At 39.9% G+C, this 144,179-nt stretch overlaps 2 protein-coding genes across 5 annotated transcripts; both read right to left on the bottom strand.

The window, feature by feature from the left end:
* Positions 1 to 5,579: 5,579 nt before the first annotated feature.
* Positions 5,580 to 79,604, bottom strand: SYBU (syntabulin). 4 transcript variants are annotated; one of them, XM_042973256.1, is made up of 8 exons: positions 79,532 to 79,604; positions 79,070 to 79,153; positions 77,145 to 77,349; positions 54,226 to 54,423; positions 17,151 to 17,253; positions 10,513 to 10,716; positions 8,745 to 8,894; positions 5,580 to 7,215 (listed from the first exon to the last, which is right to left on the bottom strand). In XM_042973256.1, exons 2-8 carry the CDS (start codon positions 79,091 to 79,093, stop codon positions 6,111 to 6,113), a joined length of 1,989 nt encoding a protein of 662 aa, XP_042829190.1. In that variant the 5' UTR covers positions 79,094 to 79,153; positions 79,532 to 79,604; the 3' UTR covers positions 5,580 to 6,110. The 4 variants fall into 4 exon arrangements, with proteins under 4 accessions (XP_042829190.1, XP_042829189.1, XP_042829192.1 ...); XM_042973255.1 differs by lacking the exon at positions 79,532 to 79,604 and having other exon boundaries at positions 79,070 to 79,222; XM_042973258.1 differs by lacking the exons at positions 79,070 to 79,153; positions 79,532 to 79,604 and adding an exon at positions 77,661 to 77,705.
* A 47,711-nt stretch (positions 79,605 to 127,315) lies between these two features.
* Positions 127,316 to 129,617, bottom strand: LOC122234901 (TATA-binding protein-associated factor 2N-like). Its single transcript, XM_042972892.1, has 2 exons — positions 129,462 to 129,617; positions 127,316 to 127,615 (listed from the first exon to the last, which is right to left on the bottom strand). The coding sequence occupies exons 1-2, from the start codon at positions 129,615 to 129,617 to the stop codon at positions 127,316 to 127,318; spliced, it is 456 nt and encodes a 151-aa protein (XP_042828826.1).
* Positions 129,618 to 144,179: the final 14,562 nt, after the last annotated feature.

The raw sequence follows: 144,179 nt of genomic DNA on the forward strand, positions 1-144,179 counted from the left end.
CTTCTCCAAAGAAGACATCCAGATGGCTAACAGACACATGAAAAAATGCTCAACATCATTCATCATCAGGGGAATACAAATCAAAACCACAATGAGATACCACCTCACACCAGTTAGAATGGCTAAAATTAACAACTCAGGCAACAACAGATGTGCTGGTGAGGATGTAGAGAAAGAAGATCTCTTTTGCACTGCTGGTGGGAATGCAAACTTGTGCAGCCACTCTGGAAAACAGTATGGAGTTTCCTCAAAAAGTTAAAAATAGACCTACCCTACCACCCAGCAATTGCACTACTATTTATCCAAAGGATACAGGTGTGCTGTTCCAAAGGAGCACATGCACCCCAATGTTTATAGCAGTGCTATTGACAATAGCCAAAGTATGGAAAGAGCCCAAATGTCCATCGATGGATGAATGGATAAAGAAGATGTGGTATATATATACAATGGAGTATTTCTCAGTAGTCAGAAAGAATGAAATCTTGCCATTTGCAACAAGATAAAAAGGTAAGTATCATATGACTTTACTCATATGAGGACTTTAAGATACAAAACAGATAAACATAAGGGAAAGGAAGCAAAAATAATATAAAAACAGGGAAGGGGACAAAACATAAGAGACTCTTAAATATAGAGAACAAACTGAGGGTTGCTAGAGGGGTTATGGGTAAGGGCCATTGAGGAAGGCACTTGTTGGGATCAGCACTGGGTGTTATACATAGGGGATGAAGGACTGGAATTTACTCCTGAAATCATTATTGCACTATATGCTAACTTGGATGTAAGTAAGTAAGTAAATAAATAAATAAATAAATATTTAAAAAAGGAGGGAAGAAAGAAAGAAAACATCTCCAAGAAGCCTTCATTTGTTTAGAACAGGAGAGGACAGAGCCCTTTAGTATTACTCAGAATACTAGTGCAGGGAACTGAGAGGTATCTCACAGGGGCTCTTACATGAACTGGCTGGTATTTAGTGAATTGGTTTTCTAGCTGTTCTCAGAGGTGATACTGAGACCACCGCAGGGGAGGGGAGGGAGGCAAATGGCAGGGCTCCGGGCTGGGTGTCCTGTGCCCCAACTTCACTTTTATGTGACTTACGTATGGGATTTTTATGTTGAAACATTAAAAAAAAAAAAAGAGCTACACCTTTTGGGGTGCCTGGGTGGCTCTGTTAAGCATCCAATTTTGGCTTGGGTCATGATCTCATGGTTCATGGGTTCAAGCCCCACCTTGGGTTCTGCACTGACAGTGTAGAGCCTGCTTAGGATTCTCTCTCTCTCTCTCTCTCTCTCTCTCCCTCCCTCCCTCCCTCCCCCACTCATGCTGCTCTCTCTCTCAAAAGAAATAAACTTAAAAAAAAAAGAGATACACCTTTTACAAAACTTAAACACTACTGAAGTATTCACATCTTTTAATACCAACTTTTCGGAGTAGCATTTAAGTCTTTTTGAGATTTTAAGAATTATTTGGAATTATTGTTGTAACCATTAGTTATAGCCGTTGTGACTGTAAGAGAATCAGCAGTCACAGCACAGTGTGTCTTCCAGAGATTTAAAAATATTACCTGATATACTATGGTTTTACTCTATGTGGACTTTCTAATTGTTTTTGTTTGGAACAACTGAGAGTTTGACATACTTTCAAGATTTGATTGTTAATTTCCTAGGTTATTCCTTCATTGTGCACACTTTGCCTGGTAAGATTGGGAATAAATGAATTTTGTAGAGTACACAAGTAGTAGACTCAGAAGGGCTCACTGAGCCAAAATGGAAATTAGAAACTACCCCTAAACCTTCTAAAATGAAAAGTCCTCAAGAGAAAAACATATCAGACCCAACCACTACTTAGGCAAGGCCTATGACAGATTCAAATCACAGACTTCCTTTCTCTCCTGCCACAAATGTCAGCAACGCTTGGCATCTGAGTGCAATGCATTTTTCCCCCTTTCCGAACAGCTCGACTTGGAAAGGTCAGCATATCCCTTTGGGAAAAAATCTTTTCTTATAAATTGGAATGTTTGCACACATAACTGTAGGAAATGTTTAACATTTGCTTTGATGGGACAGCAATTTGTTCAATAGAGTAGAATTGTTCTTCTTTTTCCATGTTCCTGCCTATTTGTTCATCACAGGCACACAATTACTGAAAGCAACTTTGAGTACTTCTTTCTATGAGATCAGATCATCCTGTCCACAAAACCAGCCAACGCCTTGGGCTTCCGAAAGGCAAGCTATGTTCCATCTTTTATTTACTCCAAGGGACTCATTTGTGAGAGACTGTTCTGAATAAAAGCAGTAATTTTCCACAGACTGAAACTCTGAAGAAGGGGAGGAAGGGTGGGGAGACAGAGGGTGAGGAAAAGAAAAACAGAACTGGTCCAGGATCTCCTGTTTCACCTTCGCACACATTCGTTTCAATGTGGATAGAATACTCAGCGTCCAATGTTTCAGATGAGATAATTTTGTTTGAATCTTTTGTTTTACTTAAAGAGGGACACAGATCATTATGACAACAAAGCAATTCACTGTTCGTGATCAGCTGCCTCCAATTTGATAATCAACATAAATATTTGTGGTTCATGGAGAATTCTTCACCAGAGCCCATCTTCCCATCCATCTTGAATTGATGAAGAACAGTGCTGAGTTTGTGTGTTATATTCGTTTCTGTAGCAACAGTGGATACCAAAAACAAGTTTATAATTTTTCTGAAGGTAAAAATGCTTTAATTTAGCAATGACTAAAAATAAACATAGGGAGGGACTGTAAGGAAGAAAACGGCATCTAGGTATTGGTCTAGGCTGGACTACAGGAAGGGACCTGAGTCAGCACAGCTCATTATTTTGGGACACTTCCGATTATTCACCTCCAGAAATAGTTTCCCTTCCATTTCAGCCAAATTCCTCTATGGTGTGCTAAGTGCCCATGTGTGCCCTCAGGCACGTGTGTATTCCAGTAGAAGAAATGTCCTACCAGAGACAAACTACCTGTCCACACGCTTGCCCTACATCCTATCCCTTCTCATCTTCTCTCCTTCACTTAATCCTTTCTCTCCTAGGTTATCAATTTCTTTCCATTTCTCAACTATGAAAGCATACAAACCTGTTCTATATCCTCTCAATATTGAAAAATAAAACAAACACTTGTAATTCCTATCCCCTTGTATCTACTACCAACTTCCCTACTCTCTTTGACATTGAAACTTATTTAAAAAATTAGCGGCACACGTTGATTTCTACTTTCTCTCTTCCATTCACTCTCCAACCCACTTCAATCGTCTATTTCTTCAAAGAAAATGATCTGGACAGTCACTAAGAGTTTGTCAAAGCCAGTGGGCATGCATCTGTTCTCCTGTTACTCAACTTCTTGGTTGGATTTCCACAGTTGACCACTCCACTCTTGAATCGCTCTCCTCTCTTGATTTTTCCCAGTACTACCTTCACCTGGTTTTTCTCCTACTTTTGGGCTGCTTCTTCTCAGCCTGGTTTGTTGGTTCTCTATCCTCTGAATGTGGACATGCCCTACGACTCAGTCTTTGGCCTTCTTTCTTTCCTTATACTCTCTCTGGATGATTTTATCCATCCCATCATTTTAATAGCATGTAAATGCTGAAAAGCCCCAGGTTTATAACTCCAGCCCCAATGACTCCTGTGATTTTCACAGTCATATGTAAAATTATGCACTTGACATTTCCACATATATATTTAATATATATTAATTATTATTCTCCCTAATGCATTTCTCTTTCCATTCTCAGTAAATGGCCCTACCATTGACTCAGGTGCTCCAGAGTCATCCTTAATTTCTCTCTTTCTTAAACTCTACCACTTCCCCTCCCCACATCCGATCTCTCTGCAAATCACCTCAGTTCTAAGTTGTATCTTTATTCAAGTTAGTCTCTATATCCACTTCCACCTCCAAGTTGTCATAATCACTCATCTAGACTATTTCACTGGTGTCCCTGCTTCCACTCCTGCCTGCTTACAACGCCTTCTGCACATGGCAGCCATAGTTACAAAAAAAAAAAAAGGAAGAAAAGAAACAAGAAAAAAACCCCAGATTATATCACTGTCCTGTTTAAAGTCCATTCATATTTCTCATTGCACCGGGAAGGAATTCAAACCAACCCTAACATGGTTACATGGCCCCATATGAACTAGCTTCCTCTCCACTTCTCCCAGGCGCCTGCTTACTCCACTTCTTCCTCCACTCTAGCCACTGTGGCCTCCTTGATGCCCCTTCACATGCCCAACCCCTTTCTGACTCAGAACCTTTGCTTTTGTTCTTTTTGCAACAATTTACTCCCATATCTGCACATACCTGGCACTTTTTAATCCATCAGTACTAATGTTATTTCTTCAGAGATTTGTTCCTTACCATTATTCCTGTTACTCTTGGTCAAAACACTTCATTTACTTGGAAGTACTTAGCACTTAGTACTTACCTAAAATGATTTTCTTCATTTATTGGCATGTTCTGTGTCTTTCACAGACAGAACCTAAACTCCCTGAAGGCAGAAACCTTATCTGTCCCTTTCAGTATTGGTGACTGATCCAGTGAAGTGCCCAGCACCCAGAAGTATTTGTTGGGTGAATTAATTCATTCAACGACAATTTTTAGAACCCCTACTATGCATACTGAAAGCAACTTTTTTAAGTTCTTGACATACATCTGTGAACAAAACAGAACACAGATCCCTGCCCTCAGAGACCTAGTATTTTAGTGGGGGAAATGGGCAATAATCAAGACATAGAAAGTCAAAATACAGTATGTTTAAACGTGGTAAGTGCTATGGGAAGAAGAGTCTCTGGGTGAGAACTTAGGATATTCTCTTCGCTTTGTGGTAGAGTGGAAAAAACCATTTGCTTTGCAGACACTTGAAATCCTGGCTTCTAGAGATGAACCATGAAACTGTGAGCATTTTACCTCTTTGAGGTTTAGCTCCCTTATCTGTAAAATAGAATAATACCCCACCTCACAAGGGACAAATAAAGTAACAGAGATCAAATATTACCTCATCCTTCCCAGCCACCCTATTATTCCAAGGGGAGGAAGCATACGGTGCTAGCACATTCTCCCCCTCTGCATCCCTGACATGCTTAAAGAAAATCAACCCAACTTTTCTGAAAATACTCAACACATCTTAGTGAATAAATGTATGAACAAACAAATGTATCAGTAATTTCAGAGCAATCAAAGCTACTTTCAGTCAGAAACAATGCTTTTTTAAAGACAGAGTAGGAAACCCTCGCCTCTTTTAATCATTGTTTTCCCTCTTTCTCATTTCTTAAGTCCATTTTTTATAGACCCCTACTGATAAAGAAGAAAGTATCCATTTAGCCTTTCTCACCATTTACAGAAGTAAAACCACACAGGTAATTATTTTACGGGAGGATAAAACATTTATTTAAATGTAAACACTAATCTTTATTTTCATCATGCTGAAGTGTGTGGTTACAAACAATTTCCAATAAAACACTATATAATAAGCAAAAAATAAGTTAATACATCGTAAACTTACATACAGTCTCATCAATTAACAGGTTTAGGAACAAACAAGCCATTTCACGACTTTGAAGCTACATTTAGTAAAAAATTGCAAACACTCAAATCTTATCAACCCCAAGTAAGACGCTAAGGAGCTATTCAAGACTTCTTCAAACCAATTACACAAGTACAGTTTTATTTTTGGTTACAGTCCCCTGCTGTGCACAAGACCATTGGAATGCTGTAACAATTACACATTTTAAAACGGCACAAAGCAAAGCAAGGAGATAACATGCCAGCCTTACAGAAGCTGTCTTGAAAAGTGCAAACTCTGCATTTTCTCTTCCTGAACCACTAGGATAAGAACGGGTACCTCAGACGACACGGCAGGGTCATGAGCATGCTTTCTCTACCACTGGTGGGGCAATTTACTTGAACCAGGTCTCCATGCCTTTGAAGATACCTCCGGTTTTAAACAGTGAACAGGCTTCAACTAAATATAGTGCAAATCAAATACCGAGGAGCAAAAACGACAGACTAGAGGCCGCCGCAAGTCGACCTGCTGTTTCTCCACCTGGCACGACGCCACACGGGACAGATTGGCACACGGAAACGACGACTTCTATTTTAGGTTTTGATGTGAAAGGCGGAGCGGCGGAGCGAATGCAGGGCGACCACACAGCAGCCCCGGAGCAAGGCCCCGATGTTGTAGATGGGATCTGTCCCCCCTCTCTGAGTACTGAATGCCCACAGAACAGTGGGGACCACGGGGGCAGCCACAGCCAGGAGATCCACCAGGAAGCTGCTGCTCCAGTACTGCGTCCCGACGGCCCCGCGCGACAGCGGGATGATGCCGTCCAACCTCTCTTCCGTGGGGCCTGCAAAATCCAGCTCGCTCATGAGGCGGGTTGCGGGAGCTTCCGGATCCACCGTGGCGGAGGGGGTCTCCACGGGAGACAAAAGGATGGCCGAGTTGGGGTTTCTTGGCGTTAAATCCACCATGAACGCAGAGACGGACTCGGGGAAGCTTTCTGTCGAGTCAGCCCCGGACTCGTCAGGCGATGCTGAGCTCGAGGGCCAAGGGTCCCGGAGCTGGAGCACGTGCTGGATGAGCTCCGAGACGGCGGGGCTGTAGGGCACCACGTCGGTCTGCACCGCTCGCTCCACCACCGCACTGCCCTCTTCCTCCCCCGCCGCCAGGGGGAGGCCGTCGAGGGCCGCTGCCGCGGGGGCGGGGTGGAGGAGCTCCAGGTCGCCGGCCTCTGCGGTGGCGGCGGTCACCATGCCATCCAGCAAATCTGTGCGGTCGGCCAGACCGTCTCCCACCAGCGGCTCGCCGTCGGCCCCTTCCTCGGTGCCCTGCTCCTCCGGAGACAGCCCGTCTGCCATCTTGCCGAAAGGGGGGCCGAGGGGGAAGCTGTTCTCTGGGGAATCGCATGGGAAGTCCAGGCACAGTTCATCCCTCAGGGAGCCACTGTGCGCCATCTCCATGCTCTGCAGTAGAGACTCCAACTTCTTGTTTTGAATATTTATGTCCACAAAATACTTCTGAATGCCTTTATCTTTATCAGCCAAGCTGCTCCTCATAGTTTCGATGACCTGTTTGAGCTGTTTGATCTCCTTCCTGGCTTCCTTCAGGGCCAGCTGGGCCTCCACGCGGTGGCACTCTTCTTCAATCCAGTCTTCCCTCATCCGGGCCAGCTGGGACTTGAGCTCCACAATCTCGCTTTCCCTGCAGGGAGAAGGCAAGGTCAACTTCCAAGCGGGCGCCTAGCGATTCTGCCCCAAGGCCAGGAGCCCAGGCTCTTGCCCTTGAAACTTGGAGGTTAAATCAGTTTTGATTTTTTCTTTTCTCTCACAGGTATTAGCCGGGAACTGCCCCCCTTAATTGCAAAATAGCAAAAATGAGAAGAGTAACTAGAATCAGAATAAAAAATGTGACTATTGTCTGCTTTTCTTTTCGAGTGCTGTCAGGCGATGCGCGAAGTGTAAGCATTAGCCTCTATTCGGTATTTAATATTTGAAATTTCGTTAATAGGACACATTAGAGTTTCTTAGCCTCCTTTTATGTCCGTAGACCACCTTTTTCTTATATCTACACTTTCTGGAAGTAAAGTTCATTTCACTTTTAATTACCGATCAAAGATGGAAGGCAAACTGTTAAGTTTTAGCCTTGCAGAACTGTTCTGATCATATTCCAGTAATAATTTGAAATTTTTTTGAATTATAAAATGCATATTGCAAGGACTTTGTGAAAAGTCAATTATTCCCTCTCTTCTCAGGGGAAAATGCTAGTGGATCCATCCTACACTGAAGAAAATCTATCCCATTTTTTAGATCCTTCACAGGACCCTGATTTCAAGATCTTTGTTGGCGATTCCTCCTGATAGATAATTTCTTCACAGTCAATGTAAATACAAGTCCTCATATTCTCAGTGGATATGAAAACCAGGCAGTCAGGATCCTGATATACATGAGAAGATGTTGTTAATTTTGCTTCTCTAAGTTTAGACCGGAGTAGTCTCCAGTTTCATTGCCTTCCCGTGCTTCCCTGCCATGACTGCTCAAACCCTCACAGGGATTCTTCAAATCATAAACAAAGCCTTCCAGAAAGTAAGGTCTGACTCACGCCACCCCTGCCCTGAACTCTCAGCCACCCTGGTCAGAGCTCCATTCGTCTATCCCAAAAAGTTCCGAGGGAAATCATGAAGCAGAAAATCTGGCCTGCCCCAAGATGTCAAAGGTCTTTTCTCTGTGATAAGATCTCTTAAGCATGGGCTTTTTTTTTTTTTTTTTTGGTTTTTGTTTTTTACCTCAACACTTAGCCAAGAATAATGAACCTCTTCCTTCGGCCCAGAAATAGCTTGCAGGAATCATAGTGCACATGGCCGTCCGCGCTCTCAGAGAGATAAACAGGACTCAATAGGGGCCCCATGTGTGACCCTTACTGCTGGAAGTATGGGATTGTTCCTGCCAGTGTTCCTGCCATTTAAAAATAGCCACGCACACACCCAACCCTTCATGTCCGAGCTGTACACACCCAGAAGCAGAGGTTCCCCTCAAACCTTAGAGGGTCCCCGGTGCTCCTGAAACAGCCAAATCACTGAGGAATAGGAAATGGCTCTTTTGAAAGGCTGATTTCAGGAATTTACCAAAAATTAAAAAAATTTTCTTTTCTATTTCTCTATAGTGTGGGTTTGTGTTTCATTTCATGGAAAAAGAAACCATCCTTAGCTCAGCGTGCAAGGAATGCAGATTCACCTTTCATGAAGCCGGCGCTCCGATTCCTTCAGCTTGGTCTTCAGGTGTCTCACTGTAACCTCTTTTTGCTGCAGAGGAGTCAAATATTGCTCTGGGTTTGGGGGTTTGACACCATGATTTTCACCACAGGACATGTACCTTCCAGACCGCCTGAAACAATCCAAGCAACGAAATGTTACTTTTTCTATAAAAAGAAAAGTGACGGCACAGCTCACAGCTAGGGAAGGAAAGACAGCTGGGTACCGGGGTCTGAAACCTCAATGATGCAGGATTCACTTAAGAAGGGGGTTGTAATGTTACCTGCTGATCTTAGGACTGCTCATCACTCAGGAGAGTGTGGGGAGGGTGTTTGTGGAGAGGGTGTACACAGTGGAGAGGGAGGAGTTTTCTATGGCTTAAGAATGACCTCATACAAAATAATACATGATTGTGCACAGGCCTGCCTGTGGACTGATTCAGAGTAATGCACTGTTAGAGGACAATGAGTGGGACGGGTGGAGGGGGGAAGGACTGGAGCGAGACGGCCTGACTTTCCACACAATGTGCCACTGCCTAAACATCCCGATTGTTATTAGTTGAATTCAAACAGTTCCAAAATCAATCCCTGGCAAGAGTGTGCTGATTTGGTGGAAAGTTTCCTCATTCCAAAGGGGAAAGGCCACTCCACTGTCACCAGAGTGTGTGTTTTGTAAGAGAGATGCCTGGTGTTGTAGAAATCTTCCCGAGCTGGAATGTCGGCCCCTCTCAGGCCTGGCCGGGGCTGGGCATCCCTGCTGGAAGACAGCTGACTAACGAGAATGGCCACCCAGAAGGAAGAAGGCCAAGGAAGGAGGGCTAGCAGCTTTCTCCCCAGCGCTGGAGCCCTCGCCCTGGTCCCGCTGAACCTGCACTCCATCCAGATGGCCTGTGTCCACCTCCCAACCTTCCAGTCCCCCTGTTGTGGCCCCTTTGGTTGTGGAGGTCCTTTTTTCTGCAGCCTCACGCACCCCCCCCCAGGGACTAATTAATTCCTTGCTTGACTTTCGGATTTCATTTCAATGTCATTTACTCTGATCCCTCCAGACTGAGTTGGACAGCCTCCTGACCTCTTACAAACACACGCAGCAACAGGTACTTGCAGAAAAGCCTTAACATGTCTTTGTCACTAGATAAGCAATGTCTTTGGTATCGTCTGGGCAGTTGGCACACGGACCCTCCCTGCTGTCTACTGTCCCATTTCCAGTGCTTTACACGGTCCCTGGCACAACATGGCACTCAACACATACCTGACATTTGAATGAACACGTGGATGATTCTTTCCTGTTCTGGGGACCCTCCCCCTGCCACAGTGCCATTTTTCCTCCCTATCCAGTCCCTCCCCGGGCTGCTGAGCCTTACCAGAAATCATGGTTTGAGTTCTTTCTGCAGCTGCCCTTGAAAGATCAGCTTAGTGCGGGAAAGGAAAGAGAAGTGGCTTTCTACAGAATAAGGCAGGAGCTCAAGAGATGCATAACTTTTTTTAAGTTTTTAAATTTTTTGAAGTTTATTCTGAGAGAGAGAGACCATGAGTAGGGGAGGGACAGAAAAAGAAAGACAGAAAGAGAAAGAGAGAAAGAGAGAGAGAGAATCCCAAGCAGGCTCCGCTCTGACTGGGCAAAACCTGATGTGGGACTTGAAGTCACGAACCTGAGAGAGGTAACCGCCTCCTCTTTTTTTCTAAGTTTTTTAAAGAAAACTTACCAAGTAGGACACACTAAGCCCCACGACCTGGGAGATGAACAGCACTCACCTCATGACTGGGCTGCAGTCACTTCCTTTGTAGGAGCCGGAGTTGCTACTACTTGGGGAAGAAGGCGCATAGCTGGGATGGATGTTAACGGGACTCAGCTGATTCCTGCACAGCATGGACAGGAAGTCCTTCTCCCGTGGGGAGGGGGGGCTGTTGCCAGACTTGTACGATGAAGCTCCATTACTCCGCCCATGGGGACCTCGGCTGGGAGAGAAAACATGAGAAATGTTAAAATGCTTGGGGCTCCCAGTGCTCAAATGCTAATACTTAACTCCTGCTAAAAGCCAGTTACTACTAAGGAAATCCAAGCTTCAGAGTCGAAAGGGGCAATATAATTACCGTCCTCAGGGACGGCCTTGTTGCCGCCTGACTGATACTTTCTTTCCTTCTGCCATTAGCACAGGCAACCTCACCCTCTGCTGTTCTTTCAAATAGTTTCTGACCATAAAGCTTGTTTTGAATTAATCCCAAATGCCTGTTAAGAACACAAACCATGTAAAATATTGATTTGGTTTAGGTTCACTTTAGAGGCTGTTTTGAAGATGTGGTTTTCATTCCAGTACACCTGTTTTAGCTTAAAAATGTTTGGGTTTGGTTCATGCTGGCGGAAGAAAATGAGGGTGGTTCATTTGGAGTGTGAGGGAAAAACGGGGTTGCCCGTAAAGGAAGAGGAGAAAAGAGGACAGATAAACAGCTCATATAAGTGTGTCAAGCCTACAGTTTTAACCACCTATTTTCTTTCCATCCCCGATGACTTAACACAACCTTTATCGTTTAACTGCTGAAATGTTTTAAAGCTGTTTCTTCATTCCCTGGCCTGTTATTTTGCCCCCTAAGCAAGGAGGCTGACTCTCTGGCTGGAGTGGCCTTTCTAAAATGGAATTGGATATCACTGTCCTCAAAGCCATTCAACAGCTCCCCAGGGCCTCAAGAGGACCGATCCCACCTACCTATCGAGCCCATCATCTGCCACTCCTCCCTTCCCCCGCTGTATTCCAGAATTCCAAACAACTTACACTCTCCTGATGATCCATGCTCTCCACCATTTTCATGTTTTTCAACTTATCATCTTCTCTGCCTAGAATGCTCTCCCACTCCCTACCCTAACCCTTGGGATACTTACAACTTCGAGACTGATGGAAATCCACTCCAAGCAGCCTTCTCTGGATTCTTCCTTCCCTAGGCTTGTATACGTGTGGCTCCTTAAAGTTCCCTAGTACTCCATGAAAACTTGCATCCTGGGGTTTATTGCATTGTCTCACAACTACACAATTGTTTGTCTTTCCCACTAGACTAGGGCCTTCTGAAGGCAGGAACACAGTCTGTTCTTTTATATCCCCACTACTTCATGGCACATGCTAGATGCTCCCTAAATGACAGCTAAATGAATAATTTGGGTTTGAGCCTTAGCAATGCCACTTACTAGGAACTTGAGCAAGTAAGCTACTAAATATATGGGGATATATAATAATAACCTTTTTTTTTTGTCCTCACAGAGTCGATGTGAAAATCCAATCAAAGAATGCACGTGAGTGCATCTGATAAGATGTTAAGGGCAATTCAGCTGTAGGATATTATTACAGGAAAAACTTGTTCAGACTTCCCTATTAATCTCGTTTCAGAGATTTGGCACCTACTATGTAAGGCAGCATCTTGAGAATGTTGAAATTACTTAAATAGGATAACAGTTCTGTGTCAGAAATATTTCTTGTTGACATTACAAGAAAACGAAAGAGAACAAGATACCTTTCATCCACAAGTACTGCTTTTTGACAATCCCCTCTTTGCAATTCTGATTTACATCTGTACTCAACTGACACGTCTCAATGAGAAACGTGCATAAATGTGAGTGTGCGTGTGGGTATACTTGGCTCCAAAACCACACTTACTCAAAATCAAATATAATTTCAACTAGCTGTCAACCCAGTAAATCACACATAAATGAAACATCACCAAATTCTAAAGTTAAAAAGTTCTTTCCTTTTGAAATCATCCAAAGGGACTCTGCCTCCTTTTTGTGAGAAGGGGACACTTTATATGGAACAGATGGGCTGATGGCTTTGTGACAAACCAACTCAGCAGCCCAGTGGTGCTGGGCTGAGCAGCAGAAAAGAACACGACGGGCTCTGGCTTGGATCTGCTTCTCCACACTTCACTTCCGAGTCTACTGCAACCAGCCTATTTCTCAATGTGACAATGAGAAATATGCAAGATTCCACACTACAAGTCAGGAGAGACAGTAAGGAGCTAACCTTAATTTTGACCTGGGAATTCTCTTCTGAGTCGACCTTCACCAATGACCTTCTGTGCCCCAGCCCTGTTCCAGATGCTTTATGAACACAGTTTTACATTGATTTTGAGCTTCATGCTATAAAGCTGGTACCTCTCGTTTACATTATGTGAAGTGTGTGAAGTATTCAGTTATGTGAAGTGAGTGAGGTTCAGGGAAAAATCTGGTCCAAGAACACACAGCCAAACTAGGATTTAAATACAGATTTTTGAATGCTACAGAAATGCCTCCTTCTTACTTTACACAAATAGAATATATTGTTTGGAGCTTGTAAACAGGTATATTAGGTACTATGTATATGGTTATTACCTGAAGAATTCACCACTGACTTTTTACTTAGTGCAGTCACTAAGATACAAATTAAGTTAGATGGGAATTTTTAATAACTCACCTGCGATACTGAATAAATAAAATCTCTTCAAGTATTAAACATTACTATAGTACAATAAAATCTTCAAATATATTTCAGGAAATGAGTTATTAGACTATAATAGTTGACTTAAAAAAAAAGAAACTACATGCTTAAAAATATCAGTCTTGGGGGGGGGGTGCCTGGGTAGCTCAGTTGGTTAATTAAACGTCTGACTTCAGCTCAGGTCATGATCCCACGGTTCTTGAGTTCATGTTCCCATCAGGCTCTTCACTCTCTGATCTTCGGTCTCCCTCCCTCTCTTTCTGTCCCTCCCTCATTCCTGCACTCTCTCTATCAAAAACAAATAAACATTAAAAAAAATGGAAAAGCTTCTTTAAAAAAATATCAGTCTTGCTCTTTACATTTAGTTTAGTTCAAGTGCTAACACATATGGGCACAAAGTCATTGCAAAACATTTTCAAAGGAGAGGCTAGGGTTCCATATTTGTCATGGCCATGAACAGTCAAACTCGACGATACCTTCCTCAGTCCAGTCTAAATCCCTTGGTGGTGGCGGACAAGAAGAATGCCTTCCACAAAGAGGAGACAGAATTCTGTGGACCCTGCCCACTTCCCGAATACCTGAATACAGTAAATGGAAAGTGAGAGAAAGGGAAAAGGGAAGAAGGGAACCAACTTCATAAGGGGCCTAGGTGAATTTCAGTCCCTCCCCCAACATTGTCCTTTACTTCCCGGTAACATTATCATCATCATCATCATCATCATCACTGTTATGGGTTGGATCATGTCTACCCCCCAAATTCATAATGTCGAAGTCCTAACCCCCCAGTACCTAAGAATGGGGCCGTTTTTGGAAACAGGATTTTAAAGAAAGGTAATTAAATTTAATTAATCCCAGTCCAGTCTGACTAGTGTCCTTATAAGAACAGAAAACGTGGACACAGGAACAGAGAAAGGTTACGTTGAGGAACAGAGACAAGATAGACTTTTATAAGCCAAGGAGAGAGGCTTCCGAAGAAGCCAATCCCGCTGACATCTTGATCTTGCACTTCTAGCCTCCAGAATTGTTGAGAAGGTAATTCCTGTTGTGTAAGCCTCCCAGTCTGTGATACTTTGCGCCAACAGCCTGAGAAAACTAATATGAACATCATCACCACCATCGCCGTCTTCTTCATCATGTCCACTAGTATCATTTTTACCACTACTGACTAAAACCCACTTAGGACGCTTTTACTAAATTCTGGACACCATGTTAAGCACTCATATATTAGCTCATTTAACTCAGTGAGGGAGATGCCACTATTAACCCATTTTCCAGAATGGTAAGTCTCAGGGCTCTGGGTCATGTACCTAATAAATAATGGAGGCTAAACTAAAGCCCATGTTTCTCTGACTCCAAATTCCAATCTTTTTTTTCCCTTCTCATTTCTATCTGCCTCTGATTCGATTAGGATTTTAGTTTAAGAAACAGAATTCTTCAGAAATGTTTGCAGAGTTGGCCTTCATTAAGAAGAGATCCTTTGTAAATCTTTAAGTTTTGTGTTTTAAATCCCCTGTCAAAAATATTCTCACCAACTCCACTTGTTTATTTCTCCCACTCCTTCCCCAAATGTTCCTGCTCACCTTCCTCCCAGGAGCTAATTTTCCACAGAGAAAATTCATTTATTACAGGAGAAGCAAGCCATTTAAAAGGATCATAAGCTATTATAAAGTTTGGCATGAAAAAAAAATTAAAAAAAATAATAAAGTTTGGCATGGATACCCGGCCCATCTAGAGGAGCTGTTCTCACTGCAAGATCCTACAGAGCACAAATATTACGTGAGATGCCCAAGATACCCCATCACAGAAATCTACTGACTGTGCTCTGTGCCTGGGTCAGATAAAAAGAAGAAAAAAAGTGAGGATCATGGATAGAACATTGTCAATTCCAATTTTCCATTGATGACGCCTGTATCTGATTTGCATGTAATTCTATTTAGCTATTTTATGATTAACATGTCAATTTTTAGTCACTTGGAGAAACCATGGATTCCAGACTAGACAATTTTCTGTAAGGCACTCAGTATTGTTGACATTAGCTTGGAAATTAACCACAAACACAAACTTCTTTGCAAGGCTTAATAAAATTGGCCTCTTCCACAGGCCATTTCTTTTTTCCTTTGCTTTGCTTTTTGATACCTTGTACCATGGTATGTGCTAATTTTCTTGAATGGGTTAGATAAATGGTTTATTCTCAGAGCAAGCCACATCTGATTTATACTGAGAATGTTTATATTCATGTTCTGTGATCCCAGAGGCACTTTATTTCCAAATTAGATTGTGTTTGGGGATAGAACAATTGTGCTTTTTCATTGTGGACTTCACGCTTTTGTTTGCTTGTCTGGCTTCAGCTTTGTTTTTTAACAATAAAACTTCACCAGAGAGGGTCTCAGGTCCCTTTATAAACATCAGTTAAACGTTCTGCTCACCCAAGAGGAATGGGAAATATTTGCTTGCTGAATCCTGGGAATGCAAGTTTCCAGAAATTAGCTAGTTTTTCTCCAGGAAGAGACCTTAAAAATTATGTGGTCCAACCCTTTTTTTGCAAATTTGGACACTACGGCCCGGGAAAGTCCAGTGACCTGCACAAAGTCTAAAAACAAATCATCCCCAGTGTCTTGCTGCTCACTCCATTGAACTGTTTGGGTCCCTGGCTCAGAGCTCAGCTTATCACAGAGCTGTCCTGGAACCAGCCTATTTAAAATGTACCACGTATCCCACTGCTCTCAATATCCTTTCTCTCTGTGTTTTTTTTTTTTTTTTTAATTTTTTTAACGTTTATTTATTTTTGAGACAGAGAGAGACAGAGCATGAATGGGGGAGGGTCAGAGAGAGAGGGAGACACAGAATCTGAAACAGGCTCCAGGCTCTGAGCAGTCAGCACAGAGCCTGACATGGGGCTCGAACTCACGGACCACGAGATCGTGACCTGAGCCGAAGTCGGACGCTTAACCGACTGAGCCACCCAGGCGCCCCTCTCTCTGTGTTTTTAAAAATAATTCTATTATTTATGTATTTATTGTCTTTTTTTCCTACTAGAATGAATAGAATTTCCATGGAGTTTTGTTTACTGCCATATCTCCAGAACCTGTCTCATAGCAGAAGCTCAATAAATACTTGTTGAATGAATGAAGTCACTGACAGTAGGAGAGAGTCCTAGGGCTTACAACCTTTCCTACCAAATGTGAATGGTGGGTCATGATTTCCCACAGTTCCTCTCTTCCCGCAACCCAAATAGCATCATGGTGAACATCTGTTGATGCTTGGTATGTTCTAAGCACTGACCCCACACTATGTGTATATAAACCCTATGAAGTAGGTATGGGTATAGTCCTATTTTACATATGAGAAAACTGAGGCACAGAGAAGTTAAGCAACTTGCTTAGGGCCACACAGCCTATAGGTGGTGGAGCTGGCATTCGAACCAAGGCAGCCTGGCTCCAGAGCACAGATACTTAGCTATTCTGCTCTAATGTCTCTTTATGGTGGTGGCCACCCACGCCATTAACTTTAGTCTTTTTTCACCCCCTTCCCCTAGTGACTGTTGGGAGTATTCAGGGGTCACTATGAAGTCAGAGGTTTCACAGCCAAGAGACGACACAGTCATGAAGGAGGGCAGGTAGGAGGTGGATACCAGGTGAGTACACGGGTGAGCAAGAGAAAGAGAAAGCAGAGAAGGACGAGCAGACACACAGCCAAGGACTGGATGAGAGACAGCCACCGGGTAGACACATATTGGTCAAGCCCTGTGACCACAGTTGGTAGGACAGGGGAAAGTTTCAATTTCAAACCATTATAAAAACCAAAACCTACTCACTGAAAAATAACAAAATCATAAACGGACAGTAATCCAGGTGGTTCTATAGAAACATAAAGTACAGGTGAGTCACCTGCCTAAAGCGTCTCAATAATTACAGAGCAGGAGACGGCGCCTACTTGCGTGAAAAGGAGGACCGCTTGCTTCCAGCAGCAGACATATGGACCTCAGGAGCGGAAATGCTGCCCGTGCTGCTCGAGGAGCTAAAATCAGCTTCGCTACCTGAAAAACAACAGGGGAGTGAGAGAGAGGCCTGAAGGAAAGGAAACCTGAGAATGTGCTGGCCAGCCTCCTGCCTCTCCGGTCCGGCTCCCGGCGCGGCGCGTGCACACTCGAGCGCAGCAAGTGGCAGGATTCCAGACTTTCTAGGCTCCCAGCCTTTCCCTCAAAGCAAACAAGAGAAGGTGCAAGTACAACGACATCATGTCATAAACACAGCTTAGAAGCACGGTGAGGCCAGTTTCATAAAAACACCCATCATCCGGCTGATCCTGCACAGTGACCCAAGGTTGGGGCAGAAACGCACGCCTCTTCCTGTGTGTCGGGCACTCCTCGACAACATCAACGTGCAGGGCCCAAACTTTAGGCAGAACGAAAAGCAGACTTGTCAGTCCCAAAGGAGTTTTTCCAGGAGAGTTTATCTTTGGGCTTTTGCAGTCAGCTAGCCATACTTGAATCTGGCACATTAGGGTCTGGAGAGAATCAGTCTGTTAGAAGCCGTTGGGAAGAAAGCCTGGGTCCGGATAACTGCTTGAACCGGCACTATCTGATCAGTGACTCTCTGACTCCAGCTGCTGTTTTTCTATTAAGAGCACAACCCTAACAAAAAGCAGAAATGGAACATTTCCAAACAGAATGAAGAAAGTTCAGTGACAGTGATGGAAACTGGATTATACTGATATGTGAAGTTTTACTTGGCGGGGGGGGAGCGGGTAGGGGGATTGTTCATTACTTTACAAAAATCACATTCTATTTTGAGCACAGACTACAGTTCAGTATGTAATTAGAAACATGCTGTGTTGCAGAATAATTAATATGAATTCATTTCTAACAAAAAATACATAGTTCTGGAATAGTAATAATGGAAATATTCCAAGGATTGCCTGGGGAAGTTAAGGAGAGTGAAAGATGCAAAAGAGAAGAAGTGGGAAGAAGAAAGAGAAGATTTAAAAAAAAAAAAGATAATGTTCCATATGCTTTTGGAAAATAAATCTAGGGATACAATTTTATTTGACCTTATCTCTCAACTCCTACAACACAATTTATGACTCTTCTGGTCTAGAACCCAGAGCCAACTCACATTTTTGAGTTGAGGAAAATATGAATAATCTAAATCCTTTGAGATTCTAACAACAATTATCATCACAATAATAACACAAGGCCCTATAAGGACATGATTTCTATTCTTTGTTTCTGTTAATCTTGACAACTCTGTAAGGCAGACATATATCTCACTATTCTACACTGAAGAAGTCAAAGCTGATTTGTCCAATGCTTGTGGGGGAAAAGTCCTGGCCAGGACCAAGTTCCCCTGCCACTTCTCCATACCAGGCTGCATCCTCAGGAAGGCAGCGGGAAGGAGGGGCGCCAGGGAGATTCCTGGGTAAACTATATACTACCATCTGCCTAACTGCCAAGATGACCCACTGGTACAAGACACAGCCAGACTGGCCCACTGGTGAACAGATCCTCTCACTGATGGGTTGTATTTGTTTTGCCAGGTGATGGCAAGGCAGAGAGAGAAAAATCCCTTTCCTGGCTTCCAGGACCTCTCAGGAAGTGCAGCCTCTTGTGGAAAAGAGACCAAGAATGACCTCTTAGCACAGATGTCAGCAGTGAATCCCAATTCCCAGCAGAATTCTGGGAGAACTAGGGTGGCAATTTATCAGGACTGAGACCGGCTATTCCTTCTGGATTTCAGAGACTGTCTAACATTGTAATGAGCTCCCCAAATGTAATTAGTTGCCTCTGAGTAATGCACTGGCTAACCTGTAGTATTTTATAATCTCAAGGATTCATCATTGGTAGTGCTGTCCAGCAATACGCCAGTCCTCATGGCCTTAATCAACCAGCCTTGCCGGCTAGTAAATTATCAGGTTGGTTATTAAGTGATAAAGGCAGACATTTTTCAAAAATAGATCCTGTGGTTGCAGCCACCAGGTTTGAGATATTCTTTTCTAACATAAAATTATGGCTCTGAAACACCCCAATTTTCATTCCTTAAAAGAAACACAAAAGCCCATCAATTATAACTTTACTACCTGAATAACAAGAGAAATTCTAGAACAAAAACAGACAACTGCTGAAAATCCATTGTTTCCTCAAGATGACTTTGATCTTTGGTAATTATGTACTCTGAACCGAAGGGACAAGTCTGTTCCATGTTTTATTGCTATTGGAACTCAATATATTGACTCTTAGGTATGGGCAGGGTCCAAGGTCACTTTTTTCGTATACTTCTCTAACATACCTTCTGCACTCTGAAAGAAGTTAGAAGACTCTTTTGGGGTACCCAGTGGCTGCATTCAGGACTGAGTAATATTATAGAGAAAAATGTCTATGCTACTTACGCCATTTCAGTTTCCTATTTTTTAAAATACATTTCCAGTTTGGTTAATGCAATGTAAAGTCAATACACTCTTTTGAAGGGGTACAAGGAAAGGTCAATTTTACTACATCATTTACTAAGCAAGACAAATAAGAGGAAGACCGGAGACCTGAAAAGCCCCGATTTATCTACTAGCTGGCAACAAAGACTCAAGGAAGGAGAGGCACTCTGTTTCTTTTGAATTTGTATGCAACTAGGTTATTGTTGTGGGTGCTGTAGTTCAATGCTCATTTGTATTACTAAAATCATACAAAGAGAGTACCTAACCTAAAAACACAGGCCCTGAGTCAGACAGACCGGGTTCAAATCCTATCTCTACCACTCACTTTAGGCAAATTACTTCACCTCTCTGTTTCAGTCTCTAAATCTGTTAAACAGAGATGATAATCATGGCATCATGTTACTGTAAGCAATGAATGTGTGTGTGTGTGTGTGTGTGTGTGTGTGTGAGATGTAGTAAGGTCTCAATAAGTGTTAGCCATTATTACTCCTATGCAGGGGTTAAAAGGACAATTTTTATTACACATTTCCTTTGTAGAAAATTTAGAAAATAGCAATGATTCATAGGACAAAATGTAGTCTATTATTCCATCACCAAATAAATAAATAAATAACTATAGTTAACCTTTTGGTATATAATTACTCAGCATTCCTAGTAAATACATTACTATGCAACCTAATTGCTTTTCTTTTAATATGTGAGTATCTTTAAACATACTACATTTTGTTTTATTAAATCAATGAATATATAGGCTATGTCCAATTATTATATTATTAGTAACAAACACTACGTGCCAAAAACCATTCTAAGCATATTTACTTATTTATTTTTAAATGTTTATTTATTTATTGAAAAGTTTTTAACATTTATTCATTTTTGAGAGATGAAGAAAGACAGAGCATGAGTGGGGGAGGGGTAGAGAGAGAGGGAGACACAGAATCCGTAGCACGTTCCAGGCTCTGAGTTGCCAGCACAGAGTCTGACATGGGGCTTGACCTCACGAACTGTGAGATCATGACCTGAGCTGAATTCGGACACTTAACCAACTGAGCCACCCAGGTGTCCCACATATTTACTCACTTATTTCTCATGACAGTACAGACTCCAAGGGGTAGGGGACAATTATCAGCCCCTCTCACAAATGAGGCCAAGAAGCTGAGTGACATGCACAAGGGGACACAACTCCCAAGAAGTAGGGGCAAGACTTGAACCCAGGTCATCTGACCAGGGTCCATGCTCTTAAAATACAGGCCTAATGTTTCATGGATATTCCAGGGAATGCAAATTTATACCCTTGCCTGCTATTCTTCTTTTTTTTTTTTAACGGTTATTTATTTTTGAGACAGAGAGAGACAGAGCATGAACGGGGGAGGGTCAGAGAGAGAGAGAGGGAGGCACAGAATCTGAAACAGGCTCCAGGCTCTGAGCTGTCAGCACAGAGCCCGTCGCAGGGCTTGAACTCACGAACCATGAGATCATGACCTGAGCCGAAGTCGGATGCTTAACGGACTGAGCCACCCAGGCGCCCCCTTGCCTGCTATTCTTTAGAGTAAACGTCTGCGGGAATTTTTAAGTCAAAGGATATGCTCAATTTCAAAACTTTTAATATACATTGCATCATATGTATTTTTGGATGGCATTAGCCTAAAGCTGTTTTTGTGGTCAAGAATGTGTTTGCTCCCATGTGCCTGTGAATAGATACCCAAAGGTAAATCTCTGATGTCACAGAGAATACTCTGACAAAGCAAAGGACACAATATTTGGCTGTTGAAGACTTGTGCTTGATCAGCTAAACAGGGTTTGAAAATATGCATATCTAAGTCATCCTCATCAATATTGTCTTCGATCAGCTGCTGGCATTTGTGGAGCAGGATTTCAGGACTGAAAAGGGGAGGATGAACTTGTTTTGTCAATGTCCTAGTGACTATACATCCTGCAGCAAAAGGCATTCTCCAACTATCAAGAAGCTCAGCTCGCTGGCCTCCAGAAGCTCTGGTGGTTCTTGTTTGGTAGGTAGTACCACTGTACTCTTGCTAGGGTAATAAGCATTCTGTGCATGTGATGGTGAGGCCAGGAGTTAGAAAAGGAAAAATGGAAACAAAAATAGTATGTGCAAAAACTAATAACTAGACTTATTGTTTTGAAACACTGCCTGCAATCTGGTCTCTTTGGACATTATTATTTTTGCCTGCTTTCAGGAGACTTTGGAGTCCTCCTCAAACATCAGAGCATCACAGGCCTCTGAAGACAGTTGACTAAGCCGTGTTAAGCCATTCTAAACCACTGATTGAAGCAACCCCAAACCTTCCTTTATCCTTTGTCATTACAAAGCTATCGAATTAATTCAGGTTGGCCACCTATATCCCCACCTCAAACAGAGGCAGCAAACTAGAAAAGAAAAAAATAACAAAAAAATAGTTCCCCATCCTTTCATCCTCCCCCTGTCCCCCCAACACACACACAGATACACAGATATTTTATTTCAAAGTCTCTAGGGAGGAGAGGAGCCATTTTCACTGAAGCCAAGCAGAGCGATTAAGGGGCAACTGGGGCGGTGGACACATGTAATTACAGAAGACACTCTAAAAAAAAAGCTTCTCTAAAGTAGATTTGGTAGAACAGACTCTGAGCTGCGAAGCCTTGGGGCACCTAGCCAATGAATCCAAGAAATGCTTCACAACCTAAAGGATTTTTAGTTTAGTTTTTGCAAACTATTCCCTAAAACCCCTATAGATGTTTATCTTAGAAAAGGAATATTTGATCAAAAGATCAATAAACTGATTGAAAATATATACACAAGTTTTCTTGCATTTCAGAAGTCTTTCTGAAAAATTTTAAGCATCATTTTCATTGAATTACAGAAAGGATTTATCTTCATTCTGAATGATGTTCAATAGATGGAGACACCGTAAATTTAAAAATATATATATATATATATATAAACAATTAAAAACAAAAGGAAGTTCAAATTTAAAGTATTTAGAGAATAATTTTGTATTGAAAAATATGACTACATAACTGTAAAACTGCTTATGGGAAAGCGGCAGTCAAAAACAAATAATAAACTGAAAGAAAATATTTACAACATATGACAGACAAAGGGCCAATCTCCTTAATTTACCAAAAGCTCATACAAATAAGAAAAAAAAAAAAAACTAACAGAAAAATGGGCAAAGGACATGAACAGGCAGATGGCAAAGAAAAATAAATGATCAACCTACACAAATAGCCATTCAATCTCATGTATAACATTATAAATGTAAATGTAAACAAGGGTTTTTTTTTTCATCTACAAGACTGGCAAAAAATTAAAAAAACAGTTTGATATCGCTACTTCTGTTGAAGGTTTGGGAAAAATACTCCCATAAGAGTTAGCAAGAGTGTGAGTTGGTGTAATATCCATAAAAAAGAAAGCTGTATTGCTAGGAATTTGTCCTGCACCTAAGCATCAAAAAAACAACCTAACTGCCCATCAATAGTGACTGGTGAAATCAGATGATACAGGGACCTAAGAGTATAGTCTACAATCATGACAAGGAGTGAGTGACATGAAGCTGTGTGTGCTGGAGTGAAAACATCTAGAAGACCTGTTGCTACATAAGAAAACCAAGATGCAGAGGCGCCTGGGTGGCTCAGTTGTTTAAGTGTCTGACTTCCAGTTTTGGCTCAGGTCATGATCTCACGGTTTGTGGGTTCAAGCCCCATGTCTGGCTCCACACTGACAGCGTGGAGACTGCTTGGGATTCTCTCTCTTTTGCCCTCTCTCTGCCCCTACCGCATTCTCTTTCTCTCTCAAAATAAATAAATAAGCTTTAAAAAGAAAAAAAAAAGAAAACCAAGAAGCAGAATAGTGGGTATGGCATGCCTGATTTTGATAAACAAATCTTTAAATTATATATAACTGGCTACATGCATAGAACATTTTTATTGAGGGATAAAAAAGATCTGATGATAGTAGTTTCTCTTGGAAATGGGACAGTGGGATATAACAAGACCCTTATTTTCATTTTATATATTTCTGAGCTATTTGGCTTTTCTAACCATGTGCATATTACTCTTCAAAAAAAAAAAATAGGAGGCACTACAATTACTGGCAATTTATTTTTCCTTTGAAACAATCTAATTTTTTCTAAAGAAAAAGCATTTTATAATAAAAGCAGTCATGCCATTTAATATAGTATTAAGAGGGCCCTGGAGTCTAGTCACTTGGGTTTGAATCATGCCTCTTCTAACTCTGTAAAGCCTTAAGCAAATCATTTACCCTCTCTCTCTGCCTTCGATGCCTCATCTGTGAAATGGAGATGAAGATATTAATAGTAAGTATTGTTAAGGGATTGCAGGAATTAGGTGAAGCATGCAGAGAAGTTAGAACAGTGCTTCGTACATGGCAAGCACTCAGTATATGTTAGCTATTAGTATTTCTAGTTAGAACTACTGGTACAGTGGCTTGAAGGCCAGAAGAGAGCTTTTTAAACACCTTTCCCTTAAAAAGTCCCACAATAGGAAATGCCTTCTCTTATTTAAGTCAAACATTTTTCTTTCTTTTTTTCTCTTTCTTTCTTTCTTTCTTTCTTTGTTTATTTTTGAGAGAGAGACAGAGAGTGAGCAGGGGAGCGGCAGAGAGAAAGACAGACACACCGAATCTGAAGCAGGCTCCAGGCTCTGAGCTGTCAGCACAGAGCCCGATGAGGGGCTCAAGCTCACGAGCCACGAGATCATGACCTGAGCCAAAGTCAGATGCTTAACCGACTGAGCCACCCAGGCTCCCCTTTAAGTCAAACATTTTTATAATCACTCTTTACAAAAGGTGGCTCTCCTTCAGCCATTTGTCAGTGGAGAATATGTTTCTATTTTTTACTGTGTGTGTGTATGTGTGTGCATGTACAACAGAGTATGTCTAAAACATCTGTGGTTTTAAAACAAACTCCCTATGGTCTCCTCCAAAAATCTCTAGAGTTGCACCCAGGTTAGAACCTTGCCTTCAGAAAGTCCCCGGGAAAATGTACATAGGTTTGTACATTTATCAGAGGCCAATCCCCTGAGCCTGGTAGCTTGAAGGTCTGAGAAAAGGAGGGGAGGAGCATGAGAAAGGAGGCCCAAGAGGCCTGACAGGGTCGAAGACAACTTCACCTGTTCACTCCTTTATCTTGGGTTGCCTGAGCTGCCTGTCTTGGCAGAAATACAGGGAATACACCTGCTAACCAAGAAAGTAGATGAAAGAAATGATAAACATAGAGGGTGTAAAGAAACTTCAAGAAAGCAGGAGGAAGTGAACATTTCTGACAGGAACCCAGGATACAACTAGTCTCCCTTTGCTTCCCCCCCAGGGAAAATTAAGTCTGTGTATTGACCGACTTGAGTAAACTACAGGAAGGACACCAGGTGTTGTCTGGTTTCGTGAATGACCACCCAGCTTCCCTGGGCTTGCTCTCTTCATTAGTAATAAGTAAATATGTGGCCCTTTTAATTTGCCAGAGATGGCCAGGAAGAGAACGCTAGATGAGAGATCCATCAACTCAACCAAAGGCCAATCAGGTGTCAATCTGGGATCCTCTATCACCACTGCCATGCACTACCCAGCATCAGCAGAAGGAGGAGCCAGCCTGCAAAGTCACACACCCAACAAGCTCTACCTAAAGAAGGCACTATAACAGCCTGACTCCATGTATATATGTATGTATATATGTATATGTGTATGTATATGTCTATGTCTATGTATGTGTGTGTGTGTGCGTGTGTGTGTATTTAACAAAAATTTCTTGAGCATGTGCCATGTGCTATGTGTCAGCCCCACTCTAGGTGGATAGCAGTTCCTATCTTGGAGGATTGTTGTGAAGCTAAAATAAATGAAAAGTGAAATGCATGAGATGTGCTTGACAGGCTCATAAATATTTATTTTATACTTATTAATAATGCAATGATTCTTAAACCTTACTGTGCCTAAAGATCACTGGAAAGTTGAATAATAGTGCAGACTTCTGGGTAACAGTCACAAAAATTCCAGTTCAGAAGACCTAGGGGGAATCCAGGAATCTGCATTTTCAATAAATCTCAGATGACTGTGCAGCCAGCGGTCACAGACCACACTGGGGAGGAGAGCTCCAAAGATAAAGAGCACATGGAATCTCCCTCCAGGCACAGTCAGATTGCAAAGACTTTCTTCAATAGGAAGTTGAAGGTAAGTAAGAAGTCGAGGTGAACCAGCTGCCAACAGGAGGAGTCAGTTCGAAGACAAAGTGCCCAGAAGAGAAGAATCTAACTTCCAGAGTGGCCTGCACCCTCCTGGCCTTCCGAAGGCACCCTCCTGGGCTAAATCCATCTTCAGAGGGTTGGAAAGGAAGACAGGGACTTGGAGGAGGCACACATTTGAATACTGGCCCAGGTCCAGTCAAACTCATGTGTACACATGTTGGTTTGCAAAGCTAGTGGATAATTAGTAGTGGGTCCATGGTTTGAAGTCTTCATAATCCTGTTTTAAAGAGGAAGGACTGGCCAGTTTGGAGCTGGGGGTGTCAAATACCATTCAGCAGAGAGAATAACTTCACAATCTAGAAAACTCTCCATCTGGGTTATGCCATCAGCCTTAACTTGCTGCCTTGGGTGTGGCCAATGTGTCCAAGGCTAACAGGCTGAATGGCACCAAATGAGCCACATAGGCAACACATCATCTTCCACGATGAATCAGCATCAGACACGAACCCTTTGGCAGGTGGTTCCATCTCCCACTGCCTTCCACCAAACAGGTCTGGGAAGGGTTACATCCACTGTGGCCATGAACTTCATCCTAACTGATTGTTCTGGGAGCCTGGTAATAAGGAAAGCAAATCCTCCCTGAAAAATTTTCCAGACTTTTGCACATTCCTTATCTTTAATTTCTTGTCAAATTCACAGAACTGAACAGACTTTCTGCCCCTTTAAAAAAGCTAGATGGGGAGTCTGCTGCTTCTATTTAAGGAGAAGTGTTGTTTATCCAGTGTTTACCAAAATGAAGTGCCTGCCCTCCAGGTCTGGCAGGAAAACCTAAATCAGGGAAAAGCAAACTGGAGGTGGCTGGTGGGATGAGAGTAGGGGTGTCAATGCAGAATGAGTTAACGGGGGAGGGAAGAGGTGATGAGGCCTGGGAGAGAGAAATGCGGACTGATTAAATCAGGGTCAGGGCTAGGACTGAGGTCTGTGACTTTAAGTCCAGAGTGTAAGAGAAAGGGAGAGGATGAGTCTTGTTCGAAGTCACCTCATTTTCTACTCTCAGTGAAGTGGTGTTGTCCGCAGGCAGTTTGAGACCATGAATGGAACAAAAACACCCACTTCCTAGGAGATGACATAATTTACTACTCACTGCAGCGACCTGCAACAACACCCTAAGACAACATGGTGTTTCATTTCGTTTTTTAACTTCACTTTTGTCGTAAGCACTGTTTTCCTAATTTACTCCAAGATCTAGGGGCACCTGGGTGGCTCAGTCGGTTAAGCTTCTGACTTCAGCTCAGGTCATGATCTCACAGTTTGTGAGTTTGAGCCCCGCGTCCGGCTCTGTGCTGACAGCTCAGAGCCTGGAGCCTGCTTCACATTCTGTCTCCCTCTCTCTCTGCCCCTCCCACTCATGCTCTCTCTCTCTCTCTCTCTCTCTCAAAAAAAAAAAAAATTAAAAAATTAAAAAAAGAAAAAAGACTCTAATATCTAACAGCCTTGATTGCCTCTCTTCATCCTTGCCACCCCGTGTGACAGTCTCCAGGTCATACCACACAGCTCTTGTTCCGCACTCACAGGCCCCGCCACCTGTGACAGTGGCCTCACCTCCAGGGGTGCCACGATCCACATCTACACTGAAATTGCCTCTGGATCTCAGCCCACTCCCTTGACTTTCTCAGCAGCGCTGAACTTCCCCTTTCCTGCACTGAGACAGTCTGTCAGAGAGTTACATCAATGGACCTTGTCAGCACTCAGTCATGCTCCACTTCTCATATCTTAATGTCCTTTCCTGTTGGTTCATGAATGATGTATCCCCTTTTCTGTTTCTCTCTTGCATTTCAATTTCTGTGAAGTTGTTTCTCTTTGCTTTTTATGAGGTGCTATGGTTTAGTAGCTTCCATTACTAGCTGTGTGACCTTGGAAAAGCCATGTAGCCTCTCTGTGTCTCCCTTTCTTCTATGAGAGGAAAAAAATAATAGCATCTATCTCGTCGAGTTGTTGAAAAGATTAAATAAGTTAATATATGAAAAAGTAGTGCCTGGCATTTGGCAAACACTTTAAAATACTGCCTTCATTTTTATTTTTCTTCTTATGATTACCCTCCCTGAACCACATCTGGATCCCAACACTATGTAAGACCAGAATCAGGGAAAAGGACTTGGATCAGGAACCAGGAGTGAAGTGAGCTGTCCCGTGAAGTGTGAGTAGCAAACCAAAACTAGCATGAAAATAAACAAACAGAAGATGGTTCTGATAGAGAATGGTAAGGATTCGTTCTCCTCCAATTAGATTATAAATCAACAAGGGAATCCTCAGATACAGGCTGTATCGACTGAATTCTCCAATTTCACGTGAGAGCCTGAAACACACCAAAGAATAGCCAACTAGAGAACCTTCTCCTAGAGACTGTGGGTCACACGCACGGTGGGAGATGACATTCCACAAGGATGAGATGTCATTAGTTCATATTTGAATGCCCACAGCTCTTGGTACACCTAGCAAATGTCAGGCTGAGACACTGATCCTGCTGTCAGAAACAGGCAAATGCCTTAGCAGGGAGCTAACTTAGGTTCTAAAAGAGGTCAACAAAGGGAAGTACTATTTCCTGCTGGAAAGATTAAGATTCCATGGAAGAGGCTGACTAAACTAGCCAGCTTTCAAAACTACCCATGACCATTCAAGCCTGTAGCACGAGGGGCTGTGGAAACAGTCGTGCAGGGTGAAGGGAACAGCATACGAGGGAAGTAACACCAGAGGAAAAGCAATAGCAAGGAAATGAGGCAATAAAGGCACTTCAGAGGCAAGTCGTTTAACATCCTTCTAAGACACAGGCCCCCAAATTTGTGTCTGGCAACAGGTCTTTTGTTTTTGGTTTTTTTTTTTAATTTTTTTTTTAACGTTTATTTATTTTTGAGACAGAGAGAGACAGAGCATGAACGGGGGAGGGTCAGAGAGAGGGAGACACAGAATCTGAAACAGGCTCCAGGCTCTGAGCTGTCAGCACAGAGCCCGACTCGGGGCTCGAACTCACGGACCGTGAGATCATGACCTGAGCCGAAGTCGGCCGCTTAACCGACTGAGCCACCCAGGCGCCCCTGGCAACAGGTCTTTTGTACTGGACACAGTCTTCCTCATTTTCTAAAATTCCTACTTTTGCTTCTCTGAGAAAAAAATGTAGACGTGTTACCTTTTTCCGAGAAGTAGGTATCAGAGAAAAGGAACCACATGTTTTTCCTACCCCAGTGATACTACAGCCGTGGTTTGTCTGAATGACTCTGCCGGCGATCTTCAGTGACCTACTGATATTTTCCCTCAGTGACCTTCATTTATAAAGAACCAAATGGACCAAATGACATGAGAGATGGGAGAAAGAGGCGAAGCCTTCAGGCCACAGTGCTGTGTGGGAACCAAGCATGGGCCTAGAAGGTGACATTTCATTATTTTCTCTGCAACTTAGAAATCGATTTCCTCACTCCCTCCTCCTCTTTTAAAAATGAGTCGCAGATGCACAGAATTGGATTAATCAGACTCCTTGGTTCTTGACACACTCTCATCATTGGTCCATGCAACACTATCTTTGTTTCTTTACTGACTGGTTTGTATGAACCAGTATTTATGTTTATTTGTTTAGTATTCATTTATTGTATTTATGTTTTTGTTTACATTTAACATAATAATCAGGGAAGAAAACACCACCCATCACAAAAACTAGAACATCCACACTAACTTGTATTTACCTCCTCATCTTATACCTTGTTCACCATTTCCTTCCTTTACTTTTTATAAAGAATTATCACATCTATAAATATTCCAAAAAACCAGATTCTTTTTTATTTTCTGTCTTATCTTTCACTTTTACAACAGGCTACCATGATATCTATAATCTTTGGGGACAATTTTAATTTAAAATCATATTGCTAAGATTCTCCATATATTTGCGGTACATTCATTTGACTGCTATCTAATATTCCATTGTAATACTCATACCATAATTTCTTCAATCTCCTGGTGATGAGAAAATGAATTGGGTTTATTCCAGTTACTCATCTAGCCAGAGTTTCCATTCTGATAAACAACTATTTGTATTTCCAGAGGCACAAGTCTCCCTAAGGAAAAAACCCAGAGAGCAAATCCACTTTAATGTAATATATTCCACAGACGAAAAGAAATGCTCTGCAGATCGTTCATCTTTCTGTACTCTTACCTCTTACTGCCATGGAGGATCAACAGTTACAAGTAAAACTAGAATGTCTGCCTTACCCTATCCCAATTTTAGGGTCCAACATGCCTGAGCTGATCGTCCATTCTTGGGTCATTCTGACCCTGAGTAGCCCTAAACGATGAGAGATTACATGACGTCATTTTGGGTTTTGCTTAGGTTACTCCATGACTTTCCCCCTTAGTGTCGACAATGAGACCAGCCCAGAGACATGAGAAGACCCCAGAGTCACTGGACTATAAATATATCCTCACCGAGGGAGAAAATCCTTGCTCCATGGTGCTTCCTTAACATAGCCCAGAACTGGGTAAAGTACCTACTTCTAAAGCCAAACACTGGGTTTGAGTCACAGGTAAGGGAACCACCTGGGTTTTAAACCAGGCCCCACTGTTTGGGGAAGGGGAAGAGACTGTGTAAAAGTTTCTACATCAGAAAGCAACTGCCCTGCTTTGGAAATATTAAAGATAAAATAAAGATTTTTATATTTTGATTTTCATCTAACCATCTCCATGTCAGAGCTGACGATTTGTCGCTTCCAAGCGTCTTGGTCAAGTTAAGCAACGAGGTCTGTGGAGCAGGTCAGGCAATCATGGGGTAGATTTTAAACCATCCTCTGCTCCTAAATTCACCAAAATCATCTACTTATTCCTCAGAGATGGTGGTTCTCAAAGTTTGGTCCCCAAATCAGCAGCAGCAGCAGCAGCAGCACCTGGGACCTTGTTAGAAATGCCCACATTCAGACCACATCCCAGACCTACTGAGGCAGCAACTCAGAGGCAGGGGTGAGGCCCAATAATCTGGTTTTTAACAAGCCCTTGAGATATCTGTACACTCAAGTTGGAGAAGCACGGCTCTAAGACACCCTGACCGAGATGCCCTCAAAGATCATCTAGCGTAGCTCCTGAATGGCTGCCTCTGGGAAGTGGAGTGCAGGCTTCACTGTGATTTAAATAGAGCTGTATACCACAGAAAACATTTTGGTAATCAATTTTTACACATTTCACATTCAAGATGAGTCAATTTCTTAATTTACTTGGCATAAATCTGAGTGTTACTAACCACGCTTCACTTAACTGACAATACGTATCTAACAGCTGTAGATAAGAGCAGCGTCTAGCTTTGGAAGGTTCTGAGTTCAAATATTTGATCTTTTCTTGAATGACAATGTGACCACAGGCAATCACTTAATCTCTCCACACCTCAGCTTCCTCAATCCAAAAAGGGATCAAGCACGCCTGTTTGATGGGATCATTGTGAGAATTTAAGGACAGACTGGGACAATTGTAAGTGCACAATAAATATCCATCGTTATTATTGGCCTATTTATTCATATGTTTGGTACATATTGCTAAACACTTATGTTTCTTTAAGAATTCTTGCATATGGGCACCATAAATGTGTGTGTTTTTAAATTACTATGACCGAAATAAGAAGGTGAAGTGCTTATTAATGACTAACCTCTAATTCAATGATATAAAGTTTTTACAGATTACTGGGCAGTAATGGTCAGAAATGGCTTATTATGTTCATACACTGTTCAACATGGTTTACGTGTTTTCTCATTCAATCCTCACACCACGCCCATGAGACAGGTGGTTTTATTCTCATTTTACAGATGAGAGAAGGAAAGGACAGCCATAGCCACAGCCATTGCTCATGGTGACACAGCTCATAAATGGTGAAGCTGGGATTTGAAACGAGGTATATTGGCCTGAGAAAGATCACAATAAAAAGTGCATCAAAATATGCCTTAAACACTAAGAATGCACACCTGCATGGAACTTCAAGGGTTGGGGAAATACTGTTTTTTCCATTAATGGTCGCTTGCTTGCTCTTGCAAAGGGCATGCTGAAAGCTTTGAAAATTCATTTACAAACAATCTGCAGCAGGGGTTTTAACAAGATTACAGCCACTCTGCTTGGCTCTGCATCCCTTTCCGAGAGCAAACAGGGAGGAGACAGCTTTTTTTTTTTTTTTTTTTTTTTTTAGCACATTAACCCTAGGGCCTGAGCCATTCCTGCATTTTCAACAGAGATAACAGGATTGAATTCTCATTCTTAAGTGAAAAGTGAACATACTGTGAATACACTTAAAAGAAGTACTGTCATTTTAAAAAATCTAATAGAAAGGGGTTCCTCATGGTGTGGTCTGAGGACCATCTGCATCCGTGTCATCTAGACTATTTGCTGAAAATACACACTGACTCCCATAATCCACATTTTTATGAACTGTCCAGGTGATCTTTTACATACAGTAAAGTTTGAAAACCACTGTAATCAATGGCTCTTGTTTTTAATATTTAAAAAAAAAATTTTTTTTTAACATTTATTTATTTTTGAGACAGAGAGAGACAAAGCATGAATGGGGGAGGGTCAGAGAGAGGGAGACACAGAATCTGAAACAGGCTCCAGGCTCTGAGCTGTCAGCACAGAGCCCGACGCGGGGCTCGAACTCACGGACCGCGAGATCATGACCTGAGCCGAAGTCAGCCGCTTAACCGACTGAGCCACCCAGGCGCCCCATCTTGTTTTTAATATTTAACCATAAACTGCAAGCCACCTGCTCAGATCTGTTTAGTGACTCTGAACTCCGTCTGCTTCTTCCCATCCAGAATGCTCCACCCCAGACCATCAGCATTTCTCGCCCAGAATTACTGAAACAGCCACACACTGTGCCCTAGCAGCTCACCATGGCCCTGAACACTCCATCTCCCACGCTGTTCCAGAGCATCAATCTCATTAGGTGGCTCCCCTGTGGAAACCCTCTAATGGCACCCCACATCCTTAAGATCAAGTCCAAATGCATGATTACAAGCCCTTTATAATCTCTTTAGGGGCTACTGTACCCCGGCCAGTGCAACCACCACCATTTCCTGAAGGCAGCATAGTACTCTTTAGACTCCCAGCTTCCACACATGCTGTTCCCTCTACCTGGATTATTTTCCTGTCCCTCTGAGCCTGACTAACTACTACCTGTTATTCAGGTCTCTGGCCTCTTTGACCTTCAGGAAGGGCCCCTCCTTCATGCTCTTACCCTACCCAGAATTTAAGAAGCATTTATCACACTGCACTGCAATGCCTGCTTACAATTTCCCAGCATGTCATCAGCTCCTTGGGCACTCTTTTTTTTAAAGTTTATTTATTTATTTTGAGAGGTAGGGGGAGGGGTAGAGAGAGGAGAGAGAGACTCAAGTAGGCTCCATGCGTCAGAGTAGAGCCCAACGTGGACTTGATGTGGGGCTCGACCCCACAAACTGTGAGATCATGATCTGAGCTGAAATCAAGAGTCAGAGGCTTAACTGACTGAGGCACCCAGATGGCCCTCCTTGAGGGCTTTTGTTCATTGTATCCCAGTGTGTAATGCAGCTGTTAGCACACAGTAGGTGCTGTTGCCTCGACAGATTTAAAAGTTCCCCACTCTCAGCATTCAGCAGTGGCTCCTGAAAAAGCTCTCTGAGCTACCTTCCTCTTTCTCTCCCTTCAACTGGACTGACAGACTAGTATTACTTACAATTAGGATAGATATTCCCTCCACCCCTATCTCTACCCCATATGACCAAATCTCTTAAAACTCAAGCTTTCGGGCCAAAACTTGGCATGCAAAAATCACGCAGCCTAGGAAGGCCTGTGTGCCATTCATCCCTGTCTCCCTAGGGCCAAGCACAGTGCCTGGCATATACAGTAGGCTCAGAAGAATATTTGTTGAATGAAGGGGGAAAGGTACTGAAAGAACTTATAGATCTGGCTGAAATAACACCACTAAATTTTTTTAATGTTTATTTATTTTTGAGAGAGAGAGCAGGGGAGAGACAGAGGATCCTAAGTGAGTTCCATGCTGACAGCAGAGAGCTGGATGAGGGGCTCAAACTCATGAACTGTGAGATCATGACCTAAGCTGAAGTCAGATACTTAACCGACTGAGCCACCCTGGTGCCACCCCAACCCCGACTAATTTTTGAGAAACCACAAAGGAAGAGAAATAACAGGTTGGAGATGAACAAAAAGTATACAGGTATTCAAAGCAGACAGAAAGGTAAATTCTGAAAATTATAAACTGCCAAGTTTGGCGTTGATCTGCAGTAAAACTGTAGAGGCAAGTAGGAGCCAGCAAGAGTTCACTAAGAACCAGATAGGACACACAGTTCTCACTTCCTTTTCTGACAGAGTTAGGATTGCAGGCTACCACATAAATCACACGTGTGGAATCCAGTAGGCATTTAGTCACTTAGAACAGTCTTCCGAACGAGGTGGAGATGTGCACTGGGTGATGGCACAGTCCAGTACCCAAAGGATGTTGACTAATGGATTGCCTGTCAACCTTGAGGGAAATCTCCAGTGATGTGTCACCTGACTCTGCCCTTGTCCTTAACCTACTTAACATGCTTTATTAATGACATGCATGAAAACACGAAAGGTATGGTGTTGACAGCAGACTACAGATTACACAGGCCTTGAAGGGATAACCTACTCAAGGAAGGACGGGGTCAGGTACTAATGTTACCAGCTGCTGTGAACCAAAAGCTGAATGTGATAGAAACTCTACGTCTGCCATTTCCTTTAATTCTTCCTCTCAAAAACATTCAGAGTGTAGACGAGGAAACTGAGGTTCTGAGTGTGACGTGATTTGCCCCACGCCATGAGTTAGTAAACAGCAGAGCTGGTTGTCTGACTCCAGTTTCTTTTCCACCCTCTCTGCTTGGGACCTCACGATCAGAATTCACAAAGATCTAAGAACTGGAAACCAAGATAATAACATTCAATTTAGTCCATTTCAAATATGCAGTAAACCTTGCACATGCTAAGGCTTTGGGAGTAAAGATTGGGGAGGAGGGGCCTGGAGAAGAACTCCAGGGCCCAAAGACCCTGTCAGGAGATGGGCCACACAAACAACTAGAATATGAGAGGACAAGATGGGTGCAATATAGACAGGGGGGCCTTGAGGGAACACAGAGGGAGAAGAAATACTTCTAGCCAGGTGAGGGTAATGGGGGAGGAGATATGTCATGGATGAGATGCCACTTAAGATGGGCCTCGAACACTGGACAGAACAGGAACAAGTGTTGGGGGTGCAGAAAGGGACAAACCTCAGGTGAAAGGGATGGCCGGACCTGACACATGGAGGAAGGAAAACACAGGGAATATTCAGAATATATTGGATCCCTTGTTTGGCTGGAGGATAGTGATCGGATGAGATAAAGCAGCCACAGAGGTGAGTTGTCCTGGAATGCTGAAGAATGTGAATGCTGTGCTCAGGGAGTTTACTTGGAAGGCAAGAGGGAGCCATGCGGAGTTTTGGATGGAATGGTGATATGAATACAGTGATGTTTTTGCAGATATAGTGACAGCAATATCTGGGGGAGAGATTGGAGGCTGGAAGGCAAGGCAGATGACTATGAGAGTTAGGAGGTGGGTCATATGGTGAAGGGAGGAGAGCCCTGACAGTGGAGATCCTTCCCAGTTCTGAACCTAGTTGTTAGGTTCAGAAAATTAACTGCATTGGTTCAACGTCATCCAGGTGAATAAAAGAATTTAAAACAGCAAAAGCAGAAAGTATGTGAAGCATTAACAAACACCCTCACCTTGTGTTACATGCTTGACTGCAATGCCACTACATAAAAGAACAATTGAATGAAGATATGTATGTTTTCTGCCCTACCAGAGTGGAAAAGCAAACCAAACAGGAACTTTCTCAGCCAAATGAAAGGAAGAATGGCTCTCATATCGCCTGAGGACTGTGCAAAAAATAAAATAATCTAATCAGAATGGATTGAGATGCTCTGAGATCAATGCTAGATTTAATCTAGTGCCGTGTAATCCACCTTTAAAGCAAATATCTTTTCTTTGGAAGCACAAATGTCAATAAAATAAAACAAACAAACTGGGTAAATTCTGGCCACTTCTGGCATCTATACAGAGTGTTGGAACAAAAGCAAATGGAGAAACAGAAAGGCTAGAGGGGTTTGTTTTAATTCAGACATGTGTTCAAGGAACTAAAGTGAGAATCAGGGAGAGGGAATAATAGGGTCACATGGAAATGTTTCCAGGAGAAAACCTGGCAGCACAACAGAGAGAATTCTGGATCAAGGGCCTGGCTTGGAGGAGAGCAGGTGCAAAGCAGGTGGAAAAGCTATTGCACTCTGCTCAGAGAGACCTGTTCAAGGCCTAACCCGCCCAGGGAGGGGACACTACCTCGGAGGCGGCCCTCCCACTGTGACCTTGCAGAGAGCTGGGTGCATGCTGGGCAGGGAGACAAGGCATTCTGCAAACCGGCTCAGCTTCCATCAGCCAGCTCCAGCATTGCACCTCACACCATTGTTTACCAATTAAAAATTATCTGAACTCTCCAGCTTCTGAACAAAATGCTTTTGCCTGTCCCCCTGAAAAAATTCTCTACTGATTCTTAGGTGGTTTATAGTATGTAAAAAGAATGAAGCACACTCACAATTAGATTAGGCTCCACACACAAATTATGCTCTGAATTTCCATGGACTTGTTTAATGGAACCTTCCCCAGGATCTCCACTCAAAGTGACATCTGGCACGGAGCACAAGTTCCCAGGCCAACACTTTGCTTGCCCTGCTAATCTGCCCCACCCCCAGCCCTCCACAAGTTAACTTTTAAATTCAAGTGTACTCAGTGTTCTCTCTTCTCTCCACCCCTTTCCTCCTCACCCCACAATGTTCTTTGAAAAAGCAAAATGGAATGGAAAAGCAAAACAGACCGTCACAAAAATACTGAGGCCACTGTCTTCAGGACCACTGGAGAATAACTGCACAGTGGTAAGACGGAGATGATAGGTAGGGGAATGATAGTTTGAAAATATCCCCAAAGAACTAAATGGTATGTGACTAATTTCTGTGGACTATATCTATGAGCACCCCCAATGAGGCAAAACTAACAAGGCTCAAAAGGAACAAGCTCACTGAAGCTGAATTCCAATTTCTCCCTGACATACAGCACCACACAAATATCCTCTGGGCTCTGGGGAGCTTCCGTTCATTCACAAACATCTAGAGAGGACCTACAAAGTTCTAGGCACTGTGCTAACTATGGAGAACATAAAGGCAAAGAAAACATGGCTCCAGGTCTTTTAAATCTTACCCTTGTGTTCAGACATATTTTTAGAGACACATATATAATAAGATGTTAAGATTGTTTTTGAAGTGCAAGGCAATACAAAACACATTTCGATATAGTGGTGACCTGTGTGGGGAGGCAGAGAATGGGATCTGGGAGATCACACGGACAGCTTTGGGGGTGGTGATTCTAAGAGTGGAAGGTGGGTCACAAATATTTGCCTTATTATTATAGTGAACAGCTTACATGTATGTTATATATATTCTTGTTATGCATCACATTTTATACATAACATTAAAAAGAAACAGGGAAGCAGCTAAAATGAATTTAAAATAAAAGATAATAAAATGATAAGGAAAGAAAGAAAGAAAGAAAGAAAGAAAGAAAGAAAGAGGAAAGAAAGAAAGGAAAGAAAGAGGAAGGAAGGAAGGAAGGAAGGAAGGAAGGAAGGAAGGAAGGAAGAAAATGTAGTCCATGTCCTAGAGAGGCTCACACCCCAGCAGAAGAAAGAGCCATCTAAAAAATAATTATTAAATATAACATAGTAATCATAACAACAGAATTTTTTTAAAACTCTAAGGGAGAGGAACCCCTGAGTGGTTGAGTGTTTGACTCTTGGTTTTGGTTCAGGTCCTGATCTTGGGGTTTGTGGGACTGAGTGCTGACAGCGTGGAGCCTGCTTGGGATTCTCTGTCTCTCTCCCTCTCTCTCTGCCCCTCTTCGACTCTCTCTCTCTCTCTCAAAATAAATAAATGAACTTAAAAAAAAAACAACCCTAAGGGAGTACATAGTATTTAAATGAACAGCAATGGCTTGTGAAGTTCTGATACTTGAGTGTCTACACATTTAAACAGCTGGTTTAACCCTTTATAAGTGTCAGTACAACACTACTTCCCCTGGGATGATTTCCAGACTCCCAAAGTTTGGGTTCTAAGGTCCTCCTCTCCGCACTCACGGGACCCTGTACCTCCCCCAGAAACATGTTACACATCTTACAGGGAGCCCCATGTTTACAGTTATATCCCAGTACCTGGCTCAGTACCTGACTCATCAATAACTACTTGTTGAAAAAACAAATGAGTAGCATTACAGGTTCAGTACTGTTAAGAGGTGGCTGAGACTAAAGAAAGAAGGAAGGGTGGGAACGCTAAGTTGGAGAATCCCATCCAAAATTCAAGAATGCCCCAGCTTCATGCAGACAAAACCCCTTACTGTCCCTGGCAAACCCAGCTTGGTGGGATACGACACCAGGGCACCACTTACAGATCCTAACCCATTGCTCAGTACGCCTAGAGCTTCTCAGCCTGTGGCCTGGATCCTTCTCTTCCAGTAACTGAGGGGAGAAGCATTGGATGTCAGGCAGGATCAGGTTCAGGCACAACCTCCATCTCTCAAGAACAGTCAGGCCCGCCAACAGTCTCGGCAGAAATCAGATCGTCCTGGCAGAGGGTTGCAGAGCCTTACTATCTCAGCCACAGGGGTGAGGACAAGAAGCCAAAGACTCAGGAAGATCCAGTTTCCCCGAATAATGTTGCCGCCACACAAGGCAAGGAAGCATGCCTCCCTCTGAAACTGCCACAAACTCCCTCTGCTGAAAAAAAAGACTCAGCGAACAGAGCTGAGAGCTCAAAATGCTCCTCAGATGTCAACAAAAGGATGTGACCCACAACTCATGCCTGCAGCACCAAGTGCCTAACGGAACACTTGACAAACTGTGCACCATCAGAGCATCTGACTGTGTGGCCGATAACAATGGGAAAGAAAGTGGGGCATTATTTTGGTCACCAGACCAGCATTGTAAAGATAAAAGGTCACCATGCTGGTGGGGATGTTGCTAAGGATTTAACGTTTGCCTTGAAACATTACAACAGAGGGCTTATTCTAGCTCGATTATCTGAGTGATATTGCATATGAAATCATGTTTAGCATAATATATTTAACTATGTATTTGGACATACGTTGATTCTCAAGTTCCCAAACTCCCGAGAGCTCATTTTAAATCACATCGTAAAATGTCTTCCCCTTTTTTCCATTCGAGTGGATTGGTATGGTCCTTGTTCCACATGCCACGTTCTTTCCAGGGCAAACAGATGGAAAGAGAGGATATGCCAGAAAGAAGAAATGGAAAATGAAAATGACATAAAAATAAAAATAAAGCTGCAAAATGTAATCTGGGTCAACTCCTCATGCGTTTTTAAAATCAACACCAGCAGGCTCTGTGCATAGGGCATTGGTTTTATATGTACTTTTTTTTTTTGGCTCAGATGTCACACAGGATTAGTGCAAAAGGAAAAGTCCCAGCATGGGGCCTATTTTTATACAGATTAATCAATCATTCCTGTCTCTTCCTCTCCCATCACCCCCCAAACTTTCAACTTAATGAAACTGTTCTCTTTTCAAAGTATGTCATTTACTACACTCTGAACGGAAATCCTTTCAGGAAAGGAAGTGAATTTAAACTTTGAACCTAGATTTTTCACTGTCATATTTTTAATTTATTATAAATATTAACAACTTATGCTATGGCCTACCCCCTTTTATCTTACAGACCCATTGTGGAATGCTACATATCCACTAGTGGTAGCAAAATGAGTAGGCAAACGCTTTGTTATATGCACGTACAGCCATTTAACCAAAAGAGAAAAGCACACACTGGAAAAGAGAAGACTATTCTCTATCTCACATTTTGTTAGGTACATTATTTTGTACAGTGAATGCCATCATTCCCATCAGAATACTAAGCACATAGTTAGATTCTCAGTAAGTATTTGATAGAAAATTTGATAGGCTTAAGGGAACCAAACCAAAGAATTGTGCAAGCTCTGAGCCACAGCCTCCCTGGACTATATGGCATCACAAAAATGGTGATGATGATACTCACAGTATTCGTAATACAACAGCTAATAATTACTGTATGCCATGTGTCACTGATGATGTCACTCAATTTTCAAAGCAGCCTTATATCATAGGTCCTATTATTGTTCCATTGTACAGATGAGGAAACAGTTTTAGAGAGGGGGTTCACATATTTTGAGGTCGAAAAAAATCCCATGTTATGCTGGTTTGCAGAGAAGGGGACAGACACATCGAGATGGTGAAATGGGGCCCTATGTTACCAATCAGCTGAAAAACATTGGAAAAGTGTCATTGACATTGTTTCCATGTCTCCAAAAGCATGATCACAACAGAGTTCATCATGTCCCTTTATCTGTCCACTATTCCTTTGACAGATGGAAATTATATTTATAAAATATTAAGCAATGACCTAAAGCTTGACCTCAATGACAAGTCCAGAGTGTGTGGACTTGTCACACACTCTCACAGGGTGATATTTTTTCACCACTTTGGGCAATAAAAATTGAGCCATGACTAACAGTTGTCAGTCATAAGTACAGAAAATAAAAGAAATTTACAATCTAGCATGATATTCTGTGCTCACTCTTTTATGTGATTAAAAATGAATTTCTCTTATACCAATATAACACATACTCTGCTTTTTGTTTAGACCTGCTGGATGCTATCTACTGTGGATGGCCTAAAAATCTAAATTTTACACAATTTTAAAGTTATTGAACTACACTTAGGCTTACCATATGTATAAGCTTCCTTTGTTTCTAGTAATTAATTTTAACACCACAGACATTAATCATTTGCCCACCAGATGAAAATCGCTTTAAGATGACTCATTTATTTTACAACATTGCAAACCCAACCCTTATGCTTTTGGAATGTAGAGTAAAGAGGAAACGTTAGATCAAATCAGTCATTAAAAAGAAGAAGAAGAAGAAGAAGAAGAAGAAGAAGAAGAAGAAGAAAACTTTTCGACATCCCAATTCCATGTACATGAAGGTTTCAGAGTTTCTCCTGGATGCCACGTGAGAAAAGTGAATTAAAACTGGTCAGAGATGTGCTCTGAATAATTTCCATGAACTGGCAGACAAGAGCACGGGAGCAAGCTCTCTCGATAATAAATACACTGCGTCTCAGCCTACACAGAGGCCCACTGCAACTATGCGCAGTGCCAATTAGCATTAATTGTGGTTGTGCTCAACTATTCCCAGAGCGCACCGCTGGGGAAGGCCAGGCTTTGCATTTACAAATGCAGCATGCGATGCTCAGACTTAGAAGAGCGTTCTAAAATGTAAATGTCCATGGTCAATCTATCTTCATTGCGTTGGCTTTGAATTCCACAAACAGACTCACAGATGACAAGGGGTATTTAAAACAATATATGTGTGTATTTTTAAAAGTTTAGTTATAGACTCTGCATTCAGAATATCTGAGAGGCAGAGTTGAAATTTGCTTTTAGACTACATTTTTCACCTACCACAACTAACTTTACACACACAGACATACACAAAGAGCATATCCTCTGTGATCCAATATAATTATTTACTTACTGTGACTAATACTACTTACTTAGAAGGTAAGCTCCGTAGACTTTCATGGCAAACACTGCCTCTGCAAACAGCCTCCCGCCACAGGCTGGGGTATGTCTCGTGCAGAAATACAGTGTGAGCAGCTCATCTCTCCATGGAGTACAGTCTTAGAGTGGGGTATCCATGGAGACAGAGCCTCCTCCATGTGCAGGGCAAGGAAGTTCCTCTGCTGGGCACCATAGCAACAGGAGGCAGAGAGATGGCTGGCCTATCAGGGAAGAGGAGCTTCTCCCTGGTGACTGCAGCATTTCAAATGAAACCATCGCCCTCGTGAATGGACACAAAGCATTTAAAGAAATACCAAATTGTCAAATAGAAGGAAATGCCTGCACAAGTCAGGGCTGATCCTTTGACAATGTTGGAGCAAAACGCTTAGTCTTTCTACAATGACTGTATCCCAATGGGCAAGGAAGAAATTGCATCAAAACCCCACACATTCCTAAATTTAATGGCAAGAATGTGAAGCTTGGGGAAAAAATGCTTGTTGTACTCCATGAATTCCAGCTATTTAAATATGCAAGGCACTTCACAGAGCTGCCCAAGAGAGAGGAACAGGCGAGATCTGTTGTTCTGAAGGGAGGAAAGGAATCGAGGACTCCCTGGGCATAGTCCTTCCAAATGGATTTGCTTAGAGTAGACATGTTTATTAAGCTTTCACCAAAACCCTCCATTATATCAGAATAATTCTTACAAAACAGTTATCTGTGATAAAACCAGACCAATGCAGAGGAGATGGTGAGTAGACATTCCAAGGCCTTAATACTGTGCTATTTGTCAACTTTCCCCATTTCTTATTTAATGACAATAATGACAGTGATTATTTATTGAGCACATACTGTGCACCAGGCAAACACCATCACTACAAATGCAGCTTCCTGCCAAATACTGACATTGGTTTTTACAAAGATACATGATACACATGTTTACCTCTAAAGCTGTGCTCTTTGTAAACTTTCCTCATTTCTTATTTAATAGCAGTGATAACAGAGGTAATTCAATAAGTTCAATAAATATACTGAACACATACAGCATGCCGGCAGACACCATCACTACAAACAAAACTTCCTGCCAGACATTAACAATGATTTTTGCAAAGATACAAGATGTGCACGTGGACCTCTCAGTGCTGTGCAGTATGCATATGCTATATACCCGACACATTTTACGATTCTCACAGCAACCTGCAAAAGCTAAGTATTAATTACTCCTCTATATTATAAAGAAAAAGAGAAGACTTTCTTTTCTCCATAGGTCTGCAAGTGGCCTGGTTCACCCTATTCAGTGTCTAAATATAAGGTGAGGTAACCCTCCTCCCACAATTATCTCTCAGAAAAGGAGAAACCCCATATATTAGAGTCTTTCCATAGCCTCTTATTATAGAGCTCTTGCTCATAATTACCTTCTCTGAACAAAAAGTGCTGTTTGAAAAACACATCAGTCTGAATTGACCTCAATCAGTGCTAGTTTGGGCTGCCTATGGGAGGTCAACTGATGGGATTGTTTAAAATGAAGGAGGCTAAGAAATGAAAAAAACAGATTATGTAATTATTCCTGTGATTTCCCCCCATCCTTTAAAAGAACCTTTTAAATGGCAATATGGTGAATGGTTAAATTGTAGAGATCACAAAAACCCATATCCCTTGCTAACTGAACTCAAGAACCAAATAGCTTTGGATAATGAAGGGTATTTGTATAAATCTACAGGAAAACAGAAAAATCAACTGTCCTCATACTACAGTGGATGTTGTGGCAGCTTGCAGGTTGTCTACCTCCATTTTCCCCTTTTTCCACAGTAACAGGTGCCTGTTTGGCCAAGTGTCCTGGGATATAATTGGAAATGACTTCTGTGTCCTGACCTTAAAGTGACTGAGTGCCCCCCGGTCCCTTTCTCCCTTCCTCTGCCTAGTAGGTCACAGCCAACCTGACATAGGTTGTGATTCGGTGATCAGGTGATTAGGGATCACCCAAATACCTAGGTTTTGTTTAGCAAGAGACAAATAAACTTCTGTCTGGTTTTAACCTCTGTATTTTATTTAATCTTTATATTTAACCTTTGTATTTATAACCTCTTTTTTACAGTAACTTCACTGATACCTTCATCGTACTTGTAGTCTTAAAGAAAATGTCCAATGAGAGCACTAGACGTGGATTCAAAATTGCTTCGTATCAAACAAATTGGGTGGAAGTGAAAATGATGTGTTCTAGAAAAGTCAGAGGAGTTGGAAAGTAGCTCTAAGGATGAGAAAAACTGAATAAAAATCTTACATTAACTGTGAACAAAAACACCCCCCAATGTTTCTAAATTAATAGTACAGTATAAGTAAGTACATTTAACTAAAATAACGAATAAAAAATCCATCAGAAACGGACTCTTCCATTCAGATCTCCTAAGATTTACTCGAGCTAGCAAGTGAAATAAAATTTTTTTTTTTTTTAAATTTTTTTTTTAACGTTTTATTTATTTTTGAGACAGGGAGAGACAGAGCATGAACAGGGGAGGGTCAGAGTGAGGGAGACACAGAATCTGAAACATGCTCCAGGCTCTGAGCAGTCAGCACAGAGCCCGACGCGGGGCTCGAACTCACGGACCGCGAGATCATGACCTGAGCTGAAGTCAGCAGCTTAACCGACTGAGCCACCCAGGCGCCCCAGAAATAAAATTTTTTTATTCTCATTAGGGAAATGCGAGTCCTTCGATTCTGCCATATACACTGCATCCCTAGATCTTTCTCTGTTTCCACCGTCCTTCCTAGGCTAAGCCATCTAAACTTAAGTACATCTTCCAGTTTCCCATCCTGATGATCCAAGCTCCACAGAATAGTCAAAAGGATCTCAAACATTTACCTTAAATTATGTCTGTCTTCTTGAAACCCTCCAATGGCTTCCCAGTAATCAAACGATACAGACTTCACCTGTCACCACTCTCTCCCTTCCTAACTCACTGCCTTACCCCCAACCCCACACGTCCCTAAATATGAAGGGATATGGCTAAGTTCTCAGCTCAAATGTCATCTCCTCAGACACTCCCTTGCCTCATCCCCAGTCACTGTCTATATAAATTACCTTGCTTCATTTGTCACTATCTGAACTCATCTTGTTTGTCTGCTTGTGTATCAGCCATCTCCCCATGTTAAAGGCAGACTCCATGAGAACAGGCATCTTGTCTGTTTCTTCCCTCTATCCTTACTGTCTAGAACAACGGTAGCAGCACAGACTAAATGCTTAATAAATATCAGCTGCATGAAAGCTGGTCAACGTACAGCCAGGATTCAAACCTAGGTTTAGCGGAAACCTCTTAGATGTGATGAAGTGCGGGTTCCCTTTCTTTTCTTTAGACTCTGACGTGAACCTCATGCTTCTGCTATGCCATAAACATTCTAGTCCATGCATCTCCAAGTATATGCAGCCAGGTTCCTGAGGCATTACCTCACTTAAACCATGGCCTGCATCCTTGGCTGCTATCAGATACAAGCTTAGGTGGCAGAAAATGTTAACGCAGTGAATTACCCAAGCAAACATACTATGTGGTTCAACGCATATTCTTTTTCTCTTTTTTAAAAATAATGTTTATTTATTTATTTTGTGGGAGACAGAGACAATGCAAGTGGGGGAGGCACAGAGAAAGAGAGAATCCCAAGCAGGCTCCACGCTGCCAGCACAGAGCCCAACGTGGGGCTTGAACCCACAAAGTCGTGAGATCATGACCTGAGCCAAAACCAAGAGTCAGATGCTTAACCGACTGAGCTACCCAGGTGCCTCTCAACCTATAATTTTTTGTCTATAGCCCTGCTGTACACCAAAATGCCACACAACGAATTGTACCCACAAAGGAGACAGAGAGATCAGGGTATTTAACTGTCTGGCTCTTCTCCTATCAGGGGTTTCATTCCTACACAGAAGCGCGTGTCCAATTGCTTCACACGTAGCCTCAGAGTTCTTTCCCTCTGGATTCTGAGTAACTCCGCCCTCTTCTCGGCCTTTCAGGATGTAGAAATAACTCCAAGCTGCTGACAAGGCCAAGTATTTGACCATACCTCATTGGATCCCCTTAATTATGCCCCCACCTCTGCACACAGACAGTGTCTTCGATAAACTCTCCTCAGTTAGTACAAAAACAAAAGTCTAATCCAAAGCATAGATCTGCATGATTTATAACTCTTGGTTTCCACGTTTATGTATAAGGTTCCAGGTTTATTTCTCTTCCGTTGGCAGTCGATAAGTATGTTTAATAGTGATTGTGTGGTCTGCTGGAACATCTGCTATGTATGGGAAACCAATAATGCTTCGTTCTCAACACATTAGAGCACTTAGTAAGCATTTGGCAGGCCCCCAAACTGGTGGCCATAACACTACACATGCAATAAATGCTAGCAGACCCAGGATTTGGATGGCAGTCACCTTTGGGAAGAAGGGGATTACAATTCACTAATTCTTAGGGGAACACCATCACCGGACCATTTGGCACCATTAGCTTGATTGGGTGCATCCTCAAAAGCACAGATGGGAGGAAGGCATGAGAGTGAATATGTAACCTTGCACAAAGATAAACACTTCCGTCCACTCATCACATTTCAGCTTTATTTTACTGATCTGGTGTCTGCTGGGGAAAAGTGACAGACTGAACAATAGTCTACCACAACATGTTTTCTGCTGCATTCTGGGTGAGCATTCTTGCTCTCGGGGTGAAAGAAAGGTTCAGAGGCTCATTTCCGTATAAATGCAAAAGCTCTTGTTTAAATTGACAAAGTCTAATGATCTCTGCTTAGGAAAGTATTCATGATATGCAGGGTAGCACAATAAACATTTTGACAAGCAGGAAAGGACTAGTTTATGATTAAGAGGAGAACACCGAAGATCTTAACATTCCTTTGATGTTCGTATCCTCATAGTTGATTGATCTGCACCCAAACAGTCTTATGTGTTCAACTCTGTGGACTTTATTGAAGCTATATTGAGGTTCATTGATTTTGTTATTGGCAACCACCAGCATAACCTACATATGGACTATATTAGCTAATTTATAAAAATTAATAAGAATTTTTAGAGTTTTACAGACATTAAAGAAAAATAATTTCTGTCTTATTCAACACATTTTTCTCAATTGTCACACTCCCTTATTGCAATTAAAATTATTCCTTTGAAGGCAGACCTTATAAGCAGGGCAATGGTTAAAAGCTAGTACCAAGACTGCCCTGTTTCAGTCTACTTACAGGCTGTGTGACCTTGAATGAGTTACTTAACTTTTCTGTGCCTCAGTTTCTCCATCTGTAACACAGGGGATAATGGTATCCTTTTCTCCCACTGATGTTAGGATTAAATGAGTAATGTGCTTAGAATTTTGACTGGGATAATCAGTGCTTGATAAATATTAGCTAAAAAAAATTTTTAGAGGAACATATTGCAATTCAACAGTTTTTATTTTAATTTTATTTATTTATTTATTTATTTATTTATTTAGACAGAGAGTCAGGAAGAGGGGCAGAAGAGAGAGGGGGAGAGAAAGATTCTCACAAGGGGCAGAGAGGGAGAGAGAGGGAGAAAGAGAGAAACAGGGCTCACCCAATGTGGAGCTTGAACTCAAGCTCCTGAGCTGAAGTCTGATGCTTAACTGACTGAGCCATCCAGGTGTTGAGAGAGAGAGAGAGAGAGAGAGAGAGAGAGAGGAGAATCTTAAGCAGGTTCTATGCACAGCACAGAACTGGATATGGGGTTCAATCCCACAACCCTGGGATCATGACCTAAGCTGAAATCAAGAGTTGGACACTCAACCCACTGAGTCACCCAGGTGCTCCATCCAAAGTGGGTTTTTTTTTTTCAAGTAATTTAATTTTTTAAGTACTCTTTAAAGTTTTTTTTTCTAAAGTAATTTAATTTTTTAAGTAATCTCTACACCCATGTTGGGCTCAGACTCAAAACCTTAAGATCAAGAGTCGCATGCTCTACTGGCAGAGCTAGCCAGGCACCCCTAGCTAAAAAATTTTTAAATCCAATTTCAGAGTGTTATCCAAGCCCACAGTTCCATCTAATATATCTTCCAGATATTTTCATAAGGTCTTCAGTATCTAAAATAGATCACAGCCTTACCGTTGCAAGACCTTTGATTGTAACTGTAAGCTGTTAGAAAAATCATGCCTTGCCAAGAATGCTGAAAGTTTCCGTAGAACCAAAATCTTTTAGCTCTAAAATTTTAATTTTTTCCACTCTATGAAAATATTTCTAAAATGCTTAGGACATTTTTCTGCCCTCACACACATCATTTTCTGCCAACTCCACCATCACAATGACTCAGTCTGTTTCTACAACATTAATTACTGCACAAAGTGCTACAAAGCACTTACATTTAAGAGGCCACTGTGCTTTTTAGTGGTCTTTTGTCTGCTCTTTCATATTTTCCCATCTCCTTCCTCATTGTCAAGGCATCAGCTGTCAATTCACACTGTTGCCAGTGTTCTCCTGTGACAAACACTGCTCCCATTTTATGTAAACTAGGATCCCATGACATGCTAGAGTGGGGTTTCAAATAAACACAAGTTCTGTGTGGTGAGAGTTTTTTTTTTTTTTTAATGTTTATTTATTTTTGAGAGAGAAAGATAGATAGACAAAGAGAGACAGAGTGCAAGCGGGGAAGGGACAGAGACGGAGACACAGAATCTGAAGCAGGCTCCAGGCTCTGAGCTGTCAGCACAGAGCCCAATGCGGGGCTTGAACCCACAAACTGCCAGATCACAACCTGGGCTGAAGTTGGATGCCTAACTGACTGAGGCACCCGGGAGCCCCTGTGGGGTGAGAGTTTTAAAGAGTTTTCTTGTAAAGGAACGTGCACAGAATTTGTGTCACCTATGGTAGCCACAAATGACCACTATGAACATGCACTTGAGGAATTATTTTGTGGAGGGTCCAATGTTGGGCACTTTACATTCATTAGTCTATTGAATCTTCGAAAGAACCCATTTTACAGATGCTGAATACAAGGCTTTAGGGAGATAAAAGTAGCTGAAGACCACACAGTGATAAAGTGGTGGTATGAAAATTTGAACCTAGTATGTTGGACACCCGAGTCTGGTGGTCAGAAAGTGCTCCCAACCCCGACCCACACTTTCTTTTTCCCAAGCTAAGTCAAGCTGCATAACCTAGGGGGCAGCAGCACATGTTGACATTCTCAAGCTCTCAAATCCCCTCCAGGCAGCTCAAGTTATTATCAGGATGGCCTGCCCCAGGTAAGTTGTCTAGCTCTCCTTTATTTCACAGAACTAACTTTGAAGTGAAGGCATGCTACTGATAAACACAGGAACATCTGTAGCTATTAGCTGTATGAGAAACAGCCTCCATCTACTGAGGGAACCAGTGTTGATTAATCGCTAACCTAGCTGGTGCCTTCTGAGTTTTCTAGCATCTGCCTCTGAATGTGGGAAATAGTCTTTTTAAAGTAACCAAGCCTCTGTTATTGTTGTGAGGTTATTATAGTTCATCTGGCCAGGTCTCCAATTTCCATAGCCCGGGTGGTGTCAGATGACAAGGGAATACTGCTTTAGTTTGAATGCTGATGGAGCACAGTGACATCTTTCAAAGGCAGATTTCAACATTTCAGTTTCTAAATGTGGATTTCTTTTAAATTATTGTGACCCTAACCATTTGCTTTTCATCTGTCTCCTCAATCAGCAGGTGTGTTTTTTTTTTTCTCCTTCCTTGTCTTCCAATTATTTGTTTAAATCTTGTAATTGTTTCCCCAGCTCTCCATCAAGCCTTGTGGGGAAAGGATTTAGTATTTCTTTTTGTAGAATAATGACACCAAGGTCTTTTTCTTTCTCAAACTAAGATAGACCAAGTAGTAAATCCAGCATTATAGGAGGCCCAGGAATGTTGTTTAATCCCATTAGGCCTTGCCTTTCTGGGTAAAAATCATCAGGAAAACTGCAAACCAAACTTTTTTTTAAATTAATTTACTTTTTAAAATATTTTAGTTAGTTAACATACAGTGCAATACTGGTTTCAGAAGTAGAATTTAGTGATTCCTCACTTACTTACAACACCCTGTGCTCATGGACAAGGCTCCATCACCCATCTAGCTCGTCCCCCACCCACCTCCTTCCATCAACCCTGTTTGTTCTCTGTTGTTAAGAGTCTCTGGTGGTTTGTTTTCCCTCTCTTCTCTTTTTCTGCAAACCAAACCTGAGAGGAGCACCTGGGAGAAGAATTGTTACCACGGCAGATTCCTCAGAGCCCCCAGTCGGAATGCCTTCATTTCTTTCCTTCTGATCTGCACTATGGGCCAGATTTATCACACGGTATTCTGTCTTCAGTTACAAAGCAGGGATGGCACTGAGGTCTTCTTTGCATCCCTCCGACGCCCTTCCCATGCCAAACATAATCCCTTGCACAGAGTGTACACTCTATTTCTCGTTTAAATATTTATTGGACACCTACCTATAAAGACAGGCACTGCATTAGGCTCTGGGGATTCAGTCTTGAATGTTTGCTGAACTGACTTGTTGATAAAAGGAAACCATGAAAATGCAAAGCCATTATCCAACTGGACCATAGGGATGTTTCCTTTTGCTCTTTGGTGGCAATTTTTAATTAAATGTGCATAGGCATTAAGTGATAGAAGCCAAAATGACAGAAGGCTCACTGCCTCCAAGAAGTTCCTGAACAGGTCCTGCCTGGAGGAAGGAAGGGCTTTCATGCTGTGTGTGCCATGGTGCCCAGCTGGCAAGGTGCAGGCTTGCTCAGCTCACCTTTCTAAGCCTTTCCCGGCATCCTGTGACAGATTTCCCTTCTCCTTCTGCATAGGATACTCAGTGAGCATTATTAGCTCTTTATCTAAATGACTAAAGGGGCATTTCACGAACTCCTTTTTGAGGTGAATAGCAGTCTTCCAGAATCTAGAACAACGGACCTAAAATTAAATGGGCCTGGGTTATTTAATGTTAAAGAGTCCTGGAACATCTGTAGAAGAGACACTAATTGCTTGCTATTTTAATAAATTGGTATTGGTTCTAATGAGTTGATTTATTTTAAAAAAGTAGAGCACACATCAAGGGCTGAAGATGGGTTTGAGCTGAGGGGAGACTGTCACTTGGGGTTAGGGAGGAGGCGGAACGTTTTAACCTGAGAGCAGAATCTTCTTGTGGTTTAACAGATGAGGTCTCTGCATTTTATAAATTGTGGAGTCATCCAGGGGCCTCGTTTCCAGGATTTCCTCTCTTCATATTTATGAGACCGACAGGTTTATTCTGCCGAAAGTTCAGAGAACTATAGGTCACGGTGCAGATTTTTCTACAAAGAGCTTACTGTACAGAACTGAGTCCCACTCAAAGGCTTGAGCAACTTTTTCGCTGATGACATTAGGAATTTTAGGCAACTAAGAAATAAACTTTAGGGATGTCTCTGACTTTGGTTAAATGCAAATAAATAAAAACATTGTTAAGATAAAGATTGTTTAGGTGATATGAATGCCTATGAGCAAGTAAATCAGAATTCTGGTGACAAAAGTTGTTTTTTGACAAAAGTGGTGTTTCAGGCTCTGCCTCTGGGCAAGGGTCATTACACCAGGATTCATAATTTCTAATAAAGGAGGTCTAAGAAACCTCAGAAATAGGAAGTGATATTTTGTGCATATGGGTATTTTTCTGGAGTATAGGTTCATAGCCCTCATGATTCCCAAAGGATCCATGAACTAAAACAACATGAAGACTGTTCTTGTTTTCTTCCTTTTATCTTTCTTTCTTTCCTTCCTTCCTTCTCTCCTTCCTTCCTTCCTTCCTTCCCTCCTCCTCCTTCCTTCCCTCCCTTTATTTCTTTTTCTTAATTGTATGCATTTTCTTCAGGATGACCTAAGGCCTTAAACATTCTCAGCAAGCAAGTGGCTGGTCTTTGGCAAGTGGGTACCTACTACTGGAGGATTAAGGACTTGCTCAGCATGAATCCTGCACACACACATACGGATTTAAGTCTTATGGTAACGTATGATTATTCTTATTACGATTATTGAAACAAGGAATGATAATCTTAACGCCCATTTAACCTTAGTTTGTTCTTGCTGCACCATACTTGTCTCCTGTGTTACTCTTTCCTTGTATTGTTACCTCTATAAAATGTTTTTGGAATGAGGAGAGAGGTAGGGAGGGGGGGATGGAAAACCAAAATGAAATAATTTCACGTTGCATCCAAACCCTGCACGCGTTGCATACAATGCCTGCACAGTGAAATCACTGTTTTGTTTTTTCAATTCACGCAGCTGGCATTCTTTCCTGCACCATTTTATCTTTTCAATTCCACAGCCTACCTTTGCTGTTGAGCCCCCACTATTCACCGGACTCTGTGTTAGGAATATAAAAAGAGGATGACAAGGCTCCTGCTCTTAAGCTTACATCCCATATGTTAGAGAAATAGATTCTACTGGGTGAGTACTCCCTGGTTAAAAGAAAACTGAGAAGATATTTCCAAAGAACATACACAAATAGCCAATAAGCACATGAAAAGACGCTCATAGTCATTAGCCACGTAAATCAAAAGCACTATGAAATACCACTTCACACTCACTAGAATGGGTATAATAAAAAAGACAGACAGTCACAACTGTCAACAAAGATGTGGCGAGACTGGAACCCTCATACATTGCTAGTGGGGATGTAAAATGGTGCAGTCATTTTGGAAAACTTTGGCAGTTCTTCAAACTGTTAAATATGGTTACCATATGACTCAGCAATTTCTTTCCTAGGTATATACCCAAAAGAACCGAAAGCATATTCATGAAAAACTGCTACATGAATGTTCATAGCATTTATATAATAGCCAAGAACCAGAAACTATGCAAATGTCCATCACCTGTGAATGGATAAACAAAATGTATAACCATACCAAGCAAGACTTTAATAAAGAAAAAGCTGGAGGTGGCAGGTGTGAAGAGGTAGATGGGAACTCTGTACTCTCCATTCAGTTTTTCTGTAAACCTAAAATTGCTCCAAAAAAAGTCCACTTAAAACTGTGGTATAGCTATACAATGGGATATTACTGAGCCACAAAAATGAGTGAAATACTAATGCATGCTACATTGATGAACTGTGAAACATTATGCTAAGCGAAAGCAGCCAAATACAAAAGGCCATGTACTGTATGATTCCATTTATATAAGATGTCCAGAATGGGCAGGCCCACAGAGACAGAGTAAGTTAGTGGTTGCCAGGGGCTGGGGAAAAGGGAGAGCAGAGAGTAGTTGCTAATGGGTAGGAGGTTTCTTTTGGGAGATGATAAAAATGTTCTGAAATTTGATAGTGGTGATGTTTGCATAACTTTTTGAATAAACTACAAACCAGTTAATTGTATACTTTAAAAGGGTGAATACTATGGTACGTGAATTATATCTCAATTTTAAAAAGAACCACTGAGCTGGAGGAGGGAGGGGGGTAGTTCCTGTCCTTGGGTACACAAGGTAATGGTTTATTTGCTGGCTCTAATCACATCACATTCTTTTAACTCATTGTCTCGGTCTTAAGCATTGAAGGTATCCAACACTTTTTCTACAATAACCATCTTTCCCTTTTATATTCTGACTTCCCCCTTTCTTTTTCATATTATTTCAAAGCAAAGGACTATTAACGAACTCATCATGACTACCATTTATCAAGAGCCTAAGAAAGGGGATTTTTTTTTCACACCGTTTAAGTTGTATTCTGAGACTAAACAACATTGTCTTTGTTTGACCAAACGCAAGATGAAGAATAATCCATTAAGATGTGCTGAGCAAATCAGTTATTCAGGAAGAACAAAAGCAGACAGAGATGGAAGAGGACACAGGACCAAGCCTTGGCTCCAATGAAATAAAGCTGTCTATAGCTCCTTGCACAATAATGCCATCACCAAACAAAAATGAGAAGACAAACGTACAGAATGAGGACTCCTATAAGTCATTAATCTGTCTTTTCAGTCTCATAAATACGTACAGCATTCACTGTGGGTGTCCAAGAAAATAACGCAATATGGCAGCTCTCAATGCCAACGCTCAGAGATTTTTACTTTAAAGTTATAACTTTAGTTTTACTAAAACTGTACTTATTCATATAATGTATATATTTCTGGGATGTAAAATATTTATTTATATATTGCAAATTCTGAGAACTGACATTTTCTGGTGTTCATGGTGTCTCACCCATTGTAATAAAAATCTCCATTTCATCTCATATTTTACAATATTGAACATCTATATGTATACATATAACATCATATTCATATTTAATTTTTTAAAAGCAAATAAAATAACTAGGCAAGTATGCCCAGCCCTATAGATCTGCATCGAGATAACCTGTTTTCATCATCTGTAGGCACTTTAGGTGGTTCCAAGTAATTTCATCGTATAATTTCTGCTAGAATTACATAGTATAAATGTGTTAGACCATCCAGTTTACATTTCTCCAACTTTGCTCTTTTTTCTATGTCTATATAATGCACACATGTCCCTACACTTACTCAATTATTAACAATAAGTACACAAAATATTCCACTCTCTGCCCACTTCCTTAAAAAAAAAAAGAGAGATGTTTCTGGGTAGTGGGTATAACATCAATATAGTATTCTTTGTCTTGATATACAAGTGCTTTGTTTCAAATGTGAAATCACCCCAGTCATATTGTTCTGAGAAAAACATTAAGAGTAAGTGCATTTACCTGGCTTTACAAGGCCTGACTTTGGTTCCTTCTTATATCGAGATGACTGGATGCTTCCTTCACTAACCATTCCAACTGTGCATTTCTTTCTGGAAAAGTCTTCATCACTTCCAGGGCAAAAGCCAACAGGGCTGTTTCCGGTATCCGAGGGTGTCTTCACAGGAGACACTGACTGGCTACTGGGACAGCCTGTGTCATCTGGAAGACAGGAATCAATAAGTGTTTAATGAGGAGGAGGAAATCAATGATGGCAAAGAGAAGCCATGCAGTGAGCCATGCACACGTGCACTCACACACACGTGCACGGCTCAGGAGGCTCTGGGTTAATGCCTGGGGATGCCTCTCCTTTTATTTTCCATATTTTGGCCAATTGTGTTAACAAAGAAAATATCAGCTATCATAGAACATATTTTAAGGCAAAATCTTCTAAGCTTTTTGGACCACAAGTATTCCTGTAACATTCATGTTGTCAACACGTAAAGATTTGTCTGTTTTAACGCTTTAGGTAGTATCTTTTTGGGTCAAAACTGTCTATAGATTTTTTCATGCAGTTAGTAATAAAAAGTTCACCATAGCAACTTGGGGGCATTAGTGTGAACTCTTCAGAAGTGTTTGTGTTAGGAAAAAAACGTTACTTGAATATCACTGACCACATCCAGTTTTCGATTACTTGGCTTATCAACTGGTCAATAGAGTTTGAGAGGTAACAGAGTTGGCTTTTGGAGTTCAAGGGAGCAGAAAAAAGTGATCCTGTTTTATTACCATACATACCCACCCAAAATATATTAATCCAATATCTTGCTGTCTGTGCTAAACTGGTAAAATGAAAATAATATTCAATTAGAAACTTTCTATAATCTATAACTTTTAAGTTATAGATTATAACTATGATCATTATTATAAGCTACCATGTATGATATGAAATGACCTGTGTAGATGCTTATTAAGCAAACAGGAAAGTCATAGCTGGCTCCTATAAATGCTTTCCATAATATTCATCGTGGTTGGTTAATTCATTTATACTTTGATGATGAGAACTGTATGGGAATTTAAAGTAAATCAATATTACTTAAAAGTATGTCAAATCAAAATAGTCAATTAGTGGTAAATATTCATTACTAAATAATTCTTCATTATACAGAAATATTTTGACGGCAGGGTTACTTTGGTAACTCATAAGAGAAAAAAATGAATAAAGACTTTTAGTACTAAACTTTAGAACTATTACATTTTTGTGAATATTAAAAGAATTAAAATAATTTGCTCCCCATGAAAGACCATCTTAAACTCCATAGCTTTTTTAATAAAGACTGAAAGAGAACAAGGCATGAATAAAATATACTGGTTGCCTGAAATAAGATGACTAGAATCCATATAAAAAGTAATTGCCATTGTTTCATTTTTGGCTTTTATTTCAGTTTTTATGAAACTGATATTAAGAAATATCCTAGTTTCTGGAACAAAGTGAACTTGGCACTGGTAAAATGATTTGTTTCTCCTAATATCCTTTTTTCCTTTTTCCTTTTGGACATACTATACACACAGGACCTCAATGGTCCATTCTTGGAAGTGGATGGTTTTTAGTGCACTGTTCATGCCTCCTGCCTTGGCTGCTCTTTTATTTTTTTTATTTTATTTTTTTTAATTTTTTTTTAACATTTATTTATTTTTGAGACAGAGAGAGACAGAGCATGAACAGGGGAGGAGCAGAGAGAGAGGGAGACACAGAATCTGAAACAGGCTCCAGGCTCTGAGCTGTCAGCACAGAGCCCGACGCGGGGCTTGAACTCACAGACCGTGAGATCGTGACCTGAGCCGAAGTCGGACGCTTAACTGACCAAGCCACCCAGGCACCCCTTGGCTGCTCTTTTAAAAATGCCAGTTCTTACCAAACTCCAGAAGAAATTTTGGCCCTGAATTACAGTGATGAGAACCCCTCTGGGCTGCTACCTCTCAACTATTTCATCAAGTATTGTCCCTGCCTTTTTCTCACATTTGCATGCCTCATGCTTCAACCCAAAGAAATCCTAGTTTCCCTCTAAAGGTGCAAAGCTGCTAATTACTCAGACAGATTCCAGCAATTTTACAAGGCTCAACAGGTCTGTACATTGCCTCAGGAGGTCCTCTGTTCTTGATTCCTCCGATCCCAAAACAGATAAACCCAAGCAAATGAGGTCTAATCATTCAAAAATACCCACTGCCTTTAAAATTATTTCCTTATGAGTCACTTCCATAACTTACTCCTTTGGAAAGAAAGATGGCCCAAATAGAAATCCATGCTTCAAATTCTCTACCCTAAAATGTAATTTTTCTTGAAAACTCTCAGACTCAAGGGAACCAGGTCCAACAATGTCCAGTATTGAGAAACACTGTCAAAATTATAATTTAAATAGATAGAAAGCAAATGTGTTTTGTTGGTTCTATTATCATTTTGCCAGGAATATGTATAAACCATGTTTTCAGTACTAATAATGTTAAGGATTAAGTGCTAGGTCTGGTGAAAAATTGGGACGTGAAATTATATAGAAAAGTGGCAGTTTAGGGAAGGCAGAAGTACATGGAATGTGTGCTTCACCTATATTTACAGCTAGTATCTCCAGGAGAAGGGATTTAGAAGATAAATACTTAAATAAATCTGACATAGGTACTACATACAGCATCTGAATCACTACATAAACTGGTGTTCACCCACATCTCTTAACTGTCTAGTACTGCCCTTCATCTTGAGGGGGAAACAATAGACATGATCTTTCATTGGTTAAACAAACATATACATATATATAGCAAGTCTTGGCACTGAACCAGCCCACAGGCATTATACCCAGCCCCCACACTGATGGAGCTTATAAATAAGCAAAAGGGATTGGGTAAATATCACTTACAATACATAGTTCCTGTAAATTGGCAAGTTTGTTAAAGCAAATCCATACTCAAGAAAGTCGGTGAGTTATCAGAGAAGTTTGGGGGTATTCACCTGTTTTGTCTGATGGGATCAATACTAACAAAAGAATCTGGTTTTAGACAGGGCAAGGCCATTGAATTTCCTACTAGAGAGAATAAACTTTAAGTCATGCAAAGTAAGACCCTAGCAAAGGCAACAGAAGCCCCTGTACCAGGGAGTCATCCGGTAACCTGAGGCACCTGAGGTATTTTCCTCTGGTAGCACTGAAAAAGTCATTATTTTTTCAACAAGTCTTGCTTAAGATTCCTTTCCCCCTTTCCCTCCCCTTCCTTGCTCTTCCTCCTCCTCCTTTTTAACATCATGGTTTCAGTTGGAGGCAGACTACCAGTCCAGATGAAGATGATACTCCTTTCCAAAATTCTATGTAAAATATTCTCCCTTCACATTTACTGTAAGATTCTAAGAAGACTGCAGCCAAGTTGATGCTTTTTGGTTATTCATGTCTAATCTTACTATGTGCCAAACTACATGTGGATCAAGCACATACTTAAAGAGATTTATTTATTAAACCCACTTCAGTTAAACCCTTTGAGGGGCGCCTGGGTGGCGCCGTCGGTTAAGCGTCTGACTTCAGCCAGGTCACGATCTCGCGGTCCGTGAGTTCGAGCCCCGCGTCAGGCTCTGGGCTGATGGCTCTGGGCCGATGGCTCAGAGCCTGGAGCCTGTTTCCGATTCTGTGTCTCCCTCTCTCTCTGCCCCTCCCCCGTTCATGCTCTGTCTCTCTCTGTCCCAAAAATAAATAAAAAACGTTGAAAAAAAAAATTTAAACCCTTTGAGTACGCCTTCTGTTTCCTGCTGCTACTAGCTGAGTTTGTCCTGTGGAATCCATAGATTTATAACCACAGAATTTATAATTATGGCTTTTTTGGTTATGTTAGTATAAAGAAATTATCAATGACAAAAATTTCTAAGACGACGCCATGAGGAAACTATTTCAGGGCAGGAAATGACTGAAATCCTGAATGATCTACCCAAAAAGTGTGGAGTGTTTCAAATTTCCAGAAAAATGCCTGAGAAAAACAAGAACATTTCAGCCTGGCTTTGGCATAGGGAACCTTTCCTGAAAGGCTTTAGGAAAAGCATGTGGAAGACTGTCAGTCTATTGGAGAGGGAGAAGTTTTTCTTTTAAAACACACACACACACACACACACACACACACACACCTCTACCACAGCGCTTACACAATTGAGCTTTTACACTTCTTTATTATTCACAGTAAGTATAACTTCATTAAAAAAAAACATACAACAAGACGAAGTTTCATGTTTTACACATTGTGATCCATTTGAAAATACAGGATAACTTCCTTCTGAGGTAAATAATTTTAAATCCCACTTAAATAGGCCCAGGATGGTCCCTGGTGGAGCAAAGGTAAAGGTGACTCTTATCAAGGCTTTTGATCACCACCTATAATGAAGGAGACTAATTTACATTTCCTTCTTGATTTATATTAAGGAATAGGTTATTTTGTTCTTGTTCATTTGCTCTGAATCTGTCAACACACAGGATTAAGGATAAAGAAAGAATACTCATAGATCCAGGAAGTTCCACAAGCTGTGGCCTATCTAAAGTCCTGTAAAGAAACAGACCTACTAAATAGTTTCCAAATTGTTGTTAAGGAAAAAAAATGTTGAGGTCTATAAAGACAGATGAGACAAAATTATTATAATTTTGTAGCCTGGGGATTGTTTTAAAAAAATGTCCTTTAATCTATTTTTCCTCTTTTTACATTACAAGCTCTTTAAGAATATGGGACATAGTTAATAATTGTACAATTATAATTCTGAAAAAATGTGTATATAAGTATATTTTAAAATAATTTGTATCTTGGGGCACCTGGGTGGCTCAGTTGGTTACGCATCCGACTCTTGATTTTGGGTCAGGTCACGATCTCACAGTCTTTGGGATCAAGCCTTGCATCAGGCTCTGCGCTAACAGTGCAGAGACTGCTTGAGAGTCTCTCTTTCCCTCTCTCTCTCTGCTAGTGCTCTCTCTCTCTCTCTCTCTCTCAAAAATAAATAAACTTAAATATATATATATATATATTTAAAATAATTTGTATCTTATTTTAAATGCATTAAAGGAACTTGCTAAGTTAAAGGAAATCTGTTGGGGTTGTTAAAATTTTAACTTACTATTTATTTATTATTTATTTTAATGTTTATTTATTATTAAGAGAGAGAGAGAGAGGAGACAGAGCACAAGCAGAAAGGCAGAGAGACAGGGAGACACAGAATCCGAGGCAAGCTCCAGGCTGTCAGCACAGAGCCCGATGTGGGGCTTGAACCCACAAATGGTGAGATAATGACCTGAGCCAAAGTCAGATACTTAACTGACTAAGCCATCCAAGTGCCCCTAACTTAATCCTTAAAATCATAAAAGTAATAATTAATGCAGAGGATCTAGATAGAGTACAGAAGAGTACAAAGAAGTAAAAAGAGAAAATAAACAGACAATAGTTTCCTATAACAGGAAAAATATTTAACAATTTTGCATATTTCTTATTGATCTTTTAATTATGCATATGGTTTACTTTCTCTCTTGCTTTTTAAAGCTCTGTTTCAACATATAGTATAGACAGTTTCATTACTCTGTTACTGAATACTTTCCCCAGGAACCTGTTAGGCTATAAAGAAAGAAGCTATTAAAGACTGACAGGAGCCAACACAAAAGGGCCCACATTGGCCAAAGATGGGACAATTTGAGCATCAGAAAGAATACATAATTAATGCCAGCTGACTGATAACCACTGGATACACAAAAAAATTCTGTGAGCTCAGAGTCATAAAAATAGGAAACTACAGAGAGAAAGAAGGACCCTTTTCACCTAAAAGAATGCCAACACACTGGAAATCATTGGCAGTGATCTAGGGACCAATTCTTTATATTGAACTGTGGCAATTAAAAGGAAAGAAAAAACTAGCATATATCCTGATTGAAAAACCGTTCCTGTACAAACTATATTTCAGTATAACTGAAATCCCTCACTGATATTGGAGAGTTCTCCTTTACAGAAGCATCTGGTTAATGAAAATATATGGAATAACAGAAAGTTACTTTTTTGTAACTATTTTTTAAATGTTTATTTATTTATTTTGAGAGATAGAGAGTGCGAGCATGCAGGGGAGAGGGGCAGAGAGAGGGAGAGAGAGAATTCCAAGCAGGCTCCATATTTTGCGTGGAGCCCAATGTGGGGCTCGATCTCAAGACCATGAGATCATGCATGAGCTAAAATCAAGGAGTCAGATGCTTAATTGACTGAGCCACCCAGGTGCCCCAATTTTGTAATTGTTTCTAATGAAAGAATTGATTTAGATAACACACATAATAGATGAGCCATGAGACAACAGTCTGATAGAGAATTTCCAGTGAAGAGATCAGACTTTACCCATCTCTACCCATTCTTAGCATCACCAGTAGTGGGATAACAGACATGATGTACCTTCTGATGGGATGTCCAGATGAAACACACAGCTTTCCCCATGAAGTATTCTTGCCACAAAAATTTCCCCTGAATCTAACCAAGTTTAAAGCTAATGTCCACCTTATAAAATATATGGAGAACAGAGAGTAATGAGTTAAAACAGGGGCTGGCAAGCTGCAACCTGCAGGCAAATTCTGCTTGCTGCCTGCTTTTGTAAACAGAATGTTACTGGAACACAGCCATGCTGAATCCTTTAGGTATTGTCTACTGTGGCTTTCCAGCTACAATGGCAGAGTTGAATAATTATGACACAGATCGTCTGGCTAGCACAGTCGTAAATATTTACTATTTTGTTCTTTACAGAAAAAGTTGTTTGGCCTCTGGGTTAAATGATATGAGGAAGCAAACAGACACTTTTGAAACAACTGGAGCTATTTCAATATTCTCCATGATACCAAGGAATTATGGTAATTGTGCAGTAATGAAAATGGCACTATGATTAGGTAAGAAAATGTCAATTTTTTAAAGAAATGCTTGCTGAGGTGTATAGGTAGAAATGAAATGACATGAGGCCTGGAGATTTGCTTTTTAAAATGCTTCAGCAAAGTAAACAAAGAAAAAAGGGAATAGATGTAGCAAATATGACAATATCTTGTTATTGCTTAATTTTGTCAAAGTAGATAAGCAGTATATGGGGGTCACTGTAATATTCTGTTTCTGAGTATGTTTTTAAAAGTTCCTTGGGGCACCTGGGTGGCTCAGTCAGTTAAGCGGCCGACTTCGGCTCAGGGCATGATCTCGTGGTCTGTGGGTTCGAGCCCCACGTCGGCTCTGTGCTGACAGCTCAGAGCCTGGAGCCTGTTTCAGATTCTGTGTCTCCCTCTCTCTGACCCTCCCCCGTTCATGCTTTGTCTCTCTCTGTCTCAAAAATAAATAAAAAAATGTTAAAAAATTTTTTTAGAAGTTCCAAAATATTTGATTTAATTTCTCAAAAACTTACTTTAAATGAGTAATTATTTAAAATAGATACAAACATATCATTTTAAAAAGTCAATTCCATCTTGTGGGTTATTTTAGGTTGTTTCTAATTTTGTCACTACTGTTGAAATTGTTTTGAATAACACATTTTAAAAATAAATCTTTGGTCAAATTTTTTTATTGTCTTATAGAACGTATATCCAAAGTGGAATTACTAAGCCCTCAAAGAAGTTTGAGACAACTTATACTCCTATTATTATTGAATGAGAGTGTCCTACTTATAAAATCCCTGCAAGTATTGAATACCATTTGTTTGCATTTTTGCCAAATTAATAATGAAAAACATATTTTTTATGTTTTAGCTGCATATATTTAATTATTAGTGAAGCTTAATGTCTTTCATATGTTCACTGGATCTTTTTACTTAGTCTATGAATTGTTAGTTTGACAATTTTTCCACTAAAATGTTATGGATTTCTTATTGATCTGTAAGAAATCCTTATATATATGAAGGGCACTAATCCTTTGTTATGTTTCACTGAGTTTGCTTGTTTTTAATTTACAGTATTTTTTAAAAAAATTTTAATATTTTTGAGAGAGAGAGAGAGAAACAGCACGAGCAGGGGAGGGGCAGAAAGAGGGAGACAGAATCCGAAGCAGGCTCCAGGCTCCAAGCTGTCAGCACAGAGCCCAACGCAGGGCTGAATGCACCAACAGTGAGACCATGACCTGAGCCAGAGATTGATGCCCAACCGACTGACTGACTCACCCAGGCGCCCCTTAATTTACAATGTTTTGACATACAAACCTTCTTCTACTTCTAGTTGTCAAATCTCTCCATATTTTCCTTTGTGATTTCTTCCGATGCTTTAATGATTAGAATGTCCTTCTTCACTCCAAGATCAATTAAACATTTACTTATATTTTCTTCTAGATTTTTATAGTTTCACTCTTCATTTAAATTTAATCCATCTAGAATTCATTAATTTTTTAATGTTTTATTTATTTTTGAGAGAGAGAGAGAGAGAGAGAGAGAGAGAGAGAGAAATCGTGAGTGGGGGAGGGGCAGCAAGAGAGTGAGACCGAGAATCCAAGCGGGCTCCGCACTGACAGTGCGGAGCCTGACTTGGGGCTTGAATTCATGAATCATGAGATTCATGATCTGAGCCCAAATCAAGAGTCGGACACTTAACTGACTGAGCCACATAGGCACCCCTGGAATTCATTTTAAGAGGCGATGGGAGGTTAGATGCCAACTTTATTATTATTATTATTTAATTTTTTAAGGAAATTTATTCTTTCCATATTACTTTGCAATGTTTTTTTGGTAAAAATTTGAAATCAATGAATATTTCTTGCAAAGCGAGTATATATACATTTAAAATCCACATTTAAAAATAATAAGCTTGCCCAGTTAAGATTGTGTGTGTGTGTGTGTGTGTGTATCACATAATTTCCTGAGATTTAACTACAGTGCCTAACAACCAATGTCATCAAACTTTTGGTGACAATTATGATGACCAAGTCACTACTTCATCCTTGCACCAATTCCATACAAAAGTAAAACACAGGTTATAAAGATTACAAACAAAATATTTCTTCAAAGTCCAAGAAACATTTCTGAAACTTCTGGTTCATTTTTGAATTTAGATCTTGGAGCTCATTTGTTTCCCAAAACGCTGAACTAAACAATTCCAGAAGATGTACTTAAAAATAACATCAGGCAGAGGAAAACGTGGTTTTATGCCATGACGTCTTGAAACATTCAGTTATGGTTTGATGTTCTTCAGTGTTCATTTGAATAATTTGGAGGAAAAAAAATCATTGTTGTTCTAAGGAAACATTAAACTACATGGAAATTTAGTTGATTCTCAGAAATGACTGAAGCATTTACAGACTACTTACTCATCCATTCAACAAATATTTACTATCTATGTGCTGGACACTGCTGTAAGTGTTAGTATTATTTCTGTTCCAGATCTTAACATTTCCCAAGACAGTCTGATGGAGACATAAAACATCACAGTTTAAACTCATGCTTAATCTGAACCTTGTGAAATTCCTACCACAAACCATTCAAATGCACTGAAAGGATGTAGGTAAGATAAGAAAAGTGATACTTATTAAGTAGCTATCAAGTAACACTAATTTTTAATAATATTTCATAGGTGGGAAAGCTGAGGCCCAGAGAGGTTAAGAATTCCACAGTCATACAGCTACTAAGTAACTAACTCAAGATTCAAACTCAGGTTTCCCTGACTCTGAAATCTGTTTTCTTCACTACCACAAGCCAGTTTCTTTCTAAAATTTTCTACCTATGTTTGTTCCAAGAGGAAACAGCAGCAATTCTGGGAATGCTCAAATTAAAAACAGACAAAGGAAGCTGTTAGAAAGAAGCCATCCCATAATAAACAGACCACAAAAATTCGAGGCAAGAAGTTCTAGCTGGTTCTAGTTTTCCAATATTCTTGCTTCAACACTGTAACCATATAATGCTTGCCATTCAGAGAATTTTGCTTCTAGATTTAAACAAGACATTTTAAACTTCTTTTCCTTTACCTAATTTTAGCATTTTTTGGAGTGAGAATTCACAAGTCTACAAGGCTTTACACTAATTGCTTCAGTATTACACAGTGTGACACTACCGAGCAGCCAATGTTGAAGTGTAAGAATACCATCCATCCATCCATTCAACCATCCAATTAACCATCCATCCATCCATCCATTCAACCATCCAACTAACCATCCATCCATCCATCCATCCACCCATCCATTCCTTCCACAAATAATTACTGATTTCCTATTACATGACAGGTAGTCATCTACATATTAAGGATGTCATGATGATCAAGACTCTCTAAGAGCCTTGTCCTGAAGAAGTTCACATTCTAGTGGTGGAGACAGACAGCTAATAAACAAGTAAAAAAAGAAATACATAGAGAAGATATCTGATTGTGTTTACTATTAATGAAACAAACTGGGTGATATTACATAGACTAGCTAGGTGGGGGGGTGGGAAGTATTTCATCAGACAGGATGTCATGGAAGGCCCTGAAGAGGTAGTATGAGCTGAGACGAAACACATGAGAAGACACTAATCATGGAAAAGGCAGGGAAAAGAACTCCAGGTAGAGGGAGCAATAAGGAGTTTGGTATATTGAGGAAACTGAAGGAAGGCCAGGAAGGGTGATAGGGAGAGAAGGACTAATGATGAGGTTGGAGGGAGGCAGAAGCCAGAGCATGTGTAAGATTATAGGCCAGGAATCCCAAGTTTATGTTAAGTGCGATGGAAGCCTTAAAGTGCATTAAGCAGATGACAACAATTTGGTTTGTGGAGAACAGACTGTATTAGTGATGATATATCTAGCTAATATTTACTGAGTGTCTACTAAGTACCAGGCATGTTGTAATAAGTCTTATTAAGTTAACCTAATAACCCTTCAAGACAGGCACTAATATCATCCTGCTTTGCAGAAGGCATACAAACCTAGCACTAGAATTTAAGCCACCTGCTCGAGATTGTAGTCAGTAACTGGTAGAGCCATGGTATGAATCCAAACAGGCTAATCCAGAGCCTCCTTTTTAACCATTATGTAGTGTGGCCCCTTTAGGAATGAATGAGCCCAAGCATATAAACATGTGGAGCCCCTGACATGGTGGAAATCAGAAATGATAATGGTTTGACTAGGTGGTAGCTGTGAAAAAATCGAAGAAAGTAGATGGATTTGGGATTTATTTTGGAAAAATAATTGGAAGCATTTGATTCACAATAATGAAAAATAGGAAGGGATCGAGGATGTCTTCAAGTGTTTTTTTTGTTTTTGTTTTTGTTTTTTAGAGACAGAGAGAGAACACTAGGGAGGGGGCAGAGGGACAGAGAAAGAAAGTAAGAGAGAGAGAGAGAGAGAGAGAGAGAGAGAGAGAATCTCAAGCAGACTCCATGCTCAGTGCAGAGCCTGACATGGGGCTTGATCCCATGGATCATTACCTGAGCTGAAATCAAGAGTTGGATGCTCAAATGACTGAGCCACCCAGGCGCCCCTCTTTAAGGTTTTTTTGTGTAAGCAACTGGTCCGTGGTGGTCATTTCTGAGTTGGAGAAAAATGGGTTTATGAGCATGTAGGTGCTGCAACCAAGAATTCTGTTTTTGATATGTTAATTATGAGGTACAAACTAACCATGAACTGGAAGATATCAACTAGGCAGTTGGATACGAGAGCCTGAAGCTCAGGGGAGAGGCCAGAAGCATCACCATCCTACAGCTGACAAATTTAGAGGTGGGAGCCCTTGGGGAGGGCAGGAGGAGGAGGGGACAATGTGACAAGTGAGGACAAGGAGAGGGGGGAGCCAGCAATGGTGCCCAAGAAGTGACTTGAGAGGCAGGTGGAGCCTCAGAGGGGTGGGACCACAGAGGCTAAGGAGGAAAATCCTTCCTAAGGGAGGGGCTTATTCATTTGTGTTGAGTGCTGCTGGGAAGTCACAGAAAATGAGGGCAGACAAGAGAAAGATTGGCCAGCAAGGCCACTCACATGCCTGGCAAGGGCAAATTATGGAGTTTTGCTGTGAAAAGGAGAAACAGGATGGCAGGCACAAAGAGATGAGGGGTCAAAGGAGCCTATTTCCTTTAAGGATGTGTCTACTCGAGTGAGTGTATGTGTGAGCTGGTGGAAACGAGCTGGGGAAAGTAATGCAACGAAGCCCTTCCACCAACACTTGTCACCTACATCTATAAAAATGGAGAGTGGAGTAATTATTTAATGAATGTCTCCCTGGTTTCTTGGAGACAAAATAATCATCTCCCATGCAAACATTCCTGGGATTTCTGAGCTATTTTGGAGCTTTGAGCGCTCCCTAATGTCATTCTGGTGCATACTTCGGCGGTGGAGAAGGATGAGAGTAAGTGAAGTAAAGGAAGGCAGGTGTCCATTTCTTCATAGGACGCACGCTGTTTTGGAAAGAAGGGCCCCTACTTGGTTTTTCACCAAGCATCAAGATGTTTGATTTGTGTTAGCAGCCAGAGGAGAAGGAGTTTGGAGGGGAAAATATCTCGGTTCCAACTAAACAGTTAATGTAGTGTGAGAAAGGACACTATGGAAGGGTTCTGGTGAGGGGGTAGCAGGTGCAGAAACAGGGGGGCAGTGTGGCTCTGTCACTGCCCCAAGACAGGGGTGCCCGGCAGGTGGTGTGTCGAGGGGATCTGTCCTGCAAGCTTCCATTTTCCGTGCTCGGTCCTTTCGGAATGATGGTTCTGAAATAGGCATGTTACTAATACTTCTGATTCCCTCTCCTTAGCAATAGGGGTTTATTTGCAGTTTCTGATGCCATGCCTTTTTAAAGACTCAGTTATTTTTTTAAAGGTTCCTTGGTGGGAGAAGATGAGAGAGAGGGAGATGGGGAGGTGAGGGAGGAGCACTGGAAGGACCATCAGAAGGAAAGAGGAGACAGACAGAGACAGATCAAGAAGCAATATCTCATCATCTCTTGAAGACTCTTTAACAAGGACACTGCAAACCTCTCCAAGGACACCTGAGTTAAACTTAGCTGTCTTGTAGCAACGTAAATATCGTTTCCCTTTTGTTCTATTTTTCTCACACTGAGAATCTGAATATAGTGATGGTCAGGAAGGAGGAAGGGATACAAATGAAGAAAAGTTAAGGAAAAAGCGATACTCACATAGTTCCTGTAATTGCTACCTTTGGGTTTTATCTATTAAAAAAATAATAATTGTTTCAGGTAACACATGTGTAGCATGGTTTTACTTTGTTTAAAAAAGGGAATAAAGAGAAAGAGAAATATGCTCACAAACAGTCTAATTCCAGTGACAGTCATAAAATAAGGTTCTGAATTTTGAAGGTTAACCCTACAGACAAAATGTCCACCTACGAAGAATGCATTGAATAGTGTCCCTCTCTAGAGTGGAATATGTGCTGTCCTTACAATGAATGAGGGGACTTCTCTGTGCTGACAAGCAATGCCGGGAACAGGTACTGCCTGAATACACTTTCCTGGAGACCGGAGTTCTGTGGGTACTGTTCATCACTCTACATCAGCTCTCAGGATAGTGTCTTGCTCACAGCAGATGTTCAATAAATATTCACTTAACAAATAAACAGAAAGGATCACCGATCAATATAGCATGATCTCACTTTGGCAAAAAGCAAAGCAAAATAAGTCCTATAAATGTGATTACATCTACTCTATGGGTTTGCACATTTTTATTACTTTGGAATTTTAAAAATACAATAATTAGCATTAAAATATAATCCTCACAAACACCTCAGAATAAATACAAGGGTTGGTTAGGGTCCACAGACTCATGAATTCTGAGGGTTGGGTTAGAGTTTGTGAGGAATGCTAACTGTATGGTCACCCACACAAAAGGAGACAGAATAAAGACAGAGCCAGCCAGGAAAAAGGAGGAGCCCCGGGAAAATTCAGACAGCAGCGGAAAGCTGAAGGATGAGTTTCTGCAGGGAGGGGGGTGAGTGCTGGATGAGCCCACATGACAGCACTGGGAGGCACTGGGAACCTTGGTTTGGGTTCCCTAAAAAGAAAGAGCGGTCATTCAGACCTACAAATACAAAGAACAAATCGGTGGTTGCCAGAGGGGAGGGAAAGGGGAAGAAGGGAAAATTGGGTGAAGGGGAGTGGGAGATATAGGCTTCCAGTTAGAAAATAAATCACAAGAATAAAAGGTACGGCACAGGGAATACAGTCAATGGTACTGGAATAGCGTTGTGAGCACAGCGTACACAGAGGGTTCTTGAAACACTATGTTGTACACCTGAAACTAATGTAACATTGTGTGTCAACTACACTGAAAATTAAAAAAAAAAAAAAAAAAAAAAAAGAGAGAGGAGTCAGCCTGAAAAGGACTGGCCTCCTTCTGGAACCAGAGCAGTGTGACCCCAGGCAGTGGAGCCTGGGGCACTATGACTGTCCAGCAGCTGAGGAGCAGCTGTCACTGGTGTCTCTCTCCCCTCTGGCAGAAGAGGGGCTGCACAGTATCTCCAAAGCAGGAGACAGACAAGCCGAGCAGCAGGGGACATGTGGAGCAGTTACTGTGCCCGGGAGCCAGCAAAGCCACCTTCCAGTACAGGCATACTCAGCAGTCTTGTACAGCTGAAGTGCATGCACCCCGTCTCCCCCAGGGTCAGTGGGAGGAGACCAGAGCTTTCTCAAAAGCACCTGGGTGGGGGAAGGGTGGGGTCGTGGCTAGTGTCCAGTTGTAGTGCTGGGAAATGTGAGTATGTAGCTTTGTGCTAAATTCCTTCTTGACTCTAACCTGGGCTGCTTTTTTCTCATGCCTTGCAAGTGCCGATTTGTGAGTGGAGCGTTTTCTGATTTTCTTAGCAAGAGATCTCTCTTCTAGCTACCCAGAGCACTGGAGTCACGGTTCTATTACAGAGATTAATTACTCTTTTTGACATTTGGAGATGCTAAACCGAGATGCCAAACTCTCAAGGACAGGAATGTTTCCTTCATTTAATAATAAACCCATTAAGTTGAGTATTAGGTACTATTCTAGTTGTTATTCCCCCAACTACTAAGATAGTACCTGCTCTCAGTAAATTTTATTAAATGAATGAAAATACTTCACTTGTCTTACTCATAATTATGCCTTCTATCAAATTTCAATAAATACTTATTAAGCAACTGCTATATGTCAGGTATAGTGCAGGGAACTATATTGTTCCTGCCTTCACGGAGCTTAGTCTACTGGAGAGTCAGGTAACTAACTATGAAATCTAAAAACCAGGTGGGTCATGTGGTATGACAGAGGAAGCATATAGTGGCACCTAACCCAGCTGTGAAATGTATCCTACAACTACCTACCCTATACTTACCTATATTCACCTCCAGCCTTTCTTTTCTTCCTATACATGTCTTTTGGGGTCCACCCCCAGGTTTGTTACAAAGCTAAACCTTTTCCACTCATTCTCTCAATCTCTGTGTGTGTTTATTTAATTTCTTTCTTGTTTATTTCCCCTCAGCCTAACAATCTTATCAAAATACCTGTCATTTGATAAACACTCTATCTTCACTATAAATAACACTTTTCTTAAGTTTATTTATTTTAAGAGAGAGAAAGAGAAAGTGAGCTGGGGAGGGGCAGAAAGAGGGACAGAGAAGGAGAGCAAGAATCCCAAGCAGACTCCGTACTGTCAGCGTGGAGCCCAATGTGGGGCTTGAACTCATCAACTGTGAGATCATGACCTGAGCTGAAACCAAGACTCCATTCTAACTGATTGAGCCACCCAGGAGCCCAAAATAACACTTGTTTTTATTCTACTTCTTTCCCATCCCAGTTAAGCTTGTTTTAAAAAGCTGTCTACACTGTATTTGTCACCTCCCATTCACATCTCAGCTTGATGCATTTTGGATTCCATCCCCACAATTTCCTGGGATTGTTTCTGCCTAAAATCACTGATACCCTAGTGGTTTTATCCTTGAACATTTTTTAGAGAATACCTTCCTTCATCTTGTGTGACAGGGGAACCTGTTGGCTACACTCTTCTTCACTGTCACTCCTGACTCTCCTCCTTCCTCCCTGAACTCTTTTTTTGGGTGCCTTGGTTTCCTTTTTCTGTATACTCATGCTTGATCTCAGAAGTCTAGCCTTGGGACTCTTATCTTCCTCCATGCACTGCCCTTGGGTAATATTATCAGCTCCCTTGACTTCAGCTACCGACATCTCTGCCTTCTCTCTGGAGCTCCAGACCTTTCGCTTTACCTCAAATGCAACCAAGCTTAATCTGAGCTTGTTAACCTGACTCACTGTCCTTTTCCCCCAGTCCTGCTGCTCCATTTGTGTTCAACCAGAGGAAATTCAGATGGAACTCTTTCCTGCCCCTTCCACTTGTAATTGGTGGACTCATATATGTATGTTCTAGCCCCTAAATCCTCTTACATACCATTTTATTGGTCTTCAACTAGACTGTCACAATGGCCTTCAAACCAGGCAGGCTCCTCGCCATCATTCCTACCTCCTTCCATCTACCGTCCAACATATAATCTGAAAGATTTTTCTAAATTGTAAATACAGTCATAACTCTTCCTTGCTGAAAACCCTTTCATGGCTCTGCAAGATCTTTAGGAATTGCCATATGGCAGCCCAGGAGCCACACCCAGCCATTTATACATGCTACTTAGCTGGCAGTTAGTTAAAAACCTGAATTTTTAGGGGTGCCTGGGTCTCTCAGTCGGTTAAGCCTCTGACTCTTGATTTTGGCTCAGGTCACAATCTCTCGGTTCGTGGGTTCAAGCTTGGGATTCTCTCTCCCTGTCCCTCTGCCCCTCCCCCCTCAAAAATAAGTAAACTATATTTAAAAAAAAACACCTGAATTTTTAAATTTGAATATTGTGAGAAGGGGCACATGCTGTCCAGTTCTAGACTCCCCTCTATTGTGATCTATCCAGGTGGCCTCACCCTTTACGTTACTAGCCTAGTTTCTGTATGGATCTTTGATCTCGTGGATCAAGTTAGCATAGCATACAAAACCTTTCCTGATCTGACCTGGCCCACCTTTCTAATCTTATTTCATGCTTTCAGCTCAGGTCTAGGATGCCAAGGCTCATGTTTATCCACTACACCACACTAATAAATGCTACTTCTTTGAATCCTTGGGCTTATGAAATGTGAGAGGCCAATGCAGATAATAAACGGACCAACAAACTCAAATTACAAGGAAGAAGTGTGTGTGGAGTGGGCGTAAGTAAAAGGGACAGGGAAACAAGTAAGTAAAAGTAGTCGCGTGGGAATCACATCTACAGACGTGGTATCCCACTTATTTTTTGATGCCAGGGTGAAGGCAGTAATAGAATTGATTTTTCCGTCTCTCTGTTTTATTCATCATCATGACTTTAGCACAATTCCTGATCCTCAGCAGGCATTTAATAAATGCTTAGTGGACACCACATTTTTGTGGAAGCTTGCAAAAAGGTGAATGTTCTGCTACTCCCAGGCTACAGTTTCTCTTTTTCCTCATTCAGTGAATCCACTGGTTATTCAGAAAGAGTATATCCAGTGTACCTGCTTTCAGAGTACCCCAAATCATCCTAATACCAAAGAAAGTAAATGCGAAAGAGTTAAAAGTATGCTAGAGATAGTAAATCCAGTGAGAGGATTACATAGGAAAATAAAGGAGGAAAATACTTTCTCCTCCTTTACTTGTCTGCCATTTGAACACAAGTTACAACAATAATGTAGATATAAAGAATATTAATGCTAAGACTAATGACACAGGAATTATAAATGCAGAGTGAGAAGCTATCATTTCCAGGGAATGTGGAGGCATTTTCCTTGCCCATGCCATGAGTTTAAACAGCTTGGTTCGCCACCACTTCTATCTTCTTTGATCTTTCTTCATCTTGCAATGCTACTGGGGCATACCCTTCACGTCCCTCATACAAAATTCCCAAACACACACAGACCACAAAGGATTGAGGCTCAGACTTCAGTAGGTATAAGTCATCTAGAAAGCCTATAAAATACAGATTCCTGGGTCCCTCCCATTCTGTGATAATAGATAATAGGTTAGGGTGGGGCCAAGGCATCTGCATTTCAAACAAAGTTTTCCTGAGGATTAGAAAGTAGACAAATGCCATTCTCTGAATTGCGAAACAATTCAGATCATTTTAGAACAACCTTAGTATTTTAGAACATAAAAGATTCTCATGGTACCATAATCTGCTCTCAGGCCTGGTCCAATTCCATCATGGTTACTATTCACCATCCCCACTGCTCAGTAGGTCTTTTATTAAATGGCAAAAATTTTTGCTCTTGCCCTCCTAATTGCAGTCACCACATCCTCAAAGAAATATTGCCTATATTGTGACCCATATCATTAGGTGCTTATTTCTGTGGCTGAGGCAGTTAAGCACTTGAAATATCTATTATGCAACTGTGCCTGGGTCCTGTACTCGTTAAAATGATACTAAAGTCTTAGGGTCTTTGTTTTTTTCTTCACAGCAGGTTGGCAGTCATTCAATTAGAGTGTAATTCAGTATTGCAGCTCACTTCACTTTAAAATGTTCATCTCAGTTCTGATGATTATGTTCAAAGATTTACTCTATCCAGATGCCAAGCTTCCTCAACTGGACAGAAGCAAAGCAGAAATATTTGTTTGGCAAGGCCTGGCAAATTTTTGGAGGTATTGTCATGTCACAGCAGGGCACTAGTCAGGTTGTAATTTGCCTTAATTGTTCTTCCCACAAATAGCAACGATGATTACCTCTAGGTCACTGGCACTCAAAGAAGGATTTCTTCCCAGTCACTGTAAAAACCAGAATACTTTCCACAAACACCTTCCTCAGGATTCCACTGCAAAGAATCCTGGATTTTGACCATTTAGTGTCTTGACCTGATACAGGTTTTTAAATTTTTTTAATGTTTATTTATTTTTGAGAGAGAGAGACAGAGCATGAGCAGGGAAGGAGCAGAGAGAGAGGCAGACACAGAATGTCAAGCAGGCTCCAGGCTCTAGGCTCTGAGCTGCCTGCACAGAGCCTGATGCGGGGCTCAAACTCACAAACCGCAAGATCATGACCAGAGCTGAAGTCAGATGCTTAACCAACTGAGTCACCCAGGCGCCCCACCTGGTACATGTTTTAGTGGGTTAAGTCACAAACCTGCCTATATACCTGTGTGTGCACATTAGCAACATGGAAATAACTCCGAGAAATCACTGGTCTCCCATAAAACAACCCGTGTTCTCTACACATAATTTGTTCCACCTGCCATATTTACAAGGCACCCTAAGGAGAACTAGAGTAAAACCCAGCAATCCATCTGCCTCCCAGCAGTAAGGGGTAATTATTACCTCAACTAAGCAAGGAGGAAATGCACAGCAGGCTGCTAACCATGGCAGGTGACCGATGGAGGTGACTGACTGACTCAGCCAGGTCATGGGCTTTTCTAAGAATGTCTGGAGTCATGGTATTATGACAACAAAATTCACTACCAACAAAGAAAGGGGAGAAAAATGGACAGAGGCCTAGATTCAATGGGCCACACCCAGAACACAACTCACAAATATGAGCTTTGTCACTTCTTGTGGGCATGTTAAAACAAGAAACAAGGGGAAAGAGGGTGGGGGGGGGAGGAAGTTGGGGTGATGCTATACCAAACCATTGGTTAAAAAAACTTTAAAAGTGCGAGAGTGGACATGAAAGCAGGTGTTTTGTTTCTATTAACCTACTATTAACTATACTTATGTATGTATTCTTTAAAAAAAAACTTTAGTTAATATTTACTAGGAATATATAATGTTTTGTTCACCATGCACACAAATAGGGCCTGGCTTCCAATACCATATAAACTTTACTGTGCCCAGTTAAGGTCACAATGACGAAGACCAAATACAAACTGTAAAGAATAGACTGTTTTATCAGAAGAATGATGTTGGAGTGCACAAAACACATTCATATCTTCAAAGAAATTCTGTTACTAAAAAGCTATTAAAGGAAGCGCTCTTTGGGATTATACCCCAAATGAATTGCAAAAGGTCACACACAACTCCTTCTTTCTGAAATGAGATAGATACAACACACAAATTAGCATATAGAATATCAAGTCATTAAATGTTCCTTGTCAAAGCTCCCGTGGGAAGATAGGGGAAAGGCAGAGAGTGGGGGAAGGAATACAGTAGGCAAAAATGGACAGGCCACTTTGCAAAGACATGGTTCCCAGTCTTGTAATTTCACAGATCAGTAAAATTAAAAGAAAAACATATGGTGGACGTGGAGAACACATCAACAAAGAGTTGTCATTTATTCTGCTCAAGTTTAACCACCATCCACTATCATGACATTCTGTTATAATATAAAATTATAAAATAATAAAATAATATAATACAATATATAAAGGATAAAAAGTCAGACTCTCAAAATAAAGGATAATTCTTTATATCAAGTAAATTTAACTTCATGTAAACTCACCACATCCTTCTTTTAAAAACTGAGCATCTTAGAACATATGAAGCTCTTCACAATCAATGTCTTTGATATGAATTTGGGGAAAAGAGTCTCTAGCTTGCAGTTCTGCAAGTGTAATTTTCAAATTAAATCGCTTTGTGTTTGAGGACCATTTTCCTCCACAATTTCATACCTGATGGTAAGAATCCCCCTAGCTCTGCCTGTCCCTTTTCACATTAGTCAGTGTGATGATTTATAAAGAACACAAGCTAATGCAGAATGATCACCGTAAGGCAATGAAGCTATGGCAGCAACAGATCTCTCTAAATTATTTTAATTTAATCCTAACAGAAGATGGCATTTTTAATGTTTGCCTGTACCTTGGTCTCTGACTTAACTGCCATGATTAAGCAGCCAACACATATTCTGGCCTCAGTGTTAAAGTGGCTGGATTAAAACCAGCTATTTCCCCCTGCTGGTTGGACGTGTTTTACATTCTCTACCTCACTGCCTGCAGCTTTAATGCTCCCCATAGTACCAAACCCATTTATTTTCCATCCCCAGACTGACCTCCTAAAGCATCATTAACACGCCCCCAAAGGGGGCTCCTGTCAATTTTAGCGCAGCACTCAAAGCTGTCTTGGGGTCTATCGGGGCTCCATAGGAAAGGAAGGCACTGAAGGAAAGGCACCAACCCAAACCTTGGAGAGCACCAACACAGAAAGATGAGGCCTAGGAACAGGGGGAATCCTATTCGGAGACTGCATGCAAGGCTAACGATGGAAAGACAGGTTTATAGACACCCATAATTAGAAGCTTCTGCCACTCAATTCTCAGCTAGTTAATGGCAGAAGGATCAATATCTACTTTCGATTTTCATGTACAGCATTAGGGCCTTAGTGGGAGACAGGTCTCCTGGGAAGGAGAAATCACCCAGGAATGGGTCTTGGAGAAAGTGATTCATGACCAAAATTTATAATTTTATTGATTTGCCTAATATATTTTCTAAAATATATTTGGAGTTTCTCTTTTGTTTTGATCAACTTCCTTTTTTTTTTTTTTCCTTGCTAACACTACTCACCTTGAAGTCAGTCACAGAGAAAATGATTATGTGGAGAAAATATCGGGAATAAATGTGGAATGGAGTTATGTAAACAAAGCGTGTCAGTTTGGAATGATATCCCCTGGGTTCATTCACACTCAAACACAGTGATTCCTGAGCTCCAAAATGGAGTGAAAGCAAACAGCACTGCCTTCTGCAAACACATTTCCAGGTCCTAGGGATCTTTGTGTTCTCTTCTTGCAAAAGTACTGAGCAAAACCATCAGTGGGTCTCCACTTTAAATTAGATTCATAAAGTCCAAATGGTAAGAAATAAGCTTTAAAATATAATATTTTGATAGAATTTTTTTTTTCAGAATCAAGCAGAGCATCTGAGGCTTTACAAAGAAAAATAAAAAATTGTCAGTACAGTATTTCTAATGTACAATTTATGCATGGGATGGGGATTATTTTGTCAAAGTATATAAGAAATCCAAAGCTGCACTTAAAAGCACACTGAAAAACATAGTTACTGATACTAAAAATAATATTGAATCCTGCTAAATTGGGGCATTAATCATAGCATCTTGATTCCTATGTTCCCTCTCATACATGTGTTAATAGAAAATTACATTTTCCCTGAGTAAGCCCTAAAAATTAGCCACTATGAAACATTCTTCATTACTAACAAGACAGTCACTCTTTTAAAGTTTACCCAATTTCCAAATACTTCTCAAAGAATACAAGTCTTTCCAAGTCACATGCTTTAATGGGTTATAACAGGCTCTGTCAAGTGATAATGGTGGCATCTTCAGAAGCTATGAAGAGATTTATGCCTTTGCCAAATGAGCTCACAACTTTAAGGAAACTTCCTTAATCATGTGCCAAAACTGACATCCATAGTTCATCTTATTAAGAACCATCATTTATTAAGTGCTTCTATTAACCAGGTACTGCATTAGGATTACCTTTAGGTCTCATTCAATCTTACAGCAACTCTACAAGGTAGGTGTTATCATCCCATTTTATGGATATAACTGAGGCTCAAGGAGGTTAAGCAACCTGCCCAAGGTCATTCAACTTGTAAATAGTGAAAAGATCAGGGCTTCCAGCTCAGGTCTGGCAAATGACATAGCCTGTGCTCTTTTCCTCTAAACTACAAGGTCAGGCCCAGCCCTGGGATATAAACCTCCTTGATCCTGACCTCATTCATTAGAAGTTGTTTTATCTTCGGGGATTCCATAATTGGAAGTACACAGGTTTATAAAGGCTGTTGGTATAAAATGCAAGCAAATACATTTCCCAGAGTGAACAAAGGAATAGTTTTTTAAACGGTCATAGGAAAAGAAGTTAGATTTCATATGGTAAATTATAAACCAGAATAATATGTAAAAATAGGTATGAATTTCCATCAGGACTGAGCCATATGAAACTGCTATATGTGAAGGTCAAAACAGCCAAAAAGGTGCAACCTCAGACAATTCATCCTAATAATAGAAGTGCAGATCTAGGCTCTAAGGGGCATGCTCCAGTCCATTCACAGTGCACCAGCAGAGCACAAACTTGGTGATCGTGTGTGGCTCCCATGGGTACTATACCTGAGCAGAAGCTGTTGCTGCTAATGGTCCTCGCTGAGCGCCCAGAGCTGCTGGGGTTGAACTCTCTGCTCTCTTCCTCAGAGAAGGGAGACTCAGAGGCTGGGGACACTTTGTGCTGTTGCTGGGGCAGATGGGGCCGAAGAATCAAACGGGGAATTCGGCTTCTGGAAATCTCCTTCTCATGATGCTGCACTCTCTGCTCCTTCTTAAAATCGGACATTAAAAAGAAAACAATAGGAAACTTGTTTCCCCCTCTTAACTCCTGTTTGTTCCTTCTGGGTTCGGTTTCTAAGAAATCACATTTCTGAATACTGTATCTTTACAAAGTACTCCTTATCTCAGTTGCTTCAGTGAACACCAAAACTCTGCCACTGAGCTAATCCTTCAAATCTTCTGAAGACCACACACTTGGGCGTGGGTGTGTGTGCACACACACATGTGTGTGCATGCACACGCACACACCTCCACTCATTAGCAGGAAAGCCATTCCCTCCTCCCATGCGATTCCTAACTCACCTTCCCTCTCTGGCTTCTTCCATCACATTCAAGATTTTGCTTCTCTCAAAGGCTCTTTATTACTCACAGCACACTCCAGCTTGTTACTTGATTTCCTCTAGACTTCCATTTTGCTTTCCCTGACTTGTTCTTTCCTGTCTCCTCACAAAGTAGCCCCCTATACCTGGAACAATTCTTTCTTGATGGATCATTCAGGCTTATCTTTCAAATCCCTCCTCTTCCGGCCAGGATCTTAATTATTCATTAATATCCTGGTACACAAGGCTTGTTGCCAACAGAAAAGCAAACAAAAATCCAATACCCAGTAAGATGGCTCCACCTTTTACATCCTGGTTAGCTTTTGTTTTCCTTGCAGAACACCCATGAGAAGAGAGTTTTCTCTCTCTCTTCTTAAAAACACAGCATTAAATACAGAACCATGCCTTGGTTTTAAAAATGCATAAAAAAGTAATATTTTGGCAGGGTGTTCCAATTTTTCAAGTGCTTTCCCAACCATTACCTCATTTGATCTTTACAACCCAGGCCATAGAGAGGACACTAATTTAAATCCCTATTTACAGATGAGGAAACTGAGGCTAAAAGAGCTAAAGATGCTTAGCCAACAAGGCATATCATCTAAAAGCAGAACAAGCTTTAAGTCCAGTGTTTTTCGGGGTCACCACCGCCCTGCCTTATTAAAATGGATTCCTAGGAGGAGCTCTTTGCAAAAAACTGACTGCTTCCTCCAACCTCTGCAATTGAAAAAGGCCTTTGGATTAGTAACAAACACTATTTGGAAACATGACCTCCTGCCCATTTCCACCGGCTTACCAGGAAGGGTCGCTGCCAAAGTAAACATCTCTGGGAGGTCTGCACAGTGCAGGAATTGAAGGGAAAGCCTCAGCCGCGGGAACTCCTGAGGTCGCTGAGGCATCTACCCCATCCAGGGCGAAAGCCGCACCCAGCCTCTGGATTTGCTCTGCACATCAGTCACCCAGCAGGTATCACACGTCAGCCACTCTCGGGCACACTGCAGACCCTGAACCAATGCTGGGTCGCTGACATGCTGGGGATCTTATTTCTCAGTCACCAGTACACCAAATCCTTTTTATTCACATCACTAACCGGGCATCATTTGAGAGCTAGATCCCAAATCCCCATTTTCAGGAGATGGATTAACCCTCCAAAGTCAATCTTTTAATCCTCGTGTCACCCCCTCAAATCTTTTCCTCCGGTACCATCTCTCCACCTCCTGGGTCTCATCGTCACCTGAACAAATGTCCTCTGCCTTCCCATCGTCCCCACCACCTCCTCGTCCCCGTTCCCTGCGACTCTGTACGCCACCCCTCCAGCTCTCACCTGACCCGCTCGGGGGCCCCGCGGAGCGCGCGGACACTGCCCCCCGCGCCCCCACGACGTGCCTTACTTACCTTGGTCTCTCGAAGGGGTCCCATCGCTCCGCTGCCCGCCGGGTCTCCGCGCCGCCGCCGCCGCCGCCGTCCAGGAGGAGGCACCTGCGGGCACGAGAGCGAGGACACTGCGCTGAGCCGGCGCGGGGTGCGGGCGGCGGGTGCTGCGGGGCCGACGCGCCGCCGCCGCGACCGCCGCTCGCTCGGCTCCGAGGGCGCGCCCGGCCGCCCCGCCCCGGCCGGACACGTGGTGCCGCCGCCTCTGCCCGCGGCCGCTCCCGGGGCGCCGCCGCCTCCTCCCCGCCACCCCCGTCACCTGCCGGACCCCAGGCGGCTCGTCGGGTCCGCCCGCCCGACATCGTCGCCGGCACTTGCCCCTAGTACCGCGCGCCCCTCCCGCTCTGCCGAGCCCGACCCGAAGCGGGCAGGCCGGGGCTCCGAACATCTCTAGCCTGGAAGTGCCCGACCCCCTCGGTTTGGCACCTTAGGGTCCGGTTTGAAGGGGGTGCACGTCTGAGAGAAAAACGGAGAAAAACTGCGATATCACGAAGAGCCAAAATGGAGAAAGTTTTTTCCCTCGCGGCCCCTCCCTGCCCTCTCGGTTTTTAGTCAACATACGGCTGCCCACAATTACCTCGCCCGAGAGAGATGGGGCGGGTCCCCCTGCACCCGGACCCCAGCCAAGCCAATGCCAATGCTGCAGGACTGACACAGCAGCTCGTGCAGGGATCTCAAAGGCCGAGATTCTCCTTGGGGGATTTACATCAGAAAGTGCAGGGAAAAAAACGACGGGGCCGGTTCCCAAGGGCTTGGAGAGCCAGGCTGTTTAAAGGCGAGGGCAGCCTTTTTTCTCCATCTCTGCCTTGAAGCGGTGGCCGGGGATGCGCCCCGGGGCACACTGCTATGGGAAGGGCACTGCACCTGAACTCAGAAACCCAGTGCTCTGCTACTCTCTTCCAGCCGATGCCTTTACCTTAAATTTCTTGACCTCTCTGAATCTCAAGTTTACCCTCGTTTAATTGAGGGATAATAATAGTATCTACCTCGAAGGTAGCTGTGAGGATTAGATGAGGAAAATAAAACAGTTGTACACAGCTGACTGAACAGAACTTTCCAAAGGGCACTTGAGTCACGTTCAGGTCACCCATTCAGTATTTGCTGAGGCCTCTCACATGACAGAAAAAGCATTTGTGAGACATACAAATTTGTTCAAAAAGCTTAAAATCTATCCAACTGAGGACTTAAAATAGACATCATCAACTGGGTCATGGGCCTTACTTATTACAATTACTACAGTTAATCTTACGCAAGTCAACATATATAATAACAGATGTCCTTTACTCAGAATTGGAGGATATTCTAAGTAGCAATGTGGACAGGACACAGTCTGATCCTTACACACAGTGTTGTACATGGGAGGACTATAATCCTTGAAAATTATATTTGAACCACCACCATCCCCATCTGTCTGTCCTGCAGACAGCATTTTTCCGAGTCCTCAAATCTCAAATCTAGGAATGCGCAGTGTGAGTCCAAAGAGAGCCTGAAATCAGAGCATTAGAGAAATCAATTTGCCTTTTTCCTATATTCCTAAAGAAATTTTATCGCATACATCTTCATGACTTTTCAATCTACTTAGATTCCTTAAGCAGTGAGCCTGGTAGTCTTAGGGTTCTTTATTTGGAAAGAGGGGGTGATTAATTCATACTTTCTATACCCACATTGTCTTGGATAAGGACTTCAGAAAAGTGATGATTCCTACAGTCTATTATTTCCAAAATTATGTGCCCAAGGACATATAGTATGATATAGAAATGCACTGTTAAGGCCAAAATGTGCTTCTGAATTCACTACTGAGAATTGAGAATTGAGTCTGGGGGCCTCATAGTAGAAACACTCCCCACTGAGCTGTCCAAATCAGAACCTCAGAGTCATTCTTGACTTTTTCTTCTCCCTCATAAAGCCCCCACATAGCAGAAACCACCAAGTCATCTCCATGATACTCTAGTAATAATATCTTGAATCTGATTTCTTCTGTCTACCGTTCCACTCTATTATCTGCATTTAGAGTCTAAACCACAAACATCCCAGATGATTGCAGTAGTGGTCTAACAGAAGTTGTCTTGTTCCCAATCGTGCCTCTTATTCCTTTCTTGCCAGTTTTTAAATTTTTCCACAAGGCCTTTCTGAATGGCCAAATCAAGCCATGTTTCTTCATTAAAACTCATTAATCACTTCTCAGGTGTCCTCTAATATTCAAACTCTTGAATGTGGCACAGAGGCCTTTCATGATCTGGCCTTCTTTACCTCTCTGATCTCATTTGTTACCATTCCTCATCCACCATCCTCCCTCCTTACCTACTCGTCCTCTCTGTCCCCCCTTCCCAACCTCTGCTCCACCTACAAATGGATAACCCTCAAACTGTAGAACTTTCAGTTCTCTGGAGGTGTCATGTTTTATTTTTCCTCGAAACTGTTCACATGCTGGTCCCTCCGTCTAAAGCATTTCTTGCATTTGACTCCCCTTAGCCCCCCTTCAACTCCTAAAGATACATTAAGTTTCATTTTAGAAACAGCTTCTTCCAGAAAACCTCCCCTGACCCTCCAAGGTCAGTCCTTACATATTTCCAGGACACCTGTTTTAAATTCACCCCAAGAGAGCTGTTAAGATCTTGTATAAGAATTCCCTATTTATTGGTCTGTCTTCGCCAGGGATCACAGGCAGTACCTAGTACAGGTCCTGTCATACAGAAGGCACTCAATATACAACAGTCAAATGAATGGTGATGAATGAGTGAGTTCTATAAGCCCATAAGGAGTCCATCAGTACAGGGTAAAGAAAATAGGCAACTTCTGTTTTGCAAACGACTCAGATAAAGCTGCTTCCAATATGTCTTTGTATTTGATGATGGGGTGTGTGCCTAAAAAATCCAACATGTGTTCAGTGAAAGCTTTTACTGCAGAAGTGCAGGCAGTGAGAGGCTGTGCAGTAGCCCCGCTGTCACCATAGCAACCCTGCCGAGGGAAAGGCTGATGATTTAGTGTTCTAACGTCTCTTAGCTCTGTACTTTTGGAACCCAAGCCTGTTTTTCTGCTGTTCTAAAAGGCAAGTTTTACAAATGATAATATCTATGCTGCCTTTAATTTCATTCAAGTGTTTCTCATGTCATTAACAGAAATGTCTTATAACGTTTGGATTATACCACCAAAGACATATAATCTATTATAGCATATTATATTCATCTTTCATCTGCTTTAAAATATTCTCATGCATCATTTTCCATTTCTACTTACTTATTTTGTAGTCTCGTTTTGTAATTTTGTGGTTTCTCCTTTAGAGATGAGTGTAATGCTAGGTTTTAGAAAATATCAGCTGCTTTAGAAGACTAGAACCCATCTAGATTATAAATAATATCCATGCCCAGGCCTGGGAAGGAACTGGAAAGATAGGGTGTTATAGTTTGGGGAGAAAAGAAGAATGTGCAGGTAATTATGCCCCCCAAATCTAGGATATATTATTTAATTCTTTGTTTATGTGAAATTTATAGTTATCAAATGAATAATCTCTTTCATTTATACAAAACTTTATATTTTCAGAGCTCTATTTTTAGAACCTCACTTGAACCTCACAAAAATCCTATGAGGTGCATGTGGCCAATTCCTGAAATTAAAGAACTGAAAAAGGACAGGTTTTTATTGATAGGAACCCCCCAGCCTGCAAACTTAAGAGAAAAGACAATATATATAAATGCACTGCAAAGAGAAAACATCTCCACCATACAACCGAGACCTACTGCAGTACCCCCCACCTCTGCTCTCCCTCACAGCTCACCTGCGTGTGTATGCTGAGGGCTTCTCCGGACTCAGTCAAGGCTGACAAAGCACCATCTCCTAATCCTATCAGCTGTGTGAGCTAGCGCTGCCTTCTGTCTCAGTGACCCGATGTTGGGTGATCTGCACAGCAACAAGGAGCAGCTGACGTGCTTTACAACACGTCATGAGGAGAAGAAACTGCATTCTGGGGCATCCTGGGATTTTTTGTGGTGGGGTGGAGACCCATATTTTTCTCACCAGGGAGAGAGCAGTCCATTTCCCCTTAGAAGTGTGTGTGAGTGATCAATCCTCCTCTTACATTATGTGTGTTAATGTTACTTTATGGTTAAGGGATTTTGCTGTTGTAAAACTGTAATGAGTAGAATTCTACAAGATCTCTCCCTGAGGAGGGGGGCCAGAGGGTACCTGGGTCAGAGAGGGGAGTGGGTAGCCTGAAGTAGGGCCGGCTAGAACAGCCAATGGGTTCAGAGTGTGTCACTTATTTCTGCTCTGCAGAGCCCTCAGTCAGAGGCATCTCACAGATGAAGAACGGGAATTAAGGAAAAGTCCAGCTGAAGAGGCAGAGAGGTTGAGGGTTGGGGGCTTTGAAGGATGGTACAGATACCATCTTCCACTTGTCTGATGGGGGAGCAAACATGAGGTAATGCTCCCCAAATGCCATCTGCTGTTTGTGGCCTTTTGCCCATTTTTAAGAATAGGGACAGATACCAGCCAAAGACATAGGGATGGTGATTGTATTGAACAAATTGGGGACACGTGGTTGGACAAGTATGTGTATACTTATTGGGGCAGTAGATTCAAACAACTAAAACTAAGATGCTCTGGAAAGTGTGAGTGTCAAGGTTGTCACCCAAATAGGAGAAACTGAGTCTTGACATTTACCTAATGAAAAGCTTCAAATGACTGGACAAGACAGCAAGATGTGTGGGTCTTACAGATTTACAGAAAGGGCAAGGAAAGTTATCTGTAAGGTAGACATAGGAAGGCCTAAATCCAGAGGCTGAATTCTGGGTGGAGAGAAAATCATCTTCCACTCTTAGGAGACCAAGAGACCAGAAAGTATGAGAAGCACAGGCTGTTGAAAGCTGCCTGAGCCCAGGGCGGGGAAGCAGCGACCTGGAGAGAAGATGAGGCTGAGAGTCTTTTCACACATGGAATGGGCAGAGCAGGTGGAGGCTCTGAAGGATTCATGCAGCATCCACATCAGTCTAGGTTTAGAAAAGAAATGTATGATCTAAGTTCCCAGAAAGCAGATCTGTGGCTAGATTTGAGTTACATTAAGATAAAAGAACCTGTTTTCCATTATATCGTTTATTTCCATGATCTTTCCATTTAGCATTCTAGTAAATGTTCTTCTCCTTGTCCTTCTTCTTTTTTGAAATTTTGCCTTTATTTCTGCTAAAAGATGGGGGAGTGGGGAAGGATTTTGAGATTGTCTACTCAAGGGGCCAGAGCAGTATAGCAAAATGGAGCAGAGCACCCCTAGAGGCCAACTCCTGTGATGGTAGCTGCAGGAGTCCAGGGGAAATCTTGAAGCACCAAGCAAGCCAGTTATACTTTTGAGAGTCCTCCTAGGACACTGCTGTGAACACCTTTCCCTCATCACCTGAAATCCTGTGACCTAATGAGTAAATTTAGCCCCTGTTATGTAGTTGTAGCCACTTTCCTGCAGAAAAATAAATCCAGAATTTGGGAAACTAGCCAATGTTGTTTCATCTGCCTGTGTGTCCTCTTTAGCTATTTCTAGAATACTGTTTAATCAAAGGGGAAAAGAAGTACTTTTTCTTTAAAGATAGCTTTAATGTTTTCTTTTTAAAGATATAAAAACCACATCATCAAAATTTGGGAAAAGAAAAATATTACTCACCATCTCATTGCCCTAACCTCAGTTATCCATATTCCTTCTGTTAGCATTTTTGTGTATTTGCTTTCAGGCTTATCTATTGTGAATCAAAAACAGGACTGTTGAAATGAGAATAAAATTCTCACTTGGGGGCCTCTTGAGGCCATCGCATCTGGCTATTTCTGGATGGCTGTGGTAAGCTCCCATGCCCATTGTTTTCCGAGAAGTTATTCCCCTCTGTTTTCCTATGATTGGGCACTAATACAGGATATTAGGCTCTTGGTCCTCCTTACCACTGTTGACAAACAGCTGGGGCTGCAGCCAGACACTCAGAAGCTCAAGGGTATCTTCCCAGGTTCCTGGCCCTAGTGGTTGCTGGACCAGCCAAATGTTTCATGAAGAGCTGCCAGCAATATGATGGAGAATTAGCAAATTCAAGGCTTGAGAATGACCTCAACTCAGAGGGTGGGAGAGAAACATCTGTGTCCCTTTCAAATAGAAGCCCAGCTAGTGGCCTGCCATGATACGATGCTGATTCAAGGGATAACAGGAGAGTGAAATGAGTTTCCTGAAGTCTGCAAAGACATCTGTATTGAAAAGAAAGTAGTTTAATAAAGGACATGGATTCTCTTGTCCCACAGGCCCTTCTTTGCCTCTTTCTGACTGGGTAGCCTTAGATTACCTTAACCCCTCTAGGACTCAGCATATGATAAGTGCATATTAATTAAAAGAAGGAAGGAAGGAAGGAAGGAAGGAAGGAAGGAAGGAAGGAAGGAAGGAAGGAAGGAAGGGAAGGAAAGGGAAGGAAGGAAGGAAGGAAGGAAGGAAGGAAGGAAGGAAGGGTGGAAGGGAGGAAGGGATGGAGGGAGGGAAGGACAGAAAGAAGAAAGAACATTTTGTACAAGTTAATGTCTTTGGGGAAATGAACTTCTCTGATCCTCATTTTCTCACCTATAAAATGGACTTAATAACAGTAATTACTTCATAGTGCTATTGTAAGGATTAGATAAGAATAACTGCAAAGCCTATCATTTATGTTGGGCACATGGTACAGCTTAATAGATACCCTCTCTCCCTCAGGATCAACCACCATTTCTATCTCCTGCTTGCTTTTTCATATTCTCCTTATCCTGAAGATTTTTATTTTAACTTTTATTAAAGGGAAGCACTAAGGTTTTCCCCAAGTGCTTGCTTCAGGAGCACATACACTAAAGTTTCTCCTCAGGTGACTTATGAGATAGAAAGAAACTTAATTTTTCATGAGAAAAGATGTTGACAGGACTTTTCTTCCCAAAATAAGATTAAAAAGGTGGAAGGCATGATAAATTACCTGATACCTATCATCCAACAATCCATCCATCCATCCATCCATCCATCCATCCATCCGTGTTTATTTCATTCCTATTCTGAGCCACACACTGGCTCAGATACTGTTTCCAGAGTATTCAAAGATGAACAGCTTCCTGTCCTCAAGTATCTCACAGCCCAGTAGAGAAGATATGGGCATGGCCATAAGCTGCTACACTACTCACTGTGTTAGCATCTTGATAGATCAATATCCTGAGGGCTTGCCAGTATCCCCATTAGTCTGGGGTCTGAGGCTTCCAGGGGTGTTTTAAAACGAATTTCAAAGGACGGATAGGTCCTATTATAACTTTGGCCCATGTAGAGTTCCTTTCTCTCTCTCCTGTCCTCTTCTGTTTTCTCTTTTCCCCTTCCTTCCCCTTCCTAGCCCTTCACTCCCTCATTCCCACCCCCACCCCCCACCCCCCCGCCCCCACTCTTCTTTTTACTTGGAGAGACCTGCTACTCTACATACTGGCCTATGATGGACTGATACAGAGAGAAGCTTTAGGTTTCCCCTTGAATCTTTACTGTTTGACTGTAATCTTCTGGAAGAAAAGGGTTTGTTTCAGAGTTTTGATTACCTAATACAGCATCAAGCACATATCTGGTGCTTCAACCAATATTTTAATTAGCAATATTATTTAAAATTTCAAGAAACCCGTGTTATACTGCCACCTATTGGTTCATTAGTGAATTGTTTCCTGACAGGTAAAGTCTTTCCTTTTGGTTTGCAACCAAGTCTTCATAACAAACCTTAACGGTGGCCTTATTCAAACTTCCATCACTTACAGAAAATTTCTAAAGTTTAAGGCTACACGTAACTGAATACATGGGTGTGATAATAAGTATGTACTTTGTGGTCTGACATACAAATAGTTCCAAATGCTTTTCTTCTCTTTATCTGCTGAGCCACTGTAGACAAGCAAGGGAAGTCATATTTGTAAGTCATATTCAGATATTCCCTACCCTTTATATTTCCAGATCTATTTCTTAAATTATTAGACTCCATCTTTTAGCAGTTTTAGGTTTACAGAAAAATTAAGCAGGGAGTACAGAGTTTCCATTTACTGTTTCAAAGATCAAAAATAGATCTCAGAATTTTGGACACAATCCATTCCTTTTTTTTTTTTTTTTTAAACCTTTGGACACAATCCATTCCTAATTAAACTCTACATCTGAAGAGGGTGCAAGCAAGTGCCTACCAAATGGATCTACATCCCTCACCTCTTCCATACCCCCTACCTGCTTGGTTTGCCTCCAAGATCTTCTAACTTCATGGTGGACTCAAGGCCAAGACTTCTGGATCTTTCTTGAATACTCTTTAAAATTTTTTTTCAACGTTTATTTTTGAGAGACAGAGACAGAGTGTGAGTGGGGGTGGGGCAGAGAGAGAGGGAAACACGGAATCGGAAACAGGCTCCAGGCTCCAGGCTGTCAGCACAGAGCCAGACACGCGGCTTGAACTCAACAGAACCATGAGATCATGACCTGAGCCAAAGTCGGATGTTTAACCGACTGAGCCACCCAGGCACTCCTTTGACACTCTTAACAGCACTACCTCTCCTCTGACCTGAAGCTGAGCACAGGGTAGGCGGTAAGCCCCACATGCCTGCAGATGGATGACACAGCCAGACTTGCTCTCCAGCTGCAGGGGGACTTCAGTGCTGCCTGGCAATCATTTTAAGGCCCTTCATCAGCATGCTCTCCTATTTTCCACAGGGTCTATCTGAAACCCCCACACTTTAAATCTACTGGCCTACCAACTCCACCTTCATGCTATTCAGATGCCCTTATCTCCTAACAAAATAAAAGCTATTAAGAGAGCTGTCTCAATCTCTTGCCTCCAAACCTACAAATTCACTTGCTTCCACCCCAACCTCTCCATTTCTGGTCCTTCAGAATGGAAGTTATCCCTCTTCTGTACAAGGGTAATTCTTTTACTTGGGCTTTGAGTCCCACTTTTTCCACATCTTAAAGTTATCCCATCAGTTAGTTCTTCTAAGACTCCAGGTTTCTATTTCTTTATCTATAAAATGGGGCAACCATGGTACCTACCTCATAGGGTTACTATGAACATCAGAAGAGTTAATACATGTGTAGAACTTGGAAGAGTGTCTAGGGTACATCAAGCACTCAATGGCTGTTCACTGTGATTATTAGCTATTATTATTTTTGATAACTTTAACTTACTTTTTCTATCAGAGAGTTCACATCATCATTTAAACATGATGAGTCCTTTCCCAACTAAATAAATGACTCTCTTAAACTCTTATATCTCTCTAGTACTACCCAGTAGCTTCTCCCCATTCATCATCAAACCCCTGAAAGAGTCTATGTTCTCATGTCTCACATTCTCCTTGCCCTTTCACTCTACTCATGGATGTACCACCACTCTGTCAAGAGCTCATGCCCAAAGTAAAAAATTACCTCCATTTGGTTTAATCTAATGGCTAGTTTTTATCTTAATCTTGACCTCTCAACAGGCTTTAGGATAAACACTCCCACACTTTTGAAAACTGCTTTCCTTCTGTAACTCAGCCCTCTTGTTTTTTCCCCACTTTTCTGTATCCTTTCTGGCCATTCCTTAAATGTTGATGTTCCTCAGTTACTAGCTCTGACCCTCTCATATTTTCATCCTATCTTCCCTCCCTAAGTAATATCTTTCCTTTTAATTGCTTCAATTATTACTTATAGGCAGATATTCCATAAATTCTACAAATTCACATCTCTATTGCATGACTATCCCATAAGCCATCTGGGTATCTTGAGTTTTGTATGCTATAGAGTCCACAAACTCACTATATTCCAAACTGAATCTATCATATTTCCTCTAAAAGCTAATCTTCCTTCTGTGTTCTCTATATTAATAAATGCTACTATCCTGCAGACCCAGGAAGCTGGGTGGTACTCTGAGCTCTTCTCTCTCCTTCTCCTTTACAACTAATTGGAACTGAAGTCATAGCTTTTCAACCTGTTAATTATCTTTAAAACATGTTCATTTCTTTACATCTTTTCCTGTCTGGATTTCTAACCTGGCCTACAGACTTGTCTCCTTCAGTACATTTTTAAACAGTAGCCACAGTGATCTCTTAAAAGTGCAGATCTAATCACTCTCTACCCCACCCTGCATCTCCTGGCCCCAGTGGAGGCCTTTCAATGCTCACCATTGCCTTGAATATAACATTCATACACTAACATATGGCTTGCAAGGTCTCTCATGATCTAATCCTTGTATTCTACCTTTGACTTTCACAAATGTTGTTTCTTCCACCTACAACACTTTCCAATCTCTAACTTCCATCTCCCACCACCACCATCTGGTTACTATTGCCCTTCAGAGAGATTCATTGAAAAATATGACTTGTTAGAGTCATGAATTTACTCCAGTCTTGAGTGTGAAATAGAAGAGAATGATTTCTGGCTTTGAAAATGCTTTCTGCTGTAACCATACGGGTGGATAGTATTATGGAAAGATAAATCCATATTAAAGACAAGATGAACATGGGAGTTGTGTTAACTTTTGGGCTAGTAACATGAGTTGAAGGGCAATTCAAAAGAATTTTTTAGTGATCAAGTGAAATAATGACTTCCAAATTAGTATAACTTGAAAAGCTTCTGCCAGAGATAATACATGTTTCATCCTATTTATTATAAAATATTAATCTTAGCTTCATTATTCTAATAGACTCACTTCTCTCAAGTGAGAATTCATAGCATGCTCTTTGAAAAAGTATTCCCCTGACTCCTTGTTATAGTTTTCCCTCCTTTCCTCCCTACCACTTATTTGACTTTAAGTATTAAAATAGAAAACAATTTTAGATGAGGATTTATTTTTTAAAAAGACAATGGCATTTATATTTTTAAATACTCATATGGTTGCATTGCTGTATTTTTTTAAAATAATAAACTCAGGAAAATGCAACTTTTTCAACTGTATAAATGCCTTAAGTAGATCTATGTTGAAACTTGGAAAATTTATAATAGATAGTTACTGGGACAAGAGAATACTAGAACATCCCACACTATAAACCCTTCTTATATACACTTGAGAGCAGACGGTTTCCTAATGCTTGAGATGCTAAGTATAGAAGCGTGAGTTTGTTAAAACCAATGTGCTTGCATTTCTCATAGTAAACATCTATAATTTCTGCATATAAATTACGATTTTTTTTCTGTCTACCTTAAGGCCAGTAGTTCTCTCCCCAGAGTTCTAAATTCAGAAACACGTCTATGGGAAAGGACCATGAAGTGCTGCAGATGGAGAATAAATATAGACTTAAGAATCTTCTGTTTTTCATTTTTGGCTTTTAATTATGCAATAACAGATATCTGAAATGGTATTTTTTAAAAATCACACTGGAGCTGAAGCAAATAAAAATTAGGCAGTTTCTGTAATATTCACCTAAGAACTGCCTTACAGAGTTACACTTTCATTGTTATAAATCCTATCCTGTGAATTCCAGACTTTTTATAAATAACTGATTTTATTTATTCAACAAATATTAACTGAGCCTTTCCTTGGTATGTGCCAAGAACCCTGGTAAATATTAGTGGACATTTAAGTAGTTTGGCTTGGCAGTCGAAATAGATATAATTTTTAAATTTTACTCTGTGCCCTCCCTCAACAATGCTGGGACTGTTGCCTGGCCATGGAAAATAAAGGCAGAACAATGAACCCCATCCAACCATGCTGCATCCTTTTGGGCAATTTTTAAATAATAACATAAAACATGATCATTTTACATTTATGGGATAATGACATGACCTTAATATTAATAACTTCAATTTCCACCTTTAAACAACATTTGAAGATAAATCAAAAATAAAAATGCAAAGCATAAACATGACAAAATGATACTATTTATTAATGCTGGACAGATGTGTATTTTTTTCTCCGAAATTAAGAAATGTGGTCAAGTGAAAATACAGCAAATCTTTCTTCCCCTTGGTTGAGTCCCATGAATCCCTTTTCCATAGAGCACTGCTATTTCTACACACATTAAAAACTTGGGGCACCTGGGTGGCTCATCGGTTGAACATCCAACTCTTGATTTTGCTTCAGGTCATGATCCCAGGGTCGTGGAATTAAGCTCCACATCAGTCTCCACACTGAGGCCTAGTGTGAAGCCTACCTAAGATTCTCTCTCTCTCTCTGCCCCTCTCTCCTGCTTGCACACTTTCTCTAAAAACAAAAACAAAACACACTTAAATGGACACACAACAACCCCTTAATGATAAGAAGCGTACTCACTTTTTCATTCTATTTTGCCAGAATACTTCTATTAATACACTTTACTGCAAACCAGTCCCGTCTCCATAATTTACAAATAGAGTTAGAGATAATGGCGATTTACAGAGAGAATTTGAGTAGAAAATTCTGCTTCCTTTTTTGTATTAGAAGAATATGGTTCTTCTTCACACCTGAGGTTTTCTGAGGGTCTTTTGCCTAAAGGTAATTTGTTTGTTCTGGTGAGCCTGAAAAGAAAGAAAAGGTTGACAGCAGGTCTGTGTTACATAGTCCTCACACTGGGCCTTCTGCAGAAATCTGCATTAGATATTCAGGCCCTGCTGAAGTATTTTATTCCTGTAACCTGACTTCATCCTTTCCTTTCCACTGTTGCCATTGAAACTGGAAATGACTGCAGAATACAAATCGTATGATAAATATTTGGAAATTCGTCTTTGTAGTTTTTCAGCACCGCTGCCAAATTTCTGGCCTAGAGAGCTGCGGGAGGCTTTTCAACCTGAAACCTTTGAGCAATCCCATTCTCTAGCCAACCGGGAAGCATCCACATGATTTAATTGTAGTAGCCTTTCAAAGGGATTAATAGACACTTCGAGTTCTTTGCATATTTAAGGCTTGCTCATTTGTGAGTCGTAATTTATATCCAATAATTTTAAACACTAAGATGCATCTTCTTTATGGAGCCCCCAAAATGTGATTTGAATAGCATCAGTATAAAAGCATTTATACTTATCAGTATATGAGTATAAACGAGGTCTCTTTCCCTAAAAATTTTAATCACAATATGATCCCTCATTTAATCTGATCCTACTGAAAGATGCTACTTTTGGGTTTCTTTCTGTATTCATTAGTACATCTCCGAGTGCACCGCACAAGGTCCCTTTATAGATCCTCTTGAGAGTGAGGTAGCACTTGTCAAGAAACAAGTGACAGAGAGCAGATCACACTGTCCCTCAGAGAGGCAACACTATCTGGAGAGTAGGTTTAATACCTCAATGAGGAGAAGAAAGTATAGGACAAAGTTTAGACTAGTCAACATCTTCAGGAAGCTCTGGTTTCTCATTTGTAGGACTGGACTTAGGATCTTCTCAGTGACCAGGCTTTTAAACTGAGGCAGTAACACAAGAAATAAAGGCTTTGCCTGCCCTGTTTTCTATGCTATAACTAGTGCATCCTGTCGGTATTCTTTAGTGTTGTTAGACCATCTTCCACAAATTCTGCTAAAGTTTTTAATTCAACAAACAGTGGTTGTTTGATAAAAATTATAAAGAGAAGTGTGGCAAAAATGTCAACAAAGCCAGTGTTTTCAACGTGTTCACAGCTGCTAGCTCTCTAAGTGGTGAAGACAATGTATTGAAACCAGGAAAGGCATTTCCTGCTTGAGCAGGTTGGAAACTTCTCTCTTCATTTAGAGATTAGAGCTAATAGTGTCACCCACTAAACTAATATGCTTGTTTTCACATCTACTCCAAGTACTGAGTCTGTGTTAAGAATTATTCCTCAAATCTCTGTATTCTTCTGCTTGGCCTCTTTTAAGCTCAATAATTTAACATTTGGCAAAGGAGTCTTACCCACACAGAACTTATACTTCATTTTATAGGCACTAGCACTTGTGTTTTTGGACCCAATAGTAAGGATGGAAAAGTACTGGGTTTGCTGAACAGTGATCATGAGATCATGTCTGACAGCTTTTCCAATGATGTGGGTGAGACTTATGTTTACTTTCAGCAGGGTAGTCTTGCCCCAAGTCTGCTCCATGATGGACTTGTAGTTGGGCAATGAGAGAAAATTAGCCAAGGGAATTTCCAGTTTGGCTAATGTGACGTGACAATCTGGTACCTCTTGTTTGCTTCGGCACCTGTAAGACTTCTATTCAGGATTGTCAAATTGAAGTTCTCCATTGTAACAGGGTAGGGACTTTTCAAAGCTGACAACCCTTTGTTGCATTTCCCTGCCTAGGTGTTTATTTATGCTGTCCTTTTTTCAATGAGGAATGCAGAATGTTAGAATGTATTTCAGAGTGGCTCAATTTGAATTTCTTCTTTTGTACACAGAGAACAATAAATTTTACCAACCAAAGCTCCACTGCTAGATTCATAGGGGCTCTTCACCTCTGCTCGCCATATTTAAACTGAAACTTTAAACAATAAGTGCTATTTGTTGTTCCCTTCTGCTTTCACTTAGACTTCCCCCTCTCTTCCAAACCTTATAGCCCTTTTGCAGTTCCTTGTAAATAGGTGCAATCTAACAACAGTATGAGAAGGGAAAAATACATATTTACTATTATTAATCAGTTTTAGAGACTGAGGTGGGTGTTTTTGTAAAATGGTTGCACAAATCAGTTTTAAAAAATTACATTGCTAAACTCCTAAGTATACTGGTCTTGTGAAAATACAAATGCTGCATGGAAAAGAACAAAAAAAATTGGTTTTGCTCTTATGTCAGTTGTAATGTTTATGAAGCAAGCAGCCAGTTAGTCAATTAGCCAAATAGCTCTGATGAAATGAGTCTAAAATATACCTAATTCTGAGCCATCGTGTGGCAATATCCATTTGGCTTCATTTATTTTAATAAGAAATAGATAGATATCTTTCCACATTGATTTAAAGTTTATTTTTTTTTAACTTTTTTTTTTAATTTATTTTTGAGACAGAGAGAGACAGAGCATGAACGGGGGAGGGGCAGAGAGAGAGGGAGACACAGAATCGGAAGCAGGCTCCAGGCTCTGAGCCATCAGCCCAGAGCCCGACGCGGGGCTCGAACTCACGGACCGCGAGATCGTGACCTGAGCTGAAGTCGGCCGCTTAACCGACTGAGCCACCCAGGCGCCCTTGATTTAAAGTTTAAAATAAAACCAGAACCATATTTTTTTTGCTTGTTTGTAAATCAAAAAGTCAAAGCCCTTTTTCTTGTGAGGCTAGGAATAAAGCTGGTCCACAGTTATTCACAATTATAATAAATTGCTTCCATCAGAACTATGGTAGAAATTACAAATGATTTTAATGTCATTTGATTATTTATAAGTATTGGAAAGATGAGTACATTAGAAACTTTGTGGACGTGTACTTAACTATGTCGGGATCTCAAATAATCCAATCAGGATTCCCAACTATTGTCTGATTTTTCAATGCTAAGGTTTATTTTCTATGTCTCAAATGAGAATATATTTCCAAGTGTAGTGTGGCCAGCCTATTGGTGAGATCATTAGTGCCCAAGCATAGGAAAACCTTTAATTCAAGTTTTAAGAAAACAATAACATGATCAAGGCTTAAGAAAACAATAACATGATCAACAAGAAAAAACAGAAGTTAGAAATAAGATAAAAGCAATAACCTGAGTAAAAATAAAATAAGACACATTAACTGATGTTATTTTCTGCTCATTTGACAAGGATTAGTAAATGTTTATGACATTACCATTTGACTCTCATCTCCAAATTATTTCACACTGAGCAAATGATCGAGAAGTTCTGACTGTGTCACTACTTTAACTTTTGACAAATAAAAGGCAGGTACTCGTTTCACAGTGAATGGAACTAAAAAAACATGAATTTATGGGTATTCTCAAATGAAATTCTGGAAACGTACAGAGAACATAGATCTTTCCACATACAACTCTGTAGTGGCTTACTCTGAAAATAATTATGAAATTCTCAATATCCTATCCCAAGAACCATAAGATAAAACAGGAGAAAGTTTAAGCTGAAATTATTTAAAGGAGAAAGGGAAACTAAGATGGTAAAAAAAAAAAAAAGTGAGGATGTTGCATAAGGAAACTAAATCTCCAAGGCCTCTAATCTGGGAAGGAAAAGATGGAGAATATTTTGGACAGAAGCATGTACACTATACAGTGTACAGATACAGTGATCTCACACCCATCTACTCAGCAGGTGCTGGAACAGGACTATTGAAGAAGCACCTTCTGACCCTTGAGAAGTTAAGACAAAGTCATTGGTCTCCAAGGTACAGAGAAGTTCCCTGGCCAGGTGGAGGACAGCTAAAGAAATGATGGGGGGTGTGGCAAAGCTAGAGTGGCAAGTGGTAAATAAAACATTATGATATTTAATAGGTGGAATGAAACCAGTGCCAAAATTTAGTTCCTAAATCAGATGTTTGGCGCCACCTATGTAAATGCAGTGAGGAGGAGCGATCTATAATTTGTAATAGTAACCGGATGTAGTTTACATGTGCCTGGATAATACAGAAGAGTTTTAACTCAATGAAATGGAGAAATGGCTTTAAAAAGTATTCTGCAAAAGAACTGCAGGTTGAAGTTCCTGCTGATAGTGCCTGCCTTATCTCCCGGTATGAACTCATCATTAGCTACATTATCACGTGAAAACAACAGAGAATAAGTTACATACATAAGGGTGTATGCTCAAAAATTGTGTCTTAGAGGTATGGGATCAAAGAAGTTTGTAGAGCTCGTCTAGGGTCATATAGAATTAAAGACCAATATACAACCTTATCAAATTCATTACCCGTGAGAAATAATATCTATGCAAAAGTGCAGTCTTTGATGTCTTTGATGCATTCTTTTCTCCAGCGAACTTTCAAAATCTCTGTAATGTGTGCTCTCAAATTTAAGACTTCCACCTTGTACAAGCTGAGAGCTTTCATCTCCAAATCTCACCTGGACACGTCTACTTGCAAATACTGTTATTCCACACCCAAACTTTATTTCAAATGTAAGTCATTTCTTACTCTCTTCAAATTAGCTCCTCATCCCAAACTTATCTATGTCTCCCTCATTTCTTTAGGACATGAGACAGAGATTAGCACAGACGTGAAGAGAATGGGATTTGAATCTAGGCTGCCTGGGTTAAAATTTCTGCTCAAGTTATATTTTCTCTATGAATTTGTTTCCTCACCTATAAAAAAGAAGAAATATTAGTACTTACACCAATAAATGCCTCATGAAATTTAGGAAAACCCATGGTAAACTCATAAAACCCTGGCACAGAGCAAATACTCAAGAACCCTGGCTATTATTATTTTTTATCTGTGCTCAAAAACTTGGGGTCATTTATTGCCATCTCAGCCACATATTTTTATTGTCTGTTTCCACTCTGTCACCAAGTCCTATCAATTCTTCTCTCAAAAGCTGCTCCTGGCCTAGTCCCGTGGTCACCGCCCTAGAGACATGCATTCTTTCAATTTAGGCTAAAGCCAACAATCTCTGACGTGGTCTTCCTCTCCCTGACTCTCCCTGCTCTAATCTCTTTTCATACTGGCTGTAGGAGTCTCATCTTGCCATAGGACTCATCTTGTGGGCTCTCTCCTCAAAAATCTTCCTGGGCTCTCTGAGGTCTACCAGAACATAATGTAAACCATGCTTCTGTTTTTAATAGCATTCAAGGTTGGCTTTATTTTGCCAGTTCCTTGGTTATTCCAGCCTACTTTCAGTTCCCCTTTTCTGAATGGAACTATTTGTTCCACAGAACTTAGCACTCACTCTCCATTGGTTTCTTAATATCTCTTTGTCTTTTCTTCTCAACCCTCAATGCAAAGGAAGCATTTTCTTTTCTTTTTACATTCCCAAAGCATCTGGCCCAAACACAGTAAATAGGTTATAAACACGTACTTGTTGATCTGAGGTCAATTCAAATATTTTACAATATAGAAAAAGTCACAGGTGATATTTATCCTGGGTTATTAAGGGAAACTTGGATCTTCAGATATGCTCTTGATTTTTGAGATGGAAATCAAGAAAAGAGCTACCCTCTTCTTTAACACAATGCTTAATACCACTGCCGAGGATTCTGCAAATATCAAGTGAATTGTACCAGGCACTAGAAATACAGAGTCTCTTCTCTATCCCCTTCACTCATATCTTATTTGGGAATCAAGTTTATAAAAAATATATGAATAAAAACAAGGGAATAGGGCAGAGATAGGACTGACTTTGATAGGACAATAAAGGATGAAATGGATAGGATTGTCTCTGGATTAAACCTAACATGACATTTCCTAGGCATCATCTATCACATTTAACTCATAGCTGGCTTAAATGTTCTTATTATGATTAGTCAATGCACGTACATACAACAGTAATAAATCAATTACACTTTTGAATTTGGTCACTGAGTGCATATTTTTGACAAAAGAAGTTAGAGTTAATATATGACCAAACCAATATTTGATAGAAATTCTTTCTTTTTTTTTTTTTCCAGTGTCATTTAATTAAAATATTTCTGGTAGTACTTTATTATTCATCGTTGTCTTTCCTTCTCCCTAGTATATTTTTAAAGTTCTCTTTTTCACTCTTATTTTCTAGTCTTTTACTTGGCCTCTAGTTTATATTTTTGCAGTAATTTACCCCTTATGCCCTTAAAGAAATACTTGAGGTACTTATTGGCTTTGCTTAGTGTTGCTGACGGTTTTCCCTATTGAACATGTTGCAGATTATCCTATACTTCTACCACTACTTAGAGTTTAAATTTGAAAGTAAGAACTATGGGGTTTGGTTTATTGTAATGTCCACTTAGTATTGCTATTACCACTAACAGGACTAATACACATGTAGTATGACCCCTTAATATATGAAGCTAAATCAACAGGTAATTTGTAATTTTGCATAGCATTGACCAAAATGATTTCTCATTCACTAAGATTCTATAATGGCTCAAATCAAGAGAAACAAAACCGCAAAAGAGTACGTGCTGATTCATGGTATAGGCATTATTTCTCAGAGTGTGCTGCTAGTACGTCAGTCCTGTGAAATGCACGGAGAAAAAAAATGCACTCCATCCATTGTCAACAAGGACTGGGAAATGTTGTATATCAAGTGGCCCTTTAAAAGTTCTCAATCCAGGGTAGTAAAGAGATGAATTTGACTGTGTTTAATCTAGTATTTCCCTAACTCATTTGACCATGGTACTTTTTTTCCCTTAGAAAACCATACTCTGGCAGTCCCAGTGTTAGAAGAAACATACTTCAGGAAAGGCCAGTACAGAGTAAGTGCTGAAGATTTCAAAAATGAGAGAGACCACTCATAGTTGGGAAAGACCATTATGGAAAAGGAATGTTTTGAGTTCGATCTTGAAGATTGACAAAGGGCACATTGTGAGAGTAAAAACAGGAGAGAAAGCCCAAGGTGTTCAAGGGAAGTTTGGAAGAACCTCTTTGGGAGAAGCAGAAGGTTCCTGCAGAGTAGAAATTAGGAAATGAAAGGTTAACGCTATGTAAATGATGCTACATAGTAGAATGATTAGCAAACTATATATACGTTTCTTCTCATATAATCACAATTTCTCAAATGCTTATTTGATCATAAAACTGATTACTTAATTAAACCTGGAAGAGTCAAAAGAAAAAAAAACACTTGAGGGGCACTTGAATGTCTCACTTGGTGAGTATCTGACTTTGATCTCAGCTCAGGTCATGATCTTCTCACAGTCTGTGGGTTCAAGCTCTGTGTCAGGCTCTGTGCTGATACTGCAGGGCCTGTTTGGGATTCTCTCTCTCTCTCTCTCTCTCTCTCTCTCTCTCTGCCCCTCTCCCACTTGCACATGCTCTCTCTCTTTTTCTCAAAATAGATAAGTAAACTTAAAAAAAAAACCTGAAGGGTCTAGGCCAGTACTGTCTAATAAAAATAATGAGCTACAAATGTACTTTCCAATTTTCTAGCTGCAACATTAAAAAAGTAAAAAGAAACAGATTAACTTAACAATATATTTTATTCAACCCAACATATCCAAAATATTAACATACCACCATGTAATCAACATAAAATTATTGGGATTTTTCTCTTTTTTTGGCCACATATCTAATACTACAATACTGGATAGCACAGATCTACCTAATAGGATAAATTAGTTCGATAAAATAGTCAATTTGGATACTTGTTTCTAAGAACATTGGCTGTGACCGAAAGTTTTAAACTCTTTAAATTGGTAAGACACATTTGCTTTATTGGTTTCTGAAATTGATGTTTTATTTTTTAGCTGGTTTTGATATAGGCAATTTAGGTGTCATTATAGATTAAAAGAGCAAACCTCAATTTTCCCTCCAAATTAGCTAATTAATGTAAATAAATTACCTTCTTGCTCTCTTTTAACTATTAATAAGTTAAGAGAAGTTAGTGGCTTTGTGACAGTTAAACGCAAAGGCTCTACTACATATGCCAGCTGATTTGTAACCATATACGTGTTCTATGAAACTATTTTTCAGGTTTTCAGAATTTTAAATGATTCCTCCTGCTGGTACAATTTCTTCACACTTCATCACATTTCTAAATAAGTGATCATGTAACTGAAGATTTCATGTCCTGAAGGCATTATACCAATCCTTCCAAATGCTTCAACATAAAATACAAAAAAGCAATTTTATTCGCACTTCCCATTTTTGGATCCACTAAGACCATTTGGGGGAGAAAAAACTAGAAACCTGCTCTTCTGTTTTTGTTTTCTATGAATTCTCTTTACTGAGAGCTTGTACGTTTTTTGCTAAGTTTCCAAAAGCACATTTAATCCCCGTCAGAAACTGAGTGAATATGGCACATCCTTTAAATGGAAGCTCTGGAAAAATCTGCTGCTTTAAAAAGGGAAGATGAACGCCAAGGCACCTGCTGTGCCTCTAAGCAGAGAGCTCTTCTCTAAACGACCAGTATGGACACGGGATAAGAATGGAAAATATCCAACAGCACAACACAGTCTTTGAAAGTTCATGGCTTTATTCCAGGGTTTCTGAGTGTCAGCACTATTAACATATTGGGCCGGATGATTCTTTGTTGTGGGGGGCTGTGTCCTTTACACTGTGCCCTGCACTTCTGGCCTCTACTCACCAGATGCCAGTAGCACCACCCCCACACCTGCCCTCACTCTGGGCTTGACAAACCAAAAATGTCTCCAGATATTGTCAAATGTCCTCAGGGGGACAAAATTATACCTGATAGAGAACCACTGTGCTGTTCAAAGTCTGAAAATTACAGATTTAAAATTATACTATGAGCTCTAGCTTCAGAGTACAAACCCATTAATATTATCTATATCTGCTTTACCTAAGAGCTTGCAACTCTGGAAAACAGATTAGTTTCACATACTATTTTCTTGTGTCCCACCTTCTCAATCTCAAGGATCTTGTTTTAGCTTGCTCTCTAATTTAAATTTAAACGCCCAACCTCATTTTTACCTGGAATCAATATACCATCATAATATCATATTGGTATATCAACATAACACATATCATTATGATATGTTGACTTTCACAGACAATCATTACATTCAACAGTGAAAAAAATGCAGCAGATTAAAATCCCTTAGATATATTTCAAGGGTATGTATTGAAATTGTTTCTCTAACGACCTGTACTCCCTAAATAAACAAGGACACTAAAACTTCACCGTCTTCAATCTGGTATTCTTCAGTAGTACCACAGAGAAGACGCAGTAATTCATGTTTTAATTAGTATGTAAAACCTCTCCAGCCACATAAAATACCATGTATGAATAAAATACTTCAAAGCAAGATGCATATTTCTCTACCTCCTTTAAAATAGTTCAGAAATGAAGCATCTTATACTTAATACAGCCTATTTCTTGTCATATGTAAAATCTGGATATTTATGAATAGTAAAAACATAATCCAGGTCGTTAAGCTTCTGTATTTATTTTGGAATGACAGAACAGGCAGGTAGATGTATTATGAGGACAAGAACATGGTAATTTCATAGAGATAGCACCTGGAACAAAGCATACACAAGATTTGTTCTCTACTACCCTCTGGTGGCTTGTTAAAAAAAAAAGTAATAGTTAAAAAAACTTTAAAAAAATTCTAATCACTGATCATCTCAATAGTATTTATTGGTAAACACTTGTGGTAGGCTTAATGAAAATTTCTCATTTAACCATGAACAGTTGCTTGAGGTGGGTATTATGACCCACATCTGATAAGGAAACAGAAGCTCAAAGTGTTGAAATAACTTGCCCAAACTGATGTACCTGGTAGAAATGGCATTCAAATTCGTACCTTTTGAATGCCAAGGCTCAAGTTCATTGTGTGTGTGCTGCTGCTGCTTCCTGGGCAACTCTTAATGAGAGCTGGCCTGATACCATGGGCCTTGTAATTCCAGAAGGCTAATGGACTTTTTGGCAAAACAGTCAAGTCTTGTCATATTCTCATTTAAATTAATCAAATTCCACATTCAGTTTGAGAGAGAGAGATTTTTAATAGTGGAGCCATTTTCCAGCTTAGGCCTGAGAGTTAACTTGGGCCTAAAAATGTAAGCAATGTGTTGTTTAATACTGCTTGCTTTTGAGCTTTCTAAAAATGGTTATCAAACTGTAAAAAAAACGTTTTTTATTTAAAAAAAAATTTTTTTTTAACATTTATTTATTTTTGAGACAGAGAGAGACAGAGCATGAACGGGGTAGAGGCAGAGAGAGAGGGAGACACAGAATCAGAAGCAGGCTCCAGGCTCAGGGCTCGAACTCACAGACCGCGAGATCGTGACCTGAGCTGAAGTCGGACGCTCAACCGACTGAGCCACCCAGGCACCCCAAAAACGTTTTTTAAATAGGTGATGTGAATCTGTTATTTCTTTCTTTCTTACATCTCACTGGGCCACGTGTGTTTCTAGTGTTTAGGGATACAAATACTTTTATTCAGGGTTCTAATTATAAGCCAACAAGTCACCCAGTATTTAACTAATGGAAGTGACCTGTTCTGATGCTAGAAGGAAATTGGCTAAATAGCGAACTTACAAACAATTTAAAGCAGTTTCAAAGATAATTTGAATTCTATTATTATTGTTGTTTCTATTCTTATTTACCTTGCATGCTTTCTTTAAAACTTCAACCTAAAGTACGGCGTGATCGCGCCCCCTTTGTAGGTGTGTATGTGCTGGGAGAATAGGAGGTAAGAGGTGATTTTGACGGGGTATCACACCATAATTTTCGACAGGAAAAACGAAGCTAAAAAACATATTCATTATGGTATCATTTAAAACTACAAAATAGTAAACTGTCCTTTCAGACCACTGCTGGCAAAGATGAATATATTTTAGAGGTTCTCGAGATGACTGAGCCAGGGCAACACTGAATGATACTGAATGATAAATGTTTTATCTTCAAATAAGAGAGTCCTTCAAAACAGCCACAGTGAAAAAGATTGTGCTGATAGCTCAAGTTTGATAATTTATAAATTCAAATTCCTCTTAATTTTTATTGTGTGTATTTTGTGAGAAATAATAAATACGTGTATTTAACTCCATTACATCAGATTTTAGGTACAAATGGCCTGAGATTCGTCCATGCCCTATGAAAGGGCAGAATTGAAAACAGAGCAAAGTTTTCACCAGGCGTAGAAATGCAGGTTTATTTCCCTGACTTATTTAATTACTTTATGAAGCAACCGATCTATTGAAGATAATTAGTGACCCCGGTGTAAATACCTATAAAATGTGATGAAGTCAATTACATTTATGGAGTATTATTACATAAAACATATCAATGTGTTGAATTTCAAGTGGAAAACATCTTGTTGTCATTTCTGATTTAGTACCATGTGAGGTTTTATTCAAACACTGTATGTTTTAATTTCTGGAATGCAAGTTAGAGATTCTACCAACGAAAAGCTCCTTTGGGTTTATTCTTTCCTCATCCCACACCCCTTTCCTCATCCCAACCTGTCCAAGAAAATGCAAGGCAGCAGAGGCTATCATTTCTTAACAAAAAAGAGCAGAGCCATTGATTTTTAGTTTGCACACAAAGGACATTTCTTTGTTAGCTTAAATCAGTGCTTATGCCTTGACTACAACTGTCTTTATGTAAGTTCTATTGACTGAGCCTGGATCCTAGCTACATATGTAACACGTGGGAAATTCATGCACACTTACACTGTCCAAGTCCTTAATAACTGATGGAATGTTCATCACAGGTACTCTTATTTTCAGTAGAAATGTAGAGGACTGGTGGGTTTAGTCCAAATGAAGGAAAGATTAGTGATAATAGAATTGCGAGCAGAACTCTAATAAATACGTTAATTTCCATGATGTAGAAATTAGATTCTGTTATTGTCTATAACATATATATATATATATATATATATATACACACACACACACACACACACATACACACACACACATACACACACACACACACATCAATATACCAAGAAAAACATCTAAACTGAACATGAAAATATAAAATTTTATTTTAAGGAAATTTTAAAATTCAGACTTCTCATATTTACAAAAAGAAAATTCCAGAAAACTACAATGTTACATATATTATCTTATAGATTTTTCATTTTGCAAGTCCTCCTCCCTGTCCATTTGATTTCCAAATGCCTCTTGACCCTTACAATGGTGTTTTTCCTGTAATACTGTTTTAAACGAGCCTATTGTGTAATTATTTTTTGGTTTTATGTGCACTACAGAATGAGGATATAAATGGTGGTTCATTTCTGTCATCAGTGTTTAAATATATCTTCAAATAATATTTTAAATTAGAGAATATTTGTCTTATCTCTGCCAGGATATCAGTTTTTACCAAACAACCCTGATCCCTTCCTTCCTTTTCTTCTTCCTCCCTTCTTCCATCCTTCCTTTTCTTATATATAATATCATTCTGGGTATAAAATATTTTTTTTTTCTTTCTATTTTTCTCTACGGAAAGGAAAGACAGACAGAGATGGGTGGAGGGGAGGGGAGAGAGAGAGAGGGAGAGAGACAGAAATTGGCTTAGCTTGTGCAGGTTATCAAAGGGAATCTCAGTATAGACTTGCTCCTCTTTGACTTCTAAGAGATAAAAGAACCTACAGGTTCTTTTTAAAGGACTGGTCAAGACAGCATCTCTCAAATTATAAATCTTCTAGATGAAGCTACTTGCTCTTTGCAATTCATAGCACAGTAATTAGGTATGAAATTCCTGACTTCAAATGTGTAATGTTGGTTTTCCCCCCATAATAATTCCTTTTGATAGAGTGGATTCAAATTTTTATGCAGAAAAGCATTCTTTATGGTTAAGTCATATAAGTTCAAGACAAAATTTATTTCAGATTTCTTAGGTTTTCTCCTCATTATGGGTATAGCATAGTATTTTTTTTTAAAGAGAGGAAGGCTATGTGAGTGCATATTTCATAAGCTTCTTATTCATTATTCATACCATTAGAGATAGAAGGAATATATATATATACACATGGAGAATTCTCTCAGATGTGTCCTCTGAAAAGTATACTCAGTCTAAACCTCAAGGGTCTCTTTCAGTGAGGGCTGGAGGGAAGACAAGAAGACAGCAGACGGCCTTCCTAGGGATATACTGATAGTAATGCTCCAGTGGGTCCAGTGTCAATGGAATTTAATTTTTGGCCACATGAATTAGGCCAATAGCACTTTACCCCAAAATACTTTGAGTAATTGCAGTATTTGAAAAGTTTCAAACTAGTTTTATTCTATGTTTCAGAAATATTATTTCTTGAAATATGAAAATAAAACAGTCTCTTATTTCGAAGGACTCATGTCACTTATTTATTTACTTATATAAACTGGACTCATGCTTCTTGAAAGAATGTACAGCTGATTTAGGCCTATGAGCTAATTAATATGCATTGAAGATGCTGTGGGTACTTTATAAATATTTCATTATAAAAATGAGGATAGCATATTCCTCCTCCACTTGAATTAAAAAGAACTTATTAGTTCTTTTTGAAAAACCCATTTATGAAGTCAAAATGAGTCAATAAACTGAGTGCTAAAATATACTACATAATTCAAGAATAGGAAGGAAAATCTTTGTCCTTAATATCAGATTATATTTTTACCTGAACAATCTATATAATTTCAGTCATAAATGAAATATTAAAAATAAAACTAAGAAATAAAAATGAATTTTAGAAGCAACCTTTTTCTGCACCTTGTTTCTGCATATACCTGATACAGATTCTTAGTTATTTTCTTAGAAAAACACTTACTGACATTAATAAATTATCATGTAGTTGGTTATCATTATTAGAAAGAATGTAACAAACACAAGTAATTTTAAGGTTGCTGTGCATTTAATAAACCGTAGTTGAGCAACTTAGAATCTGGGGTCTCAGTATCAATGGCAGGTGTCTTAACTCTAAGTTCACAGTACAGCATCAGGTTCTTTACACACAAAATATAAATTAGCAAGAATTCAAATGAAATAGAAAAAGCATAAGTAACTTCAGTATTAAGATTTATAGCTTGATTTCCAGAGGTTGTCTGATTAAAAATGATTTAAATATTTTCTTAATAAATTGGGCTGTGGACATGGCATCCAACAGGGAATGGGATTTTTTTGTATAATTAAGAATGTGTCAGTTTGGCATTTAGTGGATTGCTTTGGCAGTAGTTAGTTGTTATCAACATTTAAATTGGCTAAGATCTTAGAGTGTACATTGTGGAAAAATCTCTCTCTCTCTTTCTCAATCTCTGTTAGGGAAGACAAAGAAAAAAAAGAGCAAGAAATATGTATTTGGAAAGAGGCAAGTGATATACATGTATATGAGTTAAGATTTGGGTTGGAAGCTTTTTAAATAACTTGTGTCAATAAATGACAATGTTCATAAAACTAAGAGAATTTAAGACACTTTAAAATAATATATACAAATTTATCCCTGAGAACTTTTCAATCAAAGAATTTGAGGGAACTCAAATAATTTTAAATGCTTTATTTAAATTTGAAATAAGGATGCTTTTTAGTCATTTCTCTTATTTTTAATGTTTAGGCAAATTAATATACCTTGTATTTTCTGCATGATTTCTTAGTTACTCTGAATTCCTTAAATTATTTTGAAGTGAATTACAAAGAAAAATGCATCATATTCCACACAGAGCTCTGAATTAATCCACTTTAAAAAACAGAAGAGGAATAAACACAATAGATGAGACATGATAGCTTTTTCATACCTATTGCCTGAAGAAAACCATTCTTTATGGTTAAGTCAAATAAATTTAAGACAAATTTTATTTCAGATTTGGAATAAATATTTGGAAAAAATAAATTTAGGATGTTTTAATATTAAAATTAATCAGCTAAAGAAGGAAGGGGAAAACTAACTTAGATCAAGCATAAATCATGCTAGACATTTAAACATCCATTATCCCATTAACTCTTTCAATAACCCTCTAAGTAGTAATCTAGTCATTTGTTCTAGATGAGGAGACTGGTTGGGTGTTGCCCAAACTTCCGGAATGAGATGCATCACAGGGACAGGAGAAGTGTGATAAGCATTGCTGAATAACTCACACTCTACTTTTTATCTTTAGATATAGATATACTGAGATGTGGGAGAGTAAAATTAAACACCCTTTTACATTTTACTTTTCCATACCTGCCTCCAAATACATCAGCATTTAGATAAAACATCTTGTTTTACAAGTTAAAACTAAATATACTTGCACCCCTATGAATTTCATGCATCATTACCTGCAACTCAAGAATGTTGGATTAACTTTGATATCTCCCTACTTCTCTCAAAAGTATATAAATCACTCTAGTATTTGATATTGTTGTCTGGGGTGGAGAGGAGAGCAGTGACAAAAGGCTTTAAAATATCATGCAGGGAAATAATTCCTTCTCAGGCAGTGGTTCTCAACCACTGAGTAAATCTTAGAATTCCCTGGGAAACTAAAAAATACTGATGCCTGGGACCCATCAGGTGATTGTAATGTGCAGCTAAGGTTAGAAAACATTGCTTTTAGTTTCCATCCACAACAAAGGTACTGTTCTTTTACAACTGCTTTGCTCTTTCACTCATGTGACCTCAAATAAGATGAGCTTAGGGGCAACAGGGGGTGTGGGGAATTAGGAATAGCTTTCTGTTATTAGCTAGCAATGAGATACCTCGGATAGTAACAATAATTACCATCTCTCTGGCATAGCTTTCAGAACTTTTACTACAACAGTCTACACCTTAATGGAATGCACCATAAGGCGCCCGACAACAACCCTTTTCCCCCTTGCTGAGGTGGGAGTTTAACGGGCTTTCACTTAATGTCAACAGGGATCAGAGCTCCCAGGAAAGCAGCTATATTTAAATACAGATTCACCTGCAAGACTCTCCATCAAGTTGTAAATTGTTAAATTCATGGCAGCTACTTTTGAAAATCTACATACTAGATAATTTAGCAATAAAAAATATAGCACTTTTACTTAACAGCAAACAGAAAATTTTAGTCCTGATTGTGAACGTTGTCAACCAGGGGAACATGTATAAATGGTCATAGGCTACAGAAGCACTCAATCTATACAACCTCAAAACAACTAACATAACACATTCAAAATAATTTAGTCAAAATGCTTCTAGATCAAGAGCATTATTTTTCAGTTACATTCTAAAGCAAAGTCTGCAGTATAAAATTGTGGAGTCTGGAATAAACTCTGGATAGAAACTCACTGAGACTAAATTACTCACTCAACTGCTATCTAGCTGGCAAGTGTAGGAATGGCCACATGCCACCGTAGTCAGTTTTCTCCTTGTCAACCAGATCAGAGATACTCATGGTGAAGAACACAAGTAGTTTTACATCGTTGGATAAAAGGAGAGCCGCATTCTAACAAAATGACAAATTAAAATTTCATAACATATGTGGTGTCTGGGTGGCTCAGTCGGTTAAGTGTCAGATTTCTGCTCAGGTCATGATCTCATGGTTCGTGGGTTCCAGCCCCACACTGGGCTCTGTGCTGACTGCTCAGAGCCTAGAGCCTGCTTCAGATTGTGTGTGTGTGTGTGTGTGTGTGTGTGTGTGTGTGTGCGCGCGCCCCTCCCCCACTCACACTGTCCCTCTCTCAAAAATAAATAAACATTAAAAAAATTTTTTTTGTAACACATGATTTGTAAATTTTTTTGCAGTAATCATAAATCAAGCAGTATAAATTCTTCACTGTTTAAATCTCACTTGGAAACTTAAATTGCCTCCAAAACTAGGTTTTTCTGGAAAAATCAGTGACATCTCATAAAATATGGTTTAGTTAGCCACAATTTAACCTTGAAAGATCTCTGACAAAAATATAACCCCTTACCAAAACAAATATTCCTCCCTCATCACCAAAAGCAAACTTACCTATTGGGAAGGGGAAGTAATAAAAAAAAAATCACTGCTCAGGCAAATATAGTTATATCAGGCTTCAGTTCAGGAGCCAATGGTTGGAGACTTGTTTAAATGAACCCAAGAGTCAAAATGGCTGTGGTTACCCTCTAAAGGGAAACCAGAGCAATCTGTACTGGTAGGTGGTGTTTCTGGGCACTTCCACTTTGTTCTAAGTAGAATGCTAATGTTAAAGTCACACTTTATATTCATGCTTGCTCAGGGAACACTGATACAGCCTGACAAAGCTTCCAGCTTAAATATCCTGATGGGGAAAAACTAAGACCTAGATATGGAACTTCCCTTGTGTACTAGTAAATCTGAACAGTTGGAAATCTGTGGTCACATTAACATGATCTCATCTCCTTTAAAAGATAAACTGGGGACATTGAGAAAAGAAATTTCCCACTTCTTGTAAATGTCCACTAAGGAAGTGAAAGGTGTGTCTTTGAATTTTTTTACCTCTTTGTTCTCCTTACTGTGCAAAATTTTCATTGGCAGATAAAAGCAGGTAGTGTAAAAAGAAAAAAAAATTCCTTAGGGCAGTGAAATATAGATCAAGGCATAGCATAATGGGATAAAAAATGCTATGAAAAAGTTAAGGCCATGAAGAAGAAAAAAACCCTAACAATGTAATTTATTCATGTGTTAACATGATATGTTTAAAGTAAGAAGTTTAATTTCAAATCATTTTTAATACTGTTTTTCACTGTACTGGAGGAATATAAAGCAAATCAAAGAGATAAGGCATTATCATGGTCCCAAGAAAATCCAAAATGAAGTTTTTGGAAAAACAGAAATTGACAACCGTTAAATATTATTGATGTTGGTATATCCTAATGAATAATGAAGTGTGGGAGTAAAATACGAAAATTCCCAAGCTCTACTTCAAATAGGTTAAAAAGAAATATTTGCCAATTCAGCCTCGATGATGCACATTATTCAAATACACAAACTTGTAATGTGTGCACATTTTATTGATATGCTAATTATAAAGTTGAAAAATACATTCATTTCTAAGTCAGTATTTGTATTCTTATATGTCATTAACTGGGAGAAACATCAATCCTTTCCCCCCTCCATCTGAGCCCTGTCATAGGGCTACTGAGGGAAAAGCCCATTTCAGCACCATGGACAAAGGAACTGAAGCACTCAGCCTTACTCTTGGGATCTACAGGAAATGTTCCCCTTAGGTTAAAATGTAAGAAATAACTTCATAGTAGCCATCTTCCATTTTAATATTTTTTAAGGATCAAATGAATACAAAAGAATGTTCAGCTCGATAATACAAAGTTTATACTTTTAAACCCCTTCTATCTTATGGAAAAACATAATGGCACTCCTAAAGACATGCATCATTGTGATAAATCCATTTAAGTGTCATTAGGTTTAATGGTTCCTACTCAGTCAGACTATTATACTATACCTTTTAGAGTTAACTTAATGCGTATTAATGGTGTGAAATTGAAGAAATTATGAACCGAGTTTCCCTGGGCACAGGTTAAACCAGAGAAGAAGGCAGAGGACAGGTTAATATTACCTTCTACCCCATTCTTCATTTGCACTACAAAATATGGCAGCTATGCCCTTGGGAAAGAAATGCTCACTGTTAGTAAGTTGAACTTAAATTGATTTTTATGGTTTTAAACTTAGGTAACTGTCTTTGACTGGATCACCAAAGGTTTTCAGTTTTCTTCAGGGAATAAGAAAATATGTGCACTTCTGAGATTAAGTTCATATTTTATTTCATAGTTTCAGACAAATAGATAACTTGCCACTTCCTTCCCTTTCTGTATTCATATTACAAATTCAACTTAGAGGGTCATTCAGGATATTTTTATATGTATTATTTAGATACACATTATTTTATAAGCTCTCCTTCACATTATCACCATGTATCACACAAAATAGTGGTATTTATTTAATCCATTTAAAATTTGAGTTAAATATTATGATAATAAGTACTATTATTATTAATGTAAAAAATTGAAAAAGCCAAAGTTCTGGTCCCAAGCACATTTGATACAGCAAAACTATGGGTCATAATATCAGGAAGATGAGAATCGAATTTTGAACTATAACCTCCAAAAATATTAAGCTTCTGATTTTGGCTCAGATCATGATCTCACCATCAGTGAGTTTGAGCCTTGTGTCAGGCTCTGTCTGACAGCTCAGAGCCTGGAGCCTGCTTCAGATTCTGTGTCTCCCTCTCTCTCTACCCTTCCCCTACTCACACTCTGTCTCTGTCTCTTTCTCAAAAACAAACATTAAAAAAAAATGAAAACAATATTCATTTTAATTGTGTTTGGAGAAAGAAAAGTATAAAATCATTACTTGTTGCAGTTTATCTGTTATTGATGGGTGACTAAAATAAAATACAAAATAGAACTTTGTAGTTACTCTTTTGCTTTTCTATCAAGCAAAAATGATTTCCAAACTAAAAAGGATAGAATAAAACTTGGCAAAGGAGACTAAATCTCAAGTCAAGTGATGCTACTAGTGTCTCTGAAGGTATTTAGTTCATTTGACAGACAAATTATGTTCTAGGTTTTATAATCTTACCATTTACAAATAGGATTATAACACTATTAATGTTTTTCAAGAATCTTGGAGATGAGGAGAGATGCCAAGAGGGAACAAATCTAGAAAGGAAACCTATAGTTTTGAGTTTCAAAAATTAAAGAGTCTGTAAAACATTGGTGAGACTAAAATAAAATATTAGGCAATATTCTGTCACAAATTAATAAAAAGATGGTTTGTGAGTTCTTAGGAAAGCAAAACGTAATAGTTAGAAATTAGCTTGGGCTCCAAAGAATAACTTGGGTAAGCTAAGTTCATTTTTCTTTTTTTTTAAAGATGGGGTTAAGACTAGTAAATCTGAAAAAAATATTTAGGACAAAAGTCAAAAACTTAGAAGCTTACTTAATCCAGGTAATTAACACAAGTGAGCTAAGTGGCCCAGTATGCCAGCGCACTATCAAATGCAATGGCAATGGGCACTGTGAAGAAAAGAGATTATGCTCTCTGGGTTATACTCAACTCTAACCGTATTATTTATTTTCCAGGGAAATCATAAATCCGGGATTTCTTTATAAATCCTCTTGATTAAAAAAAATTCTAACTGCAACCTTTTATTAGTGAATACTCCCCTGATTTTTAAAACAAAATACATCTGCAGACTGAATCTGGCTCATCGGCTGCCAATTTGGGACACGTGGCAAAACATATGGAACCCAGTGAGGCATCTGGCAAGGTTTCACATGATATCATTATTGAGAATTTCTGGTTGGGTGACAATAGAGATACTGCAATTAGGTATGTTCAAATTTAATCAATATTAGGACAGTTAGATCTTCCCAATGATGAAATAGACTGCCCTTAAACTAGAAGTATTCACCTTAACTACAATTTGGCAATTCACAAAATCATATGGAAGAATAATCTGGGGCTGAATTTTGAATTTAATGCTAATAATTTCTCATAAATGTAAATACGTTCGTGTGTATATGTACTTAGTCTTTTATTCACTCATTCATTTGAAAGTATTTACTAAAAACCTAATATCGCCAAGCATTGTTATAGGTGCTGGGATACAACAGGAACAAAAATCTCAGTTCTATGGAGTTTGCATTCTATATTTGCCCCAGTTTGGACATTAAATTATATAGGCACTCTATGAATGTTTCCCTTTGTGGGTTAATTTTATACTGGAATTTTCTTATGTATTCAGCATGGGACATGAAATTATTTGGGTGAACAGCACATTACAATGTGACAAACAGGTGTTGTTACCTAATGCGTTTATTCATTCATTTAAATTTTCTTCCTAAAATATTCACTATACAATTGTCACTCCACATGCACGTACATGGTGAATACTTTGCTGACTCAGCCCAAATGCCCTATATTATCTTTGATTAGCCTTTCATAAACTTAAATAAATTAGAGAAGAGGTTGAAATCATCTGTCATCTAGCAGTGACTGTTCCAACAACAATATCATCCTCTTTAAGGAAAAACATCTTGTCTTTATTTTTTAGTCTATTTGTGCTGTGGCCAACTGTAATCCCAAAATGAGGTGGTCTAGTGATAGACCTATGAATGAATTTGTCCTACTCCAACTTCTTGTCTTTCTATTTGTATTGGTGATAGGGTAAAGAAAACATTTTTAAAAATGTTTTATATCTAAGTATCTATATCTAAGATATTTTATATCTAAGCAATTTTGACATCCAACACGGGCCTTGACTATAACACCGAAATTAAGAGTCACATGCTCCATCAACTGAGCCAGCCAAGCACCCCAAGAAAAGATGCTTTTAAATTACCACATATTAAAAATAATCCAATCTGATTTTGTTAATAATTCAGATTTTTTGAAATAAAGGGTCAGGAAAAAATGGGGGATTTAGGGTGTGACTGAGTTAATCTCTCCTTACACCAATTTAGTCATGCTCAAAGAATGAACATTCTTTTCTCTCAAATATGGATTTTGTGTTAGGTAAGCTTTAGGAAGATATTTTTCTATGGTCCAAGAGGCATGCCAATATTTCTTGAGAAACAAAGTTAAAAACAAAGCAACAGATCCTTTTAATACTTGCAAATAGGTTATTTAAATAAAAAAGAATCACAGCCCTGATGAATGCCTTTGTAAGCCACGTGTTGTTATGGTAAATGTTTGTCTTTTCCTTTTAAAAAGAAAGATTTTATATTTAAGTAATCTCTATACCCAATGTGAGGCTCAAACCCACAACCCCGAGATCAAGGGTTGCAGCTCTACTGACTGAGCCAGCCAGGCACTGGTCTTTTCCTTTCTGGTGAGTGAATATTCTCACTTAAGTTTGATGGTCATAAAAGCTCATTTTGGAACCAGCAGAAGCACAAGGAGTTGAAAGCAATTTTAGGAATGCTGTTATATTTCTTCCATATTCATCTACTGATCTTTTCTCATATAGTTTTTCAACTTCACTTGAAGAATGCGAAGGTTTTCTCATCCATGGACATTTTTTAAAGGGATTTCTATACCAAATCAAATGCCTTATAGTTTAAGTAAACTGAGTTAATATACTCTGAGAGACTGAAAAAGCCCACAGACATATGACTTGGTGATTAAGCCTGAGACACAGCTTGTATAGTCATTACCATAAATTATAGAAATAAAAACCAAATATTGATTCTAGTTTCTACAGAGCTAAATATATTTGCTGAGATGCTTCACTCCAATAAAAAATGAAAGTACTTTTAGGAATCGTTTATAATTTAAAAAGCTTAAGAAGGGGTGCTTGGGTGGCTCAGTTGGTTGAGCATCCAACTTCAGCTCAGGTCATGATCTCACAGCTCATGGGTTCAAGTCTTGTGTTGGGCTCTGTGGTGACCACTTGCTCAGAGCCTGGAGACTGTTTCGGATTCTGTGTCTCCTCTCTCTGCCCCTCCCTGGCTCGCACTCTCTCATTCTGTCTCTCAAAAATAAATAAGTGCAAAAAATAAAAAATAAAGCTTAACGAAAACTGTTTTTTTCTAGAAGGGATAAAAGGCCATTTTTAAATGGCTACTAGGACGTGAAGCAACCTAGTCTCTCTCCATTCTACCACTGATCACGGGCTGCTCTGTGGAGCTAGGTGTGCTTCCCTCACCACCGCCTTGGCACCTCATGGAGCTTTGCCATTGTACCGCATCCCTGGTGCACTGAATATACCACTGGTGGGAGCCAGGATGATTTTAAATGGCTCATGGATAGGTCTCTTTCAAATTTATACATTTATTTTTATGTATTTGGAGAAATATAACACACACATAAAACTTGGTATTTCATGGATATTATTGCCTAGATGAAGGCTAAGTAAAAAAAAATGTATCAATATCAATTTTGGTGATATTAAGCAAACAATAGTACAATTTGTATTTAGAAATGGTAGAAATTATGACATGTACTAGAGTAACTGAAGTTCTGGAAATAGTGCCTCCCCCACTGGAGAATGGTATTTCTTTGGTCAGAAGTGTGTATACGTGAACGTTCCTTTCCTCTGCCAGGACCTGCGAGAACCTCAGTCTACAGGACCACTGAAGCTTTAATTTTCCATCTCCTTTCAGAATGTGTTCTAGGGCTTCTGCCATTGGTGGCCAACCCCGTAAAAGAAACTTCACCCTGAAATCGATAGGGTAGCTCTAAAAATCTGCAAAAAACCTTTTCAGATATTTTAATTAGCTTACACTCCTGAATTTCCACAAAGAGAAAAGTCATTATGAGCATCGGATTCTTTCTAAAGGAAGCCTATGTCCTCCCATCACGTCTGCTTGGTGATATCTCTGCATTCAATCACTTGAAGCACAGAAAACATCTTGCTAAGAGGAGGAAAGTCCAATTGTAGACCTAAGACCTCAGTATTTTCATGTAGGAATAAATAAGAAAGAAAAACACCTGGCTGTTATTTTAGCACAATAACTATTTAAAGACAACACTTTCTCCCTATTTTCTAAAATTTTAAATAAATTACCTATATTTACTATCTCTTGCTAACATGCTATTTAGTATCTCCAAGGATATACTGATATCCTAGCATAAGCAGTAATACCTTAGGAGTGTGTATGGTCTTTTTAAATATCAAATCAGCAAATATTCAGGCATTAGTTTGTATCACATACTTAAAAATGGCATATACAGTAAAAAGCAAGGTATTTTGTATACAATTCAGATTTAGCAAAATAGCCAATGTTGGATTTTGAAACACTTACAAAATTACTTTGAAAAGACCTTTTTAGGGGCACGTGGATGGCTCACTCAGTTGGGCTTCTAACTCTTGATTTTGGCTCAGGTCATGATCTCGAGTTTCATGGGATTGGGTCTCCAAGTTGGGATCTGTGTTGGCAGTGTGGATCCTGCTTGGGATTCTCTCTCACCCTCTCTCTCTGTCCCTCCCCTGGCTCCCAAATGCACATGCTCTCTCTCTCTCAAAATAAATTAAAAAAATAAAATAAAAATAAACCTATTTATTCTGAAATAATTATAGATTCATAAGAAGTTGCAAAGACAGCAAAAATCCATATATTCTTCACCCAGTTTCCCCCCAATGACTGTATCTTGCATAACTATGGCATAATATCAAATCTAGGAGACTGACATTAGTGCAATGTGTGTGTATAGCTCTATATTTTATCACATATGTGGATTCATATAACCATCATCACAATCAAGATACACAGCTATTCCATCATCACAAAGATCTCCTTCATGATACCTCTTTATAACCACAGACCTCTATACCGCATCTCTAAGACCTGCCAGGCACTCATCTATAAAATTACTCATTTATGCTTATCTCTTACATATTTTTACTAAAATATGAGAAAACCACAGGACTGGGTATTGGGAAGTAGCTAGTTCTAAGTTTGCCACTAGGTAAGTCATGCCCTTGGACAATTCACTTACTCTCTATAGCCTCAATAGCTCATTTATAAAAATGAAGGTTCGGACTCTTTTTACTTTGGGGTGGAGGAGGGCATCAGCATTTAAGAACTCGTGATTATTGCTCTTAATTATGATATCACTTTAAAGATTATTCAATGCAAACCAAGTTAAGAAAATGTGATTTAAAGATGTAAAGCTCAAAAAGAATTAAATGTATTTCAATGTATTCTGCATTAAAATAGTGTCGTTGTCAAACAACTTCAGTAACCAAAAGTTGCATTATGATAATATATTGCTGCTCTAAAATCTGAAGCAAATAAAAACATGATGTGACTTGTACTTATCTCTCAAGGGACAAGGGGCCACTGTTCCTCCAAATGTACAGGTGGAGAAAACTTGCCACTGGGATTACCAGACTCCCTTTGCTCCCAAGGTCACCCTTTGGGGAAGAAGCAGCAAAGATGCCTAAAATGTGCCTGGCCAAGTATCTGAGCTGGCAATGCTGCAGCAGAAAACTTAAGTAGAAGATTCTGGACTTTGGGGTTCAAATTCGGCCCTTTTCTGAGATGGGAGATTCAGACAGAGCTGCTCTTTGCTTCTGCAACCAGGGTCTGGGGCCAGGGGTTCAAGGACCTGTAAGGAACCTAGCAGTGGAATTTTCTGCTTTCCTTGAGGTCACTCCTTGCTCCACACTAGAGAACATAAAAACAACAGAAGAGCAGTTTTTCCCAACTGACTCATTCCATATAAAGCTTTAAGAATCTCTTCTCATGCACCATTTTAAGCTTACTGATGTCTTCCTCTCTACAATTTACTCATCTTAAATTCAAGCCTGCTGATTTGAGCTCATCAGCTGTGCCCTTCAACAACATATTGATGAATATTCGGTCCTCACTCTTCACCTCAAATAGTCTGTATGAAAAATCCCCAAGGAAGCAGAAACTTGAAAGTGTCGTCTGGGGACTATGGGCCATCCATGTCTTTGGAGAGATCTACCAAGGCTTTCTTTTGGGATAGCACCAATTCGTTACTGAAGGAACCTTCCTTATCAAAAGGCACCATTTCCAAGCTCCACTCTCGAGGACAATGAGTAAAGGGGCATCCAAAACCTATGGCCTGGCCAACCTTGCCTGTTGTCCCAACCACCTCAATGATCAAACTGGGCCACTGTGGTCTCTATCCGCGTGCTGCGAGTCCCCTTTTTCCACGACCTCTCCCGAGCACCCTGACGCCCCACCTCATCCCATGCGGATCCGGGGTGTCCTCCGCTCTCATTTGACCCAAGAGCCCCTCTCGTGCCCGCGGGCACTGGCAACGGAGCCCGCACAGACGCCCAATCTTACCCTTTCTCTCCCAGAAGGGCCCCATCGCGCCGTCCAGGAGGAGGCATCCACGCGCGCCCGGGAGGCCGGGGCCCGGCTGGGCCGGGGTCGGGCGCGCACAGGACCCGGCGGCGCCGCCGGTGCGCGCTCAGGCTCCGGGAGCCCGGCCCGGCCCGCTCCGCCCGCGCCAGCCCGGGCGGGACACGTGGTGCCTCGGCCGCCCGCGCTCTGGGCGCCCGCGGCCTCTGGGCCTCGGCAGCCTGCTTGGCCGCAGCAGGGGCTGCGGACGCTGCGGGGAGAAAGGCGGGGACCGAAAGGGCGGGCTCCGGGAGGTGGGGCGCCGCGACGTGGGCGCCGTGAGGGCCGCACGCGGGGGGCACCGGGGGCCTGCTTCCGGGGCTCGCGACCCGCGGGCTCCGTCCGGGTCTCTGGAGAGCAGCGGGTTGCGCCGCAGGCTTTTTCCCGGGGCTGCTCGGGGCGGGGGCAGCGCACTGCAGAGGCTCCGGGTCGCCGCCCGTTGAGGGAAACGGTGGGGGGCCGGAGCGTGTGCTTGCACAACCCCCTTCTCGGGCCCGCCGGGGATCCCGGAGCGGCTGCGGGTCTGGGGCGGGCGTCCGCCTCGCGGTCTTCACTCACCGCTGAAAACGAATACCCTGTCCGCGCGTGGAGATGCACAGCACTGAAAACCGCAGCGGGGACCCGAGTTGCCCTTTAGGACAGACTGTCGCTCCCTGGGAAGATTCCTCTCGAGACCACAGCCTGTTGTCTGGGGACAGCTAAGGAGAACACTGCCCAAAACTGGACCTGAAGCCACAAGCTCTTTCCAACTTCACCAGTGACCTTGGACGCCTCTGCTAAACAAGGTGTCTCTGTTGAATTTCCTGATTCTGGGGATAAACGTGGCTATTCACTTTCTAACTCTACGGAGGTAATAGCGATTGGGTTAAAATAATAATAAAGCACTCCAGACTTCTTTATAGCAATTGCAATATAGCTATAATTTGTATTGACTTTAGGTTAAGATTCTTTGCTCAGAATTGCCAGAGCCCCAGGTAGCCCCATCTGGGACTTTCAGCTTTACTAAAGAGCCTCATGATGAGACTGATTGCATCATTTTGTCTTACCTTAGTTGAGGGTCAAAGGGCAGCCACCACAGTCTGGCTAAGGGCTCTTCCTGATGAGTTTCTTGTTGTGTTATTTGTTCACTCTTAGATCAGTCTTCATTTTTACCCCTAAACAGAGCTTTCTGTACAGAAGAATCCTTACCCTGACTGTTTTCTCCTTACCCTGGCTCCCCTTCTCAACCATATTCACTAGAGTTTAGCACACATAGTCAGCTTGAAGTGTAACAGACTTCTATTTATGTGTGAGAGAACTCAATACAGTTGAAACCATCAGTCTCACATTACTTGGCAAATGTTAAATGCATGAAACATCTTATTCTGTTGTCCCAGCTTATTTTCCTTCGGTATCGCTTCTACTTCTGTCTGATCATAAGGCTCATAAGATTTCTTCTCTCTTATATTTCCTAAGTCTTGGAAAGCCCCTCCTTCATGAAAAAAGAAGGTTCATGACACAATGGAACCCCATCACAAAAGAAATCTTCTTTTGCCAAATCTTGACTTTACTAGATCATAGTATGCACCCTTTTCACCTCCATTCAAGGTCCTAGTGGTTTATGCCTCCTTTGACCTTCAACAGAGATAAATCTGCCCCTGTGGCTTCTTGTCAAAACTGCTGTCTGCACCAGCGTCTCCTTCACCTGCTTGGCATATGGTCTTTTGGGACAGCGTCCCAGGAATTTGTTTTTTTCTCTTCCTTCTCATAATCCAGGCTTCCAGGCCCTCTGCATCAGACATTCCTGTATAATTTCCATTGAATCCCTTTTAGTTCTTTATAAGATTGTTGTAAAGATAAAAAGGAAAGTACCTGGAAAGTGCCTGGAAATGTAGGACTGTTGGGTTAAAGATAACCAGTCTCATGCCCTTGCAGGTTTACAGCTTCCTTTAGAACAGGGATTCCCACCCATTTGGAAGGAAATATTACTACATTTTTATTCTGAAGCCTTGTGAGCACAGGGAATGTGTGTGCGCGCACATGGATGTGAGGGAAAAATGGGATGATTGGAAGGTAGAGACAAAGAGTGGTAAAGTAGGGATGAGAGAAGGGTGGATATGGTACCGATGTGAAGTTTCTGAGCGGGAAGTGTCATGGGCTAGAAGGTGGCAAGAGAAGAGAGGAAAATCCTATTGGGAATGGTTTTCATCGGAATGGGTCCCCCAGTACTGCCTCCAGTGGAACAAAATGTGATGCTTGTCCATAGGAGCTTAGTTTCTTACTCAATTGTCAATATACATCTTCCATAATGCATCTTCTATAAGATGACCTTCTGAAATTAAGAACACAAGAAATATGTAGATGGTTATCAAAGCACAAACTACTGAACTCAATCTTTCCCAGACATTTTGCAAGAATCCAGTGTAATTATAGAAACTATGTAGAATTCATTTTAGAAGGAAGGTTTAAACAGGGAGGTTTATAGAATCTTGGAGCTTAAAGAGGACTTTAAAAGATTATCTAATCATGCCTTTGAGATGTTGCATCAATCACGCTTCTTGGTTCCTGAGTTCTCTGTTTCTTCTGTCTGGCACCCAAGTCCTTCTTAAAACCCATATGTTTGCAAGCCAGGACATTCCTCATGACTACTAAAATGAAAAAAATCCTCTCCCTTATCTAGTTGTTTCTTCTGAGAGTCTGGATTTGAATTAGACTAGAGAAAATTGTCTTTTTATTTCTTCAGACCTGAGGATATTAAATAACCAGCTTACAGGTGGGAGGATTCAACTGGTGTCCAGAAACCACATGGTCCTATAACAAACTCCAATCCATTTATTTACAGGAAAATAAATTCAGTTAAAATATTTACAAAGAAATGCCAGCTTTTCTTTTCTGGGACTAAAGTGTAATTTTCTTGTGCTGAGAATATTTGAAGTTTTTCACTGCTTTTATCAAAATATGTTGAGCTAGTAGTACCTGTCTATAATTAATTTAGTCATTCTGCAACATTTACCCAATACCAAATTCTAAACCTATCTTGGTTTTCTTTTTCCTCTTTCCATTTCCTTAAGGCTTGTTTGTTAAAGTGTGATTAGATTCACATGTTACTCCTCCCAGTTACCAGGATGAGAAGGAGTTCTCATTCTCTGACTTTGTACTGTATATCTGATACCAATTTACATCATTTAATTTAATTTTACACTTTTCTTAAGTTAATCTTAGTACACTTTACTGATGGAGGAACAGAGGCCCATGACTTGTTTACAGTCATAAAGGTGGTACATGGTAGAGTGGGGATTTGAACCCAAGTATTTTTTATTATTCTGTATTCCTATTAACTGCAGGGCTTTCTGGAGGCAAAGCCTTTACTCAAAGGAATAAGTCAAATGGGAAAAATAGTAAATGCAGGATGGACAGGGAGTAGATTTGGTCATCTTCTGTCCACTCAACTAAATCATGCTAGTAATGTTCTTTTTTCCTATAGAAAGGGCTGGCTGGAGTTTAATCAAAGGCCTTGGAAGACTTGAAAACTATGTTCCACTCTCATAAACCACAATTATGATGATTAATATTTCTTAAAAAATATTTCACAGAAAGATTATTTTTTATAATTCCTAGGTCTATAGCATAACTATAAAAATATTTAAAGTATTAGCCAAGATAACAACTTTTATTTATCAACAAATTGATTTAGTGAAATAAGATGCATGGTGAATTTGAGCAACTCATATACCCCCTCTGAACTCGTAGTTATTCATCTATAAAACAGAAATAATAAATGTAAGTTTCCAAGAGTTTGAGGTGTCAAAGGAAATAATGGAAACGAAAGTGCTTTGAGAACTGTAATTACATATACATTATTGTATATGTCAATAAGAAAAAAGCTAATGGAAATCACATAGTGAATTGAGTGGACAAGAAATATTTTATGTCAAATAAGCTTTGATCACAGAGTCATGAAGTTTCAGCATAAATCGGAAAATCATAGATTAATTTTCCCCATTTATAAATGAAGAAACAAATCCCCCCTCTCCCAATAAATTGTCCACAGTCACAGCACATCCTTAAAAATACTGTTGAAACTTCTAAAATAAGAAAGTGGTATCATAGGAATAGGCATAGTCAGGCAGTAAATATTTATTGAGTACCCACTGTAAATCTGACACTTTTTTAGATGCTGGGAATGCAGTGGTGAACAAAACAGATTGCATTCCTTCCCTGAAATAATTGATAGTCTTTCTAAAGGAGAGAGTCAGATAAAAGATGTGTGAACAAACAAGATTATTGCAGGCAGGCACTGATAAATGTTTAAAAGAAGTTAAAGGTAATAATGCCAAGGCTTTTGGTCTGAATAACTGAGTGGACGGGGGTGGAAGGGGCAGGATGTGGTCATGATGGAGATGGGAGACATAATTAGTTCTGTTTTGGTCATATTAAATGTCAGATAATGATGAGGCATCCGCATGGAGCTATGGAATGGAAGTCCAAGCTCAAAGGAGAGGTCCAGGCTGGAGATAAACATTTCAGAGTCTTTATCTCGTAGTTTACCTCCAAGCCATGGATTTCAAAAAAAAAAGTGACTAATTTGTTTTTATGTAAAGCGTTTTCTTGGTCAGGTTGTGGTGTGAGCAAGGTGATTCAAACACGTCTTAGCTTGTCCACTCAAAGTAAAGCCACCCAAAGCTGCTCAGCCATAGAGTAGCAGACCGTCACCATAGCAACAGTGTCCTGTCAAAGGGGGTAGGGAATCTTTTCTCGTTTTGAGGCTAGAGTCATGTCTACCATTTTAAAATGAAAGTGTTCATGACCACACAGTTACTCCTTTTATTAAGGCCCAAATGTATGCCTCAATTCCATTTCAGTAACTGTTGTGATGAGAAGAGACTAGAAGCTCCTCTGCAGAAATGGATTTTCATTAGTACATTATGTGTCCAAATAACCCCAACTTCTGAGCTGAACTTACATGATAATGGCTTCCTATTTCTATGTTAAGACGTATATACAAAACCTTCACTCCATTTAGATTTTCTTATCAAAATTATCTTAGCAGCCTATTTTGCTTATTTTTTAATTTTTATGGGGTGTTAGAAAATTTTTCTTTCAATGCTTTCACAATAATTGTTATTTATTACTCTGGTAACAGTTGCTGTAATGTGCCAAAGGAAGTTGTTCTTGGGTAAATAGTCCTTTAGAGGAAGAAATAATGAGGCTAGAGATGATTGATTTCAAGTATAGTGTTTCTCAAGGTGAAGTCTGTGATTAAAAAAAGGACCTTAAACCCCCAAATATCCAGGTTTCACACTGACTTAATGTTCTACCTTTAGAGAATAATTTCTGTTTATCCAGCTCTGGATTTTCTTTGTAGTTCTGTTTAATTTTTTAAAGTAAAATTATACATACATATTATAGAAAATTTAAAAAATGAAAAAAGCACCAAGAAGAAAAACATCATTTGTAATTTCCCACTCAAAGATAAATACTAATCATATTTGTGTGCATGTTATTCCCATATAACTTTTCAAATAAAATAGAAGCATACTGAAGGTACTGTCTTGTTGAATAATAGCTTACTCTGGGCACAATGTAGAAAATTTAGAAAATATCTAAGTGCAAAATCCCAGAAAATGATAATTACTTATTATCCTATTATCTGAGGGAAACATTAGTACAAATATTCCTGCATTTGAAATGAATATATGTATTTTATATGCACACATATGTATGATATATGTATATATATTCTATTAAAGTGGGATTTCCTATTTTGCAATTTAATTTTTCCTCAGAATGTCACACATGATTTTGTCTATAATTATTCTGCTACACAGTTATTTTAACAACTTTATAGTATTATACGGCCACATAATGTAGTTGTCTGCTAAAATATAGATACTTATGAGGTGCCTGGGTGGCTCAGTTAGTTAAATGTCTGACTTAGGCTCAGGTCATGATCTCACAGTTTGTGAGTCTGAGCCCTGCATTGGGATCTGTGCTGACAGCTCAGAGCCTGGAGCCTGCTTCAGATTCTGTGTCTCCCTCTCTCTCTGCCTTTCCCCCCACTCACACTCTGTCTCTGTCTCTCTCTCTCTCAAAAATAAATAAACACAATGGGGCGCCTGGGTGGCTCAGTCGGTTAAGCGTCCAACTTCGGCTCAGGTCATGATCTCACGGCTCATGAGTTCGAGCCCCGCATCGGGCTCTGTGCTGACAGCTCAGAGCCTGGAGCCTGTTTCAGATTCTGTGTCTCCTCTCTCTCTCTGACCCTCCCCCGTTCATGCTTTGTCTCTCTCTGTCTCAAAAGTAAATAAACGTTAACATAAATAAATAAATAAGTAAATAAATAAATAAATAAATAAATAAACACTAAACAAATTTTAAATATAGATACTCATGCATATTGCCATAATTTCATGCAAGGGAGTAGGTTCATATCAAATTAAAATGAATGTCTTTAACAATTTTATGCAAGGTAAATCCGGATGGTAAGGTTATTAAGGTAGTTGGTAAAGGAAAAATAACTAGCAAATGAGCAAGTTTGTAAGATATGGGTATGAAAGGATTAGGGTAGCGCTTCCCCCCAGCTTGCTGATGATGCATATATGGGCATAGGGGTGTGATAAAGGCATTTTACTGCCATTCAGCTATAGTTATAAAGGTTGTTCTAAAGGTATTGAACAATGTTAAAGCACTAGTGTATTTGCACATTATGATTATATACACCAGCATTGGTACAGATACAGGAGCAGATATAGGTATAGAATATCATCACCAACTTGATGAGGTTTATGGAAATTAATGTTTTCAGTTTACAGAATGCTTTAAACTGGCACTGAACATAGAGGACTGGATGGAAGAATACCCTATAAGTATTCATTCTTTTGGGGACCAGCAGACCAGGAACCAGGTTCCTACATTTTATGCAGCCTATGTGGCTCTTTGAAAGAGTTAATAATGCATTTCATAGTGAAGTGCATGGACCAGTACTTGCATCAGGGATATTTTGGAGCTTATTAAAAATTCAGATTTCTGGAGCTCACTCTAAACCAAATAAATGAAATTCTCACATTTAATGCACTTCCCAGGTGATTTGTATGGAATTCAGATTATTAGAATGATTGGGCATTAATTTAGGGAACTAAGATAAAATGCCTGTGAGTTCCTTAGCATTAGGGATTGTTTTTTTCTTATTTGTATTTCTGGCACCTAGCACAGTGCCTGGCCCATGGGAAGTGATAGTTATACACACACACACACACACACACACACACACACACACACACACTCATTTTTGCTTTTAGAGAGAGAATGTGTGTGTGGAAGCAGGAGAAGGGGCAGAGAGAGAAAGAGAGAGAATCCCAAGCAGACTCCACACTGTCAGCTCAGAGCCAACAGTGGAGCTCTATCTCAAGAACTGTGAGATTGTGACCTGAGCTGAAATCAAGAGTTGGATGCTCAACCATCTGAGCTACCAAGGTGCCCTGATAGTTATATATTTATTACATTGATTATTTGGCTTAATACTTGTAATGCTGTAATAAGTTCTTGTATTGTACTATAACATTTTTCTTCAAAATGTCTTTTTTTTTTTTAGTTTGTTTAATTATTTTGAGACAGTGTATGTGCCTGCACGAGCAGGGGAGGGGCAGGGAACGAGGGAGAGAGAGAATCCCAAGCAGGCTCCATGCTGTCAGCACAGAGCCCAACACAGGCTCCATCTCACCAAAGGTGCAATCATGACCTGAGCCAAAATTAAGAAGAGTCAGATGCTCAACTGACTGAGCCACCCAGGTGCCCGTCTTCAGAACATCTTGTAATAACTTTTTAAACCACTTTCATAATCTCAGTGATTGCACCTTATATACAATAGGAACTTAATGATTGTTGATTACATGAATGAGTAAAATAATGCATGGTAACACTTTATCACTCTTACCTCAGAGCAGTGTGCCACCCCTAATTACTTGGGACACTGACTTTTGTCCCTGAAGGTTATCACAGCTGAGAGTCAAACCCTCTGTGTTCAGTATCTGCCACAATTTCCACATGACCATGGATGAGCAACTGCTAATCCCTACTGACTTGGGCCTTGTAATCTATAAATAAAGAAAACTGCAGAGATTCAATGAGATAATACGCATGGGGATACTTTGAAATAAGTAAAGTGCTTTGCAAAATATAAGTTATTATTCTTATTTTCTCCATCAAGGTCATCTTCATCAAGAACTTTCCACCTGCCTCAGGTCTTGGGAGAGCCAATCACTGCCCATTTATATGTGGTAAGCTTGGGACAAGAGTATATTTAAGAAATTTGTGAATGTGAGATCCTTGAGTGTCAGGAGTGGCAAATAAGTTGACCCATGTCCACCATTTCACCTCTGGTATCTACGGCCAATGTCACTAAGGAATTATAGTCCTCTAAAAAAAAAAAGAATTATAGACCTCTTGTTCTTATGTGCTCAGAAGTTCCCTCCCAGACTTCCTCAACCCAGTGCCACAGGCAACCCCTGTGATTAATTGTCATTGACCCTTCAGTAGAACCTATTTGCCATCTCTAATGTAGGATAAATTTATATACAAGTATGCATATATTAGATTTGAGTTTTGCATATATTTCTTAAAGATATGAGATTACATTGTATGTATGAAGGACGTGGGGGTTGTATATACATATTGTGTGTATATATGTGTAGATAGAGATGTACATATTATTTGTGACATAATATTGAGTCTGATATGAATGTATGTGTATGTGTAAAATAAAGAGAAACCAAGAAGATATTAAGGTCATCTTTTTAGCTAGGCTTTAGCATTAAAAATTCACAATAAAGTCTTCTGAAAGAAGTAAGAACAATATAAAGATTACATAGGTCTCCCTGCTGTCAGCAAGTGTTATAGTCAGCCTCTCAGGCCCCAGAACCAGATTTTCTTTTTTATTGCTGGGGAGATCCCAGCTGGAGTCTTACTGGGGAGATCTCAGCTGGAGTCAGAATATGAGTATGAAACATTTGGATAATTTAATTTTACAATGGGATAACTGGAGTTTAGCGTCCTGTAGTGGAAATACAAGTAGTCCTTTGGAATAATGTCCCAGCTATATCTCTTAGCTGCTTGCTCAAGTATTTCATGTCCTAAATGAATTCTTCCCTTCAACAAAAATCAGTTCACTTATAAGCACCTACTAGTATGCCAGCCAGTGCTAGATGCTAGATCAAAAACCCTGATCCCCCAAAGTTTAGATTAAATCATTCTACGTGCTCCAATAGCACTTTTAATTTCTGCTCTCGAAAAACCTATCACATTGTGGGATAATTACCTGTATCTCCCACTGAAGTATAGACTCCCATAAGAAAGGACTGATTCACTATTGTATTTCTATTGGTAAACCAGGGGCTGGCAACCTTTCTCTGTATAGGGTCATGTAATGAACATTTTAGGATTTTCAGACCGTACGTTCTCGTCTGTCTCAATGACTCAATTTGTCAATGTAGTGAGAAAGCAGACATAGACAATATAAAATTGAATGGATGTGACTCTGTTGCAATAAAACTTTATTCACAAAGGCAGGTGGGTTAAAATTTGTTCTCTGTTGCTTGGCATGTGGTCAGAGCTCAATGGATTTTTAGTGGTAGTAGTAGTAGTAGTGCTATGTTAATTTTGTTGAATTCATAATAAAATTCTAATGAAATACAATGTTCGCTTTCATGGATCTTACATTCTCCTGAAGACTAAACAATTGCAACAGAGTATGAAGAGGTCATGGACCGTGGGTGGTGTCTTATGGAAGCCCAGAGAACAGGCATCCTGTGAAACTAGGGGAGTAGATTAGAAAAGGCTTTCTGGAAGAGATAGATCCAGAATTCTATTTTGAAGAAAACATAGAAGATAGAGAAGACAAAAGGTAGAAAGGCTGTTCTAAGCTAAGAGAAGAGCACCAGTACTAATGCAGAGCAGCACAGAAGTCCATGACACATTTGGAGAGCTGCAGGTGGTTCATTCTGGGAATCTTGACTATGGAAGATGGTGTTGCAGTTTGCTTCCTCCACCTGTGCGCTAACCTCCTTGTCTATTTCCCTTTGGGACCCATTCCATCCTTTGTTTCTTTGTTCTCTTTCTCTTACTGGTTCTTTCACCTTGGCAGATAAACATGCCCAACTATTTTCTTTATCTAAAACTACTATTTCCGTCTCTACTGTTGCCACTACCACCACCATCACCACCTGCATCATCACTTAAACCACCACCCCCACTGCCACCAGCATCTTCACCGCCACTATCTCTGCCCCCTCTAGCATCTTCATCACCTCCAAGACCACCACTGCTACGAGCACCTTCATATCTGTCATCTGCACCGTCACTTCTGCCACCTCCTTCACCACCTCCGCCACCATCACTGCCATTGCCATATCCACAATGAAACTTTCCTTCAGTCTTCCGTCCCTCTAAGTCAGTCATGACATCTCCCTATTTCACAGACAACCTTCTTGAAAGAGTACTATACACTTGCTTTTTTTTCTCTTTGACATTCTCATTTACTATTCAGCCAACCACAACCTGGTTTCATTTCTCATCACCCCATTGAAATTATTTGAAATAAAGTCACTACTTGCCATGATCATCGTATTGCCATTCTCAGTGGACTCTTTGGCCCTTAACTTAGTTGACCTCTCCGTGGCATTTGATTCTGTTTGAGTTTTGTAATGCTAAAATGTTTAGTTGCCTCCTGATTTTTTATCCTTTTCTTTTCAGTTTTCTCTAAGGGCCACCATCATCTAGTTACCCCTTACATTTGGGCATTTCCTTGGCTGTCCACTGATTTCAAAATCATTAGCCAACTGTGTGTAACCTCTCCTACTTGGTTCCTACATCCAGTGAGTAGGAGCAAGGCAGTTGGCTGCAAGGGAGTGAGAAAACCTGGGCACCGATGTGTTTGGCATAGCTGCTGAGGGAAATGAGAAAAAGAGTTGGCTAAGATGTGCTGGCCAGGGCAGGGAGCCCAGTGGAAGTTGCAGATCTTAAATTTGTAATGTCTTGAAACCACTCAGTGGTATGTTATTTCCACCATGCTAAGAATAGGAAAAAAATTGATTTGATGGATATTCGTCTAGAAAAAGAGATAAAGTCCCTAAATAAATTTCCTTATGATCTTCACTGGGACTGTTCCCTAAACTGACATCATATCCTCAAACAACTGAGAGTGTAGGGCTATCAAAAAATAGTAATCTCTAACTATTTTGTAGTTAAATCAACACATCCTTCTTATATGACGTGATAACTCTTTATTCTACCCTTTCTTCATTTTCAGAGATGTAAGGTTTATATTTATTTTTTTAAAATAATATGGAATAAAGTTAGATCTGTCTATAGCCCTTGATGTAATCTTTGTAGACTTTAAGATGATTTTTTTTTAATACTGAATCCTGGAACAGGCAGAATACATTTTGATGTAAACATTTGGAGCTATCCCCCTGAAAAGGGGCTCCCCTGTATTTTTAGGACTGGTCTAAACCAGTTCATTCTTAACCAGAATCCTTACTTGACAATGCATGGATCTTTGCAAATCTGAATTCGTATGTGTTATTTGGTTTTCTATTTCATGTTGCATTTTCTGTTGCAGATCTTTGAATATACTACTTAAAATTGTTAGAAGTCAGAGGGAATTATATTTTGGACAAAATCCAAACATTTTAACATGGCTTTTCATTAGAGGTCCCCAGTCTGTCTTTCCACCTGCAGCTTTTCTAACCTCACAACATATGCTCTAGCCATATTGAATTACTTCTGTATCTTCAAACATGCCTTGCCCTCTCTTACCATCTCATCCTTGTGCATGCTACCCATTCACAGTAGATTATGTTCCCTCTGACTTATTTCTGTGAACTTCGCAAAGCTTCATATTGGGACATCTTTCCTGACACCCTAATGTTAATTGTATCATAGGACTTCATGAATCATATTGTAATAATTCCATTTTTGTTACTCTTACTAGACAATGAAATCCTTGGAGATCTGTTTTTGTCCCAACATCCAGTACCTAGCACAGGGACTTGACAATTGAAGGCATTCAATAATTGATATTTGGCTGAATGAATGAATGAATGAATGAATGAAGTTACTCTTTGTGTTCCATTTTTCTTTTTAAATCACATTACTGTGACATTTTCAATCATTAGTCACAGCTTCTTGAATATAAAATTATGTTTTAGTAATATTTAATATAAATATTGTTTCTGAGTGTTTTTGTGTCTTTGTAGTTGTTTAGTATTATTCACCAGCGATCTTGTTCTATTCCTGCTCTCCTAGGCTTTACCTCCTCTATTATCATGCATTTACTTGCTTCTGCCTGCAGGCCTAGACTGACTGTACTGCAGCAGGAAGTATAGAAGGCTTCCTGCCAGGGACTGAAGGTTGCCTTAAGATCAAACTCTCCTTTTTGCTGGTACCTGGTATCTTTTCTTCTGCTCATCCTGCTTGTAGATTATCTTGCTGCTAACCTGCCTTGGCTTTTGACCATCTGCCTTGCCTTCTAGCTTTGAGAATCTTCAGTTCTTCTATGCTTTCTTGTCTCTTTACTCACCAGCTGTTTGCTCTGACCTTCCATTGCAGGCATTGATTTTTCCTTTTCTTCTTGGTTTCTGATTTTACTGTAACATCTGACCTCTGACTTATTTGTGTGTTTGAATTATGGACTAAGCAGTATGGTTGCTATTTTATCACCTCACTTAGATCCCTTACTTTGAATATACCTAGACTTTCCTGGTCTTAGATGCGTGCATTATTATCTTGAGCTAACAGCCGGGCTCTGTACAAGAATGCTGTTCCTATTTCTTCATGTTGACTTTGGAAATTGAGGCACAGGGGTTTATAAACTCCAAGTCAACTACTGTGCTATTTATGGTCTGTAAACAAAACATATAATCTAATGAATCTGAAAGTGGTGTTTAATCTGTGACATACTAAGTAGCCTTAATTGTGGCCGTGCATCAGAATTATTTGTAGAACTTACAGTATGTTCAGGTGCTTGGGCCCTCCCACAGAGGCATTGAATCAGTATCTTGAGGTGGAACCTCAGCATATATATTTTTGAAACTTTCTTGATTTATTTTAATGGACACCATGGATTGAAATTGAGCAGCACTGCTACACTAATGATTACTCTAGATGTTGTACATTAGCTATGACAATGAGGATCTCAGATGTTAGAGAACTAATAAAAGTCAACGTTATCCATTGCTCACTGTATGCATCTAATTTCCCATGTAATTAATCTTCCAATCAACACTATGCACTAGGTACTATCTACATAGAGGGTTATTAAACTTAAATTTGAGAGATGTTAACTTAGTAGACGAAGGTTACATAGCTAATTGCAGAGTTAGAGATTCTTACACTTAGACATTGTGCTATATGGGATACCAATGGCGCATTGATTGTGTGTCATCGTAAACAATATATTGTAACTGTTATTAATCCATCAGTTTACTACTAGAGTTAATATGTTCAAAACAAATCTGATCATTTTATTACCTTGCTTGAGGATTCCTATAGTCTCCTCATTGCCGACAAGATAAAGTAAATTTTCCTTGCCATGATATAAAATATCAATCCATTTTCCAACTCCCTCTCCAATTCTATCTTCTCTGTCATTTCCTCTATACATTGGTCATGCTATATTTCCCACCATTTTTGTAACACATCAAACTCTGAAACAATGAAATACCTTTGTAATTGGGATTTGAGACTCCTTTGAAGAGGAAATCAGTTCTTTCCAAATTCTGAAACGACTAAAGGGTCATAGGAGTCAAGGATGGATAGATCAGCTTTATTATGAGTAAAGCAGACTAGGACGAGGCAACCTGGATCCAGTGTCTTGAATTGAGCCTACCCGGCTGGTCATGGATGAAGCAGCTGGGTAAGTGCTGGCGTCCCACAGAGATGGGGAATCCAGGAGCTAGCAGACCACACCCCTGCTTCCTGTTGGAAGTGAGCACATGAACTGAGGCTTCCCAGTGTCATCAGTCCCACAGTCCCATCAGCCATAATTTCATCTAGGGTGGAATGAGTGAGAAGTCAAAGGAATCTTTCCAAGATCTCTAAGAAGATTGAAGTCCTGTTTATGACTTGAAACAAGAACTTGGAAAGAGAGAGTGGAAGATTCCCCCTATACTTTCCATGTGTAGTTTCCCTTGCTTTGAGTGGCCTCCTCTGCCTTCACCACCAGCTCATGTATTGCTTCTTTGAAACTTTCTTACTTTTATAATGTATAACATGTGACTCCCTCTCTAGCCATAGCATTCAGTTCATACCTCTTTTATGATACAATTATCCCATAGCATATGCACTTACATGCTTGTCCATTCCGAGGACTGTGAGCTTTTCTGAGGCAGGACCCTTGTCTCATTCATTCTTATAACCCCCAGTGCTAAGCACAGTGCCTGGAACATTGTGTTCGTTCTTCACAGATATTAAGAGTATTCCAAGGTATGGCCACTCCAAGTTGCCCTGCTCTCTAGAGGTGGCCTACAGTTATTTAGCTTCTTTATCTGTGCCTAGTACAGTGCCTGGAACACAGCACTTGGGACATCACACCATAAAGGTTGAGTGAATGATTTAGTTACAGCAGATCATTTCATACGGTGAAATTTATTGGCTGCCATTTTGTTTCGAGGTGTTGGACTTTTATGGGGGGACATTTTTTTTAAGCTTTTATTTAAATTCAATGTAGTATTAGTTTCAGGTATCCAATATAGTGATTCAGTACTTCCATACGTCACCCGGTGCTCATCATGACAAGTGCCCTCCTTGAACCCTATCACCTGTTTAAACCAATCCTCCTTCCACCTCACCTCTCTTTTGGTAATCATGAATTCTCTATAGTTAAGAGTCTGTTCCTTGATTTGCCTCTCTTCCCCTCACCCCCCCTCCCGCCCTTTGCTTATTTCTCTTGTTTCTTAAATTCCACATATGAGTGAAATCATATGAAATTTATCTTTCTCTGACTGACTTATTTTGCTTAGCATCATAATCTAGCTCCATCCACGTCATTGAAAATAGCAGGTTTTCATTCATTTTATGGCTGAATAATATACTGTGTGTGTGTGTATGTGTGTGTGTGTACATAACATCTTTATGCATTCATCAATTGATGGACACTTGGGCTTCTTTCATAATTTGGCTATTATAGATACTGCTTCTATTCACATAGGGGTTCATATGCCCTTTGAATTAGTGTTTTTGCATTCTTTGGGTCAAGTACCTAGTAGTGCAATTGCTGGACATAGGGTAGTTCTATTTTTAACTTATTTAAGGAACCTCCATACTTTTCTCCAGAGTGACTGCACCAGTTTGCATTCCCACCAACAATGAAAGACGGTTCCCTTCTCTCCACATTTTGTTGTTTCTTGTGTGATTTTAGCCATTATGACAGGTGTTGGGTAATATCTCATGGTAGTTTTGATTTACATTTCTCTGATGATGAGTAATGATGAACATTTTTTCATGTGTCTATTGGCCATCTGGATGTCTTCTTTGGGGAAATGTCTGTTCATGTCTTCTGCTCATTTATTAACTGGATTATTTGCTTTTTGGATGTTGAGTTTTAGAAGTTCTTTCTGTATTTTGGATATACTAACCCTTTATTGGATAGATCATTTGTGCAGAAGCTTTTTATTTTGATATAGTTACAATAGTTTGTTTTGCTTTTGTTTCCCTTGTCTCAGACATATCTAGCAAGAAGCTGCTATGGTCAACGTGAAAGAAGTTACTGCCAATGTTCTCTTGTAGGAGTGTTATGGTTTTAGTTCTCACATTGAGGTCTTTCATCCATTTTGAATTTATTTTTGTGTATGGTGTAAGAAAGTGGTCCATTTTCATTCTTTTGCTTGTTGTGGTCCAGTTTTCCCAATACCGTTTATTGAAGAGACAGTCTTTCTGCCATTGGATATGCTTTCTTGTTTCATCAAAGATTAATTGACCATATAATGATGAGTCCATTTTAGGGTTTTCTATTTTGTTGCATTGATCTATATGTCTGTTTTTGTGCCAAGAGTGTTGGACTTTTAATAGTAAAAGATATATATTTTGAGAATGGACCAAATATGGATAAAATCAATCAAATGATGGGGCGCCTGGGTGGCGCAGTCGGTTAAGCGTCCGACTTCAGCCAGGTCACGATCTCGCGGTCCGTGAGTTCGAGCCCCGCGTCAGGCTCTGGGCTGATGGCTCGGAGCCTGGAGCCTGTTTCCGATTCTGTGTCTCCCTCTCTCTCTGCCCCTCCCCCGTTCATGCTCTGTCTCTCTCTGTCCCAAAAATAAATAAAAAACATTGAAAAAAAAAATTAAAAAAAAAATCAATCAAATGTTACCTTGGAACAAATAAAAAAACCCCACTTAAATATTAATGAAAAGCTACTGAATTGGGAATCTGTAAAATTCCATGGGCTGTACAGGATTAGTCTTGTAAAATATAGTCACATGCTTTCAAAAGTGCTATTTATCATGCTATATAACTGATGTGAATGGTCACATATATACTAGACACGAACTCATGGGAGATTTACTCATTTGTAAAGCCCACATTCTATTAAATGGAAGCATTAAACTTTTTTTGGAATTACTTATGTCATCTTATTATTTTCACAGTCCAGCATTACAGCTTTGCTCATGTTCTTTCAGACTGGTACTTTATTTGAAAAGTTCTGGGGTGCCTGGGTAGTTCAGTTGGTTAAGCATTTGACTTCGGCTCAGGTCATGATCCAATTTCTTAGGTTTTAGGAAATAAATTTAAATAAAAGTCCCTATTAGGTGTTGTCATGTGAAATAATAAAATTAAACAAATATTGGCATGGAATTTGTAATTATGTTTCTGGGCCTGTGAATCAATTTAATTTATCCCCTGATCCTTGGAACTAGTTGATGAAATCACTGAAGATAGTAGGTCAGCATGCTTATACTTTATATTTGCCCCTCTAGACACAGACTCTGGAAGCTGGAAGCAAATTTCTTTTCTTTTCCCAGAAAATTTCATTGTATTTTCCTTCATACCATGCTAACCCTTTACTGAAGAAAATAAACCTAATATGAGAATATTTTCTTGAATTTGTTAAATGTGAGAGAATGTAGGTAATGCACAGTGCCTAGTATGTGGATGACGATAAATTATTGTTGCTAGTCCTGCTTCACAGCATATTTCTCTTCCAGTGTTTAGTTCCACAACCTCCTAGGGGCAGTGACCCTGTCTTATTAGCCTTTGTATTGTTTGCATCACCTCCACGGCCCCTTGCACATTGAGATACAATAAATTTTGGTGAACAAATGAGTCTATCAGTTGATTAAAGAGAGAATTGAATGGGGCAACATGTGTGAAAACAGCTTGCAAATTAGAAAATGCTGTTCTAGTAGGAGATTACTATTATTTGTTATGTTGAGTAATTTTTAAAAGTTTTTGAAATATGATGACATTCAGAAAGGTGTCAGATCATAAGTGTGAATTTCCAAAAAGTGAACAAACCCAAGTAACCAGCCCCCAAACAGAAACAAACCAACATCCCAGAAGCCTCTTTATGGTCCCTTCCAGTCACTATCTCCTCCCAGACGTAACTACTATCCCGACTTCTAACATGATTGATCATTCTGCCTGTTTTTGAATATCATAAAATTGAATCATACAGATTATATTCTTTTTGCTTACTTCTGCTCAATATTGTGAGATTCATTCACATCTTAAGATGTAGTTTATTCATTCTCATTGCCATGTAGTATCCTTTGGTGTGAATGTATTTTAATTTGTTTATCCTTTTTACTGCAGAGGGACTTGGTTGTTTCCAGTTTTTGATTCGTCTGAATAGTGCAATAATGTTCTTCTAAATGTCTTATGGTAAAGATAAGTACCTATTTCTTTTGACTATAGTATACCTAGAAGAGGAATTGCCTCTGGGTATAGACATATTCAGCTTTAGCTGATGCTGTCAAACCATTTGCCAAAGAATTTATACCTATTTACACTGCTATTAGCAATGTAGGAGAGTTCCAGTTGCTCTTCATCCTAGACAAGACTTGATACTTGTCTGGCTTGTTCATGTTAGCCATTCTGGTGGGTGTCTGGTGGTATTCCAATGTGTTTAATTTGTATTCCTGTGATACTAATGAAAACAAAGATCTCTTTTTTATTGGCCATTTGGCTATTCTCTCTTATGAAGTGCCTGTCCAAGATTTTGCATTTTTTAATGGGGTTTTCTTCTTTAAAAAAAATTCACAGGGTGCCTGGGTGGCTCAGTCAGTTGGGCATCTGGCTTCAACTTTGGCTCAGGTCATGATCTCACGGTCTGTGAGTTTGAGCCCGTGTTGGGTTCTGTGCTGACAGCTCAGAGCTTGGAGCCTGCTTCAGATTCTGTGTCTGCCTCTCTCTCTGCCCCTCCCCCCACTGTGTGTCTCTCTCTCTCAAAAATAAATAAACATAAATAAAAAAATTTTAAAAATTCTGTAACAGTTCTTTGTATATTCTAGATATGGGTTCTTTGTCAGATATGAGTATGGCAATTATCTTTTAGGTGAACAATTTTAACCTGCAGTCCATTTAGAGTAAAGCCACTCCATAGCACCAACTACGGGTGGTGTCAACTTGAAATCTACTCCAATTTCTTGAGTAGATTTCACCAGATACCAGTGCCAGGGCCTCATTCCTGAACAACTGAATCAGAGTCTCTGAGGATAGGGACTAGCTCTACATGTTGTCCATCATTGTATCTCCAGTGCTGAATAAACAGTATTCTTGATATTGAAACAGATATTTAAAATTTTATCTTTAGTTCAAGATTCATTCTTCTGCAAACAGTATACAATATAATTTGAATGCATTTTTTCACATGGTTAAAGTAAATTACATCATTTATAGAATTTGATAAATAGGGAAAGATAAAAATTTATCTTGCATGTTTGCTTTGTGTTCCTGATTATAATAAAACAAACCTTCTAACAGAATGTTTAATGATATCCTCATATAAAATGGAAGAGTCATTTAAAATTACTTTTTTTCCTATTCCTCATAAAATGATATCATGATTTAAAACAGTTTAAGGGGGATTATGCAATTTTATATTCTAGCAAAGAAGGTTATGGTGCAAAATCAGTTGGGGTTTGTTTCTCTGGAGGGGCAAATGGGTAGAAATGAAAAGTCTGTAGGTTGTGGCTCATGATTAAGAATTTGAGGAGAGGGGCGCCTGGGTGGATGAGTCCATTAAGCGTCTGACTCTTGGGCTCAGCTCAGGTCATGATCTTGCAGTTTGTGAGTTCAAGCATCACATCAGGCTCTGCACTGACAGCATGGAGCTTGCTTGGGATTCTCTGTCTCCCTCTCTCTGCCCCTCCCCCCACCTGCCCTCTATCTCTCTCTCTCAAAATAAATATATAAACATTAAAAAAAATAAAAAGAATTTGAGGAGAGAGCTGCCCAACAATGCAAAGGACTCCTTTCAGGAGGCCTTGAAAGACCCATTAAGAAGAGTAATCACATGGAGTTTGAATTTCCATTCAAATGGAAATTTCTACAGTAAGTCAGATTAGATGACCTTTAACAATGCCTTGCACCTTTGTATCCTATATGTTTTTTGCAATGTAAGACACTTAATATGGGGCAAACACACGTCTTCCCAACCCCATTTCTCTTGATACTCTTGCCTTGTATGCAGAGTCATGCACTGACCTTAGGTTTTTGGAAGTCACCCTTTGAAGGAGTTTTCACTGAAAAGATACCTAACTGTTATTGATTTAGCTGAGAGGTTCTTATTAGACTTCCGTCTTCCTTTCGCATTTATTTTTGCTCTATATTTTTAGGGACCTCCCTCAGCTAGATTCAAGATGTTCTGTGAAATGAAAATGTAGCCGAATGGAAAGCAAGATTGACAGTGAGAATCCTCAATCTGCCATTTATAAAGGATAATTTGTTCAACATTAAATATAAAAAGCTCTGCCTGATGGTTGCATTATAACCAGTGGGGTGTCTTGTCAACCAACGTGCTGGGAAGCAGGTTTATACAACTCACTCCTTTCAATAATTATTGCCTTTTAAGTGAGAGCATCCAAGCATGTTAAATGAGACTTAGTTCATAATTGTCAGATATTAGTATAATGGATTCAGCTAAAAGGATTTTAGACATTTGGGCCAATTTGGCCCTCTGTTCTAGAAGCTGCATGTGGCACGGTATGAACCTGCCTCTTGAAATTGGAGAGAGGACAATGTGAATGACTGAATACCTGGCTTTAGTTTTGACTATTTCCTGACTCTTTTCCCACCCAATCCTGCATCACTGCATTGAAGCAGGCCTACCTCTAACAGACAGAAACACATGTAGTAAGTTATTGACTCTAGGATGCACTAAAATCAGAGCTTAATTCTCAGGCTGAAAACCCACAATCAAAAATATTTTCATTTGGCTTCTTAGCTTGCATTCCCAAGTGTTACATGGGATTTGTTAGGCAGTTTTTAGTCTTATGTCAGGAAGAGAGCTGTGCTGAATTCCTAGGATGTGTCCTGAACTGCAGCATATTGTACCAGTCCCTAGGCCTGTAAAAGCTTTTATATGAAAAAAACATGACATGTCAATTTACCTTTTTCTTAAGTCTCTAATACATAAGGTGTGTACCCATAACAGGGAAATCACACCCGTTCTGGTGGTAACTCAATCAGCATGTCAAGGGTGGGCCTCGATTTCCACACTTTGGCTGGGTTGGCATTGTTACTTACACAGTTAGGAACCTTTTGAAGAGCTCTTGCAATATGGTGTCAGGAACATTTTGGGAGATTCCAGGGAAAGCATGATTATTTTGATAAACACATAGCTCATGACTTTTAAGCAGTTAGGGATCTCTGACCTAACCTCAGAGAACCTATAGATGGGGACTGAACCTCCCTGCTGTCAATATTCATTTTAGAATATCCCTTGACTGTATTATGTCTCGAAATCCTTGAGTCTGTGATAAAATTTTATTCCACATCCATGCCCAGGTCCAATCATGGGCCAACCACATATTTCCCCCCATCTTTTGAACAGTACTAAATTAGTTTACGCAGGTAATATACGAATGCATTCTTGTAGGAATATTCTAAACAATGAATAACTGTGTTCAGGATTAAAGAGTTGGTCTCTTTTCAGTCCTACCACTAATCCCACTCACACCCTAGAAGTAGTTACCATTAATAGCAGAATATTATTTTCTGTTCTTTTTAATGCATTTATGCTCATATGTAAAGAACACATACAAATACATAGTTGAGCAAGTATTAAAGGAATCACAGAGCACACTTTTTTTTTGTTATTTGCCTTTTTTGTTAAAAAATATAAATTGTGTTTAAACAAAAATTGTCAGTATTTGGGAATGTGTCTCTGTTTACATACCGAGACTTGGACAAGTTTTCCAAAGGCCTCACATGTGACCCTGACTGTACTATTTCACCTCCTCCCACATTGTCTTTGCGATTGTCTCACAGTCCAGCTGCATCAGGAGGGATAATGTTCCATTCAGTGCCTTCAGATTAAAATATACATAAGAGTTTTAAACCAGCAGGTTGAGAAAGTGGAAAGAGTTAACAAAGATTCTAATTAAGAGCTAAACAGTGTACATAGATAGTCTGCTTAGGCAGCAAGGGAATATTTCTCATAGCCTCAGAGATGGAAATGGGATAATTGCTAAGAAAAATGGGTCCATCTAACCTATTATCCCTTATTTCTGCCAAATTCTAGCAGCTTCCTTAACCCTTTCTTTATGACCACTTGACAACCTAGCAGAAGGCAAGAGCTCTTCCTGCAACGTTGAGCTTGATTGCTTACAATCTTCTGCCCCTAGGGGTTCTCCCCCCCCCCCCCCTTGATTAGGAGAAATGGCCCCCTGCTCATCCTGTCAAGACTACCCGGCTGCACAGTGAATGGGGGAGAAATCTCATTTTGGAGACAAGCCTTTTCTGTGAACTCTATTAAGCAACAAAGCAGTCAGGCTTTCACGGGGGTCACATTTCCAGGATATAATCACCAACTTCTTGGGTGCAATATAAGGCCCCTGCCGGAGTCCACTCTTTCCATGTTCGTCAATGTGATTATTTCACGATAACAGCTTTCTCAAGGGAGTCAGAGATGCATTCTGCACATTTTAATGAGCCTGTCATCCGGCCTCAATTTTTTCCCCCTTACTCTTTATTTCTTTTCTGATTCCTTTCTTTCATGTTGTGAGCCACATGTATTTGGGAGGCCAAGAGGACACAGAAATTTTAAATGTCATCCAGCATAGATGAAAATCCATTGTCTTCCCTTCTTGAAATTTAGCAATATTGCAGGGTTTTTTTTTTTCTTTAATTCTATAAGGTTAAAAATATTCTGTATCTGGGTTCTGAGAAAAAATAATGTATAATAGTCATGGAATTTCAGTATTTTCCTAGGTAAAGAATAATGTTATTTTTCATGAAAAATTGAAACATGTTAAGTACAATTATAATAAAGAGCATTATGACAAATATCCCTGTGTAATAAAAGATTTCAGAGTCATACCCAAAGACCCAGCAAATTCAAGATTCCATAGTTATAGTTTTACTAGAATTTATTAAAAGAGCTAGATGATCTGTATATAGACACAGCGGTTTTAATGCTAACATTTTAATGTTTAGGTGTTATTTATTTGGTAGCAAATACTGAATTTGGGATCCATAAAAATTTGGTTTTGATTTTTAAGAACAGGAAAAAAAGAAAGAGTAGATTAAGGCTGGTCAAAATATTTGATTTCATTTCTGTTTTCATACCATCTCATATTTTCTAAATTTATACTTAATTTTCAATATGTTTAATTATTTTTCTCACACTAGACTTTGTTTTTTTAATAACTAAATATATCCTGAGGTTTTCTGTAAAAGGATAGTAGAGTAGAATTTGATTTTATAAATGTTTACCTTGAGATTTGCTATGTAAAGAATATGGATTGGAGTATATTTTAGTGAGTTTCAACTAGCCATTGATGTTTTTTTTTCTTCTAGTTTTTTCAGATGGCTTTTGTTAATGAATGATGTCTGTGACTAATGCTCCCTGTAGCTTTACCTACTTAAATTAATCTGGCTCTTTATCCTTTGTAAACATATTTATGATCTGCTTCAATCAGATTTTCTGAAAACAAAGGAAAGTATTCTCCCTCTTTTCTCAGGAGGCTTACAATGATATGCATTGAACTAATCCAGTTGGATTAATATGATTATTTTTGTGTGTATATGCAAAAGGGCATTGATTGCTCAATAACATATGAGAAAAGAATGATGACTATTTTCCTGCCAGCTTTGTTGCATCTGGAACCGGGGGGAGAAGTTCTCTGTGGGCCAAGAACCTATGTGGCTGCTAGCTCTAAGACTTTTTCTTAGGAGCGGTGCTCTCCTTCTGGAACCAAGGATACATTCCCCAATTCAGACAAAGAAGATGCATTGGCTCACCTTCACTTATACCCTTTTTCTATCAGTGATGAGGGGCTGTTAGGCACAGACTTATGCTCCCACTTGGCCACCAGGTGACAGAACTGAGGCCTGGGTATCAAGGCCAGTTGCCCTCTGTCTGAGCCTGGATATGGCTCCATGAAGTTATCCCTCAAACAACTTCATGTGTGTGTGTTTTGGTCTGTTTTGGCTGCTACAAGGAAGTATCTTAAAGTATCTTAGACTGGGTGGCTTATAAACAACAGAAACTTATTTCTCATAGTTCTGGAGGATAGGAAGTCCAAGATTAAGGTGCTGGTATGGTTGCACTCTGTTAAGAATCTTCTTCCTGGTCCATAGCAGGTACCTTCTTACTTACTCCACCTACTTAGGGGTAGAGGCTTGGGATCTCTGTGGTTTCTTTAAGAGTGCTGAATTCCATTCAGGAGGACTTCACCTTCATGACCTAATCGCCTCTTAAAGAAAGACCTGCCTCCTGATACCATCACCCTTGGGGGTTAGATAGCAGTGTGCTTCCTTCCTCTGCTCTCTCTCTACTCACCGGAATTCTCAAAGCTCCTGTCAGGGGCACCTGGGTGGTTCAGTCGGTTAAGCATCTGACTCTTGATTTCAGCTCAGATCGTGATCTCATGAGTTTGTGAGTTTGAGCCCCACGTTACACTCTGTATGGACAGTGTGGAACCTGCTTGGGATTCTCTCTCCTTCTCTTTGCCCTACGCCCCTCCTTGAAAATAAATAAACTAAAAACAAAATCTCCTGTCTTCATTCTCCTCTCTTTTCATTATACATAAACTCCCAAGTAATTTCACCAACGCCATGGTTTTCATCATCTCCTGTTGACTCTGAAAAATATATCACCAGCCTGGATCCTCTCCTGATATCCAGACTCAAATATTCAACACTCTATTGGATATTTTCATTTGAACATATTGGTTCCTCAAAACTATCAAGTTCCAAGATAAACTAAGTATCTTTATTCTCAAAAGTTCTTTTGTGTTTCTTATCTGAGGGAGTGATACCACCCAATTGCCAAAAATGGAGCAGTAATGTATTCTTTCCTCTTGTCATTTCTCACAGTCTAGGTCACTAAAATCTATAAATTTCCTCTCTTAAATATCTCAGATTTCTCCTGTTTTCCCTGGCACATTATTATATATTATATTATATTATATATATATAATATATTATATAATATAATATATATTATATATATTATATCAGTTGCTAAATTCATGTATGATTTTGTGAAGAAGGGAAGTGAATAGATAGTGTTTTTCTTAGATGTGGTATATACTCTGTAGGTTGGGTTAGACACTGAACATATTAACATTCCCATTTTTCTTCTTTTTGCATAGCTTTTGTGAATACAGTTTTAAGACTATAAATTATATTACTTTGAGTAAGACACACCATTTACCTATTGTTGTTATATTCCCTGCATCAATTTATTGTTCCACTAACATTATATGAAAGTGTTCACTCTTTCAATCCTAAATACTATCAGTTTTTAACAATCTGATGGGCAAAATGCTATACTTCATTCTCTTAAAGTCATATTTTCATGATTACCAATAACTTCCAGCATTTTCATGCATATATTATAGTTTTCTGTTTTTTTATGTGAATTAAAACATATATTTTACATCAATTACCTGTTTTCATGATTTGTTCATGATAACGTAATAAAATTTAAATATTTCTACTGAGTTGGAGGAGCTTTTTATGTGTTAAGCATATGAACCTTTTCTGGGATGGGGGTAAAAGGTTTTCCTTTTACTCTGCCACATGCCTCTTAAGGATATTTATGTTATCTTTGTCATCCAGAAATATTTTGCACATAGGTTTTTTAATAGAAGTAGAGTTGAAATATGTTGTATTAGTTTCAGGTGTACAATACAGTGATTTGACAGTTACATACATTATACTATGCTCATCATGACAATCGTTAAACCATCTGTCACCGTACAATATTGCTAACTATATTCCCTTTGGTGTACTTTCCATGCCTGTGACTTGTTTATCTTCTGACTGGAGTATGTAGTTTGACTGTGGTCTCCCGGTCTTTTCCTTTATGCCCCCACAACATTGTCTAATTAGTCTCTCTTTCATGGTCCTCTTGCCTTCCTCTGGGCTCCAGGTTATTCCAGAGATATCTTTCACAACACAAATCAGCCTGTTACTTCTTGCTTAAAATCCTTCAGTGGCCTCCCATTGTCTACATTGATTTTAAAGTACATATTGATTTTCGTACAGCAAAACAGATCTTTCATGATCTGGTACCTTGCTGCCTTTCTGACTCACAGCCTCTCGCTCATCCCTACCAACCACATGAACCCACCAGTGTTCACATATGCCACGTGTAGAGCTCATGTCATAGTCCCCTTTGTCTGGAACGCCTTTCCTCTTTCCTTGTCCTCTTAGGGATTTCCTACTTATCCTTTCAGGCTCAAGCACAGTTGATTATTCCTTTCTTTATGCTACCATATGATGTATATTCCTCTCTTGTACTGTTTTCCCCATTTTTGCTATAATAGTGTATCTGTAGTCTTATTTACTTAACAGCCTTCTTTCACATATATCCATTCTTAACTTAAATAAAAATATTCAGAAAGGAAATGTTTGATCTCTACAGTAAATGGACATGCAGTGCTTTTTGCGATAGCTATGAGAAAACATAAAAATAAAAATATAACTACTACAAAAATCTAACAATTGCCCATGTGAAATCAATGAGCATCAGTGGCAATCCACATGTTACCTTTTGGAGCACACTGCTTAATTGTACAACTTACCAAATTATCCAAAGATTTATAGACCATGGTACAATTATGGCTTACAAAAAGATATAAATTTAAAAGAGTTTAGACGAATTTTTAAATAATCACATTTTTTTCTAGTTATCACCATAGTAAAAAGCATTACTCTTAACCTTGTGCAAATGGAGTAAGTCTTGGTTGACTATACCTCAACTGAATTCTAAACAGAGTGTGGTGGAAACCCTTAACAGTGTTTCTTAGCCCATCTTTCCTCTGGCCTTTGTCTTAATTCAGGAGGGAAAGTATTAAATACAGATAAAAGGAAATGAGATCAGCAGGGCAATGAAAATGGGATGTTGTGCCTTAGGGGGCAGATGTCGTCGTGGAAAACTCTGTCAGGCTGAGTTTGTTAGATTATATGGTAGGATGAATGTGAACTTGGAATAAAACACAGAATTATATTTAGATTTGAGAATGGTCAAGGACTATTGCTAGGCTAGACTTAATTACATGTGTCATTTGACTTTGTGGCACTCTATACTCACAAAAATCTCCAAGGGATGCCTTATTTATCTTAAAAGTTTAAATATACAATTCGCATTGCTTTACATTATTCTCTTTTGTTCTTTTCATTGTAGTTGCTGATTTGTGCATTTATCAGAAATGCGGGAGCAGTAGTCTAGTTTCAAATGCTTTGATTTGTTGAAAATGAGTCAACATAAAAGCTGAACGTTTAATAAATTGAGAGCTGGAAACAAAGAAAATTATTATTTAAAACTTTTCAAATTTGTTACATTTCACATCCCAAGATTTCA

Source organism: Panthera tigris, chromosome F2, assembly GCF_018350195.1.
Source record: "Panthera tigris isolate Pti1 chromosome F2, P.tigris_Pti1_mat1.1, whole genome shotgun sequence".
In the NCBI taxonomy this organism is placed as follows: domain Eukaryota; kingdom Metazoa; phylum Chordata; class Mammalia; order Carnivora; family Felidae; genus Panthera; species Panthera tigris.

Excerpts from the sequence above, each read along its gene's own strand:
- SYBU (XM_042973256.1), bottom strand. The coding sequence starts at position 79,093 with ATGGGACCCCTTCGAGAGACCAAG. Across the intron at positions 54,424-77,144 it reads CAGCAACAGCTTCTGCTCAG|ATGACACAGGCTGTCCCAGT; the intron begins GTATAGTACCCA and ends CCTGTCTTCCAG. Across the intron at positions 10,717-17,150 it reads CGGTCCTCCTTTTCACGCAA|CCGAGGTCCCCATGGGCGGA; the intron begins GTAGGCGCCGTC and ends TTTCTCTCCCAG.
- LOC122234901 (XM_042972892.1), bottom strand. The coding sequence starts at position 129,617 with ATGAGCAGAAGAAAAGATACCAGGTACCAGCAAAAAGGAGAGTTTGAT. Across the intron at positions 127,616-129,461 it reads AATGCATGATAATAGAGGAG|GGAGATGTCATGACTGACTT; the intron begins GTAAAGCCTAGG and ends TCTGTGAAATAG.